We start from the raw sequence: 135,526 nt of genomic DNA, 5'->3' as shown, positions 1-135,526 counted from the left end.
TTTTCCAATTACATGAAAAGACAGTTTTCAACATTCAACTTTTTTGTAAGTTTTTGAGTTTCACATTTTTCTACCACCCTCCCTTTTCCAATCATGTTTAACATTTCCATATTAGTCATGTTGGAAAAGAAGAATCAGAATTAAAGGGGGGGAAAAACATGAGAAAGAAAGAAAAAAACATGAAACATGCTTTAAAAGTGTAACTACCTCTTCTCTACGTTCAGACTCCATTTTTTCCTCTGAATGTGGATGGCATTTTCCATCACAAGTCTTTTAGAATTGACCTTGATTATTGGACTGCCCAGGAATTAAGTCCATAGTTGATCATCACACAAACGTTGCTGTTAATGTGTACAATGTTCTGGTTCTGCCGACTTCACTCAGCATCAGTTCATTCAAGTCTTTTCAGGCTTTTCTGAAGTCTACCTATACATGCTTTCCTTCAGATTAATACTGTTGCTTCACATTTATATACCACAATTTGTTCAGTCATTCCCCAATTGATAGTGAAAACCTTAAAATATGGGGTAAGGAACAGGTAGTGGTGCAGTGGATAGAACACTGACCCTGGAGTCAAAAGGACCTGAATTCAAATCCAGCCTCAGACACTTAATAACTACCTAGCTCTGTGATCTTGGACAGGTCACTTAAACCCACTGATTTGCCCAAAAAACCCCAAACCAAAAAAATAGAGTTAAAGTGACAGAAAATGTAGGTTAGATGTGAAGTTTTAAAAACTCCAAATTCCTATCCCATACTTAACCTTTTCTTGTAGAGTTGGAGGCAACAACCTAGGGAGAAGAAAGATCCAACTCTAAAACCTCCCTGACATTTGTTCTGTTGCATAAAATTTCATATCAAACTTATACAATGTTGTCTAAGGGAGGACACTTTCCTGGAAAGGAGAATTGAGACACTGATACACTGTGGATGGTGGTATAAACTGATCCAACCATTGTGGAGAATATGTGCAAGGGGATATATTTTGATTTTGACTTTTTAAAATTTGTTTTAAATTTTGATATTTTTCCCATAATCTTGCTTTCTACCTGCTACAGAAGGCAGTCTATTAGTCTTTATATTGCTTCCATGGTATACATTGATCTAAGTTGAATGTGATGAGAGAAATCATATCCTTTATGAAGAAAAATAAAGTATATGAGATAGCAAATTACATACGATAACATTTTTTTAATAGTCTTTGGTTTTGTACAAGCTCCACAATTATTTCTGTGATTGCAGATGGTATTCTCCATCACAGGTACCCCCAAATTGTCCCTGATTGTTGCACTGATGGAATGAGCAAGTCCATCAAGGTTGATCATCGCCCCCATGTTGCTGTTAGGGTATACAGTGTTTTTCTGGTTCTGCTCATCTCACTCAGCATCAGTTCATGCAAATCCCTCCAGGCTTCCCTGAATTTCCATTCCTCCTGGTTTCTAATAGAACAGTAGTGTTCCATTACATACATAAACCACAGTTTATTAAGCCATTCCCCAATTGAAGGACATTACTTAATTTCCAATTCTTTGCCACCACAAACAGGGCTGCTATGAATATTTTTGTACAAGTGGTGTTTTTACCCTTTTTCATGATCTCTTCAGGGTATAGACCCAGTAGTGGTATTGTGCAAGGGGATATAAAAAACATACCCTCTGATCCAGCATTGCTACTGCTAGGTCTGTATCCCAAAGAGATCATAAAGGGGAGAAGACCCATATGTACAAAAAACATTTTGTAGCACATCTTTTTGTAATGGCAAAGAACTGGAACTTGAGGGCATACTCCTCCATTGCTGAGTGAAGTGAGTAGAACGAAGACGACTTTAACAACAGTGTTGTGTGCTGATCAGCTATGATGGACTTGGCTCTTTTTTGCTTTTTTTTTGCAAGGCAAGAGGTCACATACTAGGTAATTATTAAGTGTCTGAGGTCGAATTTGACCTTGGGTCCTCCTGACTCCAGGACCTGTCCTCTATCCACTGTGCCACCTTGCTGTCCCCACTTAGTTGTTCTCAATAAATACAGGGATCAAAGACAATTCCAAAAGACTTGTGATGGAAAATGCCATTTATATCCAGAGAAAGAAGTGTGGAGTCTGAATGCAAACCAGAGCTTACCACCTAAACTTTTTTAAACATCTTTTGTTTTTTCTTTTGTTCTCATGGTTTTCACCCCTTTAGTCCCCATTCTTTCACAATATGAGTAATATGGAAATATAGTCAACATGATTGTACATGTTTAACCTATATCCGATTGATTGGGGGTGGGGGAGGGAAAGAAGGAAGAAAAAGGGGCAACTTAAAAGCTTGCCAAAGGATGACTCTAAACTGGCTGGAAATTGGAAAAAGTAAGATAATGATCGAAAATAAGGCTGTAAGAAAACAATATCCTATTTGGCCAGCGCTTAGGATATAGATGGTGTTTATGAATTCCTCCTTGTTCTTTTCTTCCCTGAAAGCCCGGCAGGCCGCATCCGGGCTGGATTTCACTTGTGGGAGAAGGCTGGAAAGAGGGAGCAGGGCGGGCCACGGCGTTAGGGTTCACGCAGGCGCAGAAGCTCAGAAGCATTGTGCCCAGGGACCCCTAGAGGGAGTAGGGGGTGGGGCGCCCCAATCCTTCTTTGGAAAAGATATGTACAGTACAGGGCTCCCCTTTCTCCGATTTCCCATATGGTCTAGCGGTGAGGATTCCTGGTTTTCACCCAGGCGGCCCGGGTTCGACTCCCGGTATGGGAAAGCTTCCCTTTTTGTCCCCTAAAATTTCCAGGCTGAGACATGGGGGGGAGCTGGGAGCGCCGGACTTCAGCTGGACAACGAAGGTTTGGTAAGGTTGAAGGGGGGGTGGGTGAGGGGGGAGGGGAAGGGAAACTTGGGGCAGCTACCTAATGTGGGCTAGGGACAAAGGGAGGGGGAGGGGGAGAGGGAGAGAAAAGGGAAAGCCACCCCCCGAGGTGGCATTGTTGGGAGGAGCAGCCTATTTCCAAGCCTGTGCTAGAGACTTGCAGAAGCCGGCTTTTGAAGGCCTTGGCAGCTCGGCAGCCTTTTGAAAAATGCCACTTTTTTCCCCATACCGGGAGTCGAACCTGGCCGCCTGGGTGAAAACCAGGAATCCTCACCGTTAGACCATATGGGAGGCCTGAGCTGCTGGCCACCTCTCTGCCGTGTCTTCAGGGATGGGCCCTCTCCCCCCCTCCCTGTGGAGTTGCCCGCAGAGGGAGCAGCAACTCAAGCCTGCTTCCCCTGGAGTTCTGCCTGGGCCTCAGAGCCACCTGGGGCCCCGTGCCCTAGCTCCCCTGCCTCTCTCCTTGTCCTGGCCTGGCTGGTCAACCTGATCCTCCCCCAGGTCAGCTGGGCCTCCACCCCGGAAGCCTCGAATAACTGGTCTCCGACCCTTTTGAGCTCTGTCATCTCAGGACCGTCAGTCAGTCTGTCACTCAGTTGGTGCGTCAGTCACTCATCAAAGTCAGTTGTCAGTCAGTCATCAGTTAACCCGTGTTGATTAAGCACCTGCTAAGCATGAGGTCCTAAACCTTGGGGATTCAAAAAGAGGCCAAAGGCAGGCCCTACCCTCAAGGAGCTCCAGTCTAATGGGGAGACCCCAGGCAAACAAACGTACCTGATGCTAGCAATGCAAGATGAAGAAGAAGATGAATTGTTCAGTCATGTCTGACTCTGTGATCCCCTTTGGGGTTTTCTTGACATTTCCTTCTTCAGCTCATTTTACAGATGAAGAAACTGAGACAAATCAGGTGAAATGACTAGCCCAGGGTCACTCAGCTGGTAGGTTCCTGATTCCAGACCTGCGCTATTCACCCAGCTGTCTGCCAGTGGATGGATGCTGTTGCTGTTTGTTCTTCATTCTCCTGAAACCTAGAGGAGCTTGATTCCAGGACTTGTAAGTGAATTGGATGTAAGTGAGGTAGGACTGAATAGAAGATGCGGAAGGTGAGAAGGCTCTGCAATGAGGAGGGAATGGGAGGGTAATTGGAATTGAGATTAAAAGAGGCTGTGGAGCTCAGGAGGTGGAGAAGAACCGGCAGCCGGGTAAGGCATAAAAGGTTAAATTTAGCCGCTGTTCAGCTCCATTTCCTCAACAGTAAAAGAGGGCTGGGAATAATAGCTTGTTTCCAAGATTGTTGAAATAACCAAGTCAGATCTTTGCAGAAAGCACACAGCCTAAGCTTCACACCTAGTGAGTCACAGGCACCAGAGAAGTGCTTATCCCCCTCACCAAGGCCAACCTTGATCCCATTCCTCCAGCAGCTCTCCCCCCTTGTCATCCCTATTCCCTCATTTATTTTCAGTGTCTCCTTTGCTACTTGTTCCTTCCCTACTACCTACAAGCATACCCATATGTCTACTAGTCTGAAATCCCCCTGCCTTGGTCCTTCAATCTTCCTTGCCATAACTCTTCTCCCTTTTCTTGAAAAGTCTCACTACCCTGGCTATCTGCACATCTGCCCTCCAACTTTCCTCTTCTTAACCTCTTAATCTCTAACCATCCATATGTGGAACCATCTGCAGGAAATGGAGAAGTTTTGAGTACTGTGGACAAGTTCATTTACCTTGGCAGTGTCCTTTCCAAGGAGGTACACATTGACCATGAGGTACACATTGACACTCGTCTTGCCAGAGCTAGCTCAGTATTTGGGAGACTTCAAAAGGAAGTGTGGGAGAGAAGAAATATTAGACGGATTACCTGACTAAATGGCTCTACAGAGCCATTGTGCTGACCTCATTGCTGTATGCCTGTGAGACCTGGACAGTCCACTAGCAGACCAGGAAACTGAATCACTTTCATTTAAATTGTCTTAGGAAGATTCTGAAGATCCCCTGGCAGGAGAAAATACCTGACAATGAGGGCCTTTCTCAAGCTAAACTGCTGAGCATTCCAACATAACTACAGAGAGGGCAACTGCCATGGGCTGGTTATGTTGTTAGAATGCCAGGCATACACTTGCCAAAAAGACTATTTTATAGAGAACTCACACAGGGGGTCAGAAGAAGAAATAATGAGACACCCTGAAGGTCTCATTGAGGAACTTTAGTGTGGATGGTACAGCATGGGAGACACTGGCACAGGACTGCCCAGCATGGTGCTCTCATCAGTGAGGGTGCTGCACTCCATGAGGAAGATAGAATTGAAGCAGCTCAGAGGAAACATGGCATTTGTAAGTTTAGAGGACCCACCCCAGGGGTTCACCTTGACTCTTTGTGCCCAACTTGTGGTAGAGCATTCCAAACTCACATTGGTCTGATCAGCCACAGACATGCTGTCATTTGTCTCAAACATAGTGATGTCATTTTTGGTCTTCAATATCAAAGGACAAGAACCAATCTTAACCTCTTATAACCTGACTGACTTCTAGCATCATCATTCTAATAGCCTCTCCAAAACTGGCACCAGTCTCTCCATCCACATATCAAATGGCTTCTTAATCTTCCTCTTTCTTGGCCTTTCAATAGCCCTAAGACACTGTCACCCACCATCTTTTCCCTGATCTTCTTCCTTCTTTAGATTTCTGTAAAACCATTCTCTCCTCCTTTCCAACAGTTCCTTCTCAATCTCTTTTTCTTTAGGTTTTTTTTTTTACAAGGCAATGGAGTTAAATGAGTTGCCCAAGGCCACACAGCTAGGTAATTATTAAATGTTAGAGGCCAGATTTGAACTCAGGTCCTCCTGACTCCAGGGCCAGTGCTCTATCCACTGCACCACCTAGCCGCCCCCTCAATCTCTTTTGATGAATTTTCCCTTAGGTCACCAAATATGAATGACACCAAGACTCTGTCCTGAGTCCCCTCCTCACTCAGTGGGCTCATTATATCATTTCTATATAGAGGATTCCCATAGCTTTCTATCCATTCCTGTCAATCTTAATTATTTTGGGCTAAAAATGAAATAACAAAATGTTAGGTTATACATGAAGTTTTATTCTTTAAAGATTTACCATAAAACCTATAGGTGAAAGACATCATTAAAGATGTCTACCCTGATACAAAGTTTGTAGGACATATTTATACAGAAAGGACAAAGAGCCATAAAACTGAATTAGGCAACCAATGAGATTTCATATAGATGACATAGTTATATATTATGAGCATCTCATAAGTTATAATATTTGCTTCAAATGCCTATTAATAAGAATGCCACTTAGGTTGGAGATGGAATGTTTACAAATATAGGATGTCTATTATCTTGTGATTTGTTGACCCAGGTAAAGAAATTTATTAGTGCTATACAAGACTGACCAGAGAGTATTAACACAGGTTAAGTCAACACTGAAATGAAAAAGAGCAGGCCTCGACATGGCAGATTGATATTTTTACACACAGAGACAACATTCTGATTAAAAACCTTAATTAGAAACTGAGAAACCAGTTTTTGATCAGAAATATAAAATTTAGAAACTTCATTTTTTCACATTACTCACATACTCCTCCCTTGTAGTTTTACATCAATAAATACCTCTTAGGCATCACAAACTTAGCATGTCCATGACAGAACTCACTATGTTTCCTCTCAAATTCCAATTTCCCTATTGCTATTATTGCAACTCTGTCCTCCCAGTTCCTCAGGTTTTCAACCTGTGACAAGCAGAACTACTCACTCACACTAACCTGATCAGGTCCAACCTGTTGTTAAAATCATGTTATTTTGCTCTTCACAACAGAAACTTCTCCATTTACACAAAACCTGATCGCCTCTGGGAAAGTTTAATATGTATTTCAAACTATATTCCTGGTAAAAAAGGCTGATTTTTTCTAGAAGTACTGGGTCTTCACTTAGCAGTCACCTTTGTCCCTTAGATAAGAAGTCAAGGTCAGTATCTCCCCTTGTGTTAATTCCAAACTGGCAGACAAATGATCAGGATGTTGGAAGACTTGGCCTGCCCTCATGATGCTTCAAATCCAGGAAGAGATCATTCATCAGACAATATTGTATAGGGATGATAGTCTTTGAGGAGCATTTGTGCAACCTCCTAAATGGCCTCCCAGGAGGATAATGATTTTACTTCTCCTTTGTTTTTGGACAAATACTCCTTTCTCAGTTGGGGTGGTTAGCACCATAATGGTCTCTACCTCAAGGTTTCATGATAAATCCTAGAGAATAAAACCTCATGTTTAACTGATATTTACTGTAATTTAATTGAACCCTAGATTTTTAAGCTTTATGTCTCAGCTACTGGGTGGTCTCCTTGCTTCTTGCTTCAATGAAGCTATCAACATCAATTAATTAATTAATTAGTTAAATAGTTGCTGTTTTTTTCTTTTGAAAATATTTTATTTTTTCAACTACATGCAATGGTAGTTTTCAACAATCATTTTTTCCTCTAAGTTTGGAGTTTTACATTTTTCTATCTCCCTCTCTCCCCTCCTCCTCTCCCCTGACAGAAAGCAATCTGATAATAGGCTCCACATGTATACTCATGGTAAACATAGATGTATATTAATCATGTTGTGAAAGAAGAATCAAATCATAATGGAGAAAAAAATCATTAGAGAGGAAAAAAGACAAAGAAGATAACTTTTAAAAATTGGAGATAGTAAGCTTTGTTGACCAACATTTATCAAGTATTGATTGTTTTCCAGCTCTGTACAAAATGCTGGGAAAGCAGAAGAGGCAAGGGGCAGCTAGGTGGTATAGCAGATAGAGCACCAGCCCTGGAGTCAGGAGTACTTGAGTTCAAATCTTGCCTCAGACACATAATAATAATTACCTAGCTGTGTGGTTTTGGGTAAGCCACTTAACCCCATTGCCTTGCAAAAAACAAATAAAAAACAAAACAGAAGAGGCAAAAGATAGCCCCTGCCTTCCAGGAACTCACAATCTAATATTAATAATAGCCAATGTTTATTAAAAACGAGAAAACAGGAGCATCTAATGTATATGTATATAGGTAGCTTGCCAGAGAAATTGCAAGAGTGAGCTTTTATAATACAGCTATTTCTCCAAACATTTCAAAATAAATATTTTTCAGCACTTCTTGCCTACCGCCCCATCCCCTTATTTTTCCATTGGTAAGTTGTGCATTGATACCATTAGGGTTGAGTTCTTGGCAGAAATTAAGGGATTATTTCTAAAATCCTTATATGTTCCTTTAGAATTGCATGTGATAAAAATGCACTAGATAAAATCTTCAGAGATTGGGTCTGAACAAAAGAAAGTTTTTGCTTATTTGCTTTCTCAAGAAAGGGCAGACTCAAAAAAAAAATCTCACACCAACAGTGGGGCAAGAGTCAGAAAGCTGCATTCAAAGTACAGTCAAGCAAAAATATATAGAGTCCCCCCCCCCCCCACATCTCCCTAACCCTCTACCCCTTTAGCCTATTGGCTGGGCTTTTGGGAGTACGATCTATTCACTGAAATTTACCTCAGCAAAGAGACACAAAGATTACATAATTTTTCAATTTCCCAATCATTTTTCAAAGTCCCTCACATTTATTCAATATTATTGGAAAGGGTACCTTGCAGTTAAGATATACTTCCCAATCTTTTTTACACTATTCTTCTGATAGTGTAAATTAACATGGGGGAATAAATCTGCAATTTTGCTTCTTGAAAATTGAACATTTAATTCTTATCCTACATAAAACAAGGTTTCCATGCTGACAACTCATTCTCTTAAAGCAAAAACAAAACGAGTTAAAGTTAACTTTATAACTGAATATCTTTTACACACAAATCTCTTACACCTCTGTTATATAAGCTTATTTACCTCTTATTCCAATATGCTCCTATTTTCAAAAAGAAAATAAGGTTCTCCATGAGTTTAGTCTAATATATATAATTTAAAAACCCCAATGCAAATTTTTACCTATGCCAGTGTTACATATATATATATATATATATATATATATATAGAATGAGAACTCAAATAGATATATTCTCTTAAATAACATATATTTAGTAAACTACTTTGATCTTACATATAAATATTCCCTTTCATAAAGACAAGATGGAAAAACAAAGCTTTTCCAAACTCTCTTAGGCCAAAAAGACCTTGAGAGAGAGAGATAGATCATTGACAAGGATTCTCTAGTTTTCTCATAACAAATCTTTACAAATGTGATAGATGAAACTTCAATTCATTCATTGTTATTACAACACCATTTTAAATTCTGAAAAAAAAGTTTAGTTTGAATCTGTTTTTATACAAAGTTTACTAATTATACATAAGACATTTCAATTTCATGTATATTCCCTTTATTCCCTAGAACTTTGCAACACAGAAAATTTTTAAGACCAGATATTTCTAAGAATCTCTTCTTATGATTACAAGATTTTCTTTATACTTCTCTTAAATTCCAAAAATCATATCCAAAATAACTTTAAATTATTTTCTTTTCAAAACCTAAATGTAAATTCTTATCTTTATCAGTGCAATTTTAACTTCTTAAGATTCTAACATAAAAGATTTTATCCTCACTGACCAACATTTCTTAATATTAGAACATTTAGGACCATCACAACATCCCCATCAAAATTATGTATTTTCTTTTTTTTAAATTATGCATTTTCATAAACCCCTTAATTCAATTACATATATTTTCAAATTACTTTGTACAAAAGATTAATGCATTATAGAATTATCTAACTGGAGAAACAATAATAAATTGATAAAAAAATTAACATTTACCTAGCAATTGCTTTCATATCAAACTTTTCATATTGTGGGGTTTATTACTTTCCAATCAATTCACTGCCAAATATTGCAAAAGTGAAAGTCTAATGCAATTTTTTTTTTAGATTTTTCAAGGCAATGGGGTTAAGTGGCTTGCCCAAGGCCACACGGGTAGGTAATTATTAAGTGTCTGAGGCCGGATTTGAACTCAGGTACTCCTGACTCCAAGGCCAGTGCTCTATCCACTGTGCAACCTAGCCGCCCCCAATGCAATTTTCGAATTACCACCAACCTCATTTAAACACATATCTCTGTTTAGACTTATAGCTCTCTACATTTCTCAAAGCTCCCAAACTCGATTTTTTTTTTACTTATGCAAAGTCAAACCTGCTCATCTTCTTTCTACATGCTTTAACCAACTTCCCTACTTCACAAATGGTTCACAAACTCCAACTTTCTCTATATGTTTTTTCATTTTCCCTTGCAACCCTTTTCATTCTCTTCCTAATTCTTTCAGGACTCATTACTCTGAGTGAACTACTTACATTTTCCCTTAATATACTGTTCCACTATTCCTTTCCATTAGCTCTTTTTGACTTTAATGCATACTGTTTTTATTTAGAACTTTATTTTTACAAGTGTATAAACCACATTGTAATACACTTTTCCATTCAAAGGTTTTAATATTTAACATGTCTTGATTTTACCTGGTATATCTTTTGAGAAGGCAAGCAGCCACTCCAAAATCCCAAATTTTAATTAGAATATCCCCTGCCCCTCCCCAGATAGAGTAAACCAAATAACTTCTCTCATAAGGGGATAGTCCTAAATCTTTTCGGGGTATGGGGGAATCTTCTGTTCTTAAATCCTTGATTGTCCCATTATTTTCTTCAACATTTTGAAAATAAAATAACATTATCAGAATCTATATTTTCACTAATAAACTCCTGAAGGCATAAATGTTAACATAGAGTCAACTTGGATTCATTCTGTTAAATGAGCAACTATAACATATTTTCCCCATCTGGTAATACTCATTGTCTCTTTTCTGTTTCTTTTAACTCCAAATAAATTCTCCTTTAACACTTATTTTACCAAGTCTTCATGAAACAATTCCTTCTCTCTCTATCCTATTATTTAATCCTTTTTCATAATAAATTCCTTTTTGGCTCCCATTCAAAGGTGAGAGATCAAAGCCAAATAGTCAGGCAAGCAACAAGCAGTGGAGAAAAAGAGAGCGGAGGAGGGAGGGGAAAAGGCATTTGGTAGCACAGAGTAGCAGTGAAGAAGCTGGGGAAGAGAGAAAGTCAACAGTAATTATTTTCTGCACTTTCCCTTTTTACTTTGGTATTTCTTCCTAATTATTATGTCTAGACCCTAGAGCTTTCAGCTGGCATTTTGGGGGAACAATTTTTCCTTGCCACTTAGTTTTTAGCTTGCCCCCCCTTCTCAACTTGCTTGAGATTTTCTTTGCCCTGCATGTGCTTTCTCCAGACCCACTGTGGACTCAAACCACGTGAAGGCTTTCTCTGGACCTTCCTGACTCTCTGCTTGGGAGTTCCTCCAACTTTGTCCTTACAGACTAACTGCTTAGGTGAAGCAGAAGTCAGGTTCCCCAGGGGCTCACTGATCTTGTCCAGGTCCCAGACTCACAGATCTTACTTGTCTGGGCTTGTGTACACAAACTTACGTCACCCCAGTGACCTTTAAAATCATAAATAAGCCTGCAGTGGACCTGTCTTCTATTTCCTTGTTTTGCTTCTGAAGGCCTCTGGACTTTCAGTTCTGCTCAAATTAAATCTCTCTTCAGGATTCTTCCCTCACTCCTCAAGGGATTTGCCTGGACACTAAATCATGAGCTTCTGAAAATAGTTAGCATGCCACCTGCTCATATCTGAGTCTAGGAGAGTCTTAAGGAGGACATTGTTTCCCAGCCAATGCACCAAAACTGCGTGGAATAAAAATACACTATAAAATCTTCTGAGACTGGGTCTGAACAAAAGATTTTGTTTATTTGCTTTCTTAAGAAAGGGCAGACTCAAAAAATCTCACACCAAAAGTGGCAAGAGTCAGAGCTGCATCCAAAGTACAGTCAAGGAAAAATATATAGCGTTTCCCCCTTCTCCCTAAACTTCCTCCCCTTTAGCTCATTGACTGGGCTTTTGGGGTTACAATCCATTCACTGAAATTTACCGCAACAGATACAAAGGAAAGATGAAATGTTTTAGGGGCAGCTAGGTGGCACAGTGGATAAAGCACCAGCCTTGGAGTCAGGAGTACCTGGGTTCAAATCTGATCCATTTGGATCTTATCTTGGTATAGGATGTGAGGTGTTGGTCTAATCTAAGTTTCTTCCATACTAACTTCCAATTCTCCCAGCAGTTTTTATCAAAGAGAGAGTTTTTATCCCAATAGCTGGACTCTTTGGGTTTATTAAACAGCAGATGACTATAATGGTTTCCTGTTACTGCACTTAGTCTATTCCACTGGTCCACCACTATTTCTTAGCCAATACAGTTTTGATGACTGATGCTTTATAATATAATTTTAGATCTGGTAAGGCTAAGCCACCTTCTTTTGCACTTTTTTTCATTGAATCCCTGGAAATTCTTGACTTTTTATTTCTCCATGAATAATTACTTACCACTTTTTCTAACACATTAATGTAATTTTTTGAAATTTTGATTGGTAAGGCACTAAACAGGTAGTTTAGGTTTTGTAGAATTGTCATTTTTATTATATTAGCTCGGCCTATCCATGAGCAGTTAATGTTTGCCCAGTTATTTAAATCTGATTTTGTGTGAGAAGTGTTTTGTAATTTTTTTCAAAAAGTTTCTGAGTCTGCCTTGGCAAATAGACTGCCAGGTATTTTATATTGTCTGAGGTTACTTTGAATGGAATTTCTCTTTCTGGCTCTTCCTGCTACATCTTGCTAGTCATATATAGAAAAGTTGAGGATTTATGAGGGTTTATTTTATATCCTGCAACTTTGCTAAAGTTGCTAATTATTTCCAGTCATTTTTTGAATGATTTCTTGGGATTCTCTAGGTATACCATCATCTCATTTGCAAAGAGTGAGAGTTTTGTCTTTTTCTTGCTAAATCGAATTCCTTCAATTTCTTTTTCTTCTCTTATTGCTGAAGCTAACATTTCTAATACAATATTGAATAGTAGTGGTGATAGTAGACATCCTTGTTTCACCCCTGATCTTATTGGGAATACCTCTAGCCTCTCCCTATTGTATATAATGCTTGATGGTTTCAGATAGATACTGCTAATTATTCTAAGGAATAGTCCATTCATTCCTAGACTCTCTAGTGTTTTTAATAGGAATGGGTGCTGTAGTTTGTCAAAAGCTTTTTCAGCATCTATTGATATGATCATATAATTTCCAGTAGGTTAGTTGTTGATATAATTAATAATATGACAAATTTTAATTCACAGCTTACTGCAATGAATTACAAGTAAATTCACAGAGTCGTTAAAGGAGGCAGCAAGGTAAAGAAAGTGAATTTTTGAGAGAGAAAGTAAAGAAGAGAGGAGAAAGCAGCTTCAAATGTGAGCTTATAACTGGGCTGGCAAGAGGGCAGCAGAATAAAGTGTAAGAAAAGATAGAATGGCTGCATATTTTCCACTGGCAATGGCATGGCAGAGAGTGGACAGAGAGTTTTGAAGGAAGCATAGCAGATTGTCTGTGTTGGGAGGAGTCAGAGGGAGGAGCCATGGAGTGGCTAACACGTGAACAAGTCTGATGTTAGGTATGTACCTTGGCAAGACATGTGAATGTGCTAGAAGGGCAAGGAAGGAGGTGGGAGGAAGGGTTGAGGTTGTTCCTATTATCTTAGTGGAAGAAGTTGAGGTGCTCAGTCCTGGGGTGAGTTTGCTAAAACATTTACACTGAGTTTGGAAGGAAGCTCAGACATTTATATTTCAGTAGATCTAGGTGATAGATAACAATGGGAAGGACATCAAACTTAGAATGCTAAATTATTAATCTAAGACTCCCTTTGACAACATTTCTGAAAATTAAAATTCATGTTCTAGCTCCAGGCTAAATGAAATGAAAATTCTAAAATATGAATTACTCCTTTTATTTGTTTGGGTTTTGGATTTAATTGTTTAAAAAGACTAATTTATTAAGCAATAATACATTATCATTTAACTTAGGATGTCAACATTTTTTAAGATTTCAGGGCCTAGCTCTATGCAAGAACATTTTAATGTTATCTGGTTTCATCTAGAAACTACAAAGATAAGTTTTCCCTTCATAAATGAGTAAATCTGGTTCAAACTAGGAGAAAGGGTTTGAGATGAATATCTGTTGGAAGCCTTTTGAAACTAACTACACCTTGTTAACAGCAAAGCAATTTTCTATTTTAGCATGTACTGTCAGACCAGAGTTTGATTTCAAAAGAAAAAATTTTAACTTTGAAGGAAAACAAAGGAACAGAGTGACTAACATTAAGAAATTTATTAAGCAATACCATCTCTTTTTATTAGATATTATATGGATTGATTTTCTGTGCAAGGCAAAAAAATGTACTGAAATAAATTAAGAAATGTTTGTTTTAAAATGCATAATTGTGATCATGGTATTTTGAGTGTCCTAAATGTTCTAACATTAAGAAATAGTGGTAAATAATTGTAACAGCTAGGGTTATCCGTTAGGACAGATTCTCTCATTAACTAAACATTTGGGACTTTAAAATTGTGCTGTTGATAACAAACGAATGAATAAGTGAAATAAATCTCTTTTATATTGTTGTTAAATGTAACTCCATTGTAAATAAAATAATAGCTTTATTTGACCCAAAGTGCTAATTAGTGAAATTTTGCAAGTGGGATTGTAACTGACTTTATATTGCTATGTGTATAATAATCATGTCCCAGCCTTTTTTTTTTTTAGGTTTTTGCAAGGCAAAGGGGGTTAAGTGGCTTGCCCAAGGCCACACAGCTAGGTAATTATTAAGTGTCTGAGACTGTATTTGAACCCAGGTACTCCTGACTCCAGGGCCGGTGCTTCATCCACTGTGCCACCAAGCCTTTTTTCTCAATTGGAGACATGCATGCCAGTTTTTCCTACTAAAAGGAACAATCATTACCTGGGACTATTCTATCATCTATATTTCTATACAAAAGGAAATGTATTTAAGGTTTTTTTGGTATGGTTTGCAAAATTCTTAAGATTATGAACTGAAGTACAAAGAAAACCTTGTGATCCTAAAAAGGGATTTTTAAAAACAGCTAGTTGTAAAATCGTTATCAAGAATGGCAAGAGGGTGGCAGATGTTTTCATTCAAAATAGCCTAATTGCTCCAGTCATGGCACACTAGGGGCCAATCAGGTCCAGCCAGCTCTCAGTGGGCCTGGAGGGCTCCTTCACCTCTACAGTAGAAGCATCTGTAATAGCTAAGGCCTGACTGTCTTTGAAAGGATCTCTTCACATTGTACCTTTGATTCACTTCCTCTCTGTTTTACCCCAGTACAAAGGAAGATTATACCCCTTCTCACAAGGGCCCTCTTGCAGGTGCAACCAAGAAGTTTCTACAAAATTCGCCAGACTGACAACAACTTTATCCATAGAGGCAGAAATTGATTTCCTCCACTGTGAAGCCCAGGAAAGTGGAGCAGTGGGAAAGGTGAAGGGAGACAGAAGAGGCTCCTGTGAGTATGAGTTCAGGAGGTCAAGGCAATAAATAAGGTGAAGTTGAAACTAGGAGAAACCCCTCACACAAGCCTGGCAAAGAAGCATGATACAGTACTGATGCAAAATAGGTATTTAATTAATGCTTATTGACTGATTAGCAATGGAGAAATTTAACTCTCTAGACAACTGAAAAACACTTATATAATGAGCATTTCACCCTTTAAAGAGAAGAGGAAGAGAGACAGACTTTCAGTTAGGAAGGCTGCCTGAATGGAGGCTAACTGCCCAGCTTCCCCAGTGATCTGTTCCACGAAAACCCTGAAATTCACCCCAGACTGATCAATGATGAAGTAGTACAATGAGAAATTCCAGTAAGTGGCTTCTTCCAGCCCCAGGATTTCCAAGAGTCAGATAGAAGCTCTCAGGGAGTAGGGTGGGAAGGGTAAGGCATTACCATCTAAACCAGCAGCAACCCAGGTAATGACAGCCTTCTTGAAAGATCAGACTGTCCAGTGAAACAAAGCATTTAGAGAGGAAGGACATGCTTAGGGTGGTCAGAAAACCCCCTAGTAGTTGGAAGCCTCTAGCTTATTCCAATGGAGACAGCTCAGGGGCTCCTAGAGTTCCTGAGAAAGCATAGAAAATCCCACTCTAAACCAAAAAGATCCAGGGTGGAATAGGTGATAACCCCAGATGATGAAAGGAACCCAGGAGACCCAAGGTGAGACTAAATCCCCTGGTGCAAAGCTCCAATCAGGAACTAAAGCTGGGGAGATGAATAAACAAAAAAGATCCCACTGAACAACATGAAACAGAACTCTGGCATAGAAGTGAAAGTAAGGGTAACTCCAAGGCAATTACAAATAGATAGTCAAAGGGAAAAAAAATAGATTTCCATACGGGCTACATGAATATCTAGAAGAAATAAAGCAAGCGCTAAAAAAAGAAATGAAAGATCTGAAGGAAAGAATTGGAAGGAAAACAAGTAGCTTAGAAGAGAAAGGCCAAGCTCATCCAAACATTAGACTTTCTTTCTGAAAATAAGACTGAACAAATAGAAATCAGTGATTCCATGAGACAAGTAAAACATAAATATAACTATATATTCTGAAATGTAAAACTGAAAAATAGAAGAAAATGTGAGAGAGTTGCTATCAAAAATAACCAGCCTGGAAAACAGGTTAAAGAGAGAGAATTTAAGAATCTCTGAAAACTCTCAGAAAACTATGATTTAAAAAAAGGTCAGCTACTGTATCTCCAAGAGATCGAAACTAGAGTGTCCAGTTCTATTAGCACCATAGGACATTTCCAGTGAAAGGAAAAGGTTCAGGAAGGCTAGAGCTAAAACCAAGATTTCTCATATCAAAGAAAAAAAATACCGTAATAATACTGTGAAAGTATTGTAAGCTGTTTAAAGGAAGACTGGGGGGGGGGGGGGTTGTTATCCTTCATGCTTGAAGAAGAACAAAATGGCATTGATATGTAGAGATCAAGGTATAATTTGTCCAACTCTGGCTGATCAGATCAACATAAGCTTGGACTGCTCTACTACAGATTGGGCACAAATAGGCCATGGGAAGATTTTTTATTTTTTTTTTGCAAGGCAATGGGGTTAAGTAGCTTGCCCCAGACCACACAGTCAGGTAATTATGAAGTGTATGAGGCCAGATTTGAACTCGGGTACTACTGACTCTAGGGCCGGTGCTCTATCCTCTGCGCCACCTAGCCGCCCCTCCATGGGAAGATTTTGAGGGTGGAGATGGCTCTAAAACTGTGCATCTTCACATTTCTTTTGAGCTACTGCAATTCTACTTTAGTCATAGAGCATGGTACCTTCTTTGATTAAGGCACAATATAATGGGTGGTCCTGTACCAGAACCTTCCATTTTTCATGATTGATTCCAAGGTTCTTCAGAGAGATCTGGAGATTATCCTTGTATCACTTCTTCTGATCTTTGTGTGAGCAATTGCCTGGTGTGAATTCTTCATAAAATTTTAGGCAATAGTATGTTTGGCATTCAAACAGCATGGCCAGCCCATCAGAGAGCAGTCTCTGTAGTAGTGTTTGAATGCTTGGCAGTTTAGTTCAAGAAAGGACTTCAGTTTCTGGTATCTTCTCTTATCAGGGGATCTTCAGAATCTTTCTGAGACAACTCAAATGGAAGGGATTCAGTGTCCTGGTCTGGTGCTGGTAGATTGTCCATTCACTAATATATGACAATGAGGTCAGTACAATGGCTTTGTAGACCTTGAGTCTGGTAGTTGGTCTAATGGCTCTTCTCTCCCATACTTTCTTTCAGAGCTTCCCAAACACTGAATTAGCTCTGGCAATGTAAGTTTCAACCTCGTCAATGTGTCCCTCCCTGGAAAGGATGCTGCCAAGGTAAGTGACACAACATTCAACATTTCTTCATTGCTTTAGCTTATGGTTCCATATATGCATGCAATGCTGACTGGTGGAGCACCTGTGTTTTCTTGGTGTTAATTATTAGGCCAAAATGAGCACAAGCAGCAGAGAATTGATCTATATACTCTGTTGTATTTCAGCTTCAGAGGCTGTATTGAAGGCACAATAATATCTATAAACAAAGTCACGCATCAAGTAATTCTCGCTCCACTTTAGTCCTAGTTTGTAGCCTTTTTTTTAGATTTTTTTTTGCAAGGCAGTGGGGTTAAGTGACTTGCCCAAGGCCACACAGCTAGGTAATTATTAAATGTCTGAGGCCAGATTTGAACTCAGGTCCTCCTGACTCTACGTCTGGTGCTCTATCTACTGCACCACCTAGCTGCCCCTACTTGTAGCCTTTTCAAATTAAATAATTTACCTTCAGTGTAGTAGCTGAACTTGAGGCCATGTTCATCCTCAGTGAAGGCGTCTGACATGGCTGAAAACATCATATTAAAAACACGGGAGCAAGCACACAACCCTGCTTCACCCCAGTGGTGACTGGGAAAGTGTGGGTTTGGGGACCATAGAAAGGGCAAGAGAAGGTGTTTATAGAATCTGATGGTATGAACATGTTTGGAAGCAAAGAGAAAGGGTCATTGGCAAGGGAGAAACCAAAGATGCAGAAGAAAAAAGGGTTGAGTCACTGTTGGGAATGAAGGAGAGGGTTAAGGCAGGAGAGCAGGATTGTGAAGATGCAGTAATAAATAGCCTATCTGCCAGGAATTTCAGTGGGGGAAAGCAGCTTGATTTGGTTATTTTCAGCAGTCCTAATGTAGGAGCAGAGAAATTGGATGCTTATGGCTTCCAAAATAGGAGATTTGAGGTCTGATGGAAGTTATTGATATTCCATGGAAGTGGTAAATGAAGGGGCCAAGCCTGGCTATAAAGGTCATTGGAAAGTGTCAAGAAGACCTGGGTTCAGATACTCTGTCAGCAGTGCATCAGAAGCTATGTGATGCTTCCTAGGCAAGTTGTCAAACCTCAGTTTCCATATATGTAAAATGAGAGTGAAAATAGCATCTAATTCAGAGATAACGTGAGAACCAAGTAAGACAATTCAAATCCAAAGTGTTTTGCTTGAAAAGTTTAGTTGATTTTATTTTCAGAACCTCTGTCTCTCTGTCTCTGTCTGTCTTTCTGCCTCTGTCTGCCTGTCTTTCTCACTGCCAGATATATTTTACCTCTCCCCCAGATTGCTTCAGTAATTTTTTTTTTTAGGTTTTTGCAAGGCAGATGGGGTTAAGTGGCTTGCCCAAGGCCACACAGCTAGGTAATTATGAAGTGTCTGAGACTGGATTTGAACCCAGGTACTCCTGACTCCAGGGCCAGTGCGTTATCCACTGTGCCACCTAGCCACCCCTTGCTTCAGTACTTTTGAAGGGACTTAGGGGTGTGTGGGCTCTTTGGAAATGCCTCCAGCTCCCATGATGGTGTCAAGGATGAGCTTTTACAAAGAGGGTACATGGGGCAGCTAGGTGGTGCAGTGGATAAAGCACTGGCCCAGGAGTCAGGAAGCCTTTGTGGACAGTAAGCCCCAGTTCCTAGCTGATGCCTAAAGCAGCAAAAGTCCTTCAGCTAACCATCACAAAAACTGGTGTGGGAGCCCTGCTTCAGCCTTTTGACAGGTCATCTTCCCCAACAGAAAGTTGGTCAACAATAACAACCAGTCATTGATTTTTTTTTTTAGGTTTTTGCAAGGCAATGGGGTTAAGTGGCTTGCCCAAGGCCACACAGCTAGGTAATTACTAAGTGTCTGAGACTGGATTTGAACCCAGGTACTCCTGACTCCAAGGCTGGTGCTTTATCCACTACACCACCTAGCCACCCCAGTCATTGATTATTAAGAAGTAAAAGAGTCCAAGATCCAGCAATGGGGTTAAGTGGCTTGCCCTAGGCCACACAGCTGGGTCATTATTAAGTGTCTGAGGCTGGATTTGAACTCTGGTATTCCTGACTCCAGGGCTGGTGCTCTATCAGCTGCACCACCTAACTGTCCCACCTTAAAATAAAAAAAAAATTAGAAATACAAAGAAGGTACAATCACAAACGTGAAAACTTCCTTGTCCGACACTGTTGTTCCATTGTTTTTTTTATTAATTTTTATTAAAGATATTATTTGAGTTTTACAATCCCCCCAGTCTTACTTCTCCCCCCCCCCCCCCCACGGAAAGCAATCTGTCAGTCTTTACTTTGTTTCCATGTTGTACCTTGATCCAAATTGGGTGTGATGAGAGAGAAATCATATCCTTAGAGAAGAGACAAGAATTCTAAGAGTTTCCATTCTCTTTAATGAAACTTTCATTTCTATGATTTGTTCTTTGATCAAATATGAGCCATTTTTCTTTTTTCTGTTATTTTTCTTTTTTCTGATTTCCTGCCGAGATCGTTTTAAGCATTCATGTTTTTTTTTTTTTTTGCAAGGCAAATGGGGTTAAGTGTCTTGTCCAAGGCCACACAGCTACATAACTATTAAGTATCTGAAACCGGATTTGAACCCAGGTACTCCTGACTCCAGGGCTGGTGCTTTATCCACTGTGCCACCTAGCCTTCCCTAAGCATTCATGCTTTTTCAAGCTTTTGACTCATACAGTATTCTCCCTCCTCTCTTCCCTTCCCCCTCCCCATGAAATTGAGAAATCTGATATAGGGCATGCATTAACAGTTGGGTTTAACATAATTCCATATTAATCATGTTGTGAAAGAAGACATAGAACTAAAGTTGGGGGGGGACCATGAAACCAGTTTTAGAAAGTGAACATAGCCTGCCTTGGTCTGCATTCCAACTCCATAGTTCCTTCTCTGGATGTCTAGTTTTTCCCCATCAAAAGTCTTCTGAAGTTGTCCTTGGAGCCAAGTCTATCATAGTTATTCATGTGGGCCATTTTGATTAAAGTGAAGAATTGTATAGTTCAGTTGAAGTTCCTAAGGATAATGGCAGAGGATGGGAGAAACACTAGAATCGATGTCAGAAAGGAGTGACAAATTGGAAATGAACATAAGTGGGAGGTGAACATATGACAACTAGTCTTTTGGGCAAAGGAAAAAGGTCACTCAGGGTTAGTGGTAGTAGAATGTATTATGATTTGGGTGTGGGAGAAGGAATAAGTACAAGAAGAGAACATGTATCATTTCACCTGTTTGCCTCAGTTTCTTCAACTATAAAATGAGTTGTTGGGAAGATCTAATGCAAATATCTTTGTAACGTGTGCCAGGCACACATATACACTTATTCCGTTCTTTTCCTCCATCTTCTTCAAGGAATTTAGAGTTTAATGGGAGAAACAATATGCACATTACTACTGTGTGTACAAACAATATCTATTCTGGCTGCTCACATTTCTTTTTTGATCTAAGAGTAGTTCTGTTTTGGCTAAGATTTCTGGGAGTTTTCAACCTGGGGTTTCTTTCAGGATGTGGCTGTGAGATTCTTTCAATTTCTATTATGTTGCCCTCTGGTTCTAAGAGCTCTGGGCAGTTTTCTTTTAGGACTTCTTGAAATAGGATGCCTGGGTCCTAGTTTCTGCTTCTGGATTTCAGGTGGTTCAATGATTTTTAATTTATTTCTCCTCCATCCATTTTATGTCTCATTTTTCTTATGAGATACTTCACATTTTTTCCCTATTTTTCAGTTTTTTTAACTTTATTATTTCTTGATGTTTCATGGAATCATTAACTTCCTTTTGGCCAATTATGATTTTCAAGGAGTTATTTTCTTCATTAAGGTTTTGGACATCTTTTCCCCAGCTGCTTAATCTCTTTTTCATATCTTTCTTCCATAGTAGTGCTCATTTGGTTAAAAAAAAAGTTTTTTTCTCTTTTTAGAAAATGGCTAATTAGCTCTTCTAGGAATTCTTGTTGGGCTTGAGTCCAATCTACATTTTTTCTTTGAGGCTTTACTTGTAGATGTTTTCAAGTCATTGTCTTTTCTTGTGTGTTTGTGTCTTAAACTTTGGACTTGATGTAGTGCCAGACCCTCCCACACTTCTTGGGAATGGGGGATGTCTGACCTGAGGATCTGTTTTCTTATATCCTTCTGATACATAGCTCTGTCTGGGGACCTGCAGGCTTTCAATGCTCCCACAGTGGTGAGATCTGGGGGTGGGGTGGGAAACATGTTCACTGGCTTCCTCATTTGAACTCTGCAAGTTCCTACCCTAGATTTGGATCTGTTAGGTTGTATGTGATTTCTGTACACTGCTGCTGGACTCCATCACAATATATTGGTCTGCTGGAAGGTTCTGAGAGTTCAGAACAATTGAACTGCTGTCTCCCTTTTGATCTGGGATGCTGAACTCTGCTCTGGGGATTAGAGCCCCCAGCTACTGTTTTCTTCCTAGCCCTTGTTCCTTGCTCTGTACACAGCTAGGGTCCATGCTCCGTCTCCTCTCTGCCATAGATTGGTGACCTAGAATTGAGTAATAATAGACTGACCTGCCAAATGGTGTCCATTCTTGCCACCAGGGCTAGTTCAGAGATCCTTTGGGATCTCTTTCTCCCCTAATTTTCTGCCTGGGTGCACTATCTAAGCCCTCTCTCAATCCCTTGGTGCTGCTGAGCACTCTATTCATATCCTCAACCCCCTTGGGTTGGAAAAACAATTTACTGTGATTTTTTCCCCATTCCATGACCATTAATGCAGTGTTGCCTAGATCTCCTAATCCGGTCCTACTTTCTCTCTCCTGAGTGAGTCGCACATCATAGACTGTCTTGTGGAAATTTCTACTTGATTATTTTGAAAGCATTACATATTCTCTCAAACAGACAGCTCATTCTCTTCCTTCCCCTCCTCCTAACTTCCCTATTCCTATCCTGAACACTGGCTTGCCCAGTGTTCTTCTAGTCCCCCAATCTTTCCCTGCCTCAAGTCTCTTCCTACTCCACTCTATTCTGCCAAGTGTCACCCCCCCCCGTTAGTAAATACCAGTGGCTCCCTATTACTACAGGATCAAATATAAAGTACCTTTTCTTGGTTGTCCCCAATGTTTACCTTCCTAACTTCCTCCTAGTAGCTTCTCTGGCCTCATTCCTGACTGGTCCAGGAGGTGTTTCTGAGCCTCCCTTCTCATCTGAGATTTTTCTATGTACTCCTTTATTAGACCAGGGCCTTCTCAAGGTCACCTCTGCCCTCTACCTTTCTCTCCCCAGGGCTTAGCATGCAGGAAGTGCTGCATGCTGACTGACTGACTTCGGGAGAGGAAAAGAGTTTGTTGAGACAGGGCTTGTGGGAAGTCCTGCAGGACCCTTGGGTATCTTCCCAGCTCTTTGCCTTATGTTTCCTCACTTTCTCTACCCTTCAGATGATGGAGAAGGAAAAAGGTTTTCTAATCATCAGAATCCCAGGTCTAAATCTCTTATTATGTGAATCCCATTACCCTGTCCAGTCCATGGTGCTGTCAGGAGACTGGTGAATGGCCTTTGCACCAGAGACATTGCTTGGGTAAGACTGGGGCTGGGACCATATGGAGATTTAGGAGAGAGGAGGACATCATCCTGCCAACAAGAATTTGTGAAGTACCTACTGGGTGCCTGGCACGGTGCTACCAAAGAGACAAAAACAAGGCTCTGCCCTCAAGGAGCTCCTAATCTAAGGGGGGGGACAAGACGAGCTCAAGCCAAGATCACCTGGGAAATGTCAGGAGGCAGGTGGCAGCATGAAGAGGGTTAGCCAGGGAAGTCAGGAGGCTAAGCTGACACATCACCTCCATGTCCTCTGGGGCTAGGCTTAATTATGGGTGACCTAGATCTTAGTTCTACTTCTGGAATGGAAGCCAGGAAGAGACCCTGGGGCTCCCCCCCAGAACAATAGCCATATTCAGAATGGTCCATGAGGATCAGTGAGCCCCTACTGACTGGGCAAAGATTTAGCACCATGCACATCCCAGAGTGGTTAAGGCCTACCATGGCCCAGACACTTCACTATCTTGATGTTTTAAACTTGTCAAAGGCAATGAATTCCGTGATCTCCCACAGTATCTAGATGCTTCCGCATTATACACAAAGCCAGTTTCCCATGCCATGCCCTTGTGGACAGTAAGCTCCAGTTCCTAGCTGATGCCTAAAGCAGCAAAAGTCCTTCAGCTAACCATCACAAAGACTGGTGTGGGAGCCCTGCTTCAGCCTTTTAATAGGTCATCTTCCCCAACAGAAAGTTGGTTAACAATAACAACCAGTCATTGATTATTAAGCAGTAAAAGAGTCCAAGATCCAGCCCAGATCTGGGGTCCATGTATTGGAGACCTTATCCAATTCTGCTTTTGGTCTGCCCATTTTGACTAGTTGTGAATGCACTGAATCACACTAGTGGTGTCAGATTGATGCATACTCTTAACCATGGTGTTTTCCATAATGTAGCCATCCAGTCCTAGCCCACAGGACTGATCCACACCCAAAGCCTCCTTTTCTAGATGTTTGTAAACTATACCTCGACATTCTAAAATTCTCAGAGGGTTAGTGACACTGGTACCCCCTTAACATTTGGTTTCCATAGTCTATTGAAATGGACATAGTTGCTTGTGTGTGTATATCTAACTTGAAAGGAACATCTAGTGCCCAAGTCACTGCCTGGCACAGTCAGCCCTTCAAAATGCTTCTGGATTGTCAGGCATAGAGACTTAAAACTGCTGTTTCTTATTTTGAGAACTGGGACAAGAAAACTGATCAACCCCCTGTTGTGGTAGCCATCATTTTGGAAAGGTTCTGTTTCACTAATTCTAATTCCTGATCCTGGGTTATCAGGCCAATCATTTTTAGTGTGCCTCAACGTGGACAAAGTGAGGTCCAGTTGTTGACACTGCAAAGAAAAAACTGGACTGACTGGTGCCCTCTTTCTGCCAGTAGCTGATCACCTTATCCCTGAGTCTCAGGGATTTCATGTATGGGGATCACCTCTTTGCTTAGACTGGTCTCTAAGTCCTGGACTGGAAACCAACTTCTATTTCTTTCAATGAGTCTTTCCCTAATTTGTCCTTTTTTTTAAAGCTGTAATGGGGAGGGGTTGGTGTGGTCCCATTTCTCAGACAGCTGCTTAGTAGCTACAGTGACTCTGCAGTCATCCCCAAGTTACTGTGTCCTTGTAGTCTGCCCCTTCCCTGCCACTTCCTCATCTTGTGGTTGGGAGCATGACAGCAAAGTCCTCTCCATATACCTTCTGTGTGGCCAAAGGGCTTCTGCAGGCTTGAAGGGTACCCAGAGGCAATAGCAGCTGGGGTTCCATTTTTAAAGTCTTCTAGGATATGCCAGCCATGGCACACATTTCTTCTCCCCAAGGATCACAGACCAGTAGAAGAGGAACAAACAGGAAGGGCATTCCTAAGGATGAGATGGAGCCTTCACAAGACAGAAATGGGGTTAATTATCCCCTCCCCTGGTGAGGCACATGCTGTGGGGTGACATCTTTTTAGCTGTCAGTGGTTGACTTCAGAGAAGAGAAAGACCTTGACCAAAGGTCTTGACTTTGTCCAACTCAACACTGGCAGCAGGATGGGGGTGTTCTCGAGTTGTAGCTCCCCTTACTCTGCTCCCTTGCAAGTCCCCTATCTGCTTTTTCCTGTCTCAGATAGCAGTGCGGTCAAATATTCAGCTACTTGTGGACAAAGCAAGAAAAATGTCCCGTTGATCCTTGCATCTTCTGATGTTTCTCTTGTGAATTTTCAGGTTGGTTTTCATGCCTACAGTGTCCATTGGGATTCCATTTCTTTCTTCCTATGTCCCTCATGTTTCTAAGTGGCAGTTAAGGTGTGAGAACGTGTTCAGAAATCAGTCCTTGTTGTGCCAGAAGCTCTGAGGATCTAGGAATACCACTGTAGAAGGAATCATGCTTGGGGAGGCTCAAATACAGTTTCTTGTCCTGCAGTTTCTGGGTCTGAGAGATGGTCCCAATTTTCAACCCTCCCCCCTCCCTGGCCACCCCCAATCATTTGTAGCTTCCTACCTTTGTTAATCTAAGGAGATTAAGGTTTCTCTTCAAAGAATGCAGTGGGCCAGGTGATGGTCAACAGGTCTCTTTTTTGGGGGTCAATTTCTTTTCTTTTTTTTTTTTCAAGGCAGTGGGGTTAATTGACTTGCCCAAGGTCACAGAGTTAGGTAAATATTAAGTGTCTGAGGCCATGTTTGAACTCAGGTCCTCCTGACTCCAGGGCCAGTGCTCCATCCATAGTGCCAACTAGTTGCCCCAGGGTCAATTTCTTACTGTGTAAGAATGTCACTTTTTTTTTTCCTTTAGCAAAAATTCATGACAAAAACTCTCTCCTTTCAATTTGGGATGCACTGCATTTCATTATTGAAAAACTCCTTAGTTTGATAAAAATCCATCTTATTTGGTCTCCTGCCATCTTTTTCTACTTGTTCAGGGGTTAAGTAAGAAATTTCTTCTTTTCTACAACTGAGATATAGATTTAGAGTAAAAGGTCCTCAAGACTTTGGATTCTTTCCATCTTTGTCTATTGCTCTTACTAGTGCCAGACCCCTTGTAAACACTCAGTGAATTGTTGTATTTGTTGACTGAAAAATGAACATACAACATCAGGCTGGAAAAGGTAGCAAACGTTCTGGACAATGGGTGAGATTCCCAAAGATTTTGACAGGCTCAATCTAATAAAACAAAGTTTAATAGGGACAAAAAAGTAGTATATTTGGGTGTCAAAAAATCTTCATGAGTACAAGAGGCAGGAATGGAAGGATGCACTTGAGATTAGTCAACGGCAATCTAGCAGCCAGAAAAGCTTAGTGTGAGAGCAAGGCTGACCCTCTGCGATCTCATTACCTATGGTCAGCAGAAGGACTAAGAGTGAGGGCTAACACCAGATGCTCAGGTTCTACACTGTGAACCTTTGCCTCAAGTGCACTTTGGAGACCCTTGAGATGTTCAAGACAGTCAAGAACCATTTATTGAAATGAGGGACTGTCCTAAAGATACAAAGTAAGGCCAAACCAATTCTCTATGAGCTCAGTCAAATGTGGCAAACTCTAGGTCCACACAATACAGTATCTCTCCGTGTCAAGTTGAAGCTCCCCAGCAGAAGGAAGGCATTGGAATGAAGAAGGATGGGGCAAGGCTTCCTGGAGAAGGTGGGACTTTGGCTGGGAAGCCCGGTTGTGGAGACAAGGAGAGAGTCAAAAGCAAAGTTGGGTGGTGGGGATGGGGAGGGGAGTAAGGTGTAAAGAAACTGGAAAGGTAAGAGGGTGCCAGGTTATTTTGGAAGACTTTATTAAGACAGAGGAATTGCTGTTTGATCCTGGGGGGGTAATAGAGGGCGTCAGTTGACTGACTGGGGGGGGGGGGATGATACACTCTGGCTTGTACTTACTGTAGGAAGAGGATTTGACAGCTGAGTGGAATGAGAATAAACTTGGGGCAGGGAAAACCAATGAGCAGGGGCTATGACAACAGGCTGCAGATATCAAAGGAGAGAGGGGAGTGTACATAAGAGTGTATCAGCAAAGGCAGAAATGATGGCATTTGACCACTTAATTGGCTATTGGAAGTGGAGACTGAAGATGTGAAGATGACACTTAGGTTTTAAGCCTGAGTGACAAGGATGTTAGTGACCCTGCTGGTTGCAGGGAGAAGAGAGAGGAAGGTTGGTTTTGAACATGCCGAGTTTAAGCTGTCTTCAGTCCGGGTATCAAACTTGGTCCCATGCTGCCAACTCCTGGGCACAGCCCAAAGCAGATTAGAATGGAACTGAGAAATGTTTTACAACATAAAAGGACAACATATTTTGTGGTTTTCTAAGTCCCCGTGTGGCTCATAGGGATCAATTTCTATTTGAATTCAACACAAGTGATCTAAAGAACATCCAGATGGAGATGAGAGATTTGGAGGTCAAGAGGGTTAGGACTGGTTAACTCTAGGAATCTTCAGCGTTCTGGGTCCAGTCTAAGGGAAGAGATAATCCCCCACATGGGAAGTCCCTGAGGCTCAGGGCTAAGATGATCAGCCACTGGGATAATAGTAGTAATAAAGGAGCCCATACAGAGGGTTTTTGTTAGCAATGTCAGCAACAGGACCTAACTTTATTCAATTTGTGACATGCTAGAAATGACTGGCCACGATTGACCTGATGGTCCAGCATCAGGAATTGGTGAAAAATAGATGAAACTTGTATCCATGGGAGCTGAGGAGATCGAAATAGTATAGTGGGAGAGAAGAGGGACCGAGACAGAATTGTGTTTAGTGAATGTGATCTGGATGAAAATCCAGCAAAGGAGAATGAGATGACACAGAGCGAGAGGAGAGGAGTTGCATAAAAATATACAGTATCACAGAGAAGAGGGTGACATAGAGTAGCAAGGGCAGCAGAGTGAACAAGAAGAAAAAAAGACTATTAAGAAGTCACTGTTAACTTTGGAAAGAGTAATTCCATTTCAATGAGGTAGGAGGCCAGAGTGCAGAAAGTCAAGAGACAGAAGAGGAAGTGGAGGCATCCAGTCTGAGAGTTTAGCCATCCTTCTATAGTTTAGCCAGAAAAGTGAGGAGAAATGGGCTGTTAGCCAAGAGAGATTGAGTAAGGGTTTATTTTTCAGGATGTAGGCAGCATGGAAGCAGCCAGGATAGAATGGGAACACTTGACTATATAGAGGGTCAGTTCTACCTGTGAGATGGGGTGAAGGAGATAGTTGTGATAGGAATCTGAGAGATGGGAGACTGGAGGGGAGAAAATGGCCAGACTCTCAGCTAATAAATAGGATGGTGGGAGGGGGAACCATGGGAGGTCGGAAGAGGGAAGAAACTGCTTTGGAAGTAGTGCTGCTGTATCAAGGGCAGTGAATCAAGCAGAGTTATGAAAAGATTGCCTTGCTGTGGTGAGGCCCCAATTAAGATTGACATTGCTAGAACTTGTGTTGCAGTTTGATTTGGTTCAGCAGTGAGTGTGCAAGGAGACAAGGCTGAGACTTGGTAGGGCAAGGGCAGAGCTAGGCTAAGTATAGAGTTCAACTGGCTGCCTACGGGGTCACGATGGAGAAGCAAGGAATAGTGCAGCCAAGTAAGTTCAAGGAGTAACTGGAGGTCTTGGTGAGGGTAAAGAACAAGGTCTGTTGAATTCACAGATGTGGATGGGTTGTGTAATGAAGGAATGTCCACAACTGAGAAATATTACAACATGCCATTTCAGTTTGTAGCCTCCAAAGGCTGATGCCAGAATCCAATTAAGAAAATCTTATCTTCAGTGCTCTGGAACCCTAAATGTCCCATGTCCCGGAGGTCCCAGATGATAATCTGGGAAAAGGTACTGAAGAGATCAAGCTTACACTTATCATTCCCATCCATTGGTTGGGGTCTTTGTCTTGGGTCCTGCTGGGGTTCTCTCATATTCTATCAAAATTTTTGCCCAGTCTTTCTTTGTGTTTCCAATGCTTAATAAATGAAGACTGATTGGACCTTGCCCCCAGTTCATTTAGGCCTTCTTGGCTTTGTCTCCTCTCTCACTTTCCCTGCTCACAGTCACATTTTAAGCCACAGAGGCTGCCAGGAATGTTTTGGTCCTGTCCTTAAGTGGACTCAATTTGCTTGTGGACCTCACAGGGCAGGAGTGGCTGTTCCTCAGAGTGGGACCAGAGTGATTGATATAAGGGAGCTGAGGTGCAAGACTGCAGACCAGCACCTCCTCCCACTACTCCCTCATTTGGAGGACCCAACTCTGCTGACTGCCTGGGTGGCCTTGGAGAAGTCACTTCTCATCTATTTCCCTTTTGAAAAATGAAGGGATTAGGGACTAAATGACCCCTCAAGTTCCTTCTGTCTAAAACCAAGCCCAGTTCTAATCTTCAACCCTTCTGTGGGCATCATAGGATAGATATGTGCTTGCCAGATCATCCAGCTGGGGCCAGGAGAGAATCAAAAGGATATGGGCTCCTGTTCTTAGGCTGGCCATTTCCTGAGCTGTGGAACCAAGGATCCCAATATGGGTGTTACCCAGGACATGGTCTGAGCCCACCAACCTCACAGGCTCAAAGTCTGGGGCTTTTCTGGTTTTATTAGAAAAAGAAGAGGAGAGTTGGCCAGAGGGTAGGCAAGTGGGCAGGGGCCATGGCTTCCCAAGAAAAGAAACAAAAAGGCTGGGCAAGGCCACCCTTTTCCCCCTCTTATAGCCTTTGGATCAAGGCTATCCCAGATGGGGGCTGAAGTGAGGGGAAGTGGGGAGGCCTGAACCAGGGTTTACTCTGCCTCATTGAAACGAGTCAGCATGGTCTTGTGCAGGCTCTCCTTGTAGGACTCAGATGCGGTGATGCCATAGGAGCTGCCCCGGGCGCCCAATCCTGAGCCACGGACACGAGTCTGGGCCTGAGAAGACAGAGGGTTAGTGGTAAGGGGAGAGGTGGTCAGCTCTTTGGGACCCTGGCCGGGGGGGGGGGGAGAGGGGAAAGCACACCTCAATGGGAGTGATAATTCCTTGTTTCTTGCGACCTAGTCCACTGCCTTCCTTCCAGCCCATAGCCTGCAGCATCCTACTGCCAATGTTGTCACTGCCCAGCCCATCTCGAGTGGGCTGTTCAAAGTCCCTGCAAGAAAGAGGAAAGAAATTGAAGAATGAGGAGAGGGGGCTCAACAAGCCTGAGCTTCCCTCATCCCATTCTCCCAGACCACGCCTGGGCCTACACAGAGCACTCACACAGTGGCAGCCGTCACAGTCCCAGATTTCCTCTTCTTGGGTTCTGGGGGCTCTGGGATGCCGTACTTCTCTCGACGCTCTGCTGCCCGGTCCCTATACTTCATCTGAGGCAGACCGAGAAGCCCAGAGTCAGGGCAAGGAGAAGGGCAGGACTGAGGGCAGGTAGGACAGACAGAGAAAGGCCTCACCTCCATGTCACTTTTCTCCAGGGCCTCTAGCTCATTTTCAGACAAGTGAGCCCGCCGGTGAATCTCCAAGTTTTGCTAGCAAATGGGGAATGGAATGAGACAGATGTCCTGGTCCTTAGCTGCCTGCCCCACTCCCTTCCCTTATAGTTGCCCTGGCCTCCACCCAGGCCTTCCTTATGCACATACCTTATGCAAGCCAGAAAGCTGCTGGTGCCGGATCAAGGCCTCCTTGCTAGGGAACTGGCGTCGGCAGAGTAGGCAAGCCAGTTTCTGCCAGTCGGTCAGCCTCTCCTCCCTCTCGGCACTCCGCTCAGGCTCCTCCTCGCTGTCACTCTCACCGCTGTAGGCAGCCACTAGCCCCCGGGGTGGACTCTGGGAAGGCACAGGGAGCAGTTTAGTACCACTGAGAAGGCCCAAGTAGGGAAACTGCCATGCCCATCCCAACCATGGACCTCCTTACCAGGCGGTCATCACTTGTTAGCTTTGGCAGGTCCATGGCAGTATGCTGTCTCTCAGCCAGTGTCCCCTGGAAGAGGAGACAAAACAGACAGGGATCCATCATCAGTGTGGGAACTGAAGGACATCAGGTGGGGGGGGGCATAAGGAGAGAAAGAGCACCTTCTTCTCCAGGATGGCATAACCAGCATCAGCTGTGGCTGACTCCCGTCGTTCATCCTCTCGCAGAGAGCTGATGGGCTGGAAACTGTTTTTAAAGTTCTCCTTCTGTTTGTTGAGGCTTCGGGCCCAGCGTTCCATGTCCTTGGCTATCTGCAGGAGGGAAGGGGCTGTGGCACCTGCCTGATTCAGAGGCCTCGGGCTGCTTTCTGCCTGGCCTACTCCCTGGGTCATACCTGTTGAGCTGTCTTGGTTTTGTGCTTCTCTTTCTTCTCCTTGCCTTCCTTCAAGCTTCCTCCTGTCTCCTTGTGCCCATCAGTCACTTGCTCCAGCGCAGGGACATAGGTGCGCCGCTCCCCATCCCAGTAAAGGTACTGTTGACTCTGGGAGTTGTAGTAATACTGCCAGGAGAGGAGAGAGGCTAGGGGGGGTGTGGCCTTCCAAGACATCGCAAGAGCCCTCAAGTCCTTCAGGCCCTCTGCTGTTACTCACCTGAGAGTTTGGGTCATAGTAGAGTCCTGTCTGTGGGTCATAGTAGTAGCCCGACGTCTCGTCATATTGGTAGGTGGAGACATCAGGGATTGCTGTGGGACAGGGGAGAGAGGAGCACACCAGGCTGCTTTTCAGGGAGAGTTTAGAGCCGGCAGTGGGGGTAGTCAGGGAGGTACATGAGAGTGGGATGGGGAGGAGGAAAGGGGTAGCTCCAAGGGAACCCTAGCCCAGCCCCAGCAGGTACTCACGATACTGGCCAAAGGAGTCTTGGGCAGCTGGGCTGGTAGTGGGTGGGGGTGCAGAGCTGGGCTGGGCTGGGCTGAGAAGCTCAGCCTTCAAAACCGCAGGGGACACGATTGTGTAGGGCTGGGCCTGGGGGGAGATGGGAAGACAGGACAGGACAGCTCTATCTTGATGCCTAATGATGACATGGCCCACCCCTCCCTCCACAATGGCATACCTGGGGGTTAGACACCACTGCCTGGACACTGGCCCCCTCAGGCCCTGGCTGCTGATAGATGCTAGGCATGGCACTGGCCTGGGCTCGGGGAAAGGTCTGGATCAGGGGCACTGCTTCAACACCAGCTACGCACGGTTCCAAGGTGGCTTCGGTGGCTGCCAGGAAGTAGTGACCCAGGGTTAGTTAGGGTCAACTCCCGCTCCTGTCTCTCCTAATATTGACAATACTAATGCAAAGGACCTCACCTGCTCCAGCAGGGTCTCCCTTGCTGCCAGTCACACCCAAGGGCTTGGTGGCCGCTTTCAGGTAGCCACTGTGGCCATAGAGTGTGGGCTCACTGCTTGGGCCACAGTAGGCCTCATCTTGGTGGTAGTAGTTGTAGTCTGCTGCTGGCTCCTCAGGTGTTGCCCAGCTCCCCTCCCCACCCTGGGATGCCTGTAGAATAGGGGGAGGGATGGTCAGGTGATGGGGTGGGTGTCAGGCAGAGCCTCATGCCTCTGTGAAAGGGAGGCTGGTACCAGTCACTGCACATCAGTCAGAGGGCCAGGACAGTGACGTCACCTCCCAGGAAGATAGGCAGAAGAGAAAAGGGAAGTTTAGAGAGAAAATTGCTTCACCCAAGTTCACACAAGCTAGTGAGTGACAAGAGTTAGGATTTCAACCCAGGTCCCTAGATGCCAAATTAAGAGCTCCCCGAGAGGAAATGGTCACTAAACAGATGTCTGCCCACAGATCCAGCAAAGTGGCCTCTGGAATCTCCAGAGAAGTAAAATAAGGGGGTGGAGAAAGATGTTCTCAAGATCCCAAAAGGCTCCTTAGCCCAAGCTCTGGGATGTGCAGCCTTCCTAAAGTACCTGTGATATGGCCCACTGGGCAGCAGCAATTGCTGTACTGGCAACAGAAGCAGCGTTGATGCGGTTGCCATCGTTGGAGGCCATGTCCCTGTGGGTGAGGTGGTACATAGAGGTCATATAGACTCAGGAAGATAGATGGAGTACAGAGTAGGAGCAAGGGCTTGGCAGGGAAGGTGGGGAAAGGAGTTCTCACCTCTTGGAGCCCTTGGCAAACTCTACATTAATGGTTTTGCCATCAATGGTGAGAGGAGGGTGAAGAGCCTGGAGAATCTGCAGTAACTGAGCTGCCTCCTGGAGAGAAAAGGCAGGGTCAAGCCCCAGGCCAGGGCTAGGGTCTGCCACCCCATTCCTGCCAGCCCTGGGGGCCCTCTGGGCCCCCCTCTGCCGCCCTCACCACGATGGTGGAGAGCTGGATAAAGGCGAAGCCCCGATTCAGCTGGGTCTGCTTGTCCTTGATGACCCGGACATTGGAGGAAGACAGCACAGCATAGGGGGCCAGGGCTCCCAGGATCGAGTCCATTGTGCTGTGGGGGTTCAGGTTGCGCAGGATGATGGCTTTGAGACAATAAGAGAAAGATATCACGGTGAAGGTCAGCTGTGGCCCTCCCATCACCCAACATTCCTCGGGGCCCCAGGCAGGACTCACTGTCATTGGCATTCTCTGAAGTGGGTTCAGAGCCCTGGGAGAGGGCCTGGGGGGGCAAAAGCCCTTGGGCTGGGTAGGGCTGGGGTAGGGGAAGCAGGCCTTGGCTTAGTTCCCGGCCACCCAGAGGTATCAGCTGTGGGTCCAGCCGTGCACCCAGTGGCAGCTTCTGCTCTGCCTCTAGAAGAGAAAAAGGAGAGGTCAATGGCCCCAAGGCCTATTGAGAGACATCGAACCCCCACCCCCCCATCTTTCCTGAGTCCAGCAGACCTGACTTGGGCACACCACACTTGAAACACTTCTCCCGACGTTTGAAGTTTTGGACTCCACACTGCAAGGAAAGCAGAGGCCAGATCAGGCATGAGGCAGAGATGGGCAAAGGCCACCAAGAAGTCCCATCTGCCCTGTTGTTGTCAGGCTGCTTGTCCTGCAATTTCAGTGCCCCTCTGACCCCAGCTCCAGGCTAGGCACCCTGGCCCCTCCAAGAAGCCCAGCCTGAACACAGCCTGCTCTGGCTCACGTGTCTTTTCAAATTCCTGAGAGGCAGACCCTCCTCTGGTGGTTCGAGGTCCAAGCCCCAGCCCAGCCATCCCCTGCTTGGCTGGTCATGTCAGTGAACCTTGACTGGTCTCCCATTTTCTCCCTTGTTCCAGCGTGGTTCTGCCAGCCCTCCCCTGGCTCCCTTCCTGGCCTTCCCTATTCTGCTCTGCTAAGGGCAGCTCACCTGCCTGCTGTGGGCATACCAATAATCCCATGGCATCAGCTTGTTTTACAGAGAAAGGATGTCATTTGCCCAGGGTACTAGAGCTAGAAAGTCTCCTAGCAGAAGACTCTTGGGTCCTTCCCCTGGATTTTCTGCCCCCTCCCCCCATGGAATAATGGAGATGGTCTCAGGAGGAACCCCAATAGTGAAGTGCATGGGAAGGCAAAATCCTTCGCTGGAAGCTTCTGGGCCCCAGAGAGAAGGACTGGGAGTCAGGTCTGGGAGTTTCAGGGACAGGGGGACAAGGGCCCAGCCAGAGCTGGGATTCATCCCTACTTTGCTCCTCACCTTGTTGCAAAGCCAATCCTCATTAATTTTAGGTTTGGGGTCACTGTAGTGCATGGAAACCTTCTGGCCCAAGATGCTGAGGGAGTGCTGTAGGGAAAAGCAGAAGCCTGTGAGGCCCAACCCCAGGGGGCCAGCGCCTGGCACACACCTCAGCACAGGAGGAGAGAGTGAGCCAGCCCTTCAGCTGAATGGATAAAGGACAACAGGGAGTGGAGGAAGGGAGGGAGGGAGGGAGGAAGGAGGGAAGGAAGGGAGGGAGGAGGCCACGGCCGCAGGGTCTGGCCCCTGGACACTGCTGCTGCTTCTCCGGACACAAGCAAGAGCACGCACACGCGTGGACACACACCAGCAGGCACGCACTGTCTAACCAACACCACTGAGGCGGTCAGGGGATCTGCTTGGCCCTGACACAGGCCACACTGAGGGGCCTTGTGTTCCCAAGCTAGACTCAGTGATATGAAAGAAAGAGCAAGAGAGTGAGAAAGTGAGTAAGAGAGAGACAGAGAGAGAAAAAGGGGGAGAGAGAAAAAGGGAGAGAGAGAGAGAGAGAGAGAGAGAGAGAGAGAGAGAGAGAGAGAGAGAGAGAGAATGAACAGAAACATGGAGAGGAAGAGAGAAAACAGCAACAATTAAATATTGCACCTCTTGCCGGGAGGCCTGCTCCCCCACGGTCCATCAACCACACTAGCCTGCTGGCCCCACAGGCCTGGCCCTGGCCTTGGCCTCCACAGCTACCTTCTGCCAACCAAGGCCCAGACAAGGACGCCACACTTGCCCTATCCTGCCATGCCAGCCTCTCCTCAGCACCCTGTCCATTTGGCAAATGACTACCAGCTCAGTGGGATAGGAGGGACTCTGGGTCCCTTCACTCTTCCCTGGTGGAAAAGGGGCAACTCCTAGGCCTTGAGGTGGAAAAAAGTGGGGGACAGTAGAGTAGTAGAGAGGAGACACATATCAGCTTGGCCCTGCCACGCAAGAAACCTGTGGCCAGTCCTGGACCGATCAAGCTAGCCACGGGAATGGCTCCTGGGGCCCCAACCCTGGGCCCCTTCTCAGATCTGCCCAAGTCAGAGGTGAGCACAGGGCAGAAAAAACCAACAGCCAATCCAAACACACAGAAAGAAAAGAGACCAAAAGCTCTGGGGGATGAGGGGGGCAGGCGACCTCAGGCCAGTGGCTCATGGCTCTTGAGTGAAGCCTTGGCTGGGCTGGAAGGGAGCCCTGCTCTGAGGAGGGGGTGGGGAAGTGACAAAGGAGAGGGCCACCCCCCTGCTCCCAGACATCCCTAGCCACACCTTCCACTCAGCAATCAGGGGAGGTGGGGGCAGGGAGGTCCAAGGATCCCTCAGGACTGAGGAGGGCAGGAAGCGAGGGGGCAGGCAGGGGCCGGCGCCTGTGCCCCAGGCAGCGCTGGTGTGTGCGTGGGGGGGGGGCAGGGTTCCAAGTGCAGCAAAGCAACCTGATTGGCTTCCATCCATCGTGCAGCGTCCTGCAAGTGACTAAACTCGACGAAGGCGAAGCCCCGGCTCTGACCTGGAGACAGCATTCAGATACAGACGCAGTGGGTTAGTCAACAGCTGGAGACAACGGGCAGGCGTTCCTAGGGGCAGGGCTGGCGGGGCAGAGAGGGAGGGAGGAAGGGGGGGCCAGAGAAGAGTGGCAGGAAGGGCCAGGGCTGGAGGAAAAGGGACAGCATAGGCTGGAACTGCCCATGAGGGTTCAGGGGCACCACCAGCATGGGCTGAAGGGAAAAGTGGGGGCCAAACCAAACTGATCCTCTCTGCGGAGGGAATAGTAGCCAGCCCCTTGCTTCCAGATGCTCCCTGAGTTCAGTCTACTCAGGAATGTTCCAAATGGCTCAGAACAGAGACCAGAGATCAAATGCAAGAGTACCTCACCTCAAAGGCAGGAGGACTCCAGCCCCATTAGATGCTTCCAGGAAAGCTATGGTTCAGATCTTGGGGGTGGGAGTGGGGGAATTGGGAATGGAAATAACCAGGTTGGCTCTGGTCGAGGAGGGATGGGGGGGGCAGATGAAGCCCCAGTCCCCTAAGTCCATATGAGGTGAAGGTCAGGGCGCGATTGAAGGTGCTTCCCCATGTCCCAATGTGTCCAAGCTAAGGCATGAATTGACAGACAATGGCACATGGGAAGAGAGGCCTTGATTAAGGCTCTCCACCCTTCAAAAAAGGTCAATGGGGAGCACTGTGACTCAGGAAGGACTACAATCAGCAGGTAAGAAGGAAAGGGGGATGGTGGCAGAGAGAAAGAGAGAAAAGGCTGAGAAAGGAAAAAAAGGAACCACCAAGCTGAGTGATCCCCATCGTGCCTCAGCTACCGGTCCTGAATCTGTCATCTGGCATTGACTCCAAACCTCCAGCCTGCAGTAAAAGGCTGGGGTCGCCAAGTCACTGAGCACCACTCCCATTCCCACAGGCCTTGCCCAGGACAGGCAAGCGGCGCCATCTCCTCTGGATTTCAAGACACAGGCTATCAGTGGAGGAAGGGCATGGTGGGCACAGAAAATTGCCATCTCAGATGCTTAGGGAGGGAGCTTGGCCCCATCAGAGACATCCCCTCCCCAGCCCAGCACCAACTTCCAGGATGCCCCAGTGGAGGAGCTTCGGGGAAGGAGGGAAGGAGAGAAGAAAAGCAGTCGGTGATCTCAGCTTCAATGGACAGGTGGGAAGGGAAAGGGAAGGGGCAGGAAGGAAAGATGCGTTGGCCAAGAGCAGCAAGAAGCAGAGCCGCTGGAAACAAAAGCTCACCTGAGGACTTATTCCGCATCAGCCGTACTTCCCGAGCCTGGATCCCATGGGACTGCAGCTGTGCTCGGATCTGTGAGGAAGGCAGAGAACAGAGGCCTGAGGAGGCTGAGTGAACCAGGAGAGAGGCCTAGGCAGGGCAAAGATGGAGAAAGAGAAGAGGAAAGAAAGAGGGAAGAGGGGACCACAGCCAAGGTGGAGTCCAATGCTCTCCTAGGGATCCTTCCCCTGGGCCATCACTTGATACTAGCTAACAGTGGCTTGTGCCACAAAAGGCCCCACTGCACTCAGTGGGGAAAAGGGGAGAACAGACTGCACTTGAGACCTCACATTTTCCTTTTTCTGCCTTGGAATTGCCAACCTGGAGACCATGAACTATGTTCTTAAAACATTTTGATCAATGTACTTTACCATAATTGGTTTTCTTTGCCATCTTTTGCATTTACAAACATGGCTTGTTTGGAGATGGTCTGAGGGAACCAGTAGAGCAAAACAGGTCAACAATTTTGTATGAGGTACCCCTCTGGTTCCCCAAATCAATCCCAAGCCCCAGATACAGGGATGTCAACCAAGAAATTCCATACTCTCAACTCTTTCTATACCAAATGACTCAGAAAACCTCTCATGGCAATGGATGGTGGCAGCACCCAGAAAAGGGCTTCATTAGGACCACAGACTGAAAGGGCTTGAGAACCACAAAGCTGCCAAGTTCAGAGAACTCCCAGATCTAGAGCTTACCCTTCAACCTGTCCATCATTCAAACACCAGAAGCCCCTGCTAGCTTGCCTACAAGATCTGCTCCCTTTCCTATTCCTATTCCTCAGGATTCTACCAGAATCCTTTCTCTCCTCCCAGCTCCAATTTTGCAGTCCCTTTGGACTCGCTCAGGTGAGTAGCATATGTAGGACTCGCTTGGGAAGCCAGGAATTCCACCCCTGCTACTTCTGTGTCTTGAGTAAAGTCTGTGTCCCCTAGAGGCATCATTTGCCTCTGATCCACATTCTGACTCCAACTCAAGCATTCCACCCTTTCTCAAACTATTCCCCTTCACAACCTGCTATCTGTTGGGGTATCTCTTTTGCCTGCCTCGGGCTTCTCTTCATCTCTGTTCACACCATCTCTCATCTTCTTTCCTGCCCCATCTTATTTTGCAGTTCCTTTGAGCCCACCTCCTCTCCAGGGGCTTCCCGTGGCCCCCAGAGATAGGGTCCATCACCTGACATGGCTCTCTTCTCCTTTTCATGTGCCCCAGTGGCATATGTGCTGGAGAACCCCATCCCCTCTCCATTCCCCCATTAGAACATAAGCCCACAGTAGGATCCATGTTGGGTTTCTTTTTTCAGGACCTCACCCATAGCACACACTAAATGTTTTGAGAATGGAAGTGGATGATGAGGCAGTGAAATAAAGGTCACATTCCAGGCTCTGGAGGAGGATCTTGGGAAAAGAGAGGGATGGAAGATAGGGCAAGGTACAGATAGCTCAGAGGAAGAAGGGGCTCATGGGGTTGGCACATGGGGACATGAGGCAGGGGGCCAGGGAGGAAACTCTTTACTGAGTCCCCCTACCCAATAGCTCTTGCTCCACTGGACCAACAAGAAGCATTCATATGAGACGACAGAAGACTAAGAAGGATGACAAGCAATTGCTAGGGTCAGGAAAGGACAACTCAGGGTGAAGCCTGGAAGAGGAGGGATGGAGGCAGGGCTCAGGTAGGAGAAGGAATCAGTATCATATAGGAAAAAAAGAATGAAATGAGTCTGAGGAACACAGGGAGATGAGGTGAGGCCAGAGGAAGCCCCAGAGGGCCTTGGGTGCCAGGTACAAGAACTTGAGACATCATTCTATAGGTGATGTTTTATCATTCCAACTTTGGGGGTCCAGGAACAAGGAGGGGAAAAAGTGTCACATCTTTCTTTTCACTAACCTTTGGTTTCCTTTGTAATATTCTGTATTTTATTTTATGCATTCAAGACATGATTCTAAGGGTCCACAGGTTTCACCAGACTGATGCCCAAGAGGGCCATGCCACCTAAAAGGTGGAGAAACCCTGCTCTAACTGGACTTATCTTTGAGGAAGAGGGAGGACTTACTAACAGCTAAATAGCACAAAGATGGCTGCAGGCCTACTCAGGCAGGGGAGACTGAAGGGGAGAGAATCAGAGCCAGAGTATTCATCAGTCAAGAGTGGAGGGGGAGGGGGGAGGGGAAGAGGAAGAAGAGAGTGGAGAAGCTGAACCATTAGTTAAGCTGCAGGAATCAGGGGATGGAGATATGGATACAAGACAGATTATCACACATGAGGAAACTTTGGGAGTGAGCAGGGCAGCAAGGACAGCATCAGCTAGGGAGACTGCTTTGCAGGGAGGGCTAGGGAAAAGACACAGGACTACAACGAAGACCAGCAAGTCAGAGGCATAGCACTAGGATAGATGGTTCCTATCCAGGAGGATCCTAGGCACCCTGAGCCCTGGGTACTGGGACGGGACTGATGAAAGCCCTATAGCTTAATGTTTGTCCTTCATTTTCTTTCTTTTCTTTTTTTGGCTTTTCCAATGGGGTTAAGCAACTTGTCTAAGGTCACACAGCCAGGTAATTATGAAGCGTCTGAGGTGGGATTTGAACCCAGAGCTGGCACTCTATCCACTGCGTCACCTAAGCTGCCCACCTATAGCTTATGGCTCATACCAGCTCCTGGCTCTTCCACCCACACTCCTACAGCTTCACTGTTAAGGTGAGCCCCTGCAACCCAGGGTCTGGGGCAGGAGTGTGACTGCCAGGTGGTGGAGAGGAGGGCCCCAAAGGCACATACGTCATTCTCTGCGGCCGCCTGAGGCAGCATCCTCAGCATGATGATGTGACTGGCCTTCTCTTCCTCCTCCTCCTCCCCTTGCTCAGTCCGATAGTCCTGGTCCCGGTAGTCCCCATCTCCAGGGAAGCCTAGAGGCTCGGTAGGGCTGTCCCTCTTACGTTGCTGTGTCTCAGAACCTGAGGAAGCCTCGTAGGAATCCTGAGAGACAGAAGGGGATGACAGAGTTGAGCCTGGAGGCCAGTCATGCTGCTCTCCATGGCTTTGAAAGTCAGAAAAGCTCAGTGAAGTCATAGACAGGCAGGGCCTTCTGCAGGGCTTCTGGCTGGAACCCAAATCCCTTCACACACCCCTCAGAACACCACCCCTTCCTTTCCTCTAGTGGCAGGAGAAGCGGGAGACTCTACCCCATAGGAGACAGGGAGATGCAGCTACCCGTCTCCCAAACGTAGGCACTACAAAGTCCCCAGCTCACGGCAGGCCAATAACTCTAGAGTACCAAGGGCCAATAGCCAATTCCAGCTTCATCCTTGGCCCTGAGCAAATGAGTCCCTGTCCCTGCCAAGAATGGCTGACTGCCAGCAGTACTTTACTAAGAAGACCCAAAAAGCTATTTGTTTCCCCCTTTCCCCAATCCACACCCCCAGCCATGGAACCAGAAAGCCAGGCTAGTACTCCAGGTGGGAGGGAGGAAAGCCCAGCTGAGACCCTAGCAAATAACAATAAAGGGAAGACTGGAAGGTGATGTTTGGCCTTCGTTCTCAAAGAAGACCACGACATCAGGAAGGTGATGCCATGACAAGCACATGAACTGGACTGGAGTAAGAAGATGCTGTGCTAAGTCCCCAGCCTCACTTTCTCCTCCAGACCTGTCTGGGTCCAGGAGCCAAATATGCATCAGGATGACTGGATATGGTCCTGGATGCGAGGCAGTCAGGGTGAAGTGACTTGTCTGAGGTCACACAGCTAGGAAGTGTTTAAGTGTCTGAGGTGGGATTCAAACTCCCTTCCTCCTGACTCCAAGGCCAGTGCTCTATCCACCATACTACCTAGCTGCCCTTGGAAGGTGGGACAACAAGAGTAGCTCACCTGCCACCTCTGTCTGGGTAGGCCAGATCTGGTCTATGGAATCTGCCAAGGGCTTTATCACAGTCTTTCCCAAGGCTGAGATGCCTTGACATGTGCTGGGCCTTCTGCTTAGCAACTTTCCCTAATGCCCCAAGGTCTCAGTGTAGCCTAAGTGAGCCAGAACCATTAAGTCCTTCTCTGGGATGAGAGAAAGAAGAAAAAAAAAATGTCTGCTCCAAAGGGGCTTGCCAGGAGAACGTGTCCATGACTGTCAAGCTCAACTCTTCCATTCCCTAATAAAGGTTCCTGGGTCTGATAGTTCTGCAGAAAACCACAACCAGAGCCTTTGCTCTGTCCTCAAAAACCAACCTTCAGCTCAAGGTAGATGCCACGTCCCCCTACTTAACTGGGGCAAATGAAGAGGCCAGGCCTTTTCCTTCAGACTAGGAGGTTTCCAAAGACAAGGCTGCTTCTTCCCTTCAGCTAAAAGTTTCTCTTGAGTGCAGGGGCACATGGTTTTACAGGGTTTGAAGGCATTTCCTCTAGAAGGTCCACACACAGGACCCATTTCAATTGTCACTTCTGATCACACAAATGCAGAATTCCTTGGCCTCCTGGGAGTTGGACTGAACCCCAACTTGGCTCCAGCTAGTGGGTCAGGAAAAACAGACCTTGTCTGCCCTGGGGGAAGTGCCACAGCCAGAGCAGAATTGGAAAGGTCTGTGTTTAAGGGTTAAGATTTTAACCTCTTCCCCCTCCTTCCAGGAGTCCTTCAGAAATAGGTAAGACTGGCATTCTTAGAGGCAGAGCCAGGGGAGAAAAAAGAAGGGCACACTCCAGGAGGCCCAAAGAGCATAGTGTGGGTCAGCCACTGTCTCTGGTGAGACACTTATGGGGCTGCAGTGATACAGACAAAACCCAGACCAGATGAGATGGGCCTGGAGTCCAGCCATGAGGGTGGGTCATTGAGCTAGGCCAGTGCTCACCTCTGCACTCTGCTCTTCAGACGAGTCATCATAATCGTGACGTGGTTCCTGGCTGCTGAAGTCCCGGGGATAGGAGCGGTAATCCATGTCCCGGTAATCATGGTCTCTCTGACTCCGGCTTTCCAGCCCATCATCCTGGAGGCTGCGGTCAGTGGCACCATAGCGGCCAGTCCTGTCTCCACGACCACCTCTAGTGAGGGGAGATGGCACCAGGTCAGAAGAAGCCCGCAGGCTTGCTGGGGTCCTAGGTTCCTGTCTCTAAACAGAGCAGGCTGAGAAGGTCAAGGGTGAGCGCAGAAACCTTGGCCCACATCCAGTTCTGGCACAAAAACTGCTATTCCCAAATGGGCTGTCTGGACCCATCTACAGGGGGCTCACATCCCTACTCCAAAAAGGCTCACTCCTGCTAGTTGATAAGTCCCACATGTTTGCCAGAAAAAGGAAAGAGAAAGAGAGGGATCCTTTAGCTAAGAAACCAATCACCTGGTAGAGATCAGCCCAACCCAACTCAGCCTCATGAGTAGCCAAGGAAGAAGAACTGGAGATCAGAATGACTTGTCCAGTTCCTGGAGCTTCCAACCTAGACCCTGGGTGGAACCAGTAGAGGGAAGACCACTCAGTGGCTTTGGGATTGGGAGACTCCCACTATTTTGGATGATCCTCAGCTGACCAGGGCAATCCCTGATTTTCAACTGTCTACAAAATGGCATCATATCCCTCTCTGCAAACACAAAAGGGCACCAGGTTGATACTGCCTGGTCCAAGCAGCCCTGGAGGAGGAAACGCCCTTTCTGTGGAAAGCTCACTGGCACCATCTATACAGAGAACAGAGAACGTGTGGCCTCCAACTCTATGGAACTTTGGTGCGCACTGTCCACTGAGGAGCAGCAAAGGATGACAAGAGTAACATTAAAGATAACAAAAAGCAATTTTCTTAGTGAACGAGCTGTTCCTCCCTGTTCATCCTGGTTACAAATGAGCAGACACCAGAACATCTAGGTCCTAAATTGTGAACTCTTGGAGAGCATGACTGTTCTGAATTTGGTGCTTCTCTCAATTATTGAGAACAAGAAGGCTCATTGGATGAAGAGCTCACCCCAGCTCTGAGATGTCCTACAGAGACTACCTTGGGCTCCAGGAAAAGGTAGGCTGGGAGATCTTTCCTGGCTCCTCTCCTGAGCACAATCCTGATGGTGGCTTATGTAGTCAAAGGCAGCTATGCAAGCTGCCCTCTCAGTCTGGAATGCAGGAGGAAGACCCTTGGCTGGGTACACTGCTTTCTGCTCTGTTGTCTCTCTAGCATCCCAGGGGAATGGAGGCAGGGGTCTAGGGCCCTATCCAACCCCTCTCTGTCACCTAAGCAGCTTTTTAGAAAGGTTGGCTATTGCTATATTCCAACAAGTCTCAGAGCTGGGGAAGATCAATGACCAAAGACCTCATTTCTCATATGTTCTTTGAATTTTTCTGCAAAGAAAACATTATTAACCCAGATCATCCAGTTTTAGAGTCCCCCCCTAAAAAAAAACCCTTCAAACCAAAAACCCAAAGTAGACCTTGGAGAAAAACAGAAGGCAGAAGTCCTGCCACACGTGTTGGTCTCTTCCTTTGACTGTGGGTTTACCCTGTATGAGAGCTCAGTACAGAACCTGGGTCCAAAGGATCCTCCACCCCACAGTCTCACCGTCTTTCATACTCCATGTCCGGGGGGGGCCTGCTCCTGGGCCGATGGCTCCGCCTCACTTCCCAGCTGCCACCAGCCCTGCTACTGCCACCATGCTCCGCCAGCCTGCACAAGAACTCCCGTGAGGGATCTGGGGGAAACAGAAAAAGAGAAGGGTCAGGGGCAGTCCAAACCCATTCAGGCAGGGCTGGCTGCCCTACTCTTGGTAAAACAAGGGAAGAAAAAGAGAAATAGCAGCAACCAATCTGGCTTTGTCACCAGCATGGGAAAATTGAGAGACACAGACTTGGGAGTGGGGAATCAGAGCCAGGGCTGCCACCCTGTCCTGGCTGAGAAAGTCCAAGTATCTCTGCATCTCGGTTTGCTCTTGTATGAAAAGGAGACAAGAATCATTTGTACAAAATACCTCTGAAGGCTGATGGGAAGAGAGCAAGGGTGTGTGGGAATGAATTGTAAAGGGCCAGAGAAATGGTGGCTATCGTTTTCAGTCCTTCACTGAGAGAAGGGACAGCTGCCAGAAACAGAAGAGCCTGGCTCCCAATCATTGCCAGAGCCCAAGGTCAAGGCCAGGGCCCCAAAGCATTCTGGGCTGCCTAGTTCCAGCTCTTGGGTCATCCCACTAGCTTCTGTGGCCCTGTACAAGGCACCTTTGTAGATACAGCCATCGTCCTCAAATGTCTCAGGATCGAGTCCAAGCGCCTCCATCTCCCAGAGTGTACTCGCAACTCTTTTGTCTTTTTTAAGTCTCTATGCTCCCCCCCCCCACTTCTGTACTTTGGAGTGAGCATCAGGTTCACTGCTGCCTCTGGTGGGGTGGGGTAGGGTAGGGTTAAGGGGGGGATCCTGGTCTCTTTACTGTATGTCTTTCAGAACATACAGAATTTTATTACTTGTCCCCTGTGGGAGCAGGGATTTTTAACTTGGGTGGGCTCCATGGTTAGATGGGGGGGGTAGAAGGCTCATATTATTATTTTCATTAATTGAAACTTAGTGTCTTCAATTAGGTAAAGAAATTATTCTGAGAAGACTAGAACACAGAACCCGGGCCCAAGTGGATAGTAGGGACTCCATTGGGCTAGGGCTCAGGCTTGGCCATCAGTCTGCCAGGTGGGGCTAGAAGGACATGGCCTATAGGGGCTGCCTTTATTCCTGTTAGTCCTTGAAGAAGGGAAATCCCCTCCCCCTAAGGGTGGGCAGCAGGCCCTTCAGGTCTGTCCCCAAGAGCCCTCAGACCTCAGGTTTCCACTGTGCTACTGGCAAGTTGACAAAGTACTTTCCTTCCAGTTTGACGATAACACTGAGGCTCAGCCAGTTAGAAGAAAGGCCAAAATGGAGTTTTAGGGTCAGGCCCCCTGATTACAAAGGCTGGAGAAGGTGGTCCATTCCTGATTCCAGCAGCAGCCCCCCAGATAACATTGGGACTGAGAGACCAGAATGTAGCCCCCTTCCTGAGTGAAATCATTTCTGCTCTCCTGTTCTATCCAGCTGCTTCCAGGGCTCCAACAGGTGAGGCTAATGAAGCACCTTCTTAAAAGCCAACCCATAGAACAGTCAAAGGTGCAGGGAGGACAGGAAGAAGCCCTGGGACAACCAGGACCTGGAGAGGGGGAGCTGCCAGTCTCCCATGGTGGGGGGTGTGGGGCTGGGAATGGACTTGAGATCGGACTGGAACCCTCAGCCCGGCCTCTGCTCTGGTACGAGTGCCAAGGTACTTGGCTGTTCCTGCCAGGGGTCAGGGGAAATGATGGGCTTACTCCAAGACACCAATGGGACGGCAGAAATTGGGAAGGCCCCAACTAGGGCCTGGCACATGGGGGGGGGCGAGCAGGAGGCCAGAGGAGTGGCCATACCAGCTGCCCCGCCCGATCTGGGCCCGGTCCAGGCGCCTGCTCCCGTCATTCATCTATCGGATCCTCCCCAGGCCTACCGCAGGCCCTGGGGAGGGGGAAGGGGGGAGAGAGGGGAAGGGGAAGGGGGCGCGCTGCCGCCGAGAGCGCGCACGCCTGCCCGGGCCCGCGCCCGCTCAGCGCCTGGGCCTCTATTCCGCACCCGCACCCCCACCCCCGGGGGCCTTCTGCGCCGTCGCCGTAGTCCTCGTCGTCCTTTGCCGCAGCCGCGGTTCGAGGCTCCCGGATCCGACCCCTCCGGCCCCGAGCCGCCTCCTCCCGGATTCCCCCTTCCCCCGCGAGACACCCACTGACCTGCCAGGTCCGGACCGTGAGCGAGGGATCGGGTACATCACCCGGTCGCCGCCGCCGCCGCCGCCGCCGCCGCCGCCGCCGCCGCCGCCGCCGCCGCTAGCGACTCCCTCGCGGGCGCGCGCGCGCGCACCCGCAGAGCGCTCAAATGCGCCGGCTGCCAGGGAGCCCGAGGCCGGGCCTGGGCCCGCGGGAAAGCACGGCTACGCCTTCGGCAAAGCCGCCCCCGCCGCTGCCGCTGCCCCCGCCGCCGCCGCCGCCACCGCCCTCCGCCTCCTTCTCCCCTTTCTCCGCCCCGGGGCAACCCACTGCTGCCTCCCCCTGGCTGGCCCCAAACTACCAAGCGAAGATGGCGGCGGCCGCGGCGGCGGCGGCGGCGGCGGCGGCGGCGGCGGCGGCCGCGGCGGCCGCGGCGGCGGCGGCTCCGCCCACCCCTCGCTCCGCCCCCCCCTGCTGCCGGCCCAGCAGCCCAGGAGCCAGCCTAGCCCGGCTCGGCCCGGCCCGGCCCGGCGTGCTCCGCAGGTTTGGCGCGCCCTCTCCCGAGCGCTCTCCATGCCCACGCGCCCAGTCCCCTCAGATCCGGGACGCCTAGGCCCGCCCCTTGTTGTCCACAGGGCGTGGCGATTGGTCGAACGCGCGCCACGTCCGTCTCGGAAGGAGGCGGGATCCGGTTTCACATGATCCAGCGGGGGGAGGGGGAGGTAGGAGCCAGCCGAATAGGCTCCGCCCCTTTGTCCTTTAGGGCGCCGCGGGAGGCCCCTAGCTCCAGCTAGCCCTTTTTTGGCGCCACTGGAGAGAGTCACAATGATCCGGCGGCGCAGCTGCGCTTCCGTTTTAAGTCCTTAGCTTGGCTTGACCCCCTGCCCTTTGAATGCTCTGCGCCTCGATGTTCTTTTCGGGCCTTTTCTCTCTCTTTGAGGCTCTTGGTAGAATGAAGGGAGAGAAGGGAGGGACGGTGCCTAGTCTGGCTTTGGCTCTTCAGCACTCTCAGGTAGAGGCACTTGTGCAAGTCAACAGGACTTCATTATGAGGCGTCTTGGGGCAAATTAGGCGCTGCGATGGATCCAGGGCAAGTCATTCGACCCTGATTTTGTGTCACATCCAAGAACATTGCCTAGGCTACAATTTGAATTCGGGTCTTCCAGATTCCAACTCCAGTAGTCTACCCAGTTAAGCCACGTACCTACCAGGTAGGAAATCATAGTGACCAACTTCACCATTTTAAGGGTCGAGGAAAGCCTGAGATTCAAAAAAGGCAAGTCACGATGACAGGATGCCTCAGACACTTGCCACTTACTAGCTATGTGACCTTAGGCAAATTACTTCACCCTGACTACCTCCCATCCAGGGTCATCTCCAGTCCTCCTGATCTGGATCTGGCCAGTGGACCCAGATGGCTCTGGAGGAAAAGGTGAGGCTGGGGACTTAACAACCCCCCCCCCCCCTTCTACTCACATCCAATTCATGAGCTTGATGTTGTGTCTTTGAAAATGAAAGACAAACTAGAAGCGCCAGGCACTGTGTCCTAAGCTCAGGGAAAGGAGTCCAATCCTCAGACTGCTGGTTGTCTTTTCAGAAGACTGAACTAGTGAAGACACTACTCTTGAAATGATAAGCAAAACCCTAGAGGAAAGCCCCCAGAACAGGTATTACTAGAGAGAGGCAGGCAGTTGCTCAGAGGAATAGAGTCGGATCAGGAATGGGTCATTCACAAAATCACAGCTTCGAATCATAGCTTTGACACTGCTGCTATGATCTTGAGCACATCACTTTCCTATTTTGAAAAAATGTCTGATTTTCCTCAACCCTTAAAATGCTGAAGTTGGGCACTGTGCTTTCATACTTGGCAGGTAGGTGGCTCAGTGGGTAGAGTAGTAGACTCAAGATCTGGAAGATCTGACTTCAAATCCTACCCCAAGATGATGGGCTTGATGAGAGGCAAAATCAGGGCTAAGTGATTTGCCCAAGATTACACAGTTATAGTTTCAGGTGCTTGGGACCACATTTAAAGTCAGGGCCTCCTGATTGCAGGGCTAGAACTGTACCACAGACCCCTTAAGCTCTCATCCCTCAAATGAGAGGATTGTACTGTATGCTGTCCCAAGTCTCTAGCATCTCAAATGTTTAGCCCATGAGTTCAAAGGCCACCCCCCTGAGAAGTTTAAAGGAGTCGTTTCCCAGCCTTCCTTTTGGTTTGGCACCCCCCCCCCCCCCAGCGTTTTTGCTACTGGAAGAATGCTAGAGTAGACCCCCTCAGCCTCACTTTCGCTTTAATTTTCCGTTCCCTGCCTGCCCTACCCTTTATTCTGTTAATCTACAACTTGGGAACTGCCTTTACAATCAGTCTAGGAGACTCTAACAATGATTTTTCAAATCGGCCACACCCTATTTCCCAGTTTTCTCTAAATCCCGGTCCTTGGTAGGAAGTTGTTTCCGCCGCAGATCCCTTAGCCTCCTCTTCCCCACCCTGGCCCAGTTTAGGGTAGTGTTCACCACGTGCTCCGGGCAAGCGCCAGCGTACAATGAACTACGATTCCCAGCAGGCTACGCAACGGCGAGCAGCCTGGATCGTACCACGTGTGCACGACCAGGGGATTCATTCAATCCCTTTGGGGCCGGCCTCTTATTGGCGTGGGCCAAAAAGAGTCAAGATCTAGTATGAAGTAAGGCGCTGATGCGATTTGAGGTGAAAATGGGGTACACTCGAGTGTGAGGGGAGGCGCCAGACCGCAAGAGGTGCATTTAGGGTGAGCCTTCCCCCTTGCCGCAAATAGTACCTCCCGCTCCAGGCCCGGGGACCCCAAGTTCCGAGCTCAGCCTATCTCTACGCTAGCCGGGGCTCCTCGGCGGCAGCAAAGTTAGCTCTGGCTCTAGGTCCAGCATCGACTCCAGCTCTAGGGGAAGGCTAGGCCTCGGCGGCTCCGGGCCGGAGGAGGGGGTGAGTTGAGAGTTGTACTGTTGGGGGAGGGGGAGCCCGGGGATACCTTTTACGGGAGACCATGAGTCTGGAGGTGGGGGGGGGTGGCGGCAGCAAGAGTTTGGTCCTTGTGTAGCTGCCTGGTTGCAGAGGCGGGGTCTTCTTTGGCTATTATTCATTGGGGCGGAGCCTTGACCCTTTCTGGGACTTTCATGTTCTTCGGGGGCGGAGCACTCCGGGTCGGACCTTTCTGTAGGAGGCGCGGTTCTCTCCCTTCTCACCCTCCTCCCCCCTCCCCCTCTCCCTCCCCCGGGGTATTGCGTGTGTTGGTAGCAGAAGGGGAGGAGGGATGCGGTTTTGGCCTGCGCCGGCGAGGCGCCTGCGCGGACCGGGGCCTTCTCTGAGGGGGGGGCGGGTTTGGCCCATCTCGGGGCACGCAGGCGCGAGACGTGGATGCTGGAGGACTGGAGCGAGACCGGACCTGGTAGCAGACAGCGTTCCTTGTCACTCAAGAGGCGGGAGGGCGGGAGCAGCTCGGGGGTGAGAACCGGAGCGCACGGTGATTGGCTCGAGCTCTGGGGAGAGGAGCTTGGGGAAAGGGTGCCCGAAGTCGCCGGAACCCCGCTCTCGGGGCATGTGCCATGCCAGCTTTGCGGCTGGCGGCCGGGGCGGAGAACAGGAGGAGGTGGGGGTGGGGCCCGGGGGGCGTGCTTTACCGGCCGGCAGAGGGGCGGACCGAGGACTGGGCGGTACCTGCGGCAGGAGGCGGAGCCACCCGCGGGTTTTGTTCCGGCTCTGCGGCGGCCGCCGCCATCTTGTGTCTGGGACCGAAGCAGCCCGTAGAGGGGCTGAGACTCCGGGTGCTGGGGCTGGCCTTGGGCGGCGGCGGGGGCTTTTCCTTGAGCATCAGACGGCGACGGCGGCTGCAGCGACTGCGGTGATCGGGCCCCGAGGAACAGGCCTTGGTAACAGGCCTGCTTCGGCGCTGCGGGCGGCCCCCCCCCAATCTCCTCTCCTTCCCCCCCACCCCTGCGGCTCGTCGGGATCTCTCCCCTCCCCCACTGCCTACCTAGCCTCCCCTCCCCCGCTTGGCCAGGATTTCTTCTCTCCCCCCATTCCCTTCTCCACCCCCTGCTGCGATTTCTCCACCCACTCCCCCAAGGGGCGGGGCCTGTACCGTCAGCTCCACCCGGGATTATGCCAGCTCCACCCGGGATTATGCCGGAGGGGTGGGGTGGGGTGGGGTGGGGTGGGGCCGGGCCTTGCCCGAGAGGGGTGAAAAGTAAGTATCCAACCTGCCTCCCCTTTCTCTTCACTCTGGAGGGGAGGGAGGGAGGGGGGGGCCTTGGGTGGGTGGGGTAGACAGTGGAGTTAAGGCCAAGGAGCACCCTGGACAGCGCCTTTTTTCCGATCCCCTTTTCCACACCTCTCTTGGCCTTCTCTTGGTTTGGAAACATCTTTGACCTCTCCCCCCCTTTGAGGGAATGGCAGAAAAAGTCAGTGGGCAGGACCAATCTTGGCCAGTCAGGACTATGGTGGTACTTCTTTCATCTAGCAGGGATTCTTCCCCCCGGGTCATCACCGAACTAACTTCCCGGACTTGATAATTCCTTCTTTCACCCATCGAACGACCCCCCCCCCCCATGTTTCCCTGGACCTGCTTTGCTACTCCCCTCTAACCAGACCCCAAAAGTGTTCTGGTGATCTCTTTGTCCCTGGCTGCCTGTCCTGGAGACCCCTTCTGTTTTCATGCCTCTCCTCCCATCCCCCTCCCCATGACCAACTTATTACCTTCCTTTCCTAACATCCTGGGTCACTTTGACCCTTGTTTCTTTTCTTCAGACTTTCTGCTTGGATCCTTTCCTGGGAGGATTACCCCAACACTTCCTCACCCCATCTTCCTCATGTCTGGTTCATTGTTGTGCCTCTTAACCTGATTCTTCTTCCTTCTTTCTGGCCTAGTTCTAACAACCCTCCTATATCCTAGATGTCCAGCTCGCCGCTGTCCAAGAAGCGTCGCGTGTCCGGGCCTGATCCAAAACCAGGTTCTAACTGCACTGCTGCCCACCCCATTCCCTCTGAAGTGCCCACTGCACCTGCCAACGTAAGCATTCTATACTAAGTCCCATTAGCAAGGTGGATCCTGGTCTTAGATCACCCTCACCTCACCCTCTACGTTTCTTTGTTGCTTCCTTTGTCTATAGGGAATGGCCAAGAACGGGAACGAAGCAGACATCGATGAGGGCCTATACTCCAGGCAGCTGTGAGCCTGGAGCTGTTGGGTGCTGGGAAGGGAAGAAGCTATCAGACTGGGCCTGGGCTCTTAAGCTGCCCAGCTGAGATGCTGTTCTCCTCTCCTTCTCAGTTATGTGTTGGGCCATGATGCCATGAAGCGACTTCAAACTTCCAGTGTCCTTGTGTCTGGGCTCCGGGGTCTGGGAGTTGAGATCGCCAAGAACATTATCCTTGGTGGAGTCAAAGCTGTCACCCTCCACGATCAGGGTGCTGCTCAGTGGGCTGATCTCTCTTCCCAGGTAACATCACCCCATTTCCATGGATCATTTCTTCTTCCTCTTTTCCTCCCCAATTATTTATCTATTTCCTCCTTTCAACCTTCAGTTCTATCTTCGAGAAGAAGATGTGGGCAAGAACCGAGCCGAGGTTTCCCAACCACGTCTGGCTGAGCTCAATGCCTATGTTCCTGTCTGTTCCTACACAGGGCCTCTCACAGAGGATTTCCTTAGCAACTTCCAGGTACCCTTGATCCTTTATTACACGTGCTCCAGTTTCATTTCTCGTACTTGCATAAAAACGGTTTCCCTCTTCTCTAAATAATGTCTTTGTCCACTTGTCTTCCTTTTTGGTTTTCCTCTGGATTATCCATTGACTCTGAATTCCATTTCCATCTCTGCCACTTCCTTGCCAACTTGGGCAAGGTACTGGAGCTGCCTGGCCCTTGATGTATTCGTTTTAGAAGACAGGAAGGATAGAATCAGATGAATCCTTGATTTAGGGCCAAGGGGAATCATGGAGACTTTTTCCCTCCCCTTCGTTGTACAGAGCCCAGGTAGAAAGTAGCTGGTCTAGAATTGACCTTCAGGGCCTCTTGGATCCAAATCAGAGCATTTTCCTCCTTTGCTGACCTCTCCGATTTCACTGCAAGTTCCCATTTTGTAGCCCTTAGCAGCACTTCTTGCTCTTACATCATCCTTCCCTTCTACTCAGGTGGTTGTCCTCACCAACTCTCCACTGGAGGAGCAGCTGCGTATAGGCGACTTCTGCCATGGTCAAGGCATCAAGCTGGTGGTGGCTGATACCCGGGGTCTCTTTGGGTAAGTCTGGTCTCTCTGGCCTTGCCTTTTTCCCCTCTCTTAGGTTGCTTGGCAAAACAGAAAGAAAGTCTTGAGAGTCCTCACTTGGTCACTGCTGTAGAAGCTAAGGCTTGGGCTCTGCTGCTATTTCACCTACAGGCAGCTGTTCTGTGACTTTGGTGAGGAAATGGTCCTGGCTGATGCCAATGGAGAACAGCCACTTAATGCCATGGTCTCCATGGTGACCAAGGTGAGTCACTGGCTTCTGGGATCCCTGCTTGGGCTGGGTGGGCTCCAGAAGGGGAGGGCTATGATGGTAGCCCCTGACCTCTGGCTCCCCTAGGACAACCCTGGTGTGGTGACATGCCTGGATGAGGCCCGGCATGGCTTTGAGAGTGGTGACTTTGTTACCTTCACTGAGGTACAAGGTATGAGTGAACTCAATGGCATCTCACCCGTGGAGATCAAAGTCCTAGGTGAGTAGCCACACCGGTAAGCAGAGAGGGGTGGTTGGGCAGTTTTCCATTTGCCTTTGGATGATTAGTCTGGCCCTCCAGGTCCATACACCTTCAGCATCTGTGACACAGCCAGATTCTCTGATTATGTCCGTGGTGGAATCGTCACCCAGGTCAAAGTGCCCAAGAAGATCAGTTTTGTGAGTCTCTTCAGGGCAGGTGATGGGCAGAGGGGAGTGGTGCTGTGGAGGGGTGAGCCAGGGAGATCTGATGCAATCTGCTACCTGAGACACTGACTATCTATGAGACCCTTGGAAAGTCTCTAAACCTTTACCAGCCTCAGTTTCCTCATCTGTAAAATGGAGATCATAATTAGAATCTACCCCTTGGGACCATTGTCAGGATTCACTGAGGTCACATGAGAGCCTGGTTCACACTAGGCTTTTTTTTAGGCTTTTTTTTTTTTTGCAAGGCAATGGGGTTAAGTGACTTGCCCCAGGCCACATAGCTAGGTAATTATCGAGTATCTGAGTCTGGATTTGAACTCAGGTCCTCTATCCACTGCTCCACCTAGCTGCCCTGCAGTAGGCTCTTTTTAAACAAATGCTCTATCCTTTTTTCTTGCCTTAATCCTCATCCTTCCTCCAGAAATCACTACCTGTATCTTTGGCTGACCCAGAATTTGTAATGACGGATTTCGCCAAGTTTTCTCGCCCTGCCCATCTCCATGTGGCCTTTCAGGCTCTACACCAGTTCTACAGCCAGCGAGGACGGCTTCCCCACCCTCAAAATCAGGTGCTTAGGCCTTGTGGAGACGGTGGGGAAAATGCCTAGAGTCCCCAGCAGCTAGGCATCATCCCTCTTCTGTCCTGGGCGTGGGTCACGGTACTAGCTACTTATTGCTCATCCTCCTTCTAGCTGGATGCGGCAGACATAGTGAGCCTGGCGCAGGCAATTAAGGAAGCAGCTTCACCCCGACTGCTACAGGAAGACTTGGATGAGGAGCTGGTGCGACAGTTGGCCTACATGGCAGCTGGAGACCTGGCCCCTATAAATGCTTTCATTGGGGGCCTGGCTGCTCAGGAAGTTATGAAGGTGAGGTTGACCACAAGGGTAAGTGCTTGGTTCTTTGGGGGATTGGGCCTAACCAGGCTGCTGCACTTCCATCAGGCCTGCTCGGGAAAGTTCATGCCCATCATGCAGTGGTTGTACTTCGATGCTCTGGAGTGCCTACCTGAGGATAGAGAGGCCCTCACGGAGGACAGTTGCCGCCCAGTAGGTTCTGTTGGGTTCTAAGAATGGGCTCAGTGGCTCCTTCCGGGACCTGAGCCTCTTACCTGACCCACTTCTTCCTTGTAGCGTCAGACTCGCTATGATGGCCAGGTGGCTGTGTTTGGCTCTCATCTACAGGAGAAGCTTGGCAAGCAGAAGTATTTCCTGGTGAGTACCCCAGGCTGGCTGCCTGACTCTGCCCTGCTTGAATTGTCCAATATTGGCTGACCTCGTATCTGGCTTTGTTCGTTTTGTCAGCTTAACCTGATCCTGACAGTCTTTCCTAAACAACCAGGCCTCGCCTCTTGTGCACAGGTTGGAGCAGGGGCCATTGGCTGTGAGCTGCTCAAGAACTTTGCCATGATTGGCCTGGGCTGCGGGGATGGTGGAGAGGTCATCATCACTGACATGGACACCATCGAGAAGTCCAACCTCAACAGGCAGTTTCTCTTTCGGCCCTGGGATGTCACGGTGAGGGGGCTTGTGGGTGATGGGCAGCCATGGGTTGGCTGTTCAGTGCATTGACCTGTGGTATTCTTTCTTCATGTGTCTGTAGAAGCTCAAGTCTGATACAGCAGCTGCTGCTGTTCGTCAAATGAATCCACAGATGCATGTGACAAGTCACCAGAACCGTGTGGGACCTGACACTGAGCGGATTTACGATGATGACTTCTTCCAGGCCCTGGACGGTGTGACCAACGCCTTGGACAATGTTGACGCACGTGCGGATAGAGCTGGAGGCTTCAGGAGGCTGGGGGGGGGGGGTTGAGGCATGGCTGCCCCCCCCCCCCCCCCCCCCCCCCCCCGCTGCCATAAGTAACCTAGTGGTTCTGTCACCTCATTCTTGCCTTTCAAAGGTCACTTCTTTCCCTCCCCCAGGCATGTATATGGACCGGCGCTGTGTATACTATCGGAAGCCGCTGTTAGAGTCAGGCACTTTGGGTACCAAGGGCAATGTCCAGGTGGTGATCCCTTTCCTCACTGAGTCCTACAGCTCCAGTCAAGACCCCCCAGAAAAGTCCATCCCCATCTGTACTCTCAAGAACTTCCCCAATGCGATCGAACACACCCTCCAGGTGAGAGGCATGGGGGGCTGGGGTGGGAAGTATGGGACTGCCCAACTGGACGTCAGCTCCAGGGCTCACCAGAACTGAATTGTTCCTTGGCTACAGTGGGCTCGGGATGAGTTTGAAGGCCTCTTCAAGCAGCCGGCGGAGAGTGTCAACCAGTACCTTACGTGAGTGGTGCCAGCCCCCCTGCCAGCCCTCTGCCCACCCGTCCCCTGCTCACACACTGCAGCCCAGGACCCCAGCCCTGACCCACTGGCATACTCCCCCATGTTCACAGAGACCCGAAGTTTGTGGAGCGGACACTGCGACTGGCCGGCACACAGCCGCTGGAGGTGCTGGAGGCTGTCCAGCGGAGCTTGGTGCTACAGCGGCCCCGGACCTGGGCTGACTGTGTGGCATGGGCCTGCCTTCACTGGCATGCCCAGTATGCCAACAATATTCGGCAGTTGTTGCACAATTTCCCTCCTGAGCAGGTAACTATTAGGCTCTTATGCATGGCCTTCTTCTCCCCCTTCCACCTCCCAAATCTGAGGAGGGATCCTGGGAGGTCATGTGCATCTCCCAAGACCCCCTTTGATGTTTTTACCCACTTAATTTCTCTGTCAGCTGACAAGCTCCGGTGCCCCTTTTTGGTCTGGACCCAAGAGATGTCCTCACCCCCTCACCTTTGATGTCCACAATGTGAGTATCTTCTTCCTCTGCCAGGGCCAAAGGGGAAGATGAGAGAATCTGGGGAAGGGGGCTCAGATGTAGTCGGAGAACTGTATTTCAGGTTGGGGGGCCGAAATAGAGATGAAACAAACTTCAGCCTTGTGTTCTATTCCCCAAATCTGCCCTTTTGCAGGCCTTGCATCTGGATTACATCATGGCGGCTGCCAACCTGTTCGCACAGACCTATGGGCTGGTGGGTTCTCGGGACCGGACAGCTGTAGCCACCCTTCTCCAGACTGTGCACGTCCCCGAATTCACCCCCAAGTCTGGCGTCAAGATCCACGTCTCTGACCAGGAGCTCCAGAGTGCCAATACCTCTGTCGGTAAGCTCTGGCTTCCCTTGGCCTTGGGCTACATTCCTTCCTTCTTCCCTTTACTTCTTCTAATTTGCTCTCAGTCCTTTCCCCACTCAGTCTGGTCTTCTTCCTTGGGCCTCCCACTTCTGGTGGGGCCACAGATGACAGTCGGCTGGAGGAACTGAAGGCAACGCTACCCAGCCCAGAGAAGCTGTCTGGATTCAAGATGTATCCTATTGATTTTGAGAAGGTACTGGGGGCTCCTGTGTGGCGCTGTCTCTCCTCCGGAGATCTGCCTCCTTTGGGGTAGGTGAACATATTTGAGGCAATTCCCCAAGGTCTTAAGCTTCCCCTCCTTCTGCTAGGATGATGACAATAACTTTCACATGGACTTCATCGTGGCTGCCTCCAACCTTCGGGCTGAGAACTATGACATTCCCCCTGCCGATCGGCACAAGGTGAGAACCTTTGTCCCTACCTCAGGCCACTTCCCCTCTGTCCCAGCCATTTGTGTGCATGCCCCAGATACATGGGGGTTGGGACTCCATTCATTCACAGAGTAAGCTGATTGCGGGTAAGATCATCCCTGCCATCGCCACAACCACTGCAGCTGTGGTTGGTCTTGTGTGCCTGGAGCTATACAAGGTGGTACAGGGTCATCAGCGGCTTGAGGCCTACAAGAATGGCTTTCTGAACCTTGCATTGCCCTTCTTTGGGTTCTCAGAACCCATCGCAGCCCCCCGGCACAAGGTGAGTTGCTGCCAGACTGTTGGGGAGTGGTTGACAAGAGGCCCCGAGTGGGAAGGGGGAGGGGGGGATAGCCAGGACTGACGACTTGCCTTGGCCTCTCTCGCTCACAGTACTATGATCACGAATGGACACTTTGGGACCGTTTTGAGGTCAAGGGGCTCCAACCTGGGGGCGAAGAGATGACCCTGAAGCAATTTCTGGACTACTTCAAGGTGCTTGAGGCGAGGGAGGAAGGGAAGGGGGAGAAAGAGGCAGGGAAGGAGCTCAGGGGACTTGGGCTGGCTGACCGACCAATGGGTGGTTCCTCCACAGACAGAGCACAAGCTGGAGATCACAATGCTGTCCCAGGGGGTATCCATGCTCTACTCCTTTTTCATGCCAGCTGCTAAGCTCAAGGAGCGCCTGGACCAGCCGTGAGTGTCTCTGGGCCAGGTGGGGAGGGTGGGGTCCTGATTGCTTCACAACTTGGGCACCCACCTCAGCAAGGCCATAGGGAAAGGCGAAAAGTTTGTCAAATTGCCGGGTTGGCTCCGGTTTTTATCGCCATCTTTCATGGAATACCCACAGCATGACAGAGATCGTGAGCCGGGTGTCAAAGCGGAAGCTGGGACGCCATGTGCAAGCACTGGTCCTGGAGCTATGCTGCAATGATGACAGTGGTGAGGACGTGGAGGTCCCCTACGTGCGCTACACCATTCGCTGACTGGGTGGCAGGTGGCTGCCTTCCCCTCCCCCTCTCTTCCGCCCTCTCCCACCCTCTGCTGTGCCCACCCCCTCAGGCGGACAGGGCCTCCCCCTCCACCCCCCCCTTTGCCTAGGGCACTGGTGGGCATGACTTTGTACTGAACCCACAATAAAGTTATTGATGGAAACCAAAACCCATGGGTGCTGCTGGCAGGTGTCTCTATTGGTCCCCAGGGGAAAGGAGGGGGTAGAGTAGAACAAGGCCCAGGAAACCCCAGTTGGTCAGCTATCCTTGAACAAGTCGGTTCCCATCTCTGGAACCCTAGATTCCAGCTTTCCTCTTAATAGAAGGCGGCTAGGTGAGGCACCTGCTAAGAGACCAGGCCCAGATCCTGTTGTTAGGCAGTGGGCATCTCCCTAGAGATTCTTGCTTATGACTTAAGGGTACTTCATCGATCCAGTGATTCTGACAGGAAAAGCTCACTACCTTTCCTTGTACTGTGCTGAGACTCTTTAGCTGTAGCTGCCTCACAAATTTCTTCCTGCACCCACACTGGGAAATTAGAGTCCTGGGAGAATGGGGCTGTCCAGGGCCTCCTCCTACCACTCCCTACTTTTGTGCTTTCTTGTAACCATGGTTAGCCTAGGTGGGATTCCTCCTGGAATCCTCCAGATGTGGGCTAGAGCAATTGTCATGGCTCCCACTAATCAGGCTGGTGGGCTGGGAAGTGGGGAGACATTTTTGTGGATGAGACCCATGTGGGGCTTTGTTTTTGTGTTTGTTTTTAATTAAACATTTTTTTCCCCCAACTCCATGTAATGTAGTTTTCACCAAATATTTTTTGGTAAGGTTTTGTGAGTTTTACATTTTTCTCCTTTTCCTCTCCCCAAAAGAAAGCAATCCAATGTAGGCTCTACATGTATGACCATTCTAAACATAGTTGTGAAAGAATCAAATCAAAATGGGAAAAAAAATTGGGAGAGGAAAAAAGATAATACATATAGCAGCTTTTAAAACTTGAAGGGGGGGGTGCAGCTAGGCGGCTCAATGAATAGGGCACTGGCTCTGGAGTCCAGAGTACCTTGAGTTCAAATCAAATCAAACCTCAGACACTTAATTGCCTGTGTGATCTCGGGCAAATCATTTAAATCTTGCCTTGCAAAAACCAAAACCAGAAAAAAAAAGATAAATAATCCTTGGTGTACATTTGACAGTTTTGTTTTTCCAAGAGCAGTTAGGGAAGTGGGAGAGGTGTGTTCTTCAATATTGGAGCTCCTATACTCTAAGCAGGCTAGACCATACCTGGCTGAGTTGGGCAGGACTAGTGCCAAGGTGGGGTAGAGGGGAGTTGCCAATCACTAAAACTATGCCAGAATCCAAGAACGGGGCTGTCTTTGGGTGGAGTTAACTTGCAACAGCGGCAGTGCAAAGGAGCCCCCGGCCCCCACTGCAGAAGCCAGCCTGCCAAGCCAGGACGCACTGCTGCGGATGTTGGTTGCTAGGCAGTGAAAGGCACCTCAGCCAATCAGCAGGGTCTCTGGCTAACCTCTCACTGCCACTAGCAACAACCACTACTGGCTGTCCCCAGCACCTAGAGGAGAGCTCAGCTGGGTAACTGTGGCAAGAGCTAGGCCTGGCCTTCCTTTTCCCAGCAACATGGTGTCCCTTTGAGTAGTCTGGAGACTCAGAGAAGGGAAAGGACTTGGCCAAAATCACAAGCATAGACTGCTGTTTTCCTTACTCTGCTTGACTTCCATAATAAAGTTGGTTGTCCTAAGAAAGACTTGAAAGGCCAAGGAAGGAACAAGTAGCTAAATGCCCACCATGAGGGCTTTTCAAATGTGATCTCATTGAATCCTCACAACACATCAAGTTAGGAGGTGCTATTATCTTCATGTAACATTGAAGGAAACTGAGGCAGAGCTGAAGTGATTTGCCCAGGGCCACACAGCCAGTAGGTGTCTGAGGCACCACTTGGCTTCCTCCAAGGGTAGAAACCAAGGCCCAGAGTTGGTAACACAAATACAGGCTTGGCCAGAACTGACTTAGTCTCATCTCCATTGGACAGTCAACCCCCAGTTCATGTGTGTGCATACGTGGTAGGGATACACTACTTTACACCCCACCCATTTCAAAGTGGTTTCATTCAAGGCAACACACTTACAAGTCATCTGATAAGGAGACCTTTCCTTCCCTAGGAGATCTACCATGCTATTAAGGGACTAGCAAGTGGAAGGGGTCTCTAGGGCCATGAAGTCACTCAGGGAGTGGGGTTGGAAATGGGATTCTGACTCCTAGGGAAGGCGCCAAAGGATGCTAGGGCAAGATGGGTAAATGAAAGAGAGCTGCCTTTTCCCATCAATGCCCAAGGGTCCCCTCACTTCTCCAGATTTGTTGTAAGAGGAACCCACTGAGTCAGGCTTTACTGAATTGGGGTTTTGGTTAGAAAAGGGGAGGATACTCAACACAATCAGAAAAAAATCTCCAAAAATCTCCAACTTCATTTCAACAAAAGCACTCCCTGCCTCCACAAGCAATAGCAGTCATTTCTGAGCCAAAGACTGACTTTCCCATTCAATAAAAATTGTATCAGTATTATTTACAGAAAGTGAGGCAGTGGAAGTGGATAGAGCACTGGACTTCTGAGTTCAAGTCCAGCCTCAGACACTAACTGCTTGAGTGACCCTAGGCAAATTCCTTAACCTCTTTGCCCATTTCATCTGCACTAGTTGGGCCAATGTACGTTGAAGGCTGTTGGAGGGTCTTTGGGGAAAATAACCTGGGAAGGGCTTGGAGATCTAAAGGAAGTGGGCAGAGCATGGAGTCTGCTGCTTTGAGCTGAAGGAAGAGGAGAGTCCATCCTTTGCTGGATGGTCTTGAGGGAGTAGTGGCATAAAGGTGAAAAGGGCTTGGAAGTCTAAGGGCCTGGCCTGCTTCCACTCCTCCAATTTACCTTCCACATGAGATCCAGTCACTCTCCAAGTCTTACTTTCCTGAATGCTGTAGCCTACTCCCCGCCCCCCACCCCCACCCCAGAGGCTCCTGCCTGGGCCTTTGGGGGCAGGCCGAGCAACCTCCCAAGGCTCCCTTCCAGCTTCTTCTGCTTTTCTAGCCTGCCAAACTACCAGCTTAGGCCAGGGAGCAGCCAGGGTCTGGGCCTGAGGCCTGGCCAAGAAAGAGTGAGCAAGAGGCTCGTTCCTCCTTCCTCTCCACTGCCCTCTCTACCCTTCCACATGACTTTGGGGGCCTCTCTCCTCACCACTGTCCCATGCCCCGTGTAAATATGCCACAAGAAAGAGCTGCTCCAGGTGAAACATGGGCTTTTATGTACAACAGGTACCAGACAGGAGGGGGAGGGCATCAATAATAAAATACAATCTGTATTCACTGGGTAGATCTTCTCCCCCACCCTATAACCCAGCCCTGGCTACCACCAGTGGGCAGCAAAACATAAATTACAAAATAAAAGAGAAACACCTCAATGAAAGGGGGGGGGGGGGGGTGGCACACAGGGAGGGAGGCCAGGACTTATTGCTCTGACTGGGAGCAGGGCAGGCACTTGAGTGGCTGCCCATGGATGGGTGAGCCCAGGGACGGGAGGGGGCAGCGGCCATGGCTGGGGGTCCCCGGGGCCAGGGAAAGAGGGCTGGAGGGAAGCCCTGGGGAGCAGTACCTGAGATGGTCCAGGGCAGTGGGTGCTGGTGATCTGTGGGGAGGGGGAGGGAGGCAGGGTGGAGCCCCCTCCCAGGTCCCCCCCCCCCCTTAGTCCATGTCCATGGGCTCGGCCCGGGGACAAGGGCCTGGGCCATCACCAGGGGGTATGGAGACCGTGCTGGCTGGGCCAGGTCGGGTTGGGGACCGTCGCACCTTGTCCTGCCGCTGATAGAATAAAACATAGGCTGCCTTGGACTGAGGAGTGAACAAGAGCACAGGAGAGAGAACATGAGACTTGATGTCAAGAGACAAACACTTGAGGACTATCAGGGACTCACTCCCCTGACTCCCGGCCCACTACTCACCTCAATTTGGCTCTCAGACACAGGGGAGACACTGCTGTCATCGAAATAATGCCACTGGCCACTGTCCTTATTCCGGGCAAAAGTTGTGTCTAAAAGTAGCATATTTCTTCAATGACCCCTGGGAAGCATCGACAAGAAGCCCAGGTTGCCCCACCCCCAAACCACCCCTTGTCCCTATCCCCCAGGGCCCTTCTCATACAGTGCCCATCTCGCAGGCCCCCATAGTGGTTCGAGACAGCAATGAGGTCATATTTGCAGGGGGCTGGGTCAGCCTCAGTCCTTGGTTTGATGATGAACTCAGAGAAATCCAAGTCCCTGGGGGTGGGTGGGAAGGAAGGTAGGTTGAATGGGGTCCCTCCCCCCGCCCCCAGCACCTGAACCTCTCTCCCCATGGCCTCGGCACTGACCGGATGGGAAATTCAACCAGTGTGTCCAGCTTCTCCCGAGAGAATTTGGTGTAGGAGAAACGCTTCAGGTGGATAATAAGGGCCTCGGGGAGGGCCCACAAATCCAACTTCTTGGTGGCAAGCTGGTGACGTTTACAAGTCGGGCAATACCTGGTAGCGGAAGGCAAAGGGGTGTTCCCTGTCCCCCACCATCCTTTCTCCCATCATCCACCCCTCTGTTGCCAGCTGCCCCTTCTGACCAGGGGCCCCCCTCACCAGGGGTTCTCTTCCTCCAGCGTCTCTACAGTGGTGAAGAGCTCGATGCACTCCTGGAGGCGCACAGGGGCCTTCCGCAGCACATAGCCCATGCAGTCATGTTTGACATAGCCCTGGGTAGCACAAAGGGAAAAGGGAGTGTGGTTTGGAGTGAGGGAGGGGGGAGGGGAAGAGGGGGCAGCCAAAGGGGTGGGGGCACAAAGCAAACCTCAGCTTCTACTTCGTTGTAGTAACGCTTCTTCATATCAGGCTCCCAGTCGATGGCGATGTACGGCTGGGCTGTGCAAGGGGAATGAAGACAAGGGTCAGCACTGGCTCCCTGGGAACCTCCCACCAAACACCCTCTTTCACCGTCCCCCCCCCTCACAGTTAAAAGAGACTCCGTTGGCATCCTCAGCAAAGCCTCTGCGATCACTGGTTCCATTGGAGTTCACAGTGTGGAGGCTAAAAAGGACCTTTCGACGAGGTCGTCTTCGTCGGCGCCGGCGCCGCCTCCTTCTTGGCCTTTTCGCAGGGCCAGGAGGGGGACTGGGAGGGGGACTGGGAGGAGGGCCCTCCCTCTCTCCCTCTACCACCTGAACCCCACTGGCTGCCCCTGAGCCCTCTGCAGAGACCCGAACATCCAAGGCACTCCCCCCCCTCTCCTCTTCCTCTTCTTCCTCACCTGGCAGAGAGTGAGCATGGGCAGGGAGGAGAGGGAGAGTATTAGAAGGGGTAGCTATCAGGAAGACAGACCCATAGACCCCCTAACCCTTCCCCAATCCCCATTCCCTCCCAGATGATGCCCTCTAGAGAACCTCACCCTCACTCAGCCTGCTTGGACGCTTGTACAGATCTTCCTCTTCCTCCTCCTCCTCCTCCTCCTCCTCCTCTTCCTCCTCCTCCTCCTCTTCCTCCTCCTCTTCTTCATCCTCATCTTCTTCACTATTCTCTTCCTCCTCTTCCTCCTCCTCTTCTTCCTCCTCCTCCTCCTCCTCCTCCTCCTCTTCCTCTTCCTCATCTGATTCAGGGCGGGTAACATATCGCCTAGATTTAAAAAAGGGGTGGGAGGGTGGGGGGGGGTTATGAGCAAAGACCCAAGTGAGTCTTGTGGACTGTCAAAGGCCCAATGGAGGTAGCGTTGGGGGGGAGGGGAAGGGAAGGGACTCTGGCCTCTTCTTGGTTTCTCCACCTTCTCCTCTTCTCTTGTATGAATTTTACTCGACTGGGGCTTCCTGCCCTTAACTCTCAGAGCTGCAAGTTGGAAGCGCAGTCGGGAATGTTTCTCTTTTTGTTCCATATGGGTCTAGGAAACTAGGGTAATTGGATTGGGGGGCAGGTGGCTTACGAAAGGCGATGCAGCAGAATGTGGTAGAGGGCATCCCAGGAAAGTCGGTCACGGGGCACAGATACCAGTAGGGGGTGACCAAAAAGCATGAGACCATAATAGGAGTCGCTGTAGTCCCGGGCAGGGGTCCGCTCCCGAAGGTAGACAGGCAGTACCACATCCTCTCCTGTACCCTCTCCACTTCCAGCTCCACCTGACACCTCATACCTACAGCACAAGGAGGGAGAGTTGGGGTCCAAAAGAAAGGACCTGGCTTCATCATCCCCAATTCTGGCCTTTGATCTCTCCCAACTCACACAAAGATGTCATCCCGGTCCAGGATACAGCTCAGAGACTCCTCCAGCTGGTAGATCTTGTAGAAGCGGTGGCTGAACACATCAGCCACCATCATCTGTGGAGGGCGGGAAGAGAGACAGTTCAGAGCCTGCTGGTCCCAGCTTCCACCCCCCCCCCCCCATCCCAGCCACCCTTCAGCCCCAAGCACTTACCCTATCTGGAGAGACACCTGTATGTTTAGCCAATGCAACACAAAGGTCCAGCACCTTTCCTGCCTTAGGCACAACCAAACGATGCTGTGGGACAGAAGATGGCCCAGATCATTCTCCCCCCATGCCATGTATCTCTTTAGGTAACATTTCTCACCATCTAGCTGTCTCTTTGCAATGCCTCTGTCTCTCAAATGTCTTTCTTGTCTCATTTTTTTCTGTTATTTGTTTGTTATGATGTGTGGCCCTTACCTGTATTTTGCTCCTGTCTTCATCTTTCTGTCTTTCTACCTGCAATGTCTCTTTTCCTCTGTGACTAAGTGGCTCCCGGCTTCTGGATCCTGTGCTGGGCCCTTGAGAGCAATGGCATCAAGCAGGCCGCAGAGTGACTTCGAAAATCACCAATTCTCATTCTCTCAGCTGGACTGAAGCTTTACTTATTTTGTGAACTCTTTCCCAATGGCCCTTTGGGAGTTTGAGACCTGTGCTAGTTCTCATTCCTGTCTGCAACGGAGACCTGGCTGACTCCAGAGCATCCTTCAGTCTCTCGTCTGTCTGGTACTCCATTCTCCTCTCCATGTAGTTCTTTCTTCCACCAGCACTGCTCTATCCTTCTATGCTGTGCCCACATCTACCCACAGCTTCTTCCCTTCATATGCAACAGATCTTGCCTCCTCTTCCCCCCCAGGTTTCTCTCCATGAGTAACACTATCCCTCCTCACCCCCACCATGTCCTGGGGAGGGGGGAGGGTCCTGTGCCCTCCTCTTCAATGTCATAGGGTCACCTGCTCAGGCTTTCGCCGAGGATCCATAGAGACGAAGAAGACCTCCATGCCACGCTCTTTGCTCACAGGCAGAGGAACACTCAGGTAGCAGAAGGGGTCAAAGGTAACAGACACTTTTCCACACTCAGGGCAGACCAGTGTTGACTTGAAAAGCCCATGGAACGTGTCCACAATAACGGAATCATTCCGACGCTTGTGGTTTCGCCATGCTTCATCCGCCACCTCCTGCCAGGGAACCCCCAGCAGTCAGCAAATGATTGGGGGGGTGCCATTGGGAGATCCCCAGAGGGAACCCAAGGCCCAAGTCCTACCTGGTCAGGGCGTCCAGCAGCATCTCGAAGCTCCACATACTCCTTCTTCTTGACCCGGTTCAGGTCCTCATGCAGCCCATCAAGAAGGAAAGACAGCAGCTCCTGGGAGTCATGTTGTTGGTATCCAAGGAATTGGGAGGCAAAGTGGCCAACCTTGGTCTGGGGGCACAAGGGCAAAGGTTCAGGGCAGGCTCAAGAGAGCCAAGAATAAGAAATATAGCAGGATCAAAGAATGATTCAGGCGTGTTGGAGGACACCCAGAGAGTCATTAAAAACCCAAGTGGCAGCTGAGGGAATCATACAGAGGCCCAGGGTCACAGGCACCATCAAGGAGTGAGAAAGGTTCATGGCAGACCCAGGAGAGATGTGAGAATACAAAAGGCAGCAGGGCCAGGGAGGGGCTTCAGGGACATGGGATGAAGCCCAGAGGATCACTGAGAAGCTTAATGACAGACTTCTAAGAGAGGGTTATGACAACAGCTGAGGAGGTCACATGAGCAACCAGTGAGTCATCTAGAGGCTCTGGGTCAGAGAAAGAATCAGAATAGTCTCCAACTCACAGAGTTCTAGAGAATCAGACTACAGTTAGTTAGTTCTCACTTTATGTAAATTTACATTACGCAAATAAAAAAACTCTAAAAGGTGTGGAAGACCCAACAGAAAAACTGTACTGCGAAGAAAGTTTAGGAAAAAAGCATGCCCAATACTTTGTTCCTTACTTTGATGGATCTGACGAAGATAAAACATTTGAAGAATTAACAAGATTGCAAAATTCACAAGAGAATTGAACTGAAAAGTACCTGAGAATGGTGTAGAAGAATTGAACTGAATTTTCTGGAGAATTATGGAATGATAGGATTGAGGGCCAGGCTACAAAGATTGCAGGAAAAAAAAAAACCTTCCAGAACCAAGGACAAATCAAAAAGGTCCACGACCCAACAGTTGGCAGGAACATTTCATCAAATGAGTGAATTTTTTTTTCTTGTACTAAAAAACTGGATCCAAACACTTGCAAGATTTTTAAAAGTCCAAAGACTAGTTGAAAACATTGCTTGCTATTGTCAACTAGATGAGGGAAACAAGAGAGATCTTCCCAAAGCAAGGTGTCCAGCCAGGCCCCAGTGAGAAGGGGCAGCAGGTGAGAAGGAACAGTAGACTGCTCACCTAGGTTAGGCTGACTGCCCAGAACTGAGCAGACTGGAGCAGTCACCTAACCTTCAGTTTTCTAATTCTCTCTGCAAATGTCTGCACTGATCACTTGCATGAGCTCAAAGGTATCACTCTGTGGGTAACTTCATTAACTAGGCTTAATGAAGTAGGTGGGTAGGGGCAAATTTGCATGAGATACAAATTGCCAGTCTGCCCAGCTTCAATTAAAAAATGTCTCTATAAGGAGAGCTTCTAAGCTCACGAAGGCATGTAGAGAGTAAGACAAATGACCAGGCTAAGAGCTAAGAGCCACTTAGGCAGAAGAGGGGCTAGGGGTGGGAGAAAAACCGCTGCAAAGCTCAATGACCTTGAACATCCGGGGGACCACAGACCGGTGATGGCCAGACCAGGCCTGTTTGACCAGGTCTGCATAGGCCTCAGCGATCTCGCCCTTCATGCCGAGGGGATTGCAGAAATTCAGCTCCTTCAGGTAGTGGTTGTGGAGGAAGTATTCCGTCAGAGGGGGAACATTGCTCAGGCACTGTGGAGATGTGGAGGGAGTCAAACTTAGACTGCTGGTAGGGGGGCCCCAATCCCTGCCCTAGTGTCCTCTTCCCCAATTCCAAGGCCAAACCTGCAGGGCTGAGTTCATGAAGCATGTGTTCCCCAGGTTGGTGAGTCCGCAGACACCCGGCTGGCCCCGAAAATTATCTTCCTCATCTGATACGCTCTTCCTAGGGGGTCCCAAGAAGAGTCAACACCTGCCTCATGAATTCCCAGGCAACCCTTTGGTTGCCTTTTAGGTGTAACTACTTCTACTCATCCCCTAAGATTCTTAGTCTCAACTTCATAAAACATATTCTTTCACCCTTGTATTCCCTCAGATACTTCTGTGAGCTTTTTTTATCTAAAGATTCACAGAACACCCAAAGGATCCATTTGCCTTGGCTCTCAGGTCCTTCTAAGTATCCCCAGAGTTCTTTCTCTCACCCTCAGGTTCGTTCCAACACTCCCAAGATTCTTTTCTTCATAGGCCCCCCCCCCAAAAAAAACAAACTCTTTGGCCTTGTGTCGGAAAATACTATCCACATCCAGAGAAAGAACTATGAAGTCTGAATGCAGACCAAAGTTGACTACATTCACTTCTTAAAATTTGTCTTCTGTCTTTTCTTTCTTGTGGCTTTTCCCCTTTTGTTGTGATTCTTTCTTCACAACTTGACTAACATAGGTGGTGCAGTGGATAGAGCACCAGCCCTGGAGTCAGGAGGACCTGCGTTCAGATCCAGCCTTGGAAGCTAAATAATCACCTTTGTAACCCTGGGCAAGTCACTTAACCCCATGGTCTTGCAAAAACAAAAACAAAACAAAAAAGAAAAACCTCAACTTGGCTGATAAATGTGTTTAACGTGATTGTACACATATAACCTATATCAGATTGCTTGCTGTCTTGGGGAGGGAAGGAGGGAGGCAAATGTGGAACTTAAACCTCAGAAAAAATGAACGTCAAAAGTTATCGTTACGCATAATTAAAAAAAAAGAAAACAAAATGAAACATTAATGGAAAAAAACAAAAGACACTCTTTGAGCCTCCCAAAGCACTCGACTCATCTGTGGGCCTCTTTAGGCACTACTTACATGATGTGAGGCCGGGAGCTAGGCCATGTGCCGTCTCTGTTCCGAGTCTCCATGATGACAACCTGTGGGTAATGGCAGGGCCTGAGTGAAAGCAAGCTGAGTCTTCACAATCTCTATACCAGTTCTTGGGTACCTCTTATCCTTCAGTGGGAGTGTGAGATTCTAGGGAATGAGGAGCCCTAAGGCCTTACCTGACCAGGCCCAAGGCAGGCATCTAACACAGACATGTGTATGTTCCGCAGTCTCTCACAGGAGCCATCTGCATTCTTCACCCACAGGCGTGTTTCCTCCTCTGGCCCTACTAAGAACTGCTCCCTGGCTGTATGAAGAACCAACTCTGGAAGAAGAGAAAGTGAGCCAAGAGGCCCAGTGAGACAGGGTCACCACCCAGGCATAAGTCAAAGTCCACTCTGAATGTGAATCTTCTGCTCGATCCTTAGTGGGGATTGTAACAGTAGCCGAGACTGGCTAACTCACATTCGCTGAAACAAGACCAAGGGGCAAGTTCTATTCACCAATGCCCAATGAAATAACTGGTCCTGGATCCCTTGCCCAGGACACCTAGCCTACAGACAAAGCCCAGTGAATGACCAGAGTCAAAAGCAATTCCTAATAGCTCCAGAGCACAGCTGCCTTACTGTTCAAGCCATCAGTTCTCACCAACAGGGTCTGCACGGCTGAACTGGGCAGGTCGGGAAATTTCCATGTCATTGTGCTGACACAGGAGCAGCTCCACCAGATAGACTTCTACTTTGTGGGTGCTAGGCAGTTCTACCACCTGAAAGGAGAAAGGCCTATTTGGTCAGGGGCTTCAAAACCTCAAGATGAAAGGCAACTTCTCCGGGGCCCTGAAAAAGTACCCTTGGTTAAGTCCAACTTATTTGCACTTAATGCTACTTTACATAAATTACCGTGGTCTTTTTGCAGGACTTTGCAAGAGATGGTTGGGTCTGCGTTTTACAACTTTTTCTCTACCTTTGCTTTGTCCTTCCTCGGTTTAGGTACGAGGCTGACATTTGTATGTTTGCCTCTGCAAAGAACTTTGATAGAAGGTTTTTCTCTTATTTGCGAGAATAGTTTCTATCGGTATCAACTTCTTTTCTTTTAAAAAAAAGACGTAAAAAAAATTTGTCTCTAAATTTCTTAGGATCAAAGTATCTTTCTTGTGATAATTCAGACTTTTTCTATCTTTTGGCAAAGAACAATGTACTAGGTCATTACCTTCCGCTCTATGGGTGGCTGTCCTGGCTCCAGTCCATACCAGTTAACCAGAAGATGCCAGGCCACAGCTGGCAGGAGCACATAGTCCTCGCCTTCCACCAGCCGTTCTTTCAGGCGCCAGGTTTCTTGGTCTGTGTGTAGGGAGGGGGTCGGGGACAGAGATGAAAATCCTGGAAACTGAGGGAATGCATGTATGGGGGTGAGGGACACAGAGGCAAGGGGCGGCCTTGGGGGAAAAAGAAAAGCACAATGGCATCAAAGGGAACTATTGGGGAAACAAGAAGATTCAGCTCATGGGGGCAAAAAAAAGGTCTGAAGAGATGGTAGAACCATATTGCTATATGAAGAGAACTCAAGAATTGGGACTAGGGAAGTAAAAAGGCTCAGAGAGGAAAAAAGGGACTGTGGAATAGCAAGGATCCGTTTGCTATTCCCATGTTATTCCACAGAGGCCCCCTTCTCTCCAGTTTCTTTGCATTGTTGTGGGCACCCTATCATTCCATTGGCCCCTTTCCCACCATGCACTTGGTTCCCAAATCTCCCCTATTCCACCCACTCTCATAATAGGTCCCAAGTAGATTTGGTGCCTCTCTCTCCTCAGTTGTAGCCTATATACTTTTCCAAATCTCCCAAGGTTGAACTTTTGAGTAACTGAAAAACCAATTGTGGTTCTTGAGAGAATGGATAATGATATTTTTGGATCTTCAGAGTAGAGAGGCAGGGAACAACTGGGCCAGAACATTGTGATGGGCTGCATCAATAAGGTGCCCCTCACTGTGTCTGCTGTTTTGGTTTGGGAATGAGAAATGGGATGGAGAAGTACATGTGGAGTAACTAAGATGGAAAAGCAAAACATACTAATAAAACTTACTTTCCAAAACACAACAGTGGCTGTGGATATAAGCATTTTGTGAGCGGTCCCTCTTTTGTTTGCAAGCACCTTGTAATAGTCAGCGACTCTCTCCCTATTTTAGAGATGAAGGATCTGAGGCTGACCAAAACTATGATTTATTTAGAGTCAAAATGCTACCAAATAGCTACAGAGGGATCCAAAAACTCAGCTCTAGGCTCCTGGTGTCTTCTTAAAGTTTATGTCTGACTCTGCCATTCTATCATCAGAAAAATGTTTTCTGTTGTATTGAGGAAAAACTCTTAAGCTCTGTGAGAGATCGAAAGGCCCTTCCCCAGACTTTGACTTCTCTTTCTGGGCCTTTTTCTAGATCTTGGCCCTTTACCCCCCCCCCCCATGCTCCAATGTGTCTTCTTGGGGGTATCTTTAACTTCCTGACTATTCCAAACAGGTCAGGGTTCAGGTCCCATTATGCTGGCATCTACCAGCTTGGGTGGCACTCTGCTGAGGGCTTTCTGACTACCTCATTTGATTGTCATGACCACCCTGGGAGGGAAATGTTACGTTCATCCCCGCTTGATGGAAAACAAGACTAAGACTGAGATGAAATGATGCACAAAGAACTGATAGGCACATATAGACTTATCTGAATTGGAACTCAAGGCTTTCTGACTGCAGGCCTGGAACTTCTGTTACCTACTGGACATCTGTCCCCACAGCTGTCCTCCCAGCGAGAGGGTTTTTTTTAAACAACTGAAACATCTGGGAAACTAGCATAGATGTCGTAGCCCACCCCCATTCCCCTACTGTCAAAAGTAGGGGTGGTCTTTGTCATTCTCTTGTAGGACACTGGCACCTAAGCACAACAGAGGAGTCTGAAGGAAAACGTGGAAAAAGGCAGAGGAAGATGGAAGGGGATGTGGTGCAGTGGATAGTGAACTGAGAACCGGGTCAAGCCTCAGATGCTACCCAGTTGGATGAGGCAGGGGTCACTTCACCTCCTGTCTGCCTCCAGAATGTTAACGGCCCTAATTTCCCGAAGAACCTAATCTAATGAGAGCAGAGTCCCTAAAGGGCTCCTAAAGCACTTGGCGAAGTCCCAATGTCATTGGGGTTGAGGGGAGACGGGGCAGAAAAACAAAGGAGAGGGATTGGAGATGGGAAAAAAAGGTCAAAAAGGACCAGGGGCTTGGGGAAGCCCTGGCCAGGCCTCAGTACCTTCGAAGAGTTCAGCGTTGTTGACCGGCCCAGGGAAAGCGCTAGAGTCCTTGTCCCCGGCCCGGACATAGGCTTCCCACTGCTGGTACCAATGCTGTTCCACTAGGAACCTGAGAAAGGGGTGAGATGGTGGAAGGGTAGAGAGAGGAGGGGGAGGGGCAGAAGGAGAGCCGGGGCCCGAGGCCGAGGGGGGAGGGGTCAGAGTCTGGCAAGATGCACCCGGCCCCTCCCCCCATTCCTCACCTAACCCTTTCAACAGGCCCCCCCCCCCCCCCCCCCCCGCTTCGGCCCCTCCCTTCCCCCCTCCGGTTCCTTCCCTCCTCTTCCTCCATCTCTCCCCGCCCCCCTTCCCCCGGTGGCCTCGACTGCGGCCGAGGCCGCCGCGGGCTCGGCTCGCTCACCAGCTCTCCCCCGGACGCAGGGGCCGCTCCCGGCCGCTCTCCCCGTCCTCCACCAGCCGCCGCTGGCTCTCCAAGCTCGGCACCGACCCCGCCCCCGGGCCCGGCTCCGCCCCCGGCGCCGCCACGGCCGCCATCGCAGCCCGAGCACCCTCAGCCTCGGCTTCAGCGGCGGGAGACCGGAAACGGCCTCGGCGCCGCTTCCGGCTTCCGGCCACCGCGTGCCCGCCCCGGCGACCGGAAGCGGCGCGGCCTCGACCCGCCCTCCGCGGGGCGGGCGTCCTGGCGGGGCGGGCGCGAGGGCGGCGCGCGCGCGGCGCCGAGGCCGAGCCCGGGGCCGCGCCGGGGCCGCAGGAACGGCTCCCGCCGGCGGGAGCCGCGCGCTCGCGGGGGCCGGGGCTCAGCGGGGCCGAACGGGGCGCGGCGGCGGCGGCGGCGGCGGCGGTCGCGGCCGGGCCCGGGGCCCGCTTGGGGGCGGGGCCCGGAGGGGGCCGGGCCGGCGGCCTCTTGGCTCCGGGGCGCTCCGCGGGGGGCTTCCCCATGCACGGTGGGGCGTGCGGGCCCGAGGGGGCCGGACGATTGGGGCTCTCTCGCTCTTTCGGTGCCGGTGCTGGTGCCGCCGCCGCCGCCGCGCCCCCACCCACCCCCGGCCCGGCGCGGCCCGCCGCCGCTCCCGCCGCCGCCGCGCCTTCCTCGGCCCCGCTTCGCGCGCGCGTTCTCTGCAGCCCCGGGCCCGCAGGAGGTGGTGCACCGCGCCGCAGCCCGCCAGGCGCTCAGCAGCCTAGTGAGTGCCCGCCCGCCGGGCGCCCCACCCCCGACGTCAGAAGCCCGCCGAGGGCCGGCCGGCCGGCGCCGCGCGGCGTGGGTCGCCGCCGCAGCCCGAGGGCCAGTGCGTCCAGGCCGGGGCCTGGGCCGTGGCCGGAGGCGCCTGCGGCCGGGCGCGCGCTCGGCCCCTCCCCCCTCCCCGCGCACGCAGCCGGCGCCTACTCCGTGTAGGCTGGGCGGCCCCGGAGGCGGCAGCCTCGTGGTGCGCGGCGGGGACGGCGGGCCCCGGGGGAGGCGGCGGGAGCGCAAGCCGGCGCCGTGCTGGCGGACGGACAAACAGACGGAGGCGCGGAGGCACGCACGCACGCACGCTCGCCTTCACTTGAGCCTTTAATAGTTCATACAGCGACCAGGGAGTACAGGGGAGCCGAGCCCCCCGCCCCCCGCGCGGGCGCCGACGCCCCGCCCCGCAGGGGCCGGGGCCGCGCGAGCCCAGGCGCTGGAGGGGGAGAGGCGAGGGAAGGGCTGTCCGGGGGGCCTGGGGCCCCAGCTCCCTGCACGCCCCGCCCCTGCCGGCTGAGGGGCGCCCTGTCTCTGCCCAGTCACCCCGAGGGAGCGGGGCGGGGCGCCGATTCGGGACCCCGAAAAGGGGGCCGGAGGGCGGAGCCGGCCCGGCCCTCGGACACCTCTTGAGCCCCTAGCGGAGAGCGGCGGGGAAACAACCCCACCCCTCTCCGCGGGCCCCTGGGTCCTCGGCTGAGCCCCCGGCTGCTCGGGGAGGGGGAGGGCGGGGCCGGAGCCGGGCCGGGGACCCAGCCTCTGGATTGGTTGGGGGAGCGTTCAGTGCACTTCATGTGGGGGGGGCTACGCGGGGGGGGGCGGAGCAGGCCCCGTCGTTCAGCTTCTTACAGAGAATACGTTTAAAAAATAAAATCCTCATTCAAAATAATATTTTTTTTTAAAAAAGGGACAAAGTGGTGGGGCCGTGGCAAAGCCGGTCGGAGTGGGGGGGTCAGGGGCATCTCTGCTTGGGAGATCCCAGAGGCCTTGGTCTGGCCTCCTTCCCTCCCTGTCTCCCTCCCTCTTCTCAGGGCTGCCCGCTGGGAGCTGAGCAGAGAAGGGTCAGCAGGGGCTGCCCCGGCCATGCTGTCCGATGACTGGAGACAAACAGACAAACAGCCAAACAGACAGCGGAAGGAGGGAAGAGCTTTGTTAGCACCCTTCCACACGAGTCAGTAGGGGAATGGGGTGGGGGAGGCAGCTGAGCCAGGAGCAGGCAGGTTAGTGGAGGGGCCTGGCGGTGGCAAGATGCGCACTGTGCTGGGATTACGTGGGATTTTGGGGGGGTGGGGGAGAGAGCAGGTCTGGCTACACAGTTAGCCCTCCACCCAGTGGCCTCGATGGGCCTCTGAAGGCCTCAACCTCCAGCCAGTCACCAGCACCTTCTCAAAGCCAGCTGCCCCAAGGACCTAGAACTCGGTATCCACCACCCGGAAGGCTGGCCTGCCTGTGGGGGGAAGCAGAGAGCTATTGGGAAGAGCCAGCCGGCCCACAGCTGGAAGGGCCAAGGGGGTGGGGGCCACACCCACCCGAGTCTGTGAGGGAGGCTGAGCGAAGGCCCGTCTCCTTCTGTAACTGGATCTCCTTTAGTGCAAATATGGAAGTAGCTGCAGAAAGAGCAGAGAGGCCGAGAGGAATCATTGGAGTCCCCCGGTGGGCCGAGCAGGCACCGAAGGCATCTCCTTCCCAACTGGCCCCAGCCCACTCACTGTCAGGGAGTTTATGGATTCTGGACCCCAAACTCTGGAAGAAGGGGTGTCTCATGGCGTCATCTGCAGAGATCCGATTCCGGCCCTCAAACTGACAATGGAGAAATCCCATGAGCCAAGTCTGAGAAGGCCCTCCTTTCTGTTCTCCTCCCCCCAATGGACTCCCTTCCCCCACTGCCCCCCAAGCCCATTCTTCTTGCCTCAGCTCCAGGAAGAACCTTCCTCACCTGCAGCAATCTGGCCAAGAGGTCCGCCCCATCGGTATCCAGCCTGCAGCAGGCAGAGAGAAGCCTTGGTCCCACATTCCTCCCTCCACACCCCACTTTCTCCTCTTGGCCCTCTATGCACAGCCCCACTCCACCAGGCTCTTACCGGGGTGCATGGCTCAGCAGTGCTTCAGCCCGGTATTTGGGGTAGTCATAGTTCTGGAACTCCTCGTTGGATGAAATTCCTGGCCAAGTCTCTTCAGTAGGGGTCCCTGGAGGAGGTGGCCAATGAAGAGGAAACAATGAGTTGGAGGAGCCTGTGGGTTGGGGCTGATTCCCCTCCCAGCCCAACCTAGTCCTCACCCAGAATCCGAAAGATGAAATGCAGCTGCTCCTCCACTGTGGAGCCAGGAAAAAGGGGCCTGCCTGTGGCCATCTCGTAGAAAATGCAGCCCACGCCCCTAGGGCACAGAGAGAGGGCCTGGCTGAGGCCCTAGACCCCAAGGGGCTGCTCCCTTCTCTCCCTTTCCTCACCCCGGGTCTCACCACATGTCTATCTGGGTGGAGTAGTCCGTGGAGCCCAGTAGAATGTCTGGAGGCCGGTACCACAGTGTTACCACCTCATTGGAGTAGGTTTTGGTTGGGATAGACTTGGCCCTGGCCAGGCCTGAGAGACATTACAGTTTGGGTTAGTCCAACACTTTGGGGCAAGATTGGGGGGCAGGGGGGACAGACTGTTGGGGTGGAACAGCAGTGAGAGGAGTGGGGGAGAGACCTGGGTCAAGACCCAGTCATACCAAAGTCTGCCAGCTTGAGCTCCCCACGCTCATTGATCAGCAGGTTCTGGGGTTTGAGGTCACGGTGTAGCACCTTCTGCCGATGACAGTAGGCCAGGCCCCGGAGTAGCTGAAACAGGAAGAGCTAGGGAAGAGACAGGAAGAAGCCTTGAAGGCCAAGCCCAGTCCAGCAGGGCAGGGAGCAGAGAGGCAAGCATCTCCCTCCCACAGACCTTGACGTTGTGCAGGTTGATGATGTTTCCACAGTCCTCCAGATACTGCTTCAGGTCCTTGTCCTGAGGGACAGAGGGGAGAATCACCCTGTTGCCCTGAACTGCTACTGGATTCTCCCAAGCCCAGGGGACTCCCTGGCTTACCAGATACTCAAACACTAGAGTTAGGGATTTATCTGTATGAATGATGTCATGCAGGGTGACAATGTTGGCGTGTTTCAGGTCCTTCAGCAGTGACACTGCAGGGGAGACAGAGGGAAAGGTGTGAGGGAGAAGAAGGGCATGGGGTTAACCACTCTTCCCCGCCCCCCGTCCTCCTCAGCACCTTCGCGAATAGCGGTGCAGGGGGCACCCTCCTCGTGCTCCAGACGGATCTCCTTCAGGGCCACCAGATTGTCTGTCAACTTGCTCTTCCCCTTATAGACGGTGGCGTAGGTACCCTGGGGACAGGGGAGGGGCAGTCTTCAGACCACCACCCCTTATTCCCCAAAGGCCCCCCCCAACCCACCCCAGCTCCTCACCTCCCCCAGTTTGTCCAGCTTCACATATGTCTCCAACTTGCCAAAGCCGATTTCCGACTACAGAGAAAAGGTGAGGGGTTGGAAGAAAGCGAACACAAAGGAGCCCGAGGGACTGAGGTAAGGGACCAAGACAGGACCAGCACCCACAGAGTCCTAGGGTTCCTGGCGAGCAGATCCTCACCAGGGAGACCCGGCGGAGGCGCCGGCTCAGGGGCTTGTCAAAGAGCGGGCTATTGAGGGTCAGCTTCTCCAGATAGCCCTCAGGCAGCCGGATGTCAGCAGGTAGGGAGAGGCGCTTGTTGATGTCCTGAGATTCAAGAGACAAAAAAGGGGAGTCAGTCTCTGCTGGGGGGGAGGAGGGGCACACAAACATGTTCGGACCAGGGAACAGCCAAACTCTAGAAACTTCCAGGAGAGAGCCAAAGTCCCAGCCAGGAGTTTGCTACCAACCATCAGGACAAGTCAAGGGGTGACAGTGTGCCCCATTCTTTCTCCCTTTCTCCCACTGTCACTAGAGCTCTTCTGGCAAAAGTGAGGGAGGGGAGATGACACAGTCAACCTTCTTAATCAGGTCCAGGCTGACCTAGTCAACCTCCAAAGGCTCTCGAACAAGGCCCTCTGAGAGTCTGTGTGCACAGGCACTTGGTGCCTTCTAACCCGAAGGTGCCAACAGGAAAAGAATGGCAACTGGTAAAGCTTGGGAAAAGGGAGGGGGCTTCAGAATAGCTGCAAGGCAAGGGTTCCAGTAGCCTCAGGGAAGGCCTCTTTAGAGATGTGCAAGAAGGTCTGCTATACCATGAACTCAAAGCTCCAAATTCAGGAAGAAAAGGCACTTCAGAGCCTCCTCCCCCTTCCCAATTAAATGCTAGGGCCCAGATGCCACCTCCAATTAGGTGGAATTAAGACAGTTGACTGGGCTGGCAGGGTCTTTCCAAGTTAGCCCAAGGAGGCAGGGAGCAAAAAAGGATCGCCTTGTGCTGTGCTTAGGAGTGGACAAAGGAAGCTATCTGGACAGAGCCAGCCTACCTCAGTCGAGATCTTGCGGGCTGGATGGTTTCGCATTCTGACCCTCACAGGTGATTGCACCTCATCAGAGGACGTGGCAGAGGCCTGGTCACTCTCCCCATCTGAACCGATCTTCAGGTCTTCATGCACAATCTCTGGGGTGGAGTAGGGATCGGCTCAGGAGCCACAGGGATCCCTCCTTTCCCTTCCTCCTCCCCCTGCTTTCCCTTGCCCTCTATCACACAAGGGCCTCAGTGCCCCAAGACCACTCCAGAGAGCCGGACCTTTGTGGAAGGCAGAGACCATAAGACAGGATGGGCCAGGCCTCAGCGGGCCAAGCTAGCGGGGCATATAGTCACCTAGTCTGGTGCCATGATCCAATGGGGAGCTGAGACTGCGACTAGCCCGGGGCCGGCGGGCCGGTGGCGCTGGAGGCTGCCGGGGTGCCCAGGGGGTTGGGCCCAGGGCGGGCAAGCTCCTGGAGGATCGGGGGGGCAGGCGAACCGTGGGTAGCAGGCTGTGGGATGAGGGCAAGGTGCCCTTCCTCCCACCAGGGCTAGGGCCTGGGCCAGGGTGCAAAGCCAAAGGGAGAGTGGGTAATAAACGGGGGCGGGGGGAGGACAAATGGGAGAAGCAGGAAGCACACAGAAAGGAAGAAAATGGAAAAAACAAATCATCCAAATCCAAAGGGAGCTGCCCAGCGAGAGGGAGACCCCAGCTGGCCCTCAGAAGCCCCTGGCCTCACCGTTGTCACTGCAGTTACTATCTTCGATGTTGATCTGCTCAGAGCCACCACTCTTCTCTGTGGGCCGGCTTCCCCGGAGTGTCATGGAAAGCTGCCGCTTGATCTTCTTCATTCGGTCCATGGTGACCTGGGGAGAGGGGCAGACTGAGTCCTTGTACCCCTCCCCCCCAGTGCTCCTAGGGGCTGAGGTTCAGAGGGAGGCAGGTCCACCTGGGTGGTGAGAATTGGATGTGTGATTGAGGGTACAGGGCCTCCTCCTCCGGGGTTGCCCTGCCCAGTGGATTCACTGTAGGAACACGGGGCCCCAGCATACAGGTCATCAGTTGGAGGGGCAGGCTGGGCAGGGGGCTCTGCTTCTCCCACATGCCCCGCAAGGTGGCCCCAGAGTCGGCCATAGAATGGTATGTTCCATTGGCACCAGCCCCACAGCCCCCCCCAACTGCCAGGGGACGGAATGTTCCCACTGCCCTGGGGAATCACATGACCCTGGCAACCGTTGCCACGGGGACTAAATTGGACAGTCCCATAGGCCAGCTCAGGGTGGGGGAAGGGGTAACTAGATAGAGACCTGGCTCCTGGGCCCAAGGGCCATGGGGGCCCAGCTCTACCCACCCCCCTCTTTCTTGAATGGAAGGCCCCCAGAATGACCCACCCGACTGTCTTCCCAGCTGGTAGTGACCACATAAGGGGCTCCCCACCCCACCCTGAACAAAGTCAGGTGGGGAGAGGAAGGGTAGGGTGGGGCTAGAGACTCTTTCTGTTTTTCCCACAGGGTCTCCCTAGTCCAGTTCACATGGTTATCCCAGGAATAGTCAAGTGGTCTTGGGGGTACTTAGCCTCAGCTTCACCACAACCCCCTAGCCCAGTAAAGCAAGAAGGGTGTTCCTCTATCTCTAGCCTAGCCCTGGTTGCAGGGAGAGGCCCTGGCTGACTCAGCAGCTATAAATATCTCAGCTAAGTGTGGCAGGGGGGTCAGGGCCTGGGCAATGGCAGGGAAGGTGAGGGGGGGGGGTCTTTAAGAAAGGGAAGACCTCAGGATTATTATGTAAAATGTATTATTAACTGCTGAGTTTTAGCCCCAGCTAGGAAGTACAGGATGTCTGAGGTACCAACTGCTTGTCGGAAAGTAGAGAGAAGGGAGGGTAGGAGGTTGGACTAGGGGCCTGACCCATTCCTGGGAAACTCAGTCAGGGCAGTCATTTCTAGGAGAATGCTGCAGACTGTTCAGAGCTTTCAACTTCCTAAGGTAGCCTTTCCAGATCAGAATGCATTTGAGCCTCATTTGACAGATCTGAAACCTAAGGATGCTGAGGAGTTCTAGGATTCCAGGGGTCTACAGTGAGTTTGAAGTTAGCCACACTGACTTTTCTATTGCCCCCAGCCACTTCTCATCCAGGAATCCTGAGAAATGGGGAGGATTCAGCCTAGGAGCTGAAGGAGTGGCAGAAGTCAGGGAGCTGACAGAAAGGCAGAGAGGGGTGTCTGTGTCAAGGAAATAGCAGACTTCCTGCAGGTCATGCAAAAGATCCCGACAAACAGAAAGAGCCAAGAATGGAACCAAGGACACATAACGGGTTAGTGGCTGAGACTTGAAATTGCGATTTCTGCTTTCTAATGTCCATTTGTTCATATGCCTTAAAACCCTATGCTTTTTCAGGGGGAGGGCAAACCCTTTGAAATTCCTGATTCTGCTGGAGGAACTTTGAACCTTAAGGTCTTCTCATGGGACCTGGGGGTTGCCCCAGGGCTTCCTGGGCAGCTAGGTGGTGAAGGCACCCTGGGCAAGTGGTGACCTCCATTTGCTTCGCTTTCCTTCACCATAAAATGGGAATGATAGCACCTACTCGCCAGGGTTGTTGGAGGGTGGTAAGAGAATCCATGTATATAGCTTTTGGCAAAGCTATAGAAAGAGTGGCTCTGATGAAGATGATTTCTGTGGGAGAAGAATTTTAAGAGACGGGGGGGGGGGTGTCACAGGGAAATACTTCAGAATTACTTCTGAAATCTTATGCTGGGAGAAGGGGAAAGGAATGTCCTATTCCTGTTGGGGAAAGGCCTAGGGAAGTTCAAGGACATAATCCTGAGGATGGGCTCTTTTCCTGAGAGGATGGGGAAGGAAGCAAGCAGAGAAACCTCCAGAACCTTTTCTTTCTTGGGGGAGAGGAAGGGAGGGGTTCTTGTAGAATTGGGGATCATCAAATTAGGGCTAGCAGGGATTTTCAGCATGTCCTAGTTCAGTCTGCCACTTCACAGAGAAGGCAAGGGGTGCTTCAAGAAGCCTATTGACTTGACCAAGGTCACACAGGTAGAAAAGAGCAGAGGCACCATTTCAAGCAATGTCATCGCCTTGTAATCAGTCCTGTGTGCATCACTCTGCCTCCTGTTCTTGGACAGCCAGGGGAACCCTGAAGAACCCATTATTGAGAGACTGGAGGGCTAAAGCCTACTGATTCCCACCCCCCCACCCCTATTCCCTCTGGGATGGTAGGAGGCTTGGGCGGTGGGGGTGGAGGAGTGGGAGGTGTTTAGAGAAGGCAAGGCTTGGGTGGGTTGAGAGGAGGGCTGAGTCCCAAGGCAGCCCCCCGCCCCGTTTTTCCCCAGGCCCCAGTGCATTGTAGGAAACTCCCAGCCCCGCATCCTCCGGCCTGGGCTCCCTCCCTTTGGTGGCGGGGGAGGGGCGGGAGCTTACCGGCGGCAGCGGGGGTGGCGACGCGCACGGGGGCGCAGGGGCGCGGGGGCTCTCAGTGCCGTGGGCCCGGCGCGGCGGCGGCTGCGGCGGCGCCCCCCCGGGTTCCGTGGACGGCGGCTGCGGGCAGGTCCCGGCGGCGGCCCCGGCGGCGGCGGCGGCGGCGGCGGCGGCGGCGGCGGCGGCGGCGCGGGAGGTCCCAGTAGTCGTCGGCCATGGCGGCTGGGCTCGACCCGCCCGCGTCGTCCCGCTCAGCCGCCCATGGGCCTGGCCGCCGCCGCGGAGCCCCAGGAGCGAGATCCCGATGGCGCCGCGCCGCGCCCTGCGCCCGCGCCTGCTGGCTGTCCCGGGTCCCGGCTCCGAGCCCGGCTCCCCGCAGCCGCCCCAGCCGCGGCGGCTCCGGCACCTGCGCACAAGGCCCCGCCTCGGGGCCGCCGGGGCGGGGGGGGGGGGGGGGGGGAGGGGAGGAGCCTGGAGTCTCCCAGGGGCTGGGCCTCCCGGAGGGAAGTGGGGGAGCGCCTTGGCAGCGAGGCCCGTGCGAGGAAGAGGGAGGCAGAGACTCGGTCCGGTCCCAGGTGGCGGCTGGGCGGGGAGGCTGGCCGCAGGGCCAAACGGGGTGGAGTCGGGGGTGGTGTCCGGCCGGGAGAGGCTGGGGATGGCAGGTCCAGGCCTTCTCGGGTCCCCGAACCGGAGAGCCGGGCTCCGAGCAGGCAGCTCCTCCCCGCTGCCCCAGATAGGTAGGCCCTTCCCGGGGGGCGGGGGGGGGGGTTCTGCACCCTGGCTCCTCCCCGGGGTCGGGGGCCGTCCAGTCCCAGGAGCTGATTGGCCAGGGACGCCTTTGCCCATGTGCCAAGGCCTCGCCTCCAAGGTGCGCTGTTCCCGGGTTGGCCTAGGCCTCCTCCTCCTCACCCCACCCCCCTAGTCCGCCTGGCCCCTAGGTACCCATTGGGCCCCGCTCGGGACAGCCTGGCCTCTGGGTCCTCCCCGGACCAAGCGCTCTGCCGTGCGGCCTGCAGTTCAACGGGCCCGCCAGGTGGCTGTGGGCTCGGGTCTGCATCGGCTCCTGAAGGGCTTCCCGGTGGCCTGGAAAAGTTTCCTGGGGGTTAGCTTATCTCCGGAACAGCCCCCCTGCCCGGGGCTCTCTCAGCTTGTGCCTTGGATAAAGGAAAACAAAGAAAGAAAAAAAGACTCACTTTGGGTTCAGGAAAAGCAAGGGCAGCTTGCTACATGACAGAGCCAGCCTAACAAACAGGCTACATTGTCTATGCAGCCAGATGCCAAGTAGTTCCTTCTTCTTTGTTATGACACGGGGACTGGGTTCTAGCAGCCTACAGCTCAGCGGCTTGTTTCATGCTATTTGTGTGTGGCGGGGAGGAAAGATCCTTTTGAAAAGAGAAATGGCTTCGTCCAATTCCATATAAACATAGTTTTCAAACACCATTTCTCAGATCAGGTTTTGAATTCGTTGGTTCTCTTATTTAGCAAGAAAGTATACTTGAAGGGGCAGCTAGGTTGTGCAGTGAACAGAGCACTGGCCTTGCAGTCAGGAGTACCTGGGTTCAAATTCGACCTCAGATACTTAATAATTACCTAGCCGTGTGGCCTTGGGCAAGCCACTTAACCCCATTGCCTTGAAAAATCTAAAAAAAAAAAAAGCATACTTGGGTGAGGTTGCCGAGTTCACCGAACACAATCTATTGTAGCATCAGATGTGCTTTACCTTCATCCCAGAGAAGCCAGGCTGCAAACATACAAACCCTCCTGGCTCTTCTTTAGGACTGGACTGCCACTCAGTAATACAGCAGGAGGTGGCAAGAAGTCTTCAGAGCTGAAAAAAAACCCAACTGACCCAACACTCAAGATCCCAAGGCAATTGAAGGTTTGGGAGGGGGGGAGGCACCAGCTTGAAGATCAAACTCTCAGGAGACCAGCTAGCTGAGGCCTTCAATACTTTTTTATTTCTTTGTTTCTTTAGGTTTTTTTGCAAGGCAAATGGGGTTAAGTGGCTTGCCCAAGGCCACACAGCTAGGTAATTATTAAGTGTCTGAGCCTGGATTTGAACCCAAGTACTCCTGACTCCAAGGCCGGTGCTTTATCCACTACACCACCTAGCCACCCCAGGCCTTCAATACTTGTAAACTGAAATTCAGTTGGCACTGGCCCCAGTACTCGAGCAGCTCCACAAAAGGGACTTCAATAACTAATGATTCTTCAATAAGTTGGAAATCTTCAGAAGCTTAAAGTATTGCCATTTAAAAATGAAACTGCTGGAACTAAAGAAAACGCAGTTAATGTGGTACTTGGAGGACAGTTTTTTTGCCAGTTAGACATGTGAATGTTCATACACATCTCCAAATATACCAATATGTCAGAAATGCTAAAGTATTTCCTACTCAACTAGTTTCCCCACAAAATGTTTTCCAGTTATTTTGTCATCTCTTTTTCTCATAACTTGAAAAAAAACTCTTACTATTTTAAATTGAAGACTCCAAGGAGCTATTGAATTTGACTTTCAATGATTGAACAGTCTAGCGTTAAACAAAATTGACATCACTTTGATAAAAAGGCACTGACTCCATTGGACTTGGGAAGCAATTTTAATTCTAAAAATTTGAACTAAAATAGAATTCAGAAATGGACAATTATTCCATGTTGCTATTTCACAATCTCTATGTGTTCATAAAAAGACAAATGGGAATCAAAATATATATTTGCAGCTGTTTGCTCCTCAAGCAGAGTTGTTTTATTTTTTTTAACTTACATGATTTGAACTAAAACTACTATTAACCTTTCTATTATCCTTCTGATTGACTATGTTTATGATTTTGTTGTTATCATTCAGTTGTTTCCAACTTTCTGTGACCCCATTTGGTGTTTTCTGGGCAAATATACTGGTGTGATTTGCCATTTCCTTCTCTGCCTCATTTTTACCCAAGAAGAGCTGAAGCAAAGAAATGATTAGCCCATGGCAATGCAACTACTGTCTGAGGTCACATCTGAACCCAGTAAGAAGAGGCTTCCTGACTCCAGGCCAGCCGCTACAGTGTTACCGAACTACCTTATTTATGATTTAGACACTGTTTAAAGCCTGTGCCTGTATTTCTGAGCTCAGGCTCAAAAGGGAGCTCCTGCCATTTTTCCTGATCTGCCACACCTAAATCTAAAGAAATTGTTATCAAAGTGACAGTTCTCATTTAAAAACACTAAAGAATTTCTTTAATTTCTTAAGTAGTACAAATCTAACAACTATGTAGACTGCAGAACATTGTGTACCTAGAAGCGTACTTGAAATAGAGAACAATCCCAGAACACTGAGCTATAATGGAGTCCAAATCAACTCCTTACCCAGTACCAAAGAGCTCTTCCCAAGTGGCCACAACTCTTGTGATTATGCTGATCCCAGCCATGAATTGTCTTCTAAAGAATTTCTATGGTATTAATTTGTTTCCTGAAAGTAGACTCTTCTTATCTGCCCTTAATTGGGCAGCTAGGTGGTGAAGTGGAAAGAACACCACTCCTGGAATCAGGAGGATCTGAGTTCAAATTCAACCTCAGACACTAAAATAATTACCTAGCTGGGTAACCATGGGCAAATCACTTAACCCCATTGCCTTGCAAAAAAAAACAAAACAAGCCAAAAAAGCTTTGTATCACTGGGCAGTGGGAAATCATGGCAATATAGAGGGCTTTGCCATTTCGGGAAAGATGGGGGTGTTGGTTAAAGATGTCAAATCTAATTTTGTTCAGGCCTTCACTAAGTGTTCAACACATGGGACTGGCACACATGGAGAGACTCTGGCTGACTCAACCACTATAAATATCTCAGCTAAGGCTAGCAGGGGGGCCAGGATTGTAAGTCAATGAGATATTTGGTTCTTGGGTTCCCAGTAGGCATCTTGTGTGCTGTCACTTGGAATGCTAGGTTTCTGGTAGCCTATATTATTGAGATTGTCTTCCTGAGATTGACCCTTGGGTTTTGATCTTTGCACTTTTGTTCTTAGACTACCGCATTCCCCTCTCACTGCCAACTCTTGTTCTAAACCATGGATCTCCAGGTCACTGTTCAACTTTTCTATCTCCCTTAGATGAATTTAGATGAAGGTTAATTTAGATTCCTCATCATATCCTGAGTCTGCACATCCTGAACTAGAAAATTCTACTCCTTTTGTCTGGAGCTGTTTATTGACAACTTTCAAATATTCATAATTGTCTTTATTCCTATTTGCTTTTCAAATGATCTCTTTCTGTGCATACCTCAGGAGAGGTATACTTCTAGCTACTTGTTCTCATCTTACTGAGTTTGTTTCTTCATCTAATCAGATTTTGAGAAATCTTTTCTTTAAGAGGGAGTTGTTGGGTGGCTAGGTGAAACAGTGGATAGAGCCTGGAGTCAGGACTACCTGAGTTCAAATGTGGCCTCAGACACTTAATAATTACCTAGCTGTGTGGCCTTGGGCAAGCCACGTAACCCCATTTGCCTTGCAAAAACCTTAAAAAAAAAAAGAGGGAATTGTCCTCTGAATTCTTAAGACTCATTTTGCCCTTGGACAAGGTCAAAGTATGGAACCCTTGTCAAAACTTGTTTTCTAGTTTCAACTTATCCTCCACTCATATGACTATTCTTTCTAAAGGATTTTCACATGGACTGGATGGTGATCTGGGGCAGTCTTTCAATAGAGTTTTCTGTGCAGCAGAACACCCAAAAGGCCAATCAGAATAGATTCTTCCCTTACAAAAGATACAATATGTAGAAACATTTTTAAAAACAAAGCAAGGGATGGCTAGGTGGTGTAGTGGATAAAGCACAGGCCCTGGAGTCAGGAGTACCTGGGTTCAAATAGGGTCTCAGACACTTAATAATTACCTAGCTGTGTGGCCTTGGGCAAACCACTTAACCCCATTTGCCTTGCAAAAAAAAACAAACTAAAAAAAAACCAAAGCAATCTGTAGAACTGCATTTTAAGTACATTTAGCATTTAATACATCATTCATCAGTAGCAAGTACAAAAGTAAATATTTTGTATTGTAATTAACTATTTTTAATTTAAATTTATATATTTTATTTTTTCCAATTTCATGTAAGAATGTTTTTTAACATTCTTTTTAAAATTTTGACTTCCAAATTCTCTCCCTTTTCTTGAGAAGGCATACAATTTTATATAGATTATACATATGCAGTCATACAAAACATATTTCCTTACTAGTCCCGCTACAAAAGAAAAATAAGGAAAGTTTTTAAAAGATGCTTTGATTCATATACAGACTCCATTGGTTCCTTCTCTGGAGGTGAATAACATTTTTCATCATAAGTCTTTCAGAATAGCCAAGTCATTCACAGTTGGTCAACAAACAATATTACTGTTACTTTGTACAATGTTCTCCTGGTTCTACTTGCTTCACTTTGCATCAGTTCATGTAAGTCTTTCCAGGTTTTTTTGAAAGTATCCTGCTTGTCATTTCTTAAAACAAAATACTATTCCATCACAATCACATACTTTCAACTTATTCAGCCATGCTGTAATTGATGGACATCCCCTTAATTTCCATTTCTTTACTACTACTACTACTACAAAAAAAAAAGAGTTGCTTTCAATATTTTTTATACAGATACACCCTTCCCCCCTGATTTTGAAAAATTCATACTATTTATCAATTGAGAAATGATTTTTATTCCTAAAAATTTGACTGTATTCTATACATCTGAGAAATGGAACTTTTAGCAGAGAAACTTGTAAAATATTCTGTTTTCTGTTCTCCATCTAATCTTGGCTGCATTGGATTTGTTTGGGCAAACCTTTAAAATTTAACATAAAAAAACTTAACATTAAAAAATTTAACATTTTACATTCATAATACTTTCTATCTTTTATTTGGTCATAAATTCTTCCTGTATCCATAGATCTAAAGTTAACATATTACTGGCTTCCCTCATTTGCTTATGATATCACCCTTTATATGTAAATAATGAACCCATTTTTGACCTTATTTTAGTATATGCTCTATACCTAGTTTCTACTGGTCTACTGTTTTCCAGGGTTTTTTTTTTTTCGCTAGGCAATGGGGTTAAGTGGCTTGCCCAAAGCCACAGCTAGGTAATTATTAAGTGTCTGAGACCGGATTTGAACCCAGGTACTCCTGACTCCAGGGCCAGTGCTCTATCCACTGTGCTACCTAGCTGCCCCTGTTTTCCAGTTTTCCCAGCAGTTTTCTCACATAATTTAATTCTTGTCTTCAGTCTGCTCTGAGCTCCAGGTTCAACCACCACCTGCTGAGACAGATCTTTCCTACAAAACTCCTATGTTATCCTGAGTTGTAAAAATTTTCCCCCTGAATTCAGTTTGAGTTGTTATTTTAAATTTGTTTGGTTGGGAATTTGGAAGAACTCAGGATTACCTGCCTTTACTTTGCCATCTTGGCTCTGCCCCCTAGCTATTTATTTTCACTGATTGGTTAAATAGCTGCACATTTTCAAATGAATTTCATCTTTTACAAAAATATCTTTTAAAATTCTCCTACCATTTCCCACCACATTTTTGTGTGAGTGAATGTTTTCCTTTTATCCTTGTGCTAAATCAAAATACAGAAATAAACTCAATGTAGAACCAGATTTAAGACCAAGTTTGTCTAGTGTGGAGTCAAATATTGCAAACATTTGTTCAAATGAAACACTAACAGAAAATCAAATCTGTATATAATTAAACATTCAAACATCTTCTGAGTTATGTATTTCATTAAAATGTTATTATGTTCAATAAAATTCATTTTTTATATGATGTGTCAAAAGTCAAAAAACATTTATTAAGTGCTTCCTATGGGCCAGCACTGTGCTAAACAATAATGATAATAATACTAATATTTGTTCATTTTCTCTTTTTGTTTGTTAACATGTTATTTGTTTTCCAATTATATACAATAGTAATATCTACCTATCATTTTTTGTAAGGTTTTGAATTTTACAATTTTCGCTCCCTCCCTTCTCTCCCCTCAGAAGGCTGTCTGACAGTCTCTACATTGTTTCAGTGCCATACATCCATGTAAATTGAATGTGTTATAAGAGTAAACATAACCCCACCCCAAGAAGATGAGAAACCTCAAGAATAGAGAGAGAGAAAAAAAATTGTACTTCCGTCTGTGTTCAGATTCCAATGTCTCTGTCTCTGGGGTGAGTTGCTTTCTTTATCCTAAGTCCACCAGAGAAATTGCTTCAATATTTTTCCCACAGTTGCTATTACTAGCTGTACCTCCACTCTATTCCTCCCTACTCTCATTTATTCTATTCTCTCTCTCCTTTCATCCTGGCCTTGTCCAAAAATGTGTTTAATCTGAGTACCCTCTCCCTGGATCTTCCCTCTCTTTTATCACCTATTCCCCCCTTCCCTCCTCCCATTCCCCCTTGTTCCATCCCTTTCTTTTCATTTTTCTCTAGGGTAAGTTAGATTTCCTCACCCTATTAAGTGTGTATGTTATTTCCTCTCTGAGCCATTTCTGATGAGAATGAAGGCTCACTCATTCCCTCTTGCCTTCCCCCTTTCCATTCCATTGAAAAAGCTTTTTCTTGATGCCTATGTGAAATTTCTTAGCTTCTTCATCTCCTTTCCCTTCCTTCCAGTACTTTCCTTTATTACCCATTGACTCCATCTTTTTACTATATTATACCATTATATTCCACTCCTTCCTATGTCCTGTCTATATATGCTCATTCTAACAGCTCTTATAAATGAGAAAGTTCATATGAGTCATCAATATCTTCTTCCCATGCAGGAATACAAACAGTTCAATATCATTAAATTCCTCATAGTTAGTCCTTCTCTTCCACCCCTTCTATGGTTCACCAGAGTCCTGTACCTGGAGATCAAACTTTCTGTTCAGCTCTGGCTGTTTCAATAGGAAAGTTTGAAAGTCCCCTGTATCATTGAAAGTTCATCTTTTCCCCTGAAAGTAGATGTTCAGTTTTGCTGGGTAGTTGATTCTCAGTTGTAAACCAAGATCTTTTGCCTTCTGGAATATCATATTCCAATCCCTATGAGCCCTTAATGTAGATGCTGCCAGATCCTGTGTAATCCTGACTATTGAGCCTCAGCAGTTGAATTGTTTGTTTCTGGTAGCTTTTAGAATTTTCTCTTTGATTTAAGAGTTTTGGAATTTGGCTATAACATTCCTGGAAGTTTTTCCTTTGGGATCTCTTTCAGGAGGTGACTGGTGAATTCCCTCAATTTCTATTTTACCCTCTGCTTCTAGGATCTCAGGGCAATTTTGTTGCATTATTTCTTGAAAAATGAAGTCTAGGCTCTTCTCCTGATTGTGGCTTTCAGACAGCCCAATAATTTTAAAATTACTTCTTCTGGATCTGTTTTTGAGGTCAGTTGTTTTTCCAATGAGATATTTCACATTTTCTTCTAATTTTTGACTTTTTGGGAAGAGTTTTATTTCTTCCTGATTCCTTGCAAAGTCATCAGCTTCCATTAGTTCCATTCTGAATTTCAAGGAGTTATGTTCTTCAGAGAGTTTTTTTAACTCCTTTTCCAGCTGGTCAATTCTGCTTTTTAAGGCATTCTTCTCCTCATTTGCCTTTTGTTTTGCTTTTTCCATTAGGCCTAAACTGGTTTTTAACATATTATTTTCTTCAATATTTTTTATATATCTTTCACCAAGCTGTTGATTTGGTTTTCATGCTTTTTCTGCATCACTCTCATTTCTCCTTCCAGTTTTTCCTCTATCTCCCTTAATTGCTTTTCAGTCTTTTTTGACCTCATCCATAGTCTGAGCCCATTTTCTATTTCTCTTGGAGGTTTTGGATACAGAACTTCGATTTTGTCATCATCTGAGTATGGTTTTGATCTTCCATGGGACTAAAGTAATTTTCTATGGTCAGATTCTTCTTTTTTCTGTTGCTTACTCATTTCCTCAGCCCAAGACAGCACTTCCAAGACTTTGAGCTTTTATTTTGGGGAGACATCTCACCAAGACCTTTATTCCTCTAAGGTCTTATGCTCTCTAGCCTGTGCTTTGATATGTAGGTGGCCCTAGTACTTCCCTCTGCCCTGGAGCTATAAGGAGGATCCTGCTATCTTAGTATGGAAACCCAAACTGCAACCTGGATTTGAGTGTGGAAAAACAGCAGAGTCCTACCGTGAGGGAGAGCAGAGAAATCTCTGTAGACTTCCCTCACTGTCTCTGGGGGTGCAGGCTGCTTTCTCCAGATTCTCGCTGCAGATTCTGTGGCTGGTGCTCCTCACCCCACACTCATTCTGGTGAAGCAGAGTTCTCTCACTACCCCTTCAAGCTGTTGCCAGTGATCTCTGGGCTGGGCTGGGATGGGCTGTGGCCATGGCTTTTTTCCAATCCCCAGTCCTGGTAAAGCACACCTTTCCCGCAGAACTTTTAAGTTAGTCCATTTCCCATGAACTGGGAACTCAGTCTTTCTGTGGGTTCTTCCCCTCTAAATTTTGGCTAGAGTCATCATTTGTTGGTTTTTGGAGTTTGGGGAGAAGGAGTTCCTGGGAAATGCTGCCTTCATGTCCTCATCTTGGCTCTACCCCTTCAACAAAATTTGTAAAAATAATTCTAATAAAGTCTTGTAGATAATCATAAACAGGAATTTTTGTTAGATTGTTTATCTTCATTCTTCACAATTCTTCATAATTTTATAATTTAACATTTAGGATTTTCATAATGATAGGTAGAAAATTAGATTTTGTAATTATGGTTATATGCATTTTAATTTGTAGATTTAGGGAGGAAAAAGTTATTATTGTAGTTATTGTAAAAAATTACTAAGTAAATCTATGAAAATACTAAGAGCAGTATAGTAAATTACCCTACTGGTTCAAACACATTTTTTGTTGTTGTTCAAAGGGTTCAGGAAGCAAAAAAATGTTGGAAACCACTTCTTTAGGTTATGGTGTTTTCCAAATGGGAGTTCAGATTATGGCTCAAAAGATCCTTTCTACATCCACTTAGGAAATCCTGTTCATTTAAGGTACCTCATTTAAACCTACAACCCCCACTCCCCACTAAAGAAGTATATAAACAGGGATACACTTCAATTATGGTTAGTTGGTTGGTTCTTGACCCTCATTATCAAAGAAGACCAAAATGACATCACTACGTTGGAGACAAATTAGTGTGTCCAACTGTGGCTGATCAGATCAACAGGAGCTTGGAATGCTCTACCACAGGTTGGGCACAAATAGTCCATGTGAACACCTGGGGTGGGTCCTCTAAACTTATGGATGTCATATTTCCTTTGATCTACTTCAATTCTGCCTTCCTCATAGAGTGTAGCACCCTCTCTAATGAGAATACATCATGCTAGGTGGTCCTGTGCCAGTGTCTCCCAAACTATACAATCAATTCTAAAGTTCTTCAATGAGACCTTCAGGGCCTTAGTGTCACTTCTTCTGATCTCTTGTGAGCACTTGCCCTGTGTGAGTTCTCCATAAAATAGTTTTTTTTGGCAAATGTACATCTGGCATTCTAATATAACCAGTGCATCACAGTTGCCTCTCTGTAGTAATGTGGAAATACTCGGAAGTTTAGCTCAAGAAAGAACCTCAGTGTCTGGGATCTTCTCCTGCCAGATGATCTTCAGAATCTTCCTAAGATAATTTAAATGGAAGTGATTTAGTTTCCTGACATGGTGCTGGTAGACTGTCCAGGTCTCACAGGTGTATAGCAATGAGGTCAGCACAACAGTTCTGTAGATATTCAGTCTGGTAGTCAGTCTAATACTTCTTCTCTCCCACACTTTCTTTTGGAGGCTCCCAAATACTGAGCTAGCTCCAGCAATGTGAGTGTCAACCTCTTTGTCAACGTGTTCCTCCTTGGAAAGGACACTGCCAAGGTAAGTGAACTTGTCTACTGTACTCAAAACACTTCAATTATAATTATAAATAAATGCCCAAACAATTCAAAAAGCAAACAAACTCTCAGGTCATTTCTCCCCTTAGTTCCTGTCCTTTTTACCAAGTCCAAAGTCGAAGTGCTCCAGCTATTGAACTTTAGTTTGATTGATGTTTTTTGTTTTCCTCACCATGATCACTTGCAGACAAGGCCACCACCTTTTCTCCAAAGAGTGATCTCTGGAGATGAAGAAAGCAAAATCAGAAAGGAGCACTATGGACAGCAACTGCAACATTCTGTATGCATCATACACCTATCCCGTGGTGATCCACCCCTTCTCCCTCATGCAAGTGTGAACTTGTGTTCATACACACACACATATTCACACTCACACAGTCTCATGCATGCATATATACACACACTTGTTCCTAGAAGAAGAGGGTGAGTTTCTTCAAAGATGTCTACTTAAGACTGATCATTTCACTTAAATGGAGCTCAGATGTCTATCAGAGTTGCCTTTATTTGCATTATTATAGACTTTGTATGGAATATTCTCCAGGTTCTACTTTCTTGACCTCCTTATTTTCTCTAAATTGGTCATATTCCTTGATCCTTGTGGTACAGTAATAATCCATTACATTTATATATGGTAATTTCTTTAGTCATTCCCTAATCAATGGGTGGGCACCTAGGTGGTGAGGGAGGCTCCTCTTCTTAACTTTAATCTGATCTGGGAAAGTCACTATTTTCCTCAGTTTTCTCATCAATAAAGTGAGCTGGAGAAGGAAAAGGAAAACTACTTCAGTATCTTTGCAAACAAAACTCAAAAGGGTTGTGAAGCATTAGACATGATTTAAAACAACCAGACAACAACGAGTACCCACTTTGTGTTTGTTTTTTTTTTTTACTTATACTAAAAATGGTTCTAGAAATACTTTTGTATAAAAGGAATCTTTGTTTCTGCCACTGACTTCCTTGGGGTGCATGTAGATTATTGGTGTCCTTGTCTTCCTTTAGCTCCTCCGACATCTACTATTTCACTTTTGTCATCTTTTCTGTTTTTTGACAGGTGTAAGAAGAAACCTTAGAGCTGTTTTTATATGTATTTTAGAGCTGTTTTAATGTGCATCTCTTAAATATTAGCAAAGTGGAGCATTAAAAAGGTTTCATAGATTTTGTTTTTTGATTGATAAGGAGAATTTGCCCCACTTTCCCTCTTTCCCCTTCCAGAGAGCTGTCCAATACAACAAAAATAGTTTGTAAATAAGCAGTGAGAGAAGTAAAAGAGGAAAAAATCAGCATAACTGATCAATATGTTGAAAAATCTGAAAATATGTGCAACGGACCATACTTGTGGCCCTTCCATCTCCGTCAATTGAAAGGAGTCAGGTTTCTGTGGGAGATACCAAGGTAGAAAGAGATTCAGGATTTCTGCATCAAGAAGAAAAGAGTCTCTCTCTTAGAGTCCTGACCCTTTTCTTGATGGCAGCTGTCTCTAACTGGGCTTCCATTCTGCCAGCTACCCAAATCTTCACACATCTCACAGTTATTGCCTGCTCTCTACCTCCATGTGCCTTCTAGACCTGCAAATGATAGGATAAGAAAAAGATGACCCCTGCCCCAGGAGAAAGTCCATCCTTCTCTCCTGGTAGTTTAGCAGTTGGGCTGCCATTTTTTTATATGCAATTGAGTTGCTCAAAGGTCCTTGGCCTTTATTGGGTGTGCATAAACTTCTGTGAGGTGCAAAAATGATTCTCTCAAATAGGAATTAGGGGCTCACTCTTTAAAAGTTGCAAATGTCCCTGAATGGGCTATACCTTTCTCCAGTTTAGGAGCTCTGTTGTTTGTTCTTAATAATTTTCTGTGTTGGAGGAAATAACCTACTATCTTCTGTCTGGAAGATGTAGGATTTTGTTTAGGTGTCACTGAATGGAAGAATACTTGATGATGGGGAGGAAGATGTAAAAACACTGGAAAAGTAGGGAGGGTAAAAGTTACAAAAGGCTTTGAATACCAAAAGATTTTTTTATTTGAACTTGGAAGTCATAGGGGAGGCAAGATAATGTGGAGTCCAGGATGACTCCTAGGATGCAAGCCTAGATATAGTAGAGAGTCACTGGGGCTTCTCCAACAAGGAAGTGGCATGGGCAAATGTGCACTCTAGTAAAATTACTTTGGAAACTGTGAAGAATGAGCTAGAGAGGAAAGAGACCTGAGGAGATCTGTTAAGAGGCCATTGCATTGTTAGTGAAGCAGTGGATCAGTGCAACCATTTTGGAGTTCTGAAAAATCAAGTGACTGAAAGGTTTATATCTTTTGACCCAGAGATTCCACTACTAGGCTTATACCCAAGATGGTCATTAACAATGATGATGATGATGATGGTGATGGTAAGATAATAACATTGTCTACCATTTCTATAGTGCTTTGCCTATGGTATCTCCTTTGATCCTCATAACAATACCCAGAGGTAGATTCTATTTTTATCGCCATTTAATAAGTGAGAAAAGTGAGGGAGTCAGAGGTTAAATGACTTATCTGGGGCTATACAGTTAAAAAGCATTTGGGGCAAGATTTGAACTTCTAGTTTGACATTAGTCCCATTATGCACTTTGTCCATATACATCAAAAAATCACCCAATACACCTCACTGTTTATTGCAGCACTTTTTTTTAGGTTTTTGCAAGGCAAATGGGGTTAAGTAGCTTGCCCAAGGCCACACAGCTAGGTAATTATTAAGTGTTTGAGACCGGTTTTGAACCCAGGTACTCCTGACTCCAGGGCTGGTGCTTTATTCACTGCGCCACCTAGCCACCCCTATTGCTGCACTTTTTGAGAAAACTGTCATGAGATTTTTTTGATTCCCTTTCCTCCATTATTATTTTGGGTCCAGTATAGCCACTTTAATCATAAAGAAAAGTGACATAGCTGGTTGAGATTTTCATAAGATTCATCATTTTGATCCAGATAAACAAACAAACAAACAAACCATGGGCTAGTAAAAGAATTTATGGTACCCACCTTGTAGTTCTAAATCCCAGATTCCTCCCTCATTAATGATTTTTGATAAGCTAGATGTGGTGTGATTTTCTTCTTCAATTATCTTTGAACTAGAAATCACACCAGCATAATCTTTGCAATATAAAGATTTACTTTCTCCTGTTGGTGGTTCTAAATTCCTTTCTCTTTGTAGCATCTAATTCCAAAAATTGTATTCTTTTCTTTGTCTCTCTTTGGTAATTAGGAACTTTAATAAACTTTAGAAAGAAAACCTTTGTTTCTGGTTGAAAGATATTTTTGAGTTCTGGGCCTATGCTGAAACATCTATAATATCTCTTGGTTTTACCTCCAAGATCTCTACTTGTTTAAAATTGTGACCTGCAGCATTAGCTATCATGGAGTCCATGGATATTTCCCCAATAGTTCAGTGGCCATCAAGGGATGGCAATGGGTTGGAAAGTTGGGTTTTTTTTCATCAGAAGCTTCCCCAGGAGCAAATAGGAGATGCCCTAAAATGTTCCTAAGGGATCTTCTCAGGGTGGGGGTTGAATCTGACTAGTCACTTCTTGAAAATTTTAGAGAAGATTTGGGTCTATATGTATTTCTGTGCATGGGTCTATCATGTCTGTATGGTTTGTTCTTGTGTGCCTATTGAATTCTGGAGTTCTCTGGGTAACAGACACCCAGATATCCCCTGTGATTTTAAAGTCTACATCAAGGGTTGCATTGAAAAAATCTAGACTTAACAGTAAGGAATTCATCTTTTTCCTTTTACTTCATTTGTCCACTTTGGGGGGACATCTGTTGTCACTCGATTGTTTGATCTCTGTCTTTGTGACTCTGGTATGGTATAGAAATTAAAGAAATTAAAAATGACCAGAGATTAAAGAAATTAAAAGCGCTCTTAAGTAAGAAACCAAATCAGAAGTATTTTATTTGAAAAAATGAGCAATTGTTCCTAAATATTGAAGTTCAATTTGAGCAGGGAAAGAGTAAATTTTTTTGCAATAAATTTAAATGATAAGAAAACTATTTCTGAAATTGATGTGATATATGATTGGGTAATAAAAATTTAAGAGATCCAGAAAGTAGAGGGAAAGAAAGGTGTGGTGGAGAATCCATGTAGCAAGAGATGTATCTCAGAAGGGTCCATAGGAAGAAAGGGAAGGAAAATAAAAGGAAGTTGGAACTTCATTTACACTTAGTGTGGATACAAGCTTAGTTCCCCCAAAGGTCAGGAAGATAGAAGTGGTGATTTTATAGAGACCAAAAGAAAAGCTGAGAGATTAGTGGAATTTTGCATTAAGCTTTTTCCTTCTTTAGGTTTTTGCAAGGCAATGGGGTTAAGTGACTTGCCCAATGCCACACAGCTAAGCAATTATTAAGTGTCTGAGACAGGATTTGAATTCAGGTACTCCAGGGCCGGAGCTTTATCCGCTGCACCATCTAAGCTGCCACTTTGCATTAAGCTTAAAAGAGTTTTAGATCTCAGGAAGACAAGAGGAGAAGGGGGAAGATTTCCAGGCCTGTGCATTTATCAGCTTCTAGTTCTTGCTTCAACAGTGTCTGGACGGAACAGATTGGGGGTCCCCCAGCTCCCCTCACCTCTCTAAAGCCCACCAGCTCCTGGGACCAGCCGCCCCCCGCCTCCAGGACCAGCTGCCTTTTCCCGCTGCCATGAGTTCCACCTCCTAGATCTGCCAAAACTTCTCCTCCGAGGCCGAGGCTGAGGCCGCTGTCAACCACCTGGCCAACCTCTACCTGCAGGCTTCCTACTTCTACCTGTCCCTGGGTTTCTATTTCGACCGGGACGATGTCGCCCTGCCCAGGGTGTTGCATTTTTTTCCAGGAGCTCACGAAGGACAAACGCGAGGGCACCAAACGCCTCTTGCGGCTCCAGAAACAGCACGGGGGCCGGGGCCTCTTCCAGGCTGTGTAGAAGCCTGCCTGCGATGAGTGGAGCCGCAACATGGAAGCCATGGAGGCCCCCCTGGACCTAGAGAAGGGCCTGAACCAAAAGGGGACCCGCAGCTCTCTGACTTCCTGGAGAGTCACCTACCTGGGCAAGGAGTTGAAGCTGCTCAAGTGCCTGGGCGACCACCTGACCACCCTGCATCCATGCAGGCCAACCCCCAGGCTGGGCTGGGCCAGTATCTGTTCAAGAGGCTGAGCCTGAAGCACGACTGAATGAGTGGACCCTAGCCCCAAGAGAAGGGGCGCTAGACACCCTAAATAAAGATTGCTCATTCTGTCAAAAAAAAAAAAGAACTTTAGAATTGATTGTACAGCATGGGAGACACTGGCACAGGACCACCCAGCATGGCATGTCCTTATCAGTGAGGGTGCTGAGCTCTATGAGCAAAGCAGAATGGAAGCTCAGAGGAGATATGTAAATTTAGAGCATCTACACTAGTTGTTCACATGGATTGTTTGGTCCTGACCTGGTAGGACTTTCTGAGCTCATATTGCTCTGATCAGCCACAGTGGCTGTAATTTATCTCAAACATAGTGATGTCATTTTGGTCATCTTTGATAATGTGGGACCAGAACCAACTCTCTCATTTCTCTTCAAATCCTTACCTGATTCCTTCTCTAGAGACTATAACTGTGCCCATAATTCCCCCATCCTGAAAAAACCCTCACTTGGTCCTTCCAACCTTACTAAGTACATCTTTCTCAGTTTTCATCTTTGACCTGTCTCTATGGCCTTTGACACTACTGATCACTATCTCCTCCTTCTCTCTAGGTTTCTATAGCTAACTACATTCTTTTGATTCTCTACCTCCCTTTTTTTAATTAAAGATTTTAATTTGAGTTTTATAATTTTTCCCCAATCTACCTCCCTTTCTGACTGCTCCTTTTCTGTCTCCTTTGTTGGCTCCTCCTCCTGGGCATGCTCCCTTTCAGACCTGGGCCTTCTCTTCCTCTAGGATCCTTTATTGAATGATCTGCTCAGCTCCCATGTAAGGGAATCATTTTTTTTAGGTTTTTGGAAGGCAAATGGGGTTAAGTGGCTTGCCCAAGGCCACACAGCTAGGTAATTATTAAGTGACTGAGACCAGATTTGAACCCAGGTACTCCTGACTCCAAGGCCAGTGCTTTATCCACTACGCCACCTAGCCACCCCTGGGAATCATTTTTGATTCTGTTTTTGAGATTTGATTTTATACTGTATCAATATTCTGTCAAATTTAAAGCTTCTTCTTGAAGGTTTTAGTGGAGAAGCTTATATAAGCTAAAGTTTGTACTCTCTCTGAAGAGAGTTAGCAAGGATAAAATTGCTGCTAGTTAAAGAAAATTTTTGTTCTCATTACTCTTAGAAAACCTCATCTCAGTATGTCCTGCAAGGTTGACCTTGTCCCTTCTTTAACAATTAAGGTGAACCTATCAAATTCACTGGTTGTCAAGAAGTATGCCCTTATCAGAGAATCTCAGGGAATAGGTAGGATTCATTAATTTATAGAGGCATTCCTTAGAGATGGTGACATGTGAAGGCTATGTCTGCTTCCTTTGATACAACCAATAATGATCTTTTATCTCTGGGACACACTCAATTTGAAATCTTTGGACTATCCATGGGGTAAAAAGATCTGCTTTATTGTTGAGTAGCTCCCCTACTAATAAAAGATAACTTTGCTTGGAGAAACCTGCCTCCATTTACCTTTCTGTTAAATTTAAAATTAAATGCTGGATTTAGTTAATATTTTATGCTGAAGATTCTTTTTAAAAATTCATTTATTTTCATCCATTTGTAAATGCATATTTCAAAGTGACAAAAATTTCCCTCCATCCTCCCTTCCCACCTCCTTCCCCTTAGGGGGTGACTCAGCACGGAACAGTTTAGGTTAGCATTTTACATACATATTTGTTAAACATATTTACAAATTAGTAATTTTTGGCATGAGGATTTAGGATTAAGGGAAAGAGATACATAAAGAGATAATTTTTATAAAGTGTTCATCAGATTCAGAAGGGTAGGTTTTTTCTGTGTGTTTTGTTTTATTTTTCTTCCTCTGGTTGGGTATAATATAGTCCATAACCAGTCAAATACAGTTGTCCTAGTTCTCTGAACTGTCAAGAGGAGTTGCTGCTTCCATCAAGGTTGTTCATCTCATAATGTTGATGTGTACATTGTGCTCTTGGCTCTACTTCCTTCACTTAGTATCAGATCCCGTAAGTCATTCTACACTTCTGAAGAGTTTGACCATTTATGGTTTCTTATAGAAAAATAATATTCCATGGTATTCATGTACCATGTCTTGTTTAGCCATTCCCCAATGGATGGGCATCCCCTCAATGTCCAATCCTTTGCCAGTATAAAAAGGACTGCTGTGAATATTTTGGAACATGTGGGACTTTTTCCCATTTTTACAATTTCTTCTGAATATAGTCCTAGAATTGAAATTGCTGTGTCAAAGGGAATGAACAGTTTTATTGCTCTTTGGGCATAGTTCTATATTGCTCTCCAGCTGGATCCGTTCAAAACTCCACCAGCAATGTATCAATGTCCCAATCCTCCCACAACCTTTCCAACATTGCTCATCTTCCCTTTTTCTCATTTCGGCTGATCTAATAGGTATGAGGTGATATTTCATTGTTGTTTTAATTTACATTTCTCTAATCAGTAGTGATTGGAGCATTTTTTCATATGCTTATATATAGCTTTAATTTCTTCATTTGAAAACTGTTCATATCCTTTGACCATTTATCAATTGGGGAATGACTTGTGATCTTATAAATTTGATGCAATTCTCTCTATATTTTACAAATGAGACCTTTATCAGAGCTCCTAATAGTGAAGATTGCTTCCCAGCTTTCTGCTTTCCTTCTAATTTTGGCAGCATTGATTTTATTAGTGCAAAACTTTTTTAATTTAATGTAGTCAAAATCATTCATTTTGCAGTTTATAATGTGCACTAATTCTTGTTCTGTCATAAATTTATCCCTTTTCCAAAGATCAGATAGAGTATTTTTTGGTCTATTAATTTATCTGTGATATTGCCCTTTATGTCTAAATCCTGCATCCATTTTGACCTTATTTTGATATAGGGTGTGAGATGTGGATCTATGCTTAGTTTTTGTCATGCTATTTTCCAGTTTTCCCAACAATTTTTGTCAAATAGTGAATTCTTATCCCAGAGGCTGATGTCTTTGGGTTTGGTAGATTGCTGTAGCCATTTACTGTGGTTTCTTTTGAACCTATCCTGATCCACTGATCCATTACTCTATTTCTTAACCAGTACCAAGCAGTTTTGTTTTTGTTTTGTTTTTAGGATTTTTGCAAGGCATATGGGGTTAAGTGGCTTGCCCAAGGCCACACAGCTAGGTAATTATTAAGTGACTGAGACCAGATTTGAACCCAGGTACTCCTGACTCCAAGGCCGGTGCTTTATCCACTACGCCACCTAGCCGCCCCAGTACAAAGCAGTTTTGATGACTGCTGCTTTATAGTATAGTTTTACATCTGGTAGAGCTAGGCCACCTTCCTTTACATTGTTTTTTATCAGTTTCCTTGTTATTCTTACCCTTTTGTTGCTCCAGAAGAATTTTGTTACTATTTCTTCTAGCTCAGTAGTTATTTGGTAGTTTGGTTGGTATGGCACTGAATAAATAATTCAATTTGGATAGAATTGTCATTTTTATTATATTAGCTCAACCTAACTATGAGCATTTGATATTTTTTCAATTTTTTTAGATCTGACTTTATTTGGGTGAGGAGAGCTTTATAATTGTGCACATACAGTTTTTTGATTTGTCTTGGGAGGTAAATCTCAAGTAATTAATGTTATCTATAGCTATTTTAAATGGAATTTCTCTTTCTATCGCTTGTTCTTGGGCTTTGTTGTTCATATATAGAAATGCTGATGATTTATGTGGGTTTATTTTATATCCTGAATTTGTTAATTGTTTCAAGGAGTTTTTAGATGCTTTCTAGGGTTCTCTAGGTATATCATTATATCATCTGCAAAGAGTGAAAGTTTTCTTTCCTCATTGCCTATTCTAAATTCCTTCAATTTTTTTCTTCTGTTATTGCTACTACTAGCATTTCTAATACTATATATATAGTTTATAGTATAGAGTATGCTGATGATTCTTAAATCTCCCAATTCTCCCTCTAATTCTCTGCTGACCTTCAAAATTGCATGTCCAACCTCCTTTCAGATATAGGAAACTGGATGTCCAATAGACTAAAATCATGAATTTTCTCCCTAATACTGCCCTTCTCTCTCTCTCTGTCTCTGTCTCTCTCTCTGTCTCTCACACATTGCTGTCATCAAGGTCTGTCCATTTCACCTTTGCAATATCTCTTGAATTTATCCCCCACCCTGGTGCAGGACCTCCTCACACCTGGGTTAATGGCATACTCTATTGGGGCAGGGAGGGGGTTTTTCCTGTCTCAAATCTCTCCCCACTCCAGTTCATCCTCTACTCAGCTACCAAAGTTATCTTCCTAAAGTGCAGGTCTGACCATGTCACCTCCTTACTCAGTAAACTCTAGTGGCTTCTATTTCCTCCAGGATCAAATACAAAATGCTGTTTGGCCTTCAAGACCTATCTTACCCTGCCCCTCCCCCTTTTCCAGTCTTCTTATGCCTCTGTTTTCTTCAATCCAATGACACCAGCCTCTTGACTGTTCTACCAACAAAGCCCTCAGTCTCTCAACCCCAATCATTTTCTCTGACCATCTGTTCCCCAGACCTGGGATGCTCTTGATATATCTTTCAAGTTCCAGCTAAAATTCCACTTCTGCAGAGTCTTCCCTGACCCCTCTTCATTCTAATGCCTTCCCTCTATTAATATTTCCTATGTATTCTGTCTAGATCTTGTTTATATCTTTTTGTCTGCATATTGTCTCCTCCATTAGTTTTTTTTTAATTTTTTAAATTTTTATTTAAGGAAATGGAATTAAATGACTTGTCCAAGAACACGCTGCTAGGCCATTATTAAATGTCTGGGGCCTCCTGACTACAGGGCCGATGCTGTATACATTGCGCCACCTAGCTGCCCCTCCTGTATTAGATTGTAAGCTTCTTGTAGGTAGGGACTTGCTTTCTTTGTGTATAACCAGTTTAGCATGTTGCCTGGTAAATAGTACATGCTCCATAAATGTTTATTGATTGATTGATTGTATTAGAATAACTTTTTTGCAGAAATGTTGTTGAATTGTAGGATGATACATAGTTTATAATGTATTTATTTACAAAAAATCTTTAGGAGGTTAGATCTTTTTAATTTTTTTTTAAGTTAAGGAAAAATGTCTTTTTATTCTTATTTATTTTTAATTTTTTTCCCCTGGCTATATGCAAAAACAAGATTCAACATTTATTTTCAAAACCTTGAGTTCCAAATTCTCTCCCTTCTTCCCATCTCATTTCCCATCATTGAGAAAGAAAGTTACTTGGTGTAGCTTAAAAATGTGTTACTATGAAAAACATTACTACAATAGTTATATTGTAAAAGTAAACAGGGGGTGGAGCCAAGATGGAAACAGGAGATCCTCACCTAGATGTTCTCTCCATAATGTTTCAAAAATCTTAAAATTATGACTCTAACTAAAATTTCAAGAGACAGAACCCACAGAAAGATCCAGTGAGGCAATTCTCCAGACCAAGGTAACCTGGAAAATAATGGAACGGCTCTGCTCCATGGGGTTAGAAGGGCAGCTTGCCAGAGTGGAAAAACTTCAGCCTCCTGGAGGCAGCCCCAGGGTGCCTGGAAGCCTCAGCAAACCTGACCATAGAAAATTACTTTGATCCCATGGAGGATCAAAATCCACACTCAGAAGATGACAAAGTCAAAGTTTCTGTATCCAAAGATTCCAGGAGAAGTAGAAAATGGGCTCATGCTATGGACGAGCTCAAAAAAGACTTTGAAAAAGAAGTAAGAGGGGCGGCTTAGGTGGTACAGTGAATAGAGCACTGGTCCTGTAGTCAAAAGTACCTGAGTTCAAAACAGGCCTCAGACAATTAATAATTACCTAGCTGTGTGGCCTTGGGCAAGTCACTTAACCCCATTTCCTTGCAAAAACCTAAAAAAACAAAGCAAAACAAAATGAAAAAGACGTAAGGGAGGTAGAGGAAAAATTGGGAAGAGAAATGAGAGTGATCCAGGTAAACCATGAAAACCAAGTCAGCAGCTCGGTGAAAGAAATACAAAAAAAAAAAATACTGAAGAAAAGAACATGTTAAAAACCAGTTTAGACCAATTGAAAAAAAAAACACCCAAAAGGCAAATGAGGAGAAGAATGCCTTAAAGAGCAGAACTGGCCAGCTGAAAAAGGAGATAAAAAAGCTCATTGAAGAAAATGATTCCTTCCAATGTAGAATGAAGCTAAAGGAATCTGATGACTTTGCAAGAAATCAAGAAACAATAAAACAATACAAAAAGAATAAAAACTTAGAAAAAATGTGAAATATCTCATTGGAAAAATAACTGACCTCAAAAACAGATCCAAGAGAGATAATTTAAAAATTATTGGGCTAGGGTGGCCAGGTGGCCCACTGGATAAAGCACCAGCCCTGGAATCAGGAGTACCTGGGTTCAAATCCAGTCTCAGACACTTAATAATTACCTAGCTGTATGGCCTTGGGCAAGCCACTTAACCCCATTGCCTAGTAAAAACCTAAAAAAAAATTATTGGGATACCTGAAAGTCATGACCAGGAAAAGAGCCTAGGCTTCATTTTTCAAGAAATAATACAGCAAAATTACCCTGAAATCCTAGAAGCAGAGGGTAAAATAGAAATTGAGTGAATACACCAATCACCTCTTGAAAGAGATCCCAAAAGAAAAACTCCCAGGAATATTATTGCCAAATTTCCAAATTCCCAAATCAAAGAGAAAATACTACAAGCTGCCAGAAAGAAGCAGTTCAACTACTGTGGCTCTACAGTAAGGATTACAGAGGATCTAGCAGCATATACATTAATGAATTGTAGAGCTTGGAATGTGATATGCTGGAAGGCAAAAGAGCTTCGATTACTATCAAGAAAACAACCAGAGCTGAAAATAAAGTTTGATCTCCAAGTACAGGATTCAGGTGAAGAATAGAGAGGGTGGATGAGAAGGACTAATTTTCAGGAACTTGATGATACTGAGAACTCATATGAACCTTTTCATTTATAAGAGCAGTTAGAAGGAGGACATATGTGGACAAGGCAAAGAAAGGAATTGAATATAATGCTACAATATAGTATAAAGATGGAGTCAATGGGTGATAAAGGAAAGTACTGGGAGGATGGGAAAGGAGAGGTATGATGGGCTAAGATATTTTACATAAAAGAGTCAAGAAAAAGCTTTTGCAATAGAGTGGAAGGGAAGAAGGTGAGTGGAAATGAGTGAGCCTTCATTCTCATTAGAAATGGCTTAGTGAAGAAATAACATACACAATAGAGTATAGAAATCTATTTTACCCTAGAAAAAAAAAATGAGAGGAAAAGGATGGGATAAGGGGGAGGGGAGGGGAGAGAGAGAGAGAATAGGTGATAGAAGAGAGGGAAGATCATGGAAGAGGTTAATCAAATAAAACACACTTCTGAACAGGGACTGGGTGAAAGAAGAAAGAGAATAGAATAAATGGGAGTGGGGAAGAATAGAATGGAGGTAAATACAGCTAGTAATAGCAAATGTGGCAACTCATCCTATTTGGGGGTAGGGGAGGGGGGTTTATGTTTACTTTCACAACAAGATTATTGTAAAGATATAAAATAAACTATAAAAAGAAAAAAATAAATGTCAAAAATTGTCTTTGGATGTGATGTGACAAAGATGTAGAATTTTTAAATGTTTTTATTTTAATGGGGTCGTAAGCTTCACTTAGGGGTAAACAAGAAGATTACATTATTTCCACTGATGAACTAGGTGATAGGTTACTAGCTTTCAAATGTTTCTTTGGATAAAGGAAAACACTTTAAACTTTTTGTGTTAACTGTAATGGTCTTAGTAACTTTGAAACATTTGTTGTTTTCCCAGTGAAAAATAATGAAAAAAGTCAAATATTAATGATGGTTCTAAATGATAAATTTAGAGTTTCATTTTAGAGAAAATAAGCAGCTACTGAACTTCTTTCAGGTCCTGAATATTCAAAGATGCCTATAAACATAGGCTTTGGATGTGTTTCAGTCATAGGTTTTAGACATATTTATAGTAACTTTCTTTGGATATAGTTTACTAATTGTTTATAAAATCTTAATTTGGATCGAGGCTCTCATGTAAAAAACTGGTTTGAATCATGAGGATACTTTTTTTTCCCTTTCAGACATTCAATCTTAAAACACATAGCTTTGTGAAAAAAGTTTTCCTCAAGCTGTTGAAATTCATAAATTAAATGGACTGGTTGATTCATAGCATTTCATTAAAGAATAAAACAGAAGTCTGTAGTCTCTTCTAGCTATTTCAAATTAGGACAAATACTAGAGAGTTATTTTTTAAATGGGTTTTTAATATGGCTGTTCAATTTTTTTTAACTAAAGCATCAACTTTTTAAAAAATTATAAACCTAACTCATATCTTATTTTATGAGCTATTATCAAAGGAAAGATTAATTTTTTCAGTTTGAAGTCTGATAACATCAAGAGCCAAAAAAAAGACAAAAAACTTACAAAATCAATTTTGCTGTAATTCATGGATAGCATAGTGTATGAGGGTTCAGGGAGGATTAGCACCACTGTTGTGAGGTATTCCTGTGCCCCTTTCAGGTCTGCTCATCCACTTTTGGTGTCTATGTGGCATTCAAGTCTCAACTGTGCTTCTAAGAAGCTGCAGTATGTGCATTGGCCACTCACTTGGTAAAACCAAGTTGAGGGTAAGCGACAGGCCTGAAACCCATCAGTGAGTTAGGGGGATGCTGTGGAGCACTTAGAGCTTGGTCAGACATCAAAGACACCAAGGTCATCCACTGCATCCTGGGCTATTGCCAGTAACCATAACTTTTATCTTGCCACTGAACTTTGATGACTAGAAGACAGTGAGACTGGCAGCTTTGTGCATCTCTGCCTCACTTCAGTACAATTTGTGAGGCAATCATGACGTCTTTCTGTGATGTCATTGGTCCTCTTTGAAAATGAAGAAAAAGGGGCTAGGTGGCGCAGTGGATACAGCACTGACCCTGGAGTCAAGAGGACCTGAGTTCAAATCTGGCCTCAGACACTTAATAATTACCTAGCCCTGTGGCCTTGGGCAAGCTACTTAACCCCATTGCCTTGCAAAAAAAAAAACTAAAAAAGAAAAAAGAAAATGAAGAAAAAACAGCAAGTAGATTTGAACAGCATTACCTAGTTGCAAATGATTTGAAACTTGGGAAGTAGCTCTCCTGAGAGGAACACCTCTTCCCAACTGCCCAAAGAATAAGGCCTATTCCTGGTACAGTTAACCATGCTCAGGAAAAGAGCCTTGACCTCATTTTTAAAGAATTTCTACAGGAAAACTGCCCTGATATCCTAGAAGCAGAGGGCAAAATAGAAATGGAGAGAATCCACCAATCTCCCCCAGAAAGAGATAAAAACCCCCAGAAATATTATAGCCAAGTTCCAGAACTCCAAAAAAAGAAAATATTACAAGCAGCCAGAAGGACACAATTCAAATATCATGGAGCTGCAGTCAGTATCACACAGGACTTAGTAGCAACTACATTAAAGTCTTGTAGGGCTTGGAATATAATATTCCAGATGGCAAAAGAGCTCAGAATGCAACTGAGAATCATCTACCCAGCAAAACTGAACGCCCTCTTCCAGGGAAAAAGATGGACTTTCAACAAAACAGGGGACTTTCAAATGTTCCTGTTGAAATAACCAGAGCTGAACAGAAGGTTTGATTTTCAAATACAGGGCTCAGGTGAAGCATAGAGAGTAGAGGAGAAGGGTAAATTACGAGGGACTTAATGATGATGAACTGCATATATTCCTGTATAGAAAAATGATACTGAGAATACTCATATGAACCTTCTCATTTAATAGAGCAGGTAGAAGGAGCTTTTATAGATGAAGCACAGGAGAGAGCTGAATTTGAAGATATAATATATTGTAAAAATGGTGTCATTGGGTGAAAGGGAAATGTATTGGGAGAAAAAAAGAAGAGGTAGAATAGGCTAAAGAAAAAGGAGAGGTAGAATAGGCTAAGATATTTCATATAAAAGATATTTCATGTAGCTTTTGCAATGGTATGGAAGGGGGGAAGGTGACGGGGAATGAGGGAGCCTTCATTCTCATTGGAAATGCCTCAGAGAGGAAACAGCATACACACTCAGTAGGGTATAGAAACCTAGAAGAAAAAAGAAAGAAGGGGGGACAGGAGGAGGGGAGGGGGTATGTGGGTGATAGAGGAGAGGGCAGATCATAGGAGAGGATAGGCAGATATAACACATTTTCTTTTTTGCTTTTTGCAAGGTGGTGGGATCGGGTGGCCTGTCTGAGACCATGGGGCTGGGTGGTTGCTGGGGTCCCTGGGGTGGGATGTGGGCTTGGGGCCTCTTGACCTCAGACCAGTGCTCTGTCTTCTCTTCCACTCAGCAGACCCCCAGCACATTTTTGAAGAGGGACAGAGTGAAAGAAGAGAGAAAATATAATAGATGGTAGTGGGGAGGAATGAATGGAGGTAATTACAATCAGCAACAGCAACTGTGGAAAAATATGAAAGTAACTTCTGTGATGGACTTGTGATAAAGAATGTGATCCACCTGAGACAGAGCTGATGGTATCAGAACATAGACTGAAACACATTTTTTCTCTTTCTTTCACTTTATTTCTCATAAGGTTTTATCTTTTTGTGGGGGAGGGGATATTATGTTTACTCTTAAAGAAGAATATTTTAGTAACGTGTAAATAAATTAAAGAAAAATAAAAAATAATGAGTAATAATAAAATTATTATTTAATTGAAAAAAAACTGGCCTTAAGGTATCTAGAAAAAAGATTGACAGAATGTTTAAGAATATGGTCATAGAGAGGCATTGCATTTCCTTCTATGACCATAAGGAGTCATAGCAATTTTTGGTTCCTTTTTCTCCATTATTATTTAAGTCACTTTAATACTGAGAAAAGTCATATAGATGGTTGAGATTTTTAGAAGACTCTCAGTTATTCTGAGCTAGGTTAAAAAAAACCATATATGGGGGTAAAAGAATTTATGATACCCACCTAGTGGTTGTGAATCTCACACTCCTCCCTCATTAGTGATTTTTTTTGATACTCTAGATGTGAATGTGATTGTCTTCTTCAATTACTTCTGAAATATCAATCATACCAGCAGAATTTTTGTAATGTAGATTTTTACATTCTCCTGTCTGTCAGTGTTTATAAATTCCTTTCTCTTTGTGGCAGCTGTACTTCAAAAATTGTATTCTTTTCTTTATTTCTCTTATGTAATTAAAAACTTTATAAGGTTTGGGAAATTTTTGTTCCTGATATTTTTGTTTGTTTAATTCTGGATCTATGCTGAAGTATCTATAACCAACCTTGGTTTTTACCTACCAGATCTATGCTTGCTGAAAAGCATGATTGACAGCAGGTTAAGGAACTCTGATACACAGATATCATTGAGTATTCCTCTGCTGTATGAGATGATAAATGTGCCCAATACTGAGAATCATGAAAAACAACTCCATGAACTAATGCAGAGGGAAGTGAGCAGAGTCGAGACAGCACTCTACAGAATGATTACAAGAAGGTAAACAGAAAGAACCACAAAACAGTAAAAAAAGAATATTCTCTATAAAGAACAAGCATGGTTCCAGAGAAGAGATATGATTAGACACCCCTATTTCACTCCTTTGCTGAGGTAGTGTCAAAAGTGTATTTTAGGGACCATATAACTAACTCCATTTAGTGCCATATTTGGTGCTATATTTTCTTCTTCTGTGATACTGAATGTCTCCTTCAGTACCTCCCTTTTCCCAACTACTTTATGATTATAAAAGACAATTCATAGGACTCTGGATATTTCCAGGAACTAATCTCATCCTCCTTATCCTATCTATAATAATAATAATAATAATAATAATAATAATAATAATAATAATAATAATCCTATCTAATAAGAATTAATAAATGCTAATAAAGTGACTAATAAAAAAGAGACCATTTGCTTTAGTCTGGTCATAGGCCTTTGTAATAGTTTAGGTATCCTTTTTATTTTCCTAATAATAGTAATTTCTCCTGCCTATTGTTCAATCTGATCTTAGTAATGGGTATAATACATATAAACACATTATATACATAGATATGACAGATGTTTGGTGGAATTGTGAGATAAATCTATCTATCTATCTATCTATCTATCACACATCAATGGGATGTGCACCCTTGAGGGGATAAACTGCAGTGTCCTTGTCTGTCTGTATCCTGTGTGGATTTATTCTTGCACTGTCTAGGGAGAACCCTGAAAATTCTTGCAACAGTAAGATGTTCATAATTATAAAGATTTTCAGCCTTTTTTCCCTACATTGATCAGATTTATTGATTTTTCCTTTTTTCTCCCCTCTTTAAAAACCATTACTTGCTGCTGCATAAATATCCTAGTCTCCTTTTGCTCAAGGTGGTCATCTCGGATAGATAACCTCTGTCCACAGGTTTATGGTAAATTCTGGAGAAAAAAATTCATGTCGAACCTATATTTTCTGTCATTTTATTTTAACCCTGGATTTTTAAGGTTTACAGTTTTTGTGCTGTGACAGTGGATTAGAAAATTTTGATTTGGAAAGGAAGTGGACTCTTTTTTAACAGCGCTGCTTAAGGGATCCCTCCATAAAGCTAGGACAGATTTTGAGACTAGCCAAAACTGGCCTTGCAATGAGGTGAGTCTACCATAGATAAAGAAATTAAAGCTATATCTATGCATATGAAAAAAATCTAAATCATGAAAAAAATCTAAATCATTATTGATCAAAGAAATGCAAATTAAAACAACTCTGAGGTACCACCTCACCCCACCCCACCCCATCAAATTGGCCAATATGACAAAAAAGGAAAATGATCAGTGTTGGAGGGGATATGGAAAAACTGGAAAACATTTGCTAAAGCAAATGTTGATGGAACTGTGCTTTGATGCAGCTATTCTGGAGAGTGGACTATATCCAAAGGACAATAAATCTGTGCAAACCCTTTGATCCAGTAATATCACTGCTAGGTCTCTATCATAAAAAAGGGAAACAAATCCACATGTACAAAAATATTTATAGAGGCTCTTTTTGTAGTGACAAAGACTTGGAAATTGAGGGAATACCCATCCATTTATGGTTTCTTTTAGAACAATAGTATTCCATAGTATTCATGTACTATAACTGGTTTAACTATTCCCCAATAGATGGGCATCTCCCTCAATTTCTAATTCTTTGATACTACAAAAAAAGCTGCTAGGACTATTTTGGAACATGTGGGACTTTTCCCTTTTTTTTACAATTTCTTCTGGATATAGTCCTAAGAATTGGAATTGCTGGATCAAAGGGAATGAACAGTTTTATTGCTCTTTGGGCAGAGTTCCATATCACTCTCCATAAAGGTTAGGTCTGTTCACACACAACTCCACCAACAGTGCCTCAATGTCCCAATCCTCCCACATCCTCTCCAATACTAATCATCTTCCCTTTTTCTCATCTGGGCTAATGTGACAGGTGTGAGGTGATGCCTCATTGTTGTTTTAATTTGCATTTCTCTAATCATTTGGAGCATTTTTATATGATTATATATATATATATTATATATATATATATATATATATATATATATATATCTTTAAGTTCTTCATTTGAAAACTGTTCATATCCTTTGACCATTTATCATTTGGGGAATAACTTGTGATCTTATAAATTTGTGGCAATTCTCCATATAGTTTACAAATGAGACCTTTATCAGAACTCCTGTTTGTGAAGATTGTTTCCCAGCTTTCTGCTTTTGTTCTAATTTTGGCAGTACAGTCACTTCTTTTTCATCAATAATCCTTCCTGCCTACTGCTGAACCATCTTTGTGGACACAGAAATTCCAATGATCCTTTGCTCTTCAGTCCATCTCTTCAATTCCCTCTCTAACTCAGGCCATTTGGCTGACTTGCCTCTCACAGCCTTCTTCTGCTGGGGCCTTTTCAGTCAGGTTTTCTTTTTCCTGTAGCCAGTCTCAGATTGTTTTCTCAAATGGAGGAGGACCAGATCAAGCTCAGCAGCACGATTTCCATCCATTTTGGCAAACTGGATCATTTTGAACTTAAATTCAGCACTGGACAAAAATCTTTTCTGAGCCATTTCTGGGCAGAATGAGGCAATATGGAACCTAATATATAGGTAACAAATGTGAAATTATGAGTGCAAAGACAACAAGCATGAAAAAGTGGGAAATGCAAGTCAAAAAAATATCTAGCCATTGTATAAGATGCTCCAAGTTATTTGTAAATACAGTTTTCTAAAATGATTATCAAATGTCTATGTTACAAATTCAAGTAAATGTGGCAATATTTAGTGAAATCACTTTTTTAAATTTGGCAGTCTTTAGTGAAATCACTTTTGTAAAAGAATCCTTTTTCTATTTGTGACCAAGGTCTCTATGTAACAAGTGATAAATTAAATTGTAATGTCCATGATCTAAGAAGTTGTAAATCCTATGTTTCTTTAATGGTAAAATAAGATTTGACCTGATAAATTTTGTGTTGAGATATTTCTTTTATCTTTTATGTGGAAGAACCTAGAATATTTAGACAGAGACACACATCAGATATCTCCAGAAGAAAAAAAAATGAAGCAGGATTTTATGTTACTGTTTACATTTTCCTCTTTTCCACTTCTTATATATATATGGGTTGTTTAATCAAAGGACACTGTGCCCTTTTGATTTTTGTAAGTTGCCCCTTTGACTCTGTAAATACATCGTCTCTCCTTTTGTCACTCATAGATCTTCTGTGGCCTGACCATATGCTAGCAATCCTAAGTTTCCAAGATATGTTATTTCCCTCTCCAAGATGCCTCTTATTTTCTCCTTACATAGTTGAGGTGTAGTACTTTGATGTTATAAATGACTTGTAATTATAAATCATCCAATGATTAAAATAACTTTTATTAATCAACTCTTCTACAGAAAAGGACCATTTTTCCAAGTAAAAAAGGCAGTAAATTGTGACAACGTCCAATCTTATATGCAGTTTGAAAGACTTTGTTCCTCCATTTCATGCCAGCTTTGGGTCAGGGTTGCAATCTAATCAACAGTCACCTGTACTATTCTCTGATAGTTTTCCCAGCCCTGGTTATTATACTAATGAGAACAGGGGACTATATAGTAATATGTCACTTGTAAAGGACAATGACCCTAGGTCAAACTAGACCAGATGGAGCAATTCTGATCAGGTTGGGGTCAATTCTTTTGTCTTACACTCATATTGGGGCACTAATGCATAAATATATTTAAACAATCTCCTCTCCCATTCTGTGGAAGCCAAACACCCTACATTCCTTACATTTGATCTAAGTGTGGGAATGTCAATGTATAATTTTGTCAAAACTGTTTCTGATCAAAGGTTGATTTTAGCTATTATGAGGAAAGGACTATAAAGGTTATCCTGCCCTTAGTAGTTTAATCCAGGAGAGAACTGGTGTCCTCCCTTAGACAAGATAGCATTGTACAAGGATGGTAGTCTGATGTGATTTTGTACAGCCTAATGCAATGGCCTCCAAGGAGGTCTGATGTTTTGTCTTTTTTTTTTTTTAAGTTTTTGCAAGGCAATGGGGTTGAGTGACTTGCTGAAGGCCATCCAGCTAGGCAATTGTTAAACTTCTGAGGCCTGATTTGAATTCAGGTCCTCCTGACTCCAGGGATGGTATTCTATTCACTATGCCACCTAGCTGTTTTGTCTAGTTTATTGCTGCTGTATAAATATCCCGGTCACCGTCTGCTTAATGTGGTCATCTTGGATCTATAGCCTCCAACTAAAGATTTGGGGTAAATCCTGGAGAGTAAAACTCCTTGTTAAACCTCTATTTCTGTCATTTTAACTCTAGAGTTTTAAGATAATATAATCAATATAATAATGTACTATAAAAACTAAGGCAGTTGACATTAAGGAGGTAATGGGCCTGAGGGCTGAGATCTATCATGCTGGCAAAGGCTTAGGGGGGTGGCTAGGTAGCTAAGTGGCTAGACCCCGGCCCCTGAGCCAGGAGGACCTGAGATCAAATCCCACCTCAGTCACTTGTTTGCCTAGCTGTGTGACTTTGGGCATGCCACTTAACCCCTTTTCGCCTTGCCACAAACAACCAAAAGTATGTTAAAATCTTCAGGTGTGGACAGAATAAGGCCAGAAAATAACATGAAGGGAAAGTGATTGGGTCGTTTGTATACGAACACAACCACTAAGCTAAAGAAAAGGCTGCTTAGGAGGCCCGGCCCTCCACCATTGCTGCAAATTTCTGAAGCACCGCTGGGTGCCCGGAGCTCCCCGGGCCTCCAGAGAGTCGAGGCTGCGGTACACACTACAGGCCAGGGGAGACGATGGGGGGGATTCTGCGGACGGGCCGTCGGAGACGAGCCCCGCCTTGGCCTGGGCCTGGCGCTCGCCGACCCAAGGAGGGCCGTGAGATGGCGGCTGCAGCCCATGCCGCTCCTGGAGCCAGCCAAGAGGTCGGATGGCAGTTCTCCCGGGATTGCAGCGCCAGCGAGAGCAGCAACTTCTTCCAACCTTCTGCGCCTGCTCCCTTCTGCGCCTTCCTGGGGGGGCGGGGGCGGGGCCACGCAACCAGGCGCATGCTCGCGTTGTAAGGGGGGGCCGAGACCGGAAGGGCCCCGGCTCGGAAATGAGGTCTTCCCCTCGCGACCCTCCCCCGGAAATCGGAAGCAGCGCGGTGCTGGCGCTGGCGGCCGCCCTGGCTCTGCACTGGCCTGACTGCCGGCAGCCAGGGCTGGGGGGGACGAGGATGGCGGCGGGTCCGCGGGGGTCTCAGGCCAAGGTCCTGCAGTATGAGGCGTTCATCAGTGACGTTCTGCAGCGAGACCTGAGGTGAGTGCCGGGAACAGTGGCGGCTCGGGGCGGCGGGGGGCGGCCTCGGGGCGGCCTCGACAGTCCTCGGCCCCTACCTCAGGCAGGTGCTGGCGCAGCGGGACGAGGTGTACGCCCAACTGGCGGCTTACCTGCAGCTGAAGAGCGTCCTGGAGCACCTGCAGGTGAGCGGGGTGGGGAGGAGGGGCGTGGAGCTGCGGGGAGGCCCGGCTTCCGGGCCGCCCGTGCTCACAAGAGCCCCCTCCCCCCCAGGAAGCGGGGAATCAGAAGCTACGCACAGAGGTGGATTTGGGCTGCAATTTCTACGTCAGTGCTGAAGTGTGAGTGGCCTGAACCCTGGAACCCACAATCAAGCGGTCCCTCCTGAAACCCTGGAGCGGGGTTCAGGGCACCCCACAGAGGTGTGAGGTGCTTGAATGCATGGGACTCCAAAGGAGAGAGACCTCAAGTGTCAGATTGCAGGCTTTGGGGTTGAGGCGGATGTGAATGCCCTCAGAGTCCGTTTAAAAGCCCTTGCTCCTATGAGTAGACTCCACTTCTTCACCTCATCCCGCAGAGTCCGTCCCAAATGCAGAGAAACCCTAGCCACAGGGAGCCCCTTGAGAAAGACCTCATGTCTCCTAGGCCGGACTCTTCCCGGATATTTGTTGCACTCGGCTATGGCTTCTTCTTGGAACTGACCTTGATGGAGGCCTTGAGGTTCATTGAGCGAAAGAGCCGCCTGCTCTCCTCGTAGGTTTCCCAGGGTTGGGGAGAAATGGGATGAGGGGAAGAGAGGGGCAGAGGATAAGCTTTGACAAGCTCTTGGCCACTTTTTGCAGGCTCAGTGACAGCCTCACCCGAGATTGTGCCCGGATCAAGGCCCACATCCGACTGGTGCTAGAGGTGAGGAGGACAGGAGGGCGCAAGATTTGTCTGGTTCAAAACTCGGCTTGGAACCTAACTTGCTCCGATCCTATCATGTGTGCTCTCTTCCCTCCCAGGGCCTTCGGGAGTTGCAGGGGTTCCAAGAGCTGCCAGAGGATCCAGGCCACTTATTAGGATGCTGAGAATTTAATTTACTAATGAACTGCTACTGAGGCTCCAACTCTTGTTACTTGAAAATAGAAATGTCTTCAATAAAAGCTGGGAATGAGGCTGGGGGGAGGGAAATCTTTGTTGCCATGGAGATGGGGCATCCTTCCTCCCAACCATTATCTTCTCTGCTATTGCAGAGTCGGCGTCTCTGTTGTCTTTGGTTGCGTTCGAGCTTTCCCCATCTCCTCCTTTCCCCGGCCTGTAGGCGGAGACACTTTCCGGGAAGAAATCCCTATGGCTGTCCGGGGAGGTTCTGGCCTTCGCTGGGGTTATGTCTGCGCAGGCGCACAACACGGCTCCTTAGTGGCCTTAAATTAGCCACTGCAGTTGGTCCCACCGCTTGGCAGCTGCCTAGTTGCTCCAACTCTGGGTCCCCGCCCCTTCAGCCTTTCCTTGCCACGTGACTGATAACGTCAGCCAGGCTCCGGCTGTCTTCGGGTGGTGCTCTGGGCCCGCTCCAGGCCCGGGCAGGTTTAGGTCCTAGGGGGAGGGAGTGACGGACGGACGGACAGAGGGAGGGAGGGAGGTGGTGTAAGCCAGGTCTGGTCTGGATAAGAGGCTACAGAGTGGACGGGGGCCGGGGATCGGTGTCAGACGAAGAAGGAGGAGGAGCTAGGGGCGGGAGGGTGGCTGCTACCGGGCTGGGACTCCCCCATGGAGCCCCCGCTCCCCGGAGCTGCCATCGGGTTGCTCACAGGTGAGGCAGGGACAGGCTGGGAATTGGGAGGGCATCTCCTTTGGGGGAAGGGCGAACCTTCTCTCCACTTGCGGGGGGGGCGGCTGTGATTTGTGTGGGGAGGGAGCCAGGGCTGGACTGAAGGCCCTCAGCGCCTCTCAGAGCCCACGAACGGACCCAAGTGTGGCCTTCCACGCGCCCCGTCGGCAGCGATGACCCTAGCTGTGGTTCTTCTTCCCTCGGAGTTCTGTAGCAAGCCCCTCTGTCCCTCTTCTCTAGTCCCCGTGCATGGCGCCTGTCCCTGTATCCCTTGTGTGCTACTAGGCCTCCCCAGACATCCTGTCCTTCATGTTGCCCTTTCTGCAGTAATGGTGCCATCCGCCCCGCCCCCTGTCGTACTGATGGACCAGGTTGTGTGATGTGGTCCAGGGCTACTGTAACTTCGAACATTCACAGGCGATGGGTCTGGCCCTGCCTGGCGCTGTGGGCCAGGCTGGCTACCCACAGTCATAAGCCCACCTTCATCTTGCTCCTTAAATTGATGGCTCCGTCTGTGGTTGTTGCCACGAGCGGACAAGTCCCTTATTCGGTGCCCATTCTCCATATTCCCTCCCTGTCAGGTTAGAGCTTGTTTCAGCCCAGTGTCTGTACTCTATGACATCATCGTGTCTCCTTCCCCCAGGTCTTCAGGCCCCTCTTTCTCTCTTTGGACTCCTGGGATGGCTAATGAGCTGCGGCTCCCCCGAAACTTTGGTCCACTGTTGAGATGGAGCCATCCCAAACCCTCTCTCTTTTCCCACCTTCATGATCACCAGCTGCCTGAGCCATCCATGCCCCTGTGTCTGGAGTGATGGACCCATCTGTGACCCTGTGGCAGTTCCTGCTGCAGCTGCTGAAGGAGCAGAGTAACGGGCACCTGATCGCTTGGACATCTAGCGACGGGGAATTTAAGCTGGTGGACGCTGAGGAAGTGGCGCGGCTCTGGGGCCTGCGAAAGAACAAGACCAACATGAACTACGACAAGCTGAGCAGGGCCCTTCGCTACTACTATGACAAGGTCTGCCTCCCCAGCCTGGACCGGCTCGGGGCCTCCCCGTGTTACTCTGGGGGAGGGGGGCAGGGGGGCAGGGGGGCAGGGGAGGGGGAGCCTGGGTCTGCCGCCGACATGTCCGTTTTTCCTAGAATATCATCCGTAAGGTGAGTGGACAGAAGTTCGTCTACAAATTCGTGTCCTTCCCGGAGGGGCCGGGCCACGATGGGGAGGAGAGACGGGGCCCCGCGGAGCTGCCTGCCGAGCCCCTCCGGCCGCTGAAGCCCTCCTTGGGGAGCCTGGGGGCCTCGGCCCCGGCCCCCGTGCGCAGCAGCCGCAACGAGTACATGCGCTCTGGCCTTTACTCCACCTTCACCATCCAGTCCCTGCAGCAGCTCAGCCCGGTGCGCCCGGTGCGGCCTGCCCCGGAGCCCCTCAGCCCGGCGACCTTGGAGGCCCCCGAGGCCCGAGTGCCACTGCAGGTGAGCCTGTGCGTCTTGGGCTGTCGCGGTCCGAGCCGCCGGGAGGGGGCGGGGCGGGGCGCCTCGGTCAACCCTGAGCCCCGCCCCTCCTCTCCTTCCTGCCGCCCCCAGGTCTTCCTCATGGCCCCAGCCGAAGGTCTGGCGGAGGCCGGGGAGGCCGAGAGTTCGGTGGCGGCCGCGTCTCTACTTCTTCCGTCCGAGATCAAGGCGGAGCCGCCCCTGGAGGGGGCCGCTGCCCTGGCTATGGAGACCGGCCTGGAGGCGGCGGCCGAGTCCCCGGGCCCCGGCCCCGCGGCGGCCCCGGCCCCGGCCCCCGAGGTGCAGCCCCCAGCCCCCTCCAAGGGTCGCAAGCCGCGCGATTTGGAGTTGCCGCTAGGGCCGAGCCCCGAGACGGCCACTGCTTCGGGCCTGGGCCCGGCTCTGACGCCCTCCCTGCTCACCTCCCACGCGCTGGTAAGCCCGGGAAATCGCCGGAAGGGAGGGCAGTGACGGCGGGGCCGGGGCGGGGGGGGGGGGGGGGGGGGGAGCGGCGGCGGGGGGGGGGGGGCGGCGGGGCTTAAGCGGGCTTGCCCTCCTCCCGTCCACCGCAGACCCCGGTGCTTCTGACGCCCAGTGCGCTGCCCCCCAGCATCCACTTCTGGAGCACCCTGAGCCCCATCGCGCCCCGCAGCCCTGCCCGCCTCTCCTTCCAGGTGCGGCCCCTGGAGGGGCGTGTCACTCCTTGTCTTCCTGACTTCTCCCCCCCTCAGGTCCATGTGTGTCTGTTCCTCATGGCTTCTTCTGGTGGGCTCTGTCTGTGTGTCTCTGCTCATCTCTGGGCTCTCTCCGTTTTCCTCATCCTCATCCTCTCCGTGGCCTCTCTTCTTCTCTCACACTCACTCTGTCTTTCATTCTCTCTCTCTGTTTCTCTGTCTCTGTCTCTCTCTCTTCTCCCTTTCTCTGTCTGTCTCTCCTCCCAGTTCCCGGCCAGCAGCAGCAGCAGCAGCAGCAGCAGCAGCAGCAGCAGCAGCAGCAGCAGCAGCAGCAGCAGCAGCAGCAGCAGCAGCAGCTCCCAGGCCCATGTGTCTGTCCCTCCACTCAGCATGGACGGCCTCTCCACCCCTGTGGTCCTCTCCCCAGGTCCCCAGAAGCCATGACTCTTTCTTTCCCAGGGACTTCAAAGACTGCTTTCTTGCACAGGAGGATTCTGGGTCCCTGGATGGTCTGGGAGGAATGGGGGAAGGACAGGGATCTCTGAATGTGCTAGGCACTGTGCTAAGCCCTTTTTGCAAATATGATCTCACTTAATCCTCCCAACAACCCTGAGAGGTAGGTGTTGTTTTTAAGGCTCATCTTACCGAGGAGGAAACGGAGGTGGGCAAAGGTGAAGTGACTTGCCCAGGGCTCGTGGCTAGGAAGTGCCTAAGGTCCCATGGGAACTCTGGGCTTTCTGACTCGGCGCCCCCTGGCGGCCTAGCCCCATTTCCTCCTGGATCGAGTCCAACTGGCTTGGGCCCGCCGGCCAGCCGCACTTTAGTGCCTGTAGCTAGGGGGCAGAGGAACCTTTGTGTATTTGCAGGTGGCTTGAGGCCCAGATTTTCGGCTTGGAAAGGAGGAAGGAGCAGCCCTCCCCCCAGGGGGACCCCAGGGCCCAGCAACTCGGAGCTTATTCAGCTTTCTCCTTTTGGGCCTTTTAAAGCTCACACTAGACAAAAACCAATCGATCACATCAAAACCCCATGCAAACTGGGGGTGGGGGGGTTCAACCTGCCCTAGAAGAGTCTCTCCCCCACCATTTGTTTACCTGGGCGAAGGAGGCAGTCCAAACGCCACCTAGAGGGGGTTGACGTACCTGCCTCAGCTTCCCCGGAGAAGAAAGAAAGTCATATCAGCCAGCGGGGCTGGTCCCGAAAATTTCCGGCTAAGACAAAGAAGGCCCCCCTTCTTGGACCATGGAAAGAGGAGACCCATTCCTGAGATCCCCAAAGGAGCAAAGATCTTCTAGGGGCCTGGGCCTTGGGATGGGGCTTGGAGAAGACCTCTCCCCTTTTAAAACAGGAATGTGTGCTGGGGAGAAAAAGGCAATCCATTGGATCCAAGTTGACCTGAGCCCCTGAATGAGGCTCCCTGAGCTGGGAAGCCAGCCCACCCAGGCTGAGAGCCCTTGGGCCCTGGGAGATCTACCTCCAGACACAGGAGCCTTGAAAACATCTCAGCTGAGTCAGGGCTTCCCTTCTCACTGCCTCTTAGCCCACTAAAGGCTTCTTTTCACTACTGAGAAGCTGGCATCTGCTGGGATGTGCAATCCCCTGAATGGGGCCACCCCTCCCCCCCCAAGGGGTGGTGGTAAAGTGATGGGGAGGGGGCCTTTGGGCACCACCATATCTCTGTGTTTGGACATATATATATATATATATATATATACACACACACACACATAAAGATGCACATATTTATTTAGACATAGAATAGAATAGCTAACATTTACATCATACCTTTTACATTTATCAGATTTAATGCTTACAGCAACCCTATGAGAAGAACTATCATCCCCAATTTAGAGATAAGGAGCCGGACAGGGGAAGTGACTTACCTAGGATCACAAAGTTAATAAATGTCTGAAACGGGAACTTGATCCTGGTACTTCAAATAGTAAAGCTATGCCTATTACTGTAGCTCCTTCTAGATTTAATCTCATCCTGAGATCTCTGACCTCAAACTCAGAATTGACAATTATTTCAACTCAAACTGAGATCAAACCCTACCCACTCACTGCCAACCAACCCTACTCCCAGTCAGTGAAAACCTGAGGTCTAAGTAAGCCTGAACCCCAGCTACAGGAAAAGACCTGAGCCCACATGAGAGCAGATCCTAACCCCAGCCTCACAGTAGGCCCCTCTCCTTACCACCACCACACAAAATCCTGATCTCCAATTAAGCCTTACTCTGTAGTGGGCATCAAACCTCACCCTGACCTTGCCCTTCACCTGGCCATGATCTAAGGCCTCAGAATAAACTGACCCAACCTCCTCAATATAGGTGGAGAGTTGATCCTCCACTAAGCTTTTAACACCTCCAATCCAAGGCATCTACTCCAAAGACCTGCTCAAAGGCTACCATCAAGGGAAGGCCCATCCACTCTGATCAACCCACTGGATCTTGAACTAGCTCACTTTGTCTATCTAAATCCATGCCTTTCTCTAAATCTGCTCCCCCCTCTCACCAATCCTCATTCTGCCCATTGTCTTAAGCAAAACAAGGTATCCCATTTGGTTCCTACAGTCTAAACATTTACACTTCCTAAAGTTGGTCCTCATAGCATGACCCTTGTGGCTCTTTACTCTCCTAGTTGTCCTCTACATTTTCTCCAACCTCCTCAATGGCTACCTCGAGGGTGGTGCCCAGAAGCACACCTAGTCTTCCCCCAGGGCCTGCCTGCCCCTGCCCCTGCCCCTCTCTGCCTTTCTAAATGCAGCTGATAAATATACTTCCCTCTTTGTTTACCAAAGAACTCATTTTACTGAAGTTAAGTTTTTGATCTCCCAACATTAGATAAAACCTGATCTGGACCCCAGATTCATTTCTGGTAGCAAACTAGACCAGACCCCTCCTTCAGACATTGACTGATCTTTGCCCTGGACTGAATCCAGACCCCAAGTTAACTCCTGACCTGGCCCAGAGTTTTGCTTTGAGACCCTTCTTCAGAATTAACCCTGGCTGAAGAATGAGGTCTGGCCCTGACACCTAAATGTCCTCTCTATCCTTCCCCTCCCCCCCATACCGAACTTTGCCTCTGATCTTGGCCTCACTGAAATCATGTCTTTACTCCCTGACAGAGCCTTGTTCCTAGACAGCACCCTAAGACTTGAACCCAGGCTCTGCCTTGTTCCTGACTTCATCTTTCAACTGAGCCTAACCTAACTTTCTTCCTCACCACAGTAGCCCTCAGGGTCATCTCAGCACTTAAGACTTTCTTCATGGTGGACTCAAATTCTCTTCTCTGATGCTCAGCTTCAGAATTTCTCCCTTCTTTCTGCCGCCTCAAGCCTAACTCTTATCTTTCTTTTCATTGAGATCAGCATGCCTGTTCTGGATTCACTTCCTTCCATTCCCAGTAGGGCCCATAGTTTGCATTGTCTTCCCCTTGACCCTTTGTCCATGGGATGTTCATGATGGGAAGGTCTCACTTGGCCTGGGCGGCTGCTGCACTCCCCCCAAGCTGCTGAGTGCTGCAGGAAGCCAGTTACACAATGATTTGGACTCTAGGTCTCCTTCAAAATCCTGTTTGCTCATCTCAATGAGGGTGAACCTGCACTTCCTCAAGACCCATCTTCCTCAACCTATCCTTCCACTTCTTCCTCCCCCCTCTTGGCAGAAGACTCATAGCCTCTTCCTTTATGGAGAAAATGAACCTCCTTAATTCAATCTCTCCTGCTGATGGAGGGAGAGGTAACCTTTCCCACCTAAGGCCAGTCCCTTCTCCAGGCTTCTTTGTCTTCTCTTCCTCCATGGGGTCATGCTTCTGTCTGATCTTACCCCCAATTCCACCAAGAGTTCAAGTCTCTCCTAGAATTAAAAACAACTTTCACTTGAAACTCCCATTCCTTTAGCTATTATCTAATACCTCTTCTTCCCAGCTAAAATTCCAAGAAAAGTCATCTGTAGATACTGCTCATACTTCCCCTGGCTCCTCAATCTTGTATTGTGGCTTTTGAGCCCATGCTTTTCTAAGCCCCTCGGCACTTTCTGCTGCTTGTTCCTCTTTCCTCCTTTGACTTTGCTAGGGCTACTCTGCCTTAGTTGGCTTCCTGTCTTCTCTCTTTTGCAGGCTCTTTAACAGCTCATTTTCTCTCATCTTTCTCTCATGACCATCTCCCATAGATTACATCTCTTCTTCAGAGATGACTGCAATCTTCCAAACCCTAACTCTTACTCTCTGGAATCCCAGTCCCATTGGATCTCACCCAATTGACCCATCAGCATCTCAGTCTCAACAGGTCCCAAAGAGACCACCCCCCTCCTCTCCATTTACACCTTTTCCAATAGCCTCAAAATTGGTCTCCTTTCCAATCTCCATATAGTTGCCAAAAGAATTTTCCAAAGGCCTGAGTCGACTTCTGAGATCAACTGTAAATACCTCAGTCTGTTTCTCAGGCCCTCCAGCCACTTTTCTTTCACATGTTAGCTCACCTACCTCCTCTATGACTGACTGGCCAACCTGATGGTCCTGTGCCCCTGCCCTTGAACAAGTGATCTGGCTTTATGAAGCTTTCTTTTGCTATAAGGGTCAGTTTAGTTTCTTGGGAAACCTCTCAGATCTCCCAACTGAGCTTGAATTGATTTCATTTTTGTATCATCCTTATCCCCTAGCACAGGGCCTCACCCTTAGTAGAAGCACAGGTTCTCACCCCTAGTAGGTACTCCAAATGTTTCTTGATTTGAATTGAATGCCATACCTAGTCCTGACCTGAGCCCTTGACCCCAGCTTTCAAGGGGAGAGACACAAGACTAGAGGAGCTGTGAGGTAGGACCATAGAGCTGGGATCAGCCAACCCAGTAGCCCTTTCACTCCCACCCCCCACCCCCAAACACTTCCCTAGTGGTTGAGGGTGTTCACCTTGTAGGTGGGAGGCAATCAATGCAGTCACCATTCCAACAAGCAGACACTGTCTTAGGGAGAAGGGAGACTGCCCCCACCCCACATATCCTAAAGAGAGCAAGATGGGTCTGGACAGGAGCAGAGGGTTACTTGGAGCTCAAGGCCCCATTGGGAAAAGGTCAATTCTAGTTGTCTTCCTCTAGTTCCTTCCTCTTTGAAACCTGGCTTCCTCTTTCCCTGCTGAGTCATGGGGCTGACCCAGAGATGGGGACAAAGGGGATGGAGGCAGGGCTTTAAAACCTGGGACTTCCCTCTTTCCTTTCCACTGGTGAAGTGTCCACCGCTACCCATGCTGCTGCTGCTGCTCCTCATCGTCCTTCTCTCCCCTCATGGGGAAGGTAACCAGATCCTGCCCCTTGCCTAGGCCCCATCATCTCCTTCTTCTCCTCCTCCTCCTCCACCCCTCCTCCTCCTCCTTCTCTTCTTTCCTTCTTCTTCTCCTCTGCCCACACTCTTTCCTTCCCAGGCAGCTCTCCACAATGTAGGTGATGTGTACTCTGTTCTTTGGCATAGGGGAGGAGTCTGTGCGCTGCTTCTCCAACTTTGAGGAGGCTTCCAGCCAGTGTCAAGGGCTCCTGGGTGAGGGTGTCAGCAAGGATGCCTGCTGTCTCAATGCCAACCATGGCTTCCAGATCCCAGGGAGCAAAACTTGCCAGGCCTGCGGGTGAGGGGGTATCTGAGTTCAGATTCCACCCCAGAAAGAGGGGCAAGGTGGGGAGGAGATTTCACAGGGAAGAGGTTTCCAATAAAGCTCAGGGCTCTGGGAAGGCCAGACACTGAACTCACATTCATACCCCAGGACCCCTCGATGGTCCCCGTGGTCTGCCTGGTCCCCATGTTCTATGTCCTGTACGGAGGGCTCCCAGCTACGTCATCAACGATGCCTGGGCCAGGGAGGCTTATGCAGTGATCAGGGGCAGCCTGGGAGCCTCCGTTGGGAGCTACAGGCATGTCAAGACCAGGACTGTTGCCCAGGTGAGTGAGGCTCAGGGAAGCCATCGATGGGAAGGAATGGGCAGATGGAGGCTGGCTTTTGATCCCAGGACCCCTTGTCTGTCCATCTCAGAGACTGGTGGTTGGTCTTCTTGGGGGCCATGGACCCCGTGCTCCGTGACTTGTGCCCAGGGATTGCGGAGCCGCCAAAGGGCCTGTAACCAACCAGTTCCAAAGTGTGGAGGCAGCTGCTCTGGTGGGGAAGCTGAGACTGAACCATGTGATGCAAAGGCCATATGTCCCAGTGAGTACCCTGCCCTGCCCTAGTCATATGACTTAGACGGGCAGACTATATACATAACATGCTTCTTTTTGTTTCAGCACATGGGGGCTGGACAGCCTGGGGGTCCTGGGGCCCCTGCTCATCCTCCTGTCATGGGGGTGCCCAGGCCCCTGTCCAACACAGAACCAGAACTTGCTCTTCTCCAGCCCCTTCAGTTCAACCTCCAGGGAAGTCCTGTTCTGGCCAGGCCTATGAGCAGCAGGGCTGTAAGGGCCTCCCACCATGCCCTGGTATGTACTGAGGGGAAATGAGGCTCCATCAGGGTTGGGCTGAGCTTTCCTTCCTTCCCCCATTCCCCTTCCTCCTGCCCCTCCCCCTGACCACCCCTGCTTCTTCTCCCTGAGACCAGGCTTATCTTTCTGCTCCTGCCCCTACAGTGGCAGGTAGCTGGGGCCCCTGGAGGCCCACTAGCCCCTGCTCAGTGACCTGTGGCCTGGGTCGGACCCAGGAACAGCGGTTGTGCAACAACCCCCCACCTCAGCATGGAGGTGCACCCTGTACTGGAACTGCAACCCGGGATGGCCTATGTATAACAGGACAGCCTTGCCCGGTTGATGGTCACTGGGGTCCTTGGGGGGCTTGGGAGACCTGTGCCCGGCTCCCACTCTCCAGCATCGCATGTCAGGATACACCAGGCCAGCAGCAGCGCTCTCGAACATGTGAGGGCCGACTCCACAATGGCCGGCGTTGCCCCGGCCACTTTCATGAGTCCCGCCATTGTTACAACATACATCGGTGCCCCTGTAAGTAAATGACCCCTTCTTGAATGGGCTAAGTGGGTCTAGCTTCCAAGCTTCTGACCCTGGTCTGTTCTCCTTTTCCTTTCTCAGTGGATGGCTACTGGGCAGCCTGGGAGCCCTGGGGTCTCTGCACCCCACCCTGTGGTCCCTCTCCTACTCGCTCCCGACAGCGTATCTGCACTGCCAACTTGCCTGCTTACCCGTAAGTGAAGGGCCCATCTCAAGAAGGAGGAAGGGGGCTTCCTAAGGGATCTCAAGGCTCAAAAAGGAGAGGCTTAGGTTGAGGGGCCTTCTTGGAGCAACATGGAGCCTGCCCAGAAGCCTCAGTGAGTGCCATTGTCTATATCTGATCTAGGCCCACAGTGACCATGGTGGAAGGCCAGGGGGAGAGGAATGTGACGTTCTGGGGCCGCCCCTGGGCCCGCTGCTCTGAGCTACAGGGACAAAAGGTGAAGGTGGAGGAAAAGAAGCCATGCCTGCATCCTCCGCCATGCACGGACCCCTTGGCAGAGGGAGCTTGACTCAGCATCCTGTGGGCCATGCTTATCCTGCAGTAGGAAGGAAGACAAAGGGAGGGCATTCTTTCCCCTCATAGAGCCTAAGCCCCTCTCCCAATAAATAGAGATCTCCCAGCTCAAGGACTGACTTTTGAGATTGAACCAGGAGGGGTGGGGCAGGACAAGACCTGAGCTTAAAAGGATATATTGGGGGGGAGGGGGTGGTATGTGTGGGGAATAGATGTGGAGGTGAGAATGGGGCATGGAGGAGAGATCAGCACATCCCTCCCACGCTCAGGTCATAGGTGATGGTTTACTGAGGGAAGTCCAGTCTCTATCCTGCTTTTTCTCCACATATACATTCAGTCAGATAAACATCATTTACTGTGCTCCAGGGATCTGGAGATGCTTATGGTGATGCTTATGCAGTGAATTTTCAGGAGAAACCTGATAGTCAAACATAGCAATTTGATAAGCCAGAGCATTGCATAAAAAGTAGTTTTTGGCAGAGCTGCCTTGGAGCTGCTTATAAGATAGACATGTGAAAATGACCAGCAGGCACTTGGCAATGTTGGTTTGGGGAGCTTAAGATGGAGCCTGGAGCTGGATAGAGAGATCTGCCTGGAGATGCTATGTAGGAAGAAAAGAGAAGAGGACCCAGGATCAAGCTCTGGGCTACACCCCCATGACTGATGGGACATGGAAGGGTGAACCAGCAAAGGCAACAGAGCAGCACTTAGACAGGAGAAAAACCAGGAGCAAAGAGTGGTCAACAATGTCCATTGCTACAAGTCAAGCAGTCAGGAAGGATGGCAATTGAGAAAAGATCACTGAATTTGAGCATTAAGAGATAACTGATGACTTGGGAGACCGAGCACATTCAGTCAAGTAGTGGGAGTGAAGACCAAATTCCAAGGGCTTGAGAAGTGAGTGACAGGAGAGGAAATGACAATCCAGCTCTTTCTTGTTATCTGTTAAAGGAAGCTAGGTAGGGAATGATTGTTTGTTGGGGTGGTAAAGTCTAGTGAGATATTTTTAAGAGCAGCAGGGAAAGTGACAGGTTGAAAATTAGAGTGACTATTAGGTCAAGCTTCTTGAAGGGGATAGGAATAAAGACCCAAGCAGGATAGACCATGGCAAGGAAAAGGGCTAGAACCTAAAGGAAAGGAAGAAAGAATAGGTGGTGGTGGGGGGAATGATGTCAAGGCCTTGTGTCATGGGGGCAAAAGAGGTATATTAAATGACCTGTTTTCTCAAGAAGGTAGAGAGAGGGTGGCTAGGTGGCGCAGTGGATAGAGCACCGGCCCTGGAGTCAGAGGTACCTGGGTTCAAATCTGGTCTCAGACACTTAATAATTACCTAGCTGTGTGGCCTTGGGCAAGCCAGTTAACCCCATTTGCCTTGCAAAAACTAAAAAAAAAAGAAGGTAAGGAGGTTAGAAGGCTTTGGTAAGAGGGTGCCAGTCCTGAGGAGAAAAGCTCTCTAACAACTGATATGGGGAAGTCCTAGTTGAAATATAACTGATTTGTTCCCCCATCAACACTTTCTCCTTCCCCTCTCCCTCACTCCCTCCTCCATACTCCTCTTTCCCCTTCCCATCACACACATTTCATTCTTCCTAAATACACTTTCTAGCATTGAGGAGGAGGGAGCCAGGGATGGGCATGATCCATCTTCAGTCACTGAATTTGCAGTCATTATGCCTGGATTCAAATATGACTCTGCCACTGACTGACTCTTAGACTCTGGATAAATTCAAACCCTGTCTTTGGGTACTGCTGAGGGACTGAAGAATCATATTTTGAACTGGAAGGGGCTTTAGTTAGATACCATTCAGTCCACCCCTTAGGTGACCTAAATGGTCAAATGGAGATTGGATCCCAGACCTCCTGACTCCCAACACTGTTCCCAGACCATTATCATTCTCCTCATTTTACAGGTGAGGAAACTGAGGGAGAAGTTATGTGCCCGAGGTCACATTAACTGAGAAAGGATGAAGCCAGGACTCCCAACTAGATCTTTTGGTGGCAAGTTGTTTTCTCTTTTGAGGGGAAAGGAGATGAGAATGCATCAGGGTGAAGTGGGGAAGTTGTTTGAATTGGGAGTTGGAAGAAGAACTGGGGTGGAATCCTGGCTTTTCCAGGTCAGGCAAGCCCCTTTCCCTCTAGACTTCCTCGGATTCTTTGTTTACAAAATGAGTGGACTGGCCTAGATCTCAGAGGGCCATTTGAGCTTTCCACAGTTGGATCTTGTGCCTTCCTGGAGGAAGTGTGTGCCTGAATGACACTGGGGGCAGTAGAGATTTGTATTCATAGTATTTATATATGGGTCTATCTCTTAATCTCAGGAAGTTCAGCAACACAGATTCCACTTTCCTCTGAAATCCCTAGTTCCCTTCTCCTGTCACTACCCCCGCCTTTCCAAACTAATCAGTGGTCAAAAAAAAATATGATGATGTTTTCCCTTCATCTTAAAGAGACCATGACATCAGAGAGGTTGATGCCATGACATGCACTTCGATTGAATTTGAGTACGTGGGTGCTAGGCTAAGTCACCAGCCTCACTTTCTCCTCTGGAACCCTTTGGGTCCAGTGACCAGATAGAAATGGGAGTGACTGTTGTGACCCTGGATGGTCCAAAAATACAAACTGACCAACTCAAAGGAGGAACTGAAAAGTATTAACAACCAGAGGGAAGAACATCCCAAATCACTAGTAATGAGCAAAACACACATTGAAGCACTCTGTGGTTTCATGCCACACCCAGCAAATTGACAATAATGTCAAAAGATGGGAACAGACAGTGCTGGAGGGATTGTAGAAACATAGTGCATGGTTGGTGGAGCTGGAAAGTAATTTGGAATGATGTCTATCAAGCAATTAAAAAGTACATAACATTTTGGACCCAGAGATTATACCTCAAGGAGGTCATAGATAAGTAGAAAGTTCTCAAATACTCCAAAAAAATTTCTAACAACACTTTATGTGATAGCAAAAAATGGAAAACAAAGTAGATGCCCATTGACTGGGGTGTGGCTGAACAAATGGGTATGGGATGTCATGGAATGTTAACTGTGTTGTAAGAAATGATGAAGGTGAGGAAATCAGAGACTTTTTACATGAACTGATGTAGAGGAAATGTAGTGGAGTCCAGAAAGCAATGTCAATGGAAAGAACAATCATAAAACAATCTAAAGTGAATGCTGCAACAAACATTCCAGAGACCAAATATGGTTTTGAGAGAAGACACCTCCCTGAACACTAACTTTCTTTTACAGAGGTGGGGAAGGGCTGGTCTCCATGGATATGGAGCTTTGCATATATAGTCAGATGGTTTAGATATATTGATTGGTTTTGCTTATTTTTCTCCTCTTCCTCTTTTTCTTTAAAACATTTTATTTATCCTATAGTATATTCTCTGGAAGTGGGATACTAGGAGAAATTCTGGTGAGGTCAAAAAATATACCAATAAAAATGTTAATAAAAAGTCAGCACTTTTGAATGTCTACTGTGGGGAAAATCAGAAATGAACATCTAGAAGTTTCTAGATGAAAGGTTCTAGATGGAACAGAGGTATTTGAATTTAGAATTGGCCCCAGTTTTATCTTTTGTGAGTTGAGGAGATTGGACTAGCTAAGCCTAGTCTCTCTGATCCCTCTGAACTCAAACATTCCAGGATCCTCAGTCCTTTCCTCTTTCTTTGGACCCTGCTTTTTGTCCTCTGTAGAGTGACTGGGGTGGAAATGGAGAGCAAGGTGGTATCTAAAGTTGTTCCTACTATTTTTAACTCTCCTGGGTTCCATTTCTTCCTCTGCAGAACAATGGAATTGGGCTACACAGTATGGTGTAGTAGTGTGATGTATTAAAAAGTTAGAGATGGAGGTGGCTAGGTAGCACAGTGGATAGAGCACCGGCCCTGGAGTCAGGAGTACCTGAGTTCAAATCTGGCCTCAGACACTTCATAATTACTTAACTGTGTGGCCTTGGGCAAACCACTTAACCCTGTTTGCCTTGCGAAAACCTAAAAAAAAATTAGAGACATAATTTCTGGGGAATTAATCATTTTACTAAATTAAGTTAGTGAATAATTAATAAAAGGATGTTCATATGACCCTATCTGATGAACCAAAGATGGATCATAGTAGTCTCTTGACCCTTATAAACTCTTGGAAGAGTAGATATTCCTGAAACACTACAATCAACTGTTATTGGTCAGCAATTAAAAGAAGAATGAATATTATAATGAAGGTGGACCTATTCTAATAAGGATGTGACTTTGATTATGCTAGTCTTACTCCCAGACCACATCCAGCCCTGGGAAATATAGACAAATGATCTCCTCAATCCCCACCAAGCCCAAGTAGAACAATATGAGCTAGAATTCACCTAGACTCAAATCTCTTTACCTTTTGATCAGATCAGGACTATCCCCAGTAACAAAATTGAGAGAATGTTAAATTCAATCACATTATCAGCAATATCCTTCAGATGCTGCCTGAATAACCTACAAAGATTGATTTCTGAATGAGGAAATAGAAAGGGGAAAATTTTTAATCCTAATTCAATAGTTGGTTATTAATATAAGAGAGAAATACTCATTTCTCTCATTGAAAAGGTTTGAAGGTCATGGGGCCTAGGTTCAAATTCTGCCTCTTTGAAGGAAGAAAGTCTGTTTTTCCTATTCCTAGCTGCAATTGGGGCATTACCTCAATGGCCCCCTTCATTTCTTAAACTTTGCTCTAGTAACTTTTGCTTTGCTGTTTTATCTTATCTCATTCTCACTGGAGACTGTTCTCAATCTCTCACCTCTATCTCTCTTGGGCAACTGAGTTCAATTTCTAACTTCAGTCCACATGAAATGAAAGTTTTTAAGGTGTGAATTGCCCCTTTTATTCACCTGGGTTTTGGATTTAATTGTTTAAAAGGACTAATTTTAAATTAATAAGCAGTTACACATTTTTTCCCTCCCTCTCTTCCCTCCCCCCTTCCCCTGATAGAAAGCAATCTAATATAGGCCCTACATATAGGCATGCTAAACATAGATCCACATTAGTCATGGTGTGAAAGAAGAACCTCATCCAAATGGGAGGAAAAAAATTTAGAGAGAAAAAAGATCATAATTCTTGATCACTTTTTTTAAAAATTGAAGATAATAAACTTTGGTCTGCATTTAAACTCCACAGTTCCTTCTCTGGATGTGGATGCTCTTCTCCATCACAAGTCTTTTAGTGTTATCTTTCATTATTGTACTGCAGATATGATCGAGTCCATCATGGTTGATCATCACCCCATGTTGCTGTTAGTGTGTAGAATGTTTTTCTGGTTCTGCTCACTTCACTCAGTCTCAGTTCATGCAAGTCTTTCCAGGCTATTCTGAAGTTCCATCCCTCATGACTTCTTATAGAATGATAGTGTTCCCTCCCATTCATATACCACAATTTATTCAGCCATTTCTCAATTGATGGGATTCCTTCAATTTCTAATTCTTTGCTACTATGAAAAAAAAGTTATAAATATTTTTTGTACATGTGGCTTTTTTTACCCTTTTTTCATGATCTCTTTGGGATACAGATCTAGTAGTGGTATTGCTGGATCAAAGGGTATGCATAGTTTATTGCCATTTGGGCATAATTCCAAATTGCTGTCCAGAAAGGTTGGATCAGTTCACAACTCCACCAACAATGCATTAGTGTTATAGTTTTCTGACATCCCCTCCAACACTAATCATTTTCTTTTTTAGTCATATTGATAAATCTGGTAGGTGTGAGGTGGTACCCCAGAGTTGTTTTATTTTGCATTTCTCTAATCAATAAGGATTTAGAACATTTTTTCATATGACAAGATAACTTTATGTGAGAATTGCCTTTTCATATCCTTTGACCATTTATTAATTGGGGAATGACTTGTATTCTTATAACTTTGTCTCAAAAACTGTTTTTTTTAAACTAGTTTGCATAAAACTGATTTGGTTCTCAAATTTTTCTATCAAAATTCTCTGGGTGTTGACAAATCAAATTGTAATTTCCATGATCTAAGAGGTTTCAAAATTATAAGTTTTGATCTGATAAAATTTGTTGAAGATATTTCTTTTACCATAGAGGAAGATATCTACAAGTAACTTAAATTTTATGTGGAAGAGCCTGGAATTTGGAGATATAGAAGTACATTGAATGTCTCCAGAAGAAAAAGAAACGGACCAGAATTTTGTGTTGTTTACTTTCTACCACTTGTGCTTCTTATTTATATGGGTTATTTAATCAAAGAAGACTGCCCCCTTTTGATCTCTGTAACTGGCCCCTTTGACTGTAAATGAGTCATCCATCCTTGTGCCCCCATAGATCTTTTGTTACCTGTCGTAGGGCTTGAAGAAGCCCTAGGTTTCCCAGATATACTATATTTTGTTCTAAGATGCTTCTCATTTTTTTTCTCCTTAGTTATCTATAACTGACTTAATGATGTCATCTTTGATCAAAATGAGGGAATATCAAAGTATAATAAATTCTTCAAACTATAATCCTGGTCAAAGGTGGATTTCTTAGCTGTTAAAAGGAATGAAATGTTGAGAATGTTATGTTGATTTAATATGTTGAAATGATTTGATAGTCTTTCATGAGATTTTGTGCAGTCTAATAGAATGACCTCCGAGGAGGTTCAATATTTTGTTTATCTTTGCTTGTGTATAAATATCACACTGGTCTCCCTCTTGCTTGGGGTAGTCATCTTATATAGATTTTTCATCTGTGGGTTTCTTGGTAAATCCTAGAGAGTAAATTTCATGTCTAACTTATATTTTCTGTCATTTTATTTTATCCCTGAGAGGGATGAAGAAATTGCTGGGTGAAGACTTCTCAGGGTCTTGGGAAAGTGACCTCTGAAGTGTCTCAAGAAATATTGTAAAACTGTCACCTTTCTGAGAATATTATAAAGGTATTATCTTCACAAGAAGCAGACCTCCATAAAAATAACCTTACCTAGTCTTGCAAAAATAACAAGACAGGTTATCAAAGAAAGAATTGTGTCTTTTTTAAAATTTTTATTAAGGATATTATTTGAGTTTTACAGTTTTCCCCCAAACTTGCTTCCCTCTCCCCACCCCCACCCCACAGATAGCACTCCGTCAGTCTTTACTTTGTTTCCATGTTGTACCTCGATCCAAATTGGGTGTGATGAGAGAGAAATCATATCCTTAAAGAGAACAGAATTCTCAGAGGTAACCAGATCAAACCATAAGACATCTGGTTTTTTTTTTTTTGGAATTAAAGGGAATAGTCCTTGTACTTTGTTCAAACTCCACAGCTCCTTATCTGGATACAGATGGTAAAGAATTGTGTCTTACCTTATCAACAGCTGGGAATTCCTGGGCTGAAAGACCCTGATGGATGATCACAAGAGTGTGAGTCCCTGAGGGGGACAGGATGGGGGGGGATGAGGAAATGCAGTCAAAACTTTATTACTTTATTACAGTGTTTACAAATTTGTCTTGCTGGTAGAAGTGATGCCCTATTTCTGCAGAAATAGAATACAACTGCTTTCTGTTTCTACTTTGAGAAGTCTCTCATTTAATGAATTGGGTTGGTAGTTTAGGATATACAGGATCATTTCATGGAGTGGAGGGAGAACATTACAAAGAGTGAAGGTCATAGAGAACTGAGTCTTCAAGCTAGAGATTCCAAAAGTTTGCCTCTTGGAAGGATGGTTGGAGATGAGGGCATAACATTTGCAAGGGGAAAATAATATGAAATTACTCTGAAAGAGGCTGGAATCCAATTATGTAGAGGCTTTGGAAGTTAGGCAGAGCATTTTTCATTTGACCCTGGAGACAAGAGAGTCACAGAAGTTTATTGAGTGAGAGGGGGTGTGTGTGAAAGGATCAGATCTCTGCATTGGGAAGATCACTGGTGGCTGAAGGGGGAGGATGGACTGGAAGCAGCAGAAAGTTGACACTTGTGGATTTGTTGGACAGGAGGTTTCTGAAGGCCATCCAGCTGTAATTGATCTTTGGAGGTCATCTGAAATGCACCCACTGGAGTTTGGAAGAAAGCAAAGGAAATTGTCAAGGGAGTCTGAGGGGTTCTCTGGGCAGAGGAGCCAAAAGCATTTGAATTAGAGCAGTAGGAGAGGGTAGTATTTCCAAAGCCAATATTAGAGCTAGGGAATGGGAAGAGGAGGCTAGGAGGGGGTGGATGGTCTTGGAGAAGAGGCAAGGCCAAGAAGCCTTTGGGCTGGGACAGCTCTGTCTCCTATCCTCTTCCCTATCATTTCCTTGGATAAATTGTTTGAGGTGAGTGACTTGCCCGAGGTCACATAGCTCATAAGTGTAGGAGGCTGGATTTGAACTCAGGATCTCTTGACTCTGGGGCTCATGCTCTAGCCACTTTGCCACCTAACTGCCCTTGGATGAATTCTTGAGAACCTCTCCCACTGGTCCTTTCCTATCTAGGTCTCATGTGCTCCTTTACTCAGTCTTTATTTCAGCAGTTTTATCACAGCCCTCTTCTCTTTCCTTTACCACTCCCATGATTTATGTGATGCTGAGATTCTGAGACAATCTAGGATATATGTGAGTTGGATTGCAGAGGTTCCACTTTGATCTTCCACTGAGACTTGCAGGAGATTGGTCAGATTCTCAATTTGTGAAAATTAGTTTAGCAGAGTTCCAGCTCTGATACTTCTAACCAAGATGAGACAGATAGGCTCGGTGATTCAAAGACCAGCTTGGACAATGTCCCCAGAATCTTGGCACTAGATCCCTGCAGAGAGATGGTTTTTTCAGCCACAACTCCAGGAGACCATGTGCCAACTTCTGGAGGGTTGGCGATTGACAGCAATGGGATCTGGACAACTTCATTTGGCTAAAACCAAATCATGCAACCCTTTGAAGTTGCCATGTCACAGGACTTCCTTGTGGTAAGCTCTCTGTCCACCAAAAACCCAACATCTTTTCACGTCAACTTCTTGCTTGACATTTCTCATGCAATTGGTTTGCTGAACTCACCCACTGGGCTTTTTTTATTTATCCCTATTGTCTTTCAGTTGTTTCTCAGGTACCACTCTTCACGATCCCATTTGGGGTTTTCCTGGCAAAGATACTGGAATGGTTTTTCCATTTCCTTCTCCATCTTATTTTTCAGATGAGGAAATTGAGGCAAACAGGTTTAGGTGACTTGCCCAGGCCATACATCTAGGAAGTGTCTGAGGCTGGATTGGAACTCCGGTCTCCCTGACTTCAAGCCTGGTGCTCTGCTGAAGTGCCACCTAGTGGCCGTAGGCTGTGCCAAGACCTGGACTAAGGTAAATGCTGGGGACACCAATGCAAATCAGAAAGATAATACTTACCCCGCCCTCCAAGAGCTTCCATTCTGATACAGGGGAGCTGTGGCCAGGGTGGAATGTTTTGAAGGAAGAAGATGATGGTAGTCATGCACAGATGGTGATAGGAAATGGTCTGGTGGTTAGAGATCAGGTAAACTAAAGCAAAATGCTCACTAACCAGAGCCAGTCAATGATGGTCAAAAGATCTGAACGAAAGGATCTCCCAAAAAATGAATTATGAGCTATTCACAAGCATAGGGAATAATGCTTCAAATTCCTAAGGATAAGAAAAGAGCAAATCAAAGCAAGCATAAGATTTCACTATACATCCTGCACATTAGCCAAGATGACAAAAGATGAGATTCTTAGTTATAGTAACTGCTGTAGAAAGCAAAAAGAGGACGGGAAAATAAAAAGGCTGACCCTCCCCTTTAACACAGAAATCATTGGGCTAGATATAGAAGCCCAAGGAGGTCAGGGCCCAAAAGAAAGGCCCCATAGACCTGAAAATATTCATAGCAAAGAACTAAAAACAGAGTTGCCTCCATTAAAAACTGACTGAACAAATGCGGTATATCAAGATAATGTAGTATTGCTGGGCAGTGGAACTTTTTGAAAGCCAGCTGACTTAATTGCTACATGAGTTTGTTTTGCTGAACTGGCTTTTCCCTTATGTCTTTTCTTATTCTTTGTTACAAGGAAGAGGTAAGTGATACAGTATTTAAAAATGAAAGGGACGGAAAAAGCAAGATGGCAACAACCATTTTCAAACATAAAATTGAACATTTTTTCCATCCCTTGTGGTTGATGTAGGGGCCAGCACTCTGCATCTGGACTCAAGAAGTATCAGATGCTTCTTTGTTGTGTGAACAGGGTGAGCCGTTCTTTCACCATTTCATTTGTAAACTGGAGATAATTACGACTTCACTGTGTTGTTGTGAGCATCAAGCCAGGCTTTGTTTGCTAATGCTTTATTAGTTATTCATTTCACCTCAAAACCCCTTGGCAACAGCTCCTATTCTCTCCTCTTTTGCACTAGTTTTGATCAAGAGGTACAGGATTGAGCCTTCCACTTGTGTTCTTGATCCCATTTCCTGTTCTTTTCACCCTGTGTCACCTTACTGTCCTTGTATTGCTTCCTTCCATGCTGCTTCTGCAAGCATGCCTACGTGTCTTTTACCTATAAAATACATTCACTAGGCCCTGACATCATTTCAAGATATCATTTCATGTCTCCACTTTTTCAGAGCCATACTTGAGACAAAATGATCTATGTTATCCTAATTTGTGCTCTGACTTTTCAACATTGGCAGCCTAATTTACAACTTCAGCACTAAATTGAATCTGTGTTGTGCAAGGATATTTTTTTTGTTTGTTTGGGGTTTTTTGGCAAGGCAATGGGGTTAAGTGACTTGCCCAAGGTTACACAGGTAGGTAATTATGAAGTGTTTCAGGTTGAATTTGAATTCAGGCTTTTCTCAGTTCAAGGTGGGTGCTCTTTCCATTGTGCCACCTAGCTGTCCAAGGATATTTTTTTAAATAAAATCTTGACAGATAGGATAGGTTTCTTCATCCTCTTTGACCTCTGTACTGGGTTAGACCTTGTTGCCCATTCATT

The 135,526-nt window shown here is 47.2% G+C and overlaps 7 protein-coding genes, 1 long non-coding RNA gene and 1 other non-coding gene across 32 annotated transcripts; 6 read left to right on the top strand and 3 right to left on the bottom strand.

Moving 5' to 3' along the window:
- The first annotated feature begins 2,665 nt into the window (after window positions 1–2,665).
- Window positions 2,666–2,737, top strand: TRNAE-UUC (transfer RNA glutamic acid (anticodon UUC)). Its single transcript has one exon. It is a non-coding gene; the product is annotated as a tRNA-Glu (tRNA).
- A 26,938-nt stretch (window positions 2,738–29,675) lies between these two features.
- Window positions 29,676–49,964, bottom strand: RBM10 (RNA binding motif protein 10). Of its 3 annotated transcripts, none has more exons than XM_074206719.1 (24): window positions 49,812–49,964; window positions 43,944–44,073; window positions 42,263–42,452; window positions 40,212–40,409; window positions 37,403–37,472; window positions 36,094–36,167; window positions 34,635–34,721; window positions 33,854–33,914; window positions 33,587–33,763; window positions 33,338–33,495; window positions 33,134–33,231; window positions 32,941–33,028; window positions 32,332–32,521; window positions 32,087–32,241; window positions 31,875–31,998; window positions 31,627–31,718; window positions 31,371–31,535; window positions 31,138–31,287; window positions 30,980–31,045; window positions 30,706–30,891; window positions 30,520–30,594; window positions 30,332–30,435; window positions 30,092–30,221; window positions 29,676–30,003 (listed from the first exon to the last, which is right to left on the bottom strand). In XM_074206719.1, exons 1-24 carry the CDS (start codon window positions 49,870–49,872, stop codon window positions 29,878–29,880), a joined length of 2,955 nt encoding a protein of 984 aa, XP_074062820.1. In that variant the 5' UTR covers window positions 49,873–49,964; the 3' UTR covers window positions 29,676–29,877. The 3 variants fall into 3 exon arrangements, with proteins under 3 accessions (XP_074062820.1, XP_074062819.1, XP_074062821.1); XM_074206718.1 differs by having other exon boundaries at window positions 33,335–33,495; window positions 49,812–49,961; XM_074206720.1 differs by lacking the exon at window positions 49,812–49,964 and adding an exon at window positions 46,145–46,231 and having other exon boundaries at window positions 33,335–33,495.
- On the top strand, window positions 48,970–57,801 carry UBA1 (ubiquitin like modifier activating enzyme 1). Of its 4 annotated transcripts, none has more exons than XM_074206717.1 (26): window positions 48,970–49,079; window positions 51,046–51,162; window positions 51,263–51,321; window positions 51,424–51,592; window positions 51,678–51,812; window positions 52,284–52,390; window positions 52,529–52,619; window positions 52,713–52,845; window positions 52,927–53,024; window positions 53,473–53,619; window positions 53,743–53,919; window positions 53,995–54,099; window positions 54,184–54,264; window positions 54,412–54,567; window positions 54,653–54,818; window positions 54,976–55,172; window positions 55,269–55,333; window positions 55,444–55,639; window positions 55,773–55,847; window positions 56,011–56,200; window positions 56,335–56,423; window positions 56,539–56,631; window positions 56,732–56,923; window positions 57,034–57,135; window positions 57,236–57,336; window positions 57,491–57,801. In XM_074206717.1, exons 2-26 carry the CDS (start codon window positions 51,046–51,048, stop codon window positions 57,624–57,626), a joined length of 3,177 nt encoding a protein of 1,058 aa, XP_074062818.1. In that variant the 5' UTR covers window positions 48,970–49,079; the 3' UTR covers window positions 57,627–57,801. The 4 variants fall into 4 exon arrangements, with proteins under 4 accessions (XP_074062818.1, XP_074062815.1, XP_074062817.1 ...); XM_074206714.1 differs by lacking the exon at window positions 48,970–49,079 and adding an exon at window positions 49,527–49,598; XM_074206716.1 differs by lacking the exon at window positions 48,970–49,079 and adding an exon at window positions 49,868–50,023.
- A 3,483-nt stretch (window positions 57,802–61,284) lies between these two features.
- Window positions 61,285–72,225, bottom strand: USP11 (ubiquitin specific peptidase 11). 2 transcript variants are annotated; one of them, XM_074200230.1, is made up of 21 exons: window positions 71,672–72,225; window positions 71,271–71,380; window positions 69,203–69,333; window positions 68,642–68,759; window positions 68,173–68,318; window positions 67,982–68,043; window positions 66,981–67,080; window positions 66,714–66,887; window positions 65,198–65,356; window positions 64,887–65,111; window positions 64,105–64,188; window positions 63,913–64,007; window positions 63,617–63,823; window positions 63,092–63,315; window positions 62,657–62,953; window positions 62,498–62,568; window positions 62,290–62,402; window positions 62,035–62,184; window positions 61,827–61,942; window positions 61,628–61,716; window positions 61,285–61,517 (listed from the first exon to the last, which is right to left on the bottom strand). In XM_074200230.1, the coding sequence occupies exons 1-21, from the start codon at window positions 72,208–72,210 to the stop codon at window positions 61,371–61,373; spliced, it is 3,357 nt and encodes a 1,118-aa protein (XP_074056331.1). In that variant the 5' UTR covers window positions 72,211–72,225; the 3' UTR covers window positions 61,285–61,370. The 2 variants fall into 2 exon arrangements, with proteins under 2 accessions (XP_074056331.1, XP_074056332.1); XM_074200231.1 differs by lacking the exons at window positions 69,203–69,333; window positions 71,271–71,380; window positions 71,672–72,225 and adding an exon at window positions 68,957–69,045.
- A 585-nt stretch (window positions 72,226–72,810) lies between these two features.
- Window positions 72,811–80,484, bottom strand: CDK16 (cyclin dependent kinase 16). Of its 9 annotated transcripts, none has more exons than XM_074208719.1 (17): window positions 80,378–80,458; window positions 77,689–77,815; window positions 77,303–77,506; window positions 76,965–77,098; window positions 76,120–76,245; window positions 75,939–75,995; window positions 75,743–75,857; window positions 75,562–75,656; window positions 75,418–75,480; window positions 75,206–75,329; window positions 74,955–75,075; window positions 74,772–74,869; window positions 74,575–74,680; window positions 74,403–74,472; window positions 74,203–74,293; window positions 74,023–74,100; window positions 72,811–73,940 (listed from the first exon to the last, which is right to left on the bottom strand). In XM_074208719.1, exons 2-17 carry the CDS (start codon window positions 77,807–77,809, stop codon window positions 73,903–73,905), a joined length of 1,641 nt encoding a protein of 546 aa, XP_074064820.1. In that variant the 5' UTR covers window positions 77,810–77,815; window positions 80,378–80,458; the 3' UTR covers window positions 72,811–73,902. The 9 variants fall into 9 exon arrangements, with proteins under 9 accessions (XP_074064820.1, XP_074064822.1, XP_074064823.1 ...); XM_074208721.1 differs by having other exon boundaries at window positions 72,811–73,590; XM_074208722.1 differs by having other exon boundaries at window positions 74,430–74,472.
- A 538-nt stretch (window positions 80,485–81,022) lies between these two features.
- On the top strand, window positions 81,023–103,806 carry LOC141503491 (uncharacterized). Of its 2 annotated transcripts, none has more exons than XR_012472861.1 (3): window positions 81,023–81,111; window positions 91,134–91,217; window positions 95,780–103,806. It is a non-coding gene; the product is annotated as an uncharacterized LOC141503491 (long non-coding RNA). The 2 variants fall into 2 exon arrangements; XR_012472860.1 differs by lacking the exon at window positions 95,780–103,806 and adding an exon at window positions 91,422–95,760.
- A 9,167-nt stretch (window positions 103,807–112,973) lies between these two features.
- UXT (ubiquitously expressed prefoldin like chaperone) lies at window positions 112,974–114,781 on the top strand. Of its 3 annotated transcripts, XM_074200014.1 has the most exons (6): window positions 112,974–113,181; window positions 113,264–113,345; window positions 113,434–113,501; window positions 113,806–113,913; window positions 114,003–114,066; window positions 114,165–114,780. In XM_074200014.1, the coding sequence occupies exons 1-6, from the start codon at window positions 112,979–112,981 to the stop codon at window positions 114,228–114,230; spliced, it is 591 nt and encodes a 196-aa protein (XP_074056115.1). In that variant the 5' UTR covers window positions 112,974–112,978; the 3' UTR covers window positions 114,231–114,780. The 3 variants fall into 3 exon arrangements, 2 of the variants coding, with proteins under 2 accessions (XP_074056115.1, XP_074056116.1); XR_012471316.1 differs by lacking the exon at window positions 114,165–114,780 and having other exon boundaries at window positions 113,738–113,913; XM_074200015.1 differs by lacking the exon at window positions 113,806–113,913 and having other exon boundaries at window positions 114,165–114,781.
- An 85-nt stretch (window positions 114,782–114,866) lies between these two features.
- ELK1 (ETS transcription factor ELK1) lies at window positions 114,867–122,173 on the top strand. Of its 7 annotated transcripts, none has more exons than XM_074200679.1 (5): window positions 114,867–114,955; window positions 115,750–115,991; window positions 116,117–116,446; window positions 116,558–116,899; window positions 117,037–117,683. In XM_074200679.1, exons 2-5 carry the CDS (start codon window positions 115,785–115,787, stop codon window positions 117,580–117,582), a joined length of 1,425 nt encoding a protein of 474 aa, XP_074056780.1. In that variant the 5' UTR covers window positions 114,867–114,955; window positions 115,750–115,784; the 3' UTR covers window positions 117,583–117,683. The 7 variants fall into 7 exon arrangements, with proteins under 7 accessions (XP_074056780.1, XP_074056779.1, XP_074056781.1 ...); XM_074200678.1 differs by having other exon boundaries at window positions 114,881–114,955; window positions 115,617–115,991; XM_074200680.1 differs by lacking the exon at window positions 114,867–114,955 and having other exon boundaries at window positions 114,990–115,991; window positions 116,117–116,131; window positions 116,348–116,446.
- Window positions 122,174–122,273: 100 nt separating this feature from the next.
- Window positions 122,274–124,762, top strand: CFP (complement factor properdin). The gene is given in 10 exon segments (XM_074200676.1): window positions 122,274–122,310; window positions 122,313–122,348; window positions 122,351–122,422; window positions 122,598–122,748; window positions 122,884–123,059; window positions 123,151–123,321; window positions 123,399–123,590; window positions 123,738–124,103; window positions 124,191–124,302; window positions 124,456–124,762. Coding segments are annotated over 10 exon segments (1,464 nt in total). The 5' UTR covers window positions 122,274–122,288; the 3' UTR covers window positions 124,622–124,762.
- Window positions 124,763–135,526: the final 10,764 nt, after the last annotated feature.

The sequence above is a fragment of the Macrotis lagotis genome, chromosome X (genome assembly GCF_037893015.1).
Source record: "Macrotis lagotis isolate mMagLag1 chromosome X, bilby.v1.9.chrom.fasta, whole genome shotgun sequence".
NCBI classification, from domain to species: domain Eukaryota; kingdom Metazoa; phylum Chordata; class Mammalia; order Peramelemorphia; family Peramelidae; genus Macrotis; species Macrotis lagotis.
This window is presented reverse-complemented; position numbering and strand designations above follow the sequence as displayed.

What these genes read in the sequence shown, in the direction of transcription:
- RBM10 (XM_074206718.1), bottom strand. Translation starts at nt 49,872, where the DNA reads ATGGCGGCGGCCGCCGCAGAGCCGGAACAAAACCCGCGGGTGGCTCCG. An exon ending in CTGAAGAGCAGAGTGCAGAG is followed by an intron (nt 40,410 to 42,262) that starts GTGAGCACTGGC and finishes TCTGTCTCTCAG; the next exon opens with GATTCCTACGAGGCTTCCTC. An exon ending in TTTGCCAAGGGCTCCAAGAG is followed by an intron (nt 33,029 to 33,133) that starts GTGAGAACTCCT and finishes CCTCACCCACAG; the next exon opens with GGACATGGCCTCCAACGATG.
- UBA1 (XM_074206715.1), top strand. Translation starts at nt 50,543, where the DNA reads ATGGCAGAAAAAGTCAGTGGGCAGGACCAATCTTGGCCAGTCAGGACT. An exon ending in TGCCCACTGCACCTGCCAAC is followed by an intron (nt 51,163 to 51,262) that starts GTAAGCATTCTA and finishes CTTTGTCTATAG; the next exon opens with GGAATGGCCAAGAACGGGAA. An exon ending in GCAAGCAGAAGTATTTCCTG is followed by an intron (nt 54,265 to 54,411) that starts GTGAGTACCCCA and finishes TCTTGTGCACAG; the next exon opens with GTTGGAGCAGGGGCCATTGG.
- USP11 (XM_074200230.1), bottom strand. Translation starts at nt 72,210, where the DNA reads ATGGGGAAGCCCCCCGCGGAGCGCCCCGGAGCCAAGAGGCCGCCGGCC. An exon ending in AGCCACCCATAGAGCGGAAG is followed by an intron (nt 68,760 to 69,202) that starts GTAATGACCTAG and finishes TTCTCCTTTCAG; the next exon opens with GTGGTAGAACTGCCTAGCAC. An exon ending in ACAACGAAGTAGAAGCTGAG is followed by an intron (nt 62,403 to 62,497) that starts GTTTGCTTTGTG and finishes TGTGCTACCCAG; the next exon opens with GGCTATGTCAAACATGACTG.
- CDK16 (XM_074208725.1), bottom strand. Translation starts at nt 77,809, where the DNA reads ATGGACCGAATGAAGAAGATCAAGCGGCAGCTTTCCATGACACTCCGG. An exon ending in TTTCATCTTTCGGATTCTGG is followed by an intron (nt 74,681 to 74,771) that starts GTGAGGACTAGG and finishes CACCTCCTCCAG; the next exon opens with GGACCCCTACTGAAGAGACT. An exon ending in AATCCATAAACTCCCTGACA is followed by an intron (nt 74,101 to 74,202) that starts GTGAGTGGGCTG and finishes CTCTTTCTGCAG; the next exon opens with CTACTTCCATATTTGCACTA.
- UXT (XM_074200014.1), top strand. Translation starts at nt 112,979, where the DNA reads ATGAGGTCTTCCCCTCGCGACCCTCCCCCGGAAATCGGAAGCAGCGCG. An exon ending in TTCTACGTCAGTGCTGAAGT is followed by an intron (nt 113,502 to 113,805) that starts GTGAGTGGCCTG and finishes CATGTCTCCTAG; the next exon opens with GCCGGACTCTTCCCGGATAT. An exon ending in AAGAGCCGCCTGCTCTCCTC is followed by an intron (nt 113,914 to 114,002) that starts GTAGGTTTCCCA and finishes CACTTTTTGCAG; the next exon opens with GCTCAGTGACAGCCTCACCC.
- ELK1 (XM_074200679.1), top strand. Translation starts at nt 115,785, where the DNA reads ATGGACCCATCTGTGACCCTGTGGCAGTTCCTGCTGCAGCTGCTGAAG. An exon ending in TTCGCTACTACTATGACAAG is followed by an intron (nt 115,992 to 116,116) that starts GTCTGCCTCCCC and finishes CGTTTTTCCTAG; the next exon opens with AATATCATCCGTAAGGTGAG. An exon ending in TGCTCACCTCCCACGCGCTG is followed by an intron (nt 116,900 to 117,036) that starts GTAAGCCCGGGA and finishes CGTCCACCGCAG; the next exon opens with ACCCCGGTGCTTCTGACGCC.